The sequence below is a fragment of the Sus scrofa genome, chromosome X, assembly GCF_000003025.6.
Source record: "Sus scrofa isolate TJ Tabasco breed Duroc chromosome X, Sscrofa11.1, whole genome shotgun sequence".
NCBI lineage: Eukaryota > Metazoa > Chordata > Mammalia > Artiodactyla > Suidae > Sus > Sus scrofa.
The window spans coordinates 98,624,688-98,751,601 of NC_010461.5; the positions used below are offsets into that span (position 1 = coordinate 98,624,688).

General features: G+C 41.1%; 2 protein-coding genes, 1 long non-coding RNA gene and 1 pseudogene across 15 annotated transcripts; 3 read left to right on the top strand and 1 right to left on the bottom strand.

Moving 5' to 3' along the window:
• LOC106507022 lies at window positions 18,081-30,960 on the top strand. The gene is made up of 3 exons (XR_001302688.2): window positions 18,081-18,173; window positions 28,961-29,183; window positions 29,327-30,960. It is a non-coding gene; the product is annotated as an uncharacterized LOC106507022 (long non-coding RNA).
• Window positions 44,258-105,895, bottom strand: CUL4B (cullin 4B). 5 transcript variants are annotated; one of them, XM_013986357.2, is made up of 22 exons: window positions 105,761-105,895; window positions 95,483-95,559; window positions 83,048-83,596; window positions 80,865-80,980; window positions 68,744-68,847; window positions 68,189-68,258; window positions 66,696-66,769; window positions 65,730-65,892; window positions 65,493-65,582; window positions 65,115-65,197; window positions 64,249-64,316; window positions 62,965-63,083; window positions 62,168-62,360; window positions 59,045-59,149; window positions 58,302-58,412; window positions 57,751-57,842; window positions 56,275-56,382; window positions 55,143-55,256; window positions 54,343-54,448; window positions 53,169-53,341; window positions 50,650-50,802; window positions 44,258-46,514 (listed from the first exon to the last, which is right to left on the bottom strand). In XM_013986357.2, exons 2-22 carry the CDS (start codon window positions 95,541-95,543, stop codon window positions 46,419-46,421), a joined length of 2,748 nt encoding a protein of 915 aa, XP_013841811.2. In that variant the 5' UTR covers window positions 95,544-95,559; window positions 105,761-105,895; the 3' UTR covers window positions 44,258-46,418. The 5 variants fall into 5 exon arrangements, with proteins under 5 accessions (XP_013841811.2, XP_020936463.1, XP_020936462.1 ...); XM_021080804.1 differs by lacking the exon at window positions 95,483-95,559 and having other exon boundaries at window positions 57,757-57,842; window positions 105,761-105,891; XM_021080803.1 differs by lacking the exons at window positions 95,483-95,559; window positions 105,761-105,895 and adding an exon at window positions 84,342-84,554 and having other exon boundaries at window positions 57,757-57,842.
• LOC100511974 lies at window positions 99,759-101,794 on the top strand (annotated as a pseudogene).
• MCTS1 (MCTS1, re-initiation and release factor) lies at window positions 105,171-118,280 on the top strand. 9 transcript variants are annotated; one of them, XR_002340879.1, is made up of 5 exons: window positions 105,171-105,532; window positions 107,375-107,406; window positions 111,558-111,821; window positions 115,319-115,400; window positions 117,240-118,280. XR_002340879.1 is itself a non-coding variant. In XM_021080806.1 (5 exons), the coding sequence occupies exons 1-5, from the start codon at window positions 105,411-105,413 to the stop codon at window positions 117,298-117,300; spliced, it is 297 nt and encodes a 98-aa protein (XP_020936465.1). In that variant the 5' UTR covers window positions 105,171-105,410; the 3' UTR covers window positions 117,301-118,280. The 9 variants fall into 9 exon arrangements, 1 of the variants encoding a protein (XP_020936465.1); XR_001302682.2 differs by having other exon boundaries at window positions 111,558-111,676; XM_021080806.1 differs by having other exon boundaries at window positions 105,171-105,427; window positions 111,558-111,676; window positions 115,333-115,400.

Consider the following 126,914-nt stretch of genomic DNA (forward strand, 5'->3'; position numbering starts at 1 on the left):
TAGTTTGCATAGAATCACCCAGGGATTTTTTAATAACATACAGAATCTTCAAACTCAGTCCCCAGAGATTCTGAAACAGTAGGTTTGTGGCCGTCCTAGGAATCTGGTTTTGTTTTGTTTTGTTTTTTAACAAGGGCCTCAAGGGATTCTGATTCCAAAAGTCCCCAGACTACATTTTGAGAAACGCTAAAAGAGACCTACAAAATCATCTACTCCAGGAGATCTTAATCTGGTGCCAATGGGTGAACTTGAGGGAGGAGGGGGGATGTTCGTAAATCCCCAGAAATCACGTGCAAGATTTATGTATGTAGATTTTTCTGGGGAAATTTATAGTTTTTACTAGTTCTTAAATGGAACCTGTGACTCCTCAACCTAACACCCGCCCCAGCTCAAATACTAAGCACCAGAGATCTACCCCCACTGTCATTTTCTTTAATATGATTAACTGCTGAAAGTGAATGTGTTCTTTTGTGGGTGAAACTGAGTCATGAGCAAGTGACTTGCACTACAAGAGGGACTGAGATACACTAGTCTTAGGCACTGTTTTTAGCAAAACAAGGTCATTTGACTGCCCTACCATCAATAAGGCTTGGTAGGCTCTATGTCCTGGAGAAGCCATAAGTGGGTTGAGCACCCAGAAATTGCACCCCCCCCCGCACAAATCTTAATGAAATCTATCACTTCTCCCTCAACTATAAACTGCATAACTTTATTTTATTTATTTATTTATTTATTTATTTATTTATTTATTTTTTTGCTTTTTAGGGCTTCACCCGCGGCATATGGAGGTTCCCAGGCTAGGAGTCGAATTGGAGCTACAGCTGCCAGCCTACACCGGCAAACACCTCCCTAAATGCAAGCCCACTGAATAGGGGGAGAAATGATGACCCTCTCAGAGCTGGTAAATGACTGACAATGAAAAGTGTGGGTCAGAGGAAGGAAATGGACATAAAGATACAGATTTAGAATGGAAAAAATGGTAAATGCTTATTAAATAAATGAGTGGCCCTGTGGTATTGGTGTCATCTACTTATTCATCTGTGAAAAGAAAAATGAACAACCTAAAAGTTGCGGGTTGGACTTCACTTCATGGCTCAGAGGTAAGGAACTGGACTAGTATCCATGAGGATGTAGGTTCAATCCCTGGCCTTGCTCAGTGGGTTAAGGATCTGATGTTGCTGTGGCTGTGGCGTAGGCCGGCAGCTGTAGCCCTGATTCGACCCCCAGCCTGGGAACCTCCATGTGCAGCAGGTGCGGCCCTAAAAAGACCAAAAAAAAAAAAAAAAAAAGAGAGAGAGAGAAAAGTTGCAAGTTATGTTTTGAGGACCTTAATGAGAACTGAAGACCCAGACAGCCTCTCAAGTGACTCTGAGGAACTGCTCCAAAGAGGCAAACGAGGAGTCAGGACATGAGAGGTTTTGCTGGGGAAAAAAAAAGGCGTTCCCGTCGTGGCACAGCGGAAACAAATGATACTAGGAACCATGAGGTTGAGGGTTCAATCCCTGGCCTCGCTCAGTGGGTTAAGGATCCGGCATTGCCATAAGCTGTGCCGTAGGTCGCAGACGCAGCTCGGCTCGGATCCCACGTTGCTGTGGCTCTGGTGTAGGCCAGTGGCTACAGCTCCGATTAGACCCCTAGCCTGGGAACCTCCATATGCTTCGGGAGCAGCCCTAGAAAAGGCAAAAAAAAAAAAGAAAAAACTACGTAGTCAAGTTAATGGTTTTAGTGCTTTTCTCTGTATGGGAAGATGCAAGAATCTGGGGTCATTGAAATTGTTCTGAGATATACATCTTAACTAACTAGGGCCAGAATCCTGTTTTTCTTCATCCTGTATTCCCCTGGGGCGCACCGTGGCGGGGGGGGGGGGGGGGGGGGGGGGCTGCTGTGGCTGATGGCTTGGTGGATGGGGGCAACATTCTCTATTTACTGAATTGGCAGGTGACATATCTTTGTCCTCGCATCCTGTAATTATTTGCATTCTCTCTCTGCCATCAAAACAGAGTACTGAGCTCCACTATGGAGTCTGAGCAAGTCTGGGGTGGGGCATTTCTGCATTTCTGGAAACTTCCCAGATCCTGAAACTGTCTTTCTGGAAACCACACAATGAATAAAGAGGCCCAAACCGAGGTCACCTGTCCTCTGGCGAATGGGATGAAGAAGTGGGGAGAAGGGACTTTCATTAACTTCTCTGGTATTTCCATTTTTACAGCAATTGGATTGGTTTTGTAATAATGGTTTTAAATGAATGAGTGCAAATCATCTACAAAAAACAAATAATTTTTTAGGGTATAAAATCTAAAGGAAACACACTTTCATCTCCCCTGGACTTCCACTCCTCAAAGTAATAACTAGTAAAATCTCTTTTCTAAAACTCTCAGGAAAAAATTATGCATGTACCTACATCTGCATATATATTTACATACTTTTTTATTTTTTATTTTTTTGTCTTTTTGTCTTTTTTGGGCCACACCCACAGCATATGGAAGTTCCCAGGCTAGAGGTCTAATCGGAACTGTAGCCACTGGCCTACATCACAGCCACAGCAACGCCAGATCTGAGCCGCGTCTGTGACCTACACCACAGCTCATGGCAACGATGGATCCTTAACCCACTGAGCGAGGCCAGGGATTGAACCCAAAACCTCATGGTTCCTAGTCGGATTCATTTCCGCTGCGCCACGACGGGAACTCCTACATACTTTTTTAAATAGATAAATACAAGCATGCTCTACTTATTGTTTAGTGACTTGCTTTTCTCACTTAGTGCCATATCTTGAGGATGGTCCTTAAAAGTCATATAGCTTCACTTCATTCTTCAAAATAGCTGCATAACCTTTAATTGTGTAGCTGTACCACAATTTATAAAAACACAAATATTCTTAAACCCCTCTTTCCCAAACAAATCCCTAGATCTGTCTGCAGCATCACCCTGTGGTTAACATAGGAACTGCATCCCAGAACTATATCATGAACGTAAGGGAATTTTAGTAAATCATGTAGACATGTCACTGTCTTGAAAAATGGAAACTTGGAGTTCCTGTCATGGCTCAGGGGGTTAAGAGACTGACTAGTATCCATGAGGATGTAGGTTCCATCCCCAGCCTCGCTCAGGGATTAAGGATTCGACGTTGCCGCAAGCTGCAGGTGCAGGTCAAAGATGCAGTTCGGATCCGGTGTCGCTGTGTCTGTGGTGTAGACTGGCAGCTGAAGCTTTAACTCGACCCCTCTCCTGGAAACTTCCATATACCACAGGTGCAGCTATAAAAAGACAAAAAAAAACCTAAAATAAAAGTGGAAACTTGCCACAAGTTAAGCATCACCAGTGTGGCCAGAACAGAGCAGGGTCCAGCCTTTGCAATGCCGAAGTGAATTTTGGAACCCATTCAGCCATCAGATTATCATGCAACCTTAGGATGGTCACTGCATGCTCTGTGGGCATATGATCTTCCTCTTCACACACCCTTTCCAACTTGGAGAAGGGACAGAATAAGCTGATGGCAGGAAGTTATTTCTTAGAAGTCAAACTTTATTTATTTCTTTTGTCAGCACCCTCACATCTGGAAGTTCCTGGGCCAGGGATCCAACCCACACCACAGTTGCAACCTTAACCTACTGTGCCACAAGGGAAGAGAAGGTGAATACTAGTGGTCTTGTGTATGTCGCTTTAATCATTGAAAGAGGAGCCTTATAGGAAGTTCCCCTGCGGTACAGGGGGTTAATGATCCGGCATTTCGTCGACTGTAGTGCTGGGCAAAACTTCAGCATGGGTTTGATCCCCGACCTGGGAACTTCCACATGCTGGGGGTGCAGCCAAAAAAGTTTAACACCAACATGAAAAGCACTCAACAAACATTCCCATTACTGTTATTATTAGCAGTAATTGTGCTGTTCCCTTCTTTCTGCTGGTGTGTCACAGACCTAAGGAAGTTCTCACTGGTGCTCACTGATTAAAGGACAGTCATTGTTATCCTTCATATTTTAAAATTCTTTATTTTGGGTTTTTGTTGGTTGGTTGGTTGGTTTGGGGATTGTTTGGTTTTGTTTTGTTTCGTTTTGTTTTTTGGCAGTGTGGAAGCTCCCAGGCCAGGGAATCAAATCCATAGCACAGCAGCAACCCAGGCCACTGCAGTGACAAGCCAGATCCTTAACCAGATTGTGCCACAAGGGAATTCCCTAAAACTCTTTCTATATAGATATATATATGTCCAATGAGGAACATTTGTAAAACATTGCTAAACACAAAGAAGAAAATGAAAATAATCTGTGGTCCTACTTCTGCCCAGAACATTCCTTCTCCCACCTCCTCCAACGCAAGGCTGGCCTTGCTTCCCCATCAGGTGACATGACTCTCTCCTAAGAAATCTTTTTTTTTTTTTCGGTCTTTTATCCTTTTAGGGCCGCACCTGCGGCATATGGAGGCTCCCAGGCTAGGGGTCGAATAGGAGCTGTTGCTGCCGGTCTACGCCGGAGCCACAGCAACACCAGATCCAAGCCGTGTCTGCAACCTACACCACAGCTCATGGGAATGCCGGATCCTTAACCCACTGGAGCAAAGCCAGGGATCGAACCTACAACCTCATGGTTCCTAGTTGGATTCCTTTCCGCTGCGCTGTGATGGGAACTCCTCTCCTAAGAAATCTTTAAGCAGTCAAGGCTAAGTTAGAGGGGGGTTCACCTAACTAGTCAGTCTAAAATTCTGGACTTCTCTCATCATGGCATTCATCATATTGTAATTGTCTGTTCTCTGGCCCAGACCCTACAGGAGCCCATGAACAACTTCCTTTTTTTTTTAAGTCTTTTTGGGGCCATACCTGTGGCATATGGAGGTTCCCAGGTCGAATCAGAGCTATAGCCACTGGCCTACACCACAGCCACAGCCACAGCAATGTAGGATCCGAGCCATGTCTGCAACCTACACCATAGCTCACAGCAATGCCAGATCCTTAACCCACTGAGTGAGGCCAGGGATCGAACCTGCGTCCTCATGAATGCTAGTCAGATTCGTTTCCGCTGAGCCTCGACGGCAACTCCCCCATGAAGTTCTTTAGGGCAGAGAACATGGCCATTTTTTTTTAACCAATCTATGTTCATAGTAAGTGCTCAGTAAACACGTATTGAATTCACGAATGAATAGCAGATCTAAGAATAGGTTCTGGCTTTTGGAGATCACATGACCTACGCGCTAAGCCGGCAGAATGGTCTCCCTGGCAGGATATTTCCAAAGTGTTTTCCATCTGTGTCACATCAGGGAAAGTGGCAGGATAGATGCTTTCTTTCCACTAGACAAACCAGCTGACTGTGGACAAACTTCTGACTTCCCCCTTCCTTCTTCCACTTGCTCACTTTCTCCTTGTCTATAATGTCTCTCTTCGTCATTCTCGCTCTCGCGCGCTCTCTCTCTCTCTCTCTCTCTCACACACACGCACGCACGCACACACACACACACCAGCCTCATTTATCTCTTTACTGTAATCTCCACCTTCTCTTTCAACTCACTAGATTATGAAGGAGAAGGACCCCAGGCCATTAGGACCCGCGAGACGGTGAGATGCTATGTTGCAATGTCATATCATTCCCTTCCTTTGCAGTCGGGGTTGGGGAGAGACGGTTCAGAGTCAGAGATTCTTGCTTCCCTTCATGCCACTGTCGAGGATGACAATAACCTGATGCTTCAAGTGGAACTGAGATGACTGCTGCCAGCTCTTTGGCATAAGATGTCAGCAGCTTATTGCAGACGCCTGATATGGAATGATAGACATTTAAAAGTGGAAGTGCTCTTGCCTGCTTCAACACCTTCATCTTGCCCAGGGAGATCTGTTTACTTGGCCAAGTAGGCAGCAGAGCTGGGAATAAAACTCCTACCTCTGTATTTCTTGCCTAGTGCTCTAGCCTCTGTTGGCTCAAATCCTGTGCTCTAAAAGGCCCCCCTTCGTTAAAGTTTCATGTCAGTGAGAAAGGCCAGGAAAACACAGAGGACTTTGTTCAGGTCTGGTACAGAATTTATGACATGGAGACCTTCGCACTCTTATGAATCGAAATGTTTAAGTTTCCTGGCAACTTCACTCTTCCAGGTGTTATTTATTCCCTTTTCCGGCTGGTGGCAGGAGTCCGTGCTGGCTTTACAGTGGACTCAGGAAGGCAATCTATCTGGCCAGCCCCTTCATTGGGGATGTAACAGAAGTCAAAAAGAAGAAGGGCACATCACTTGATTCTGTCCCTTTCTTTGCATTCATATTTCCCTACCCTTTCTCCCCAGAGCCAGTGATTTCTGAGAACCCGGGGTAGATGCATCCACCAGGATGTAGACACCAACCAGCCAATAAAATGAAGTGCCGGGTTCACAGGGCCCGGCCGAGGTTTCCCCATTCGGCTGCATCTGGCACAGGGCTCGCTCCGAAGTGACTCGGTCCCCTGAGCTTTTGTAAAACCAGGAAAGCTGGTTTCTGATCCCATTTCGGCCACTACTCACTCTGTGGCCTGTTCAGGCCACTTACTCTCTTTGGCCACTGAATCACACTTTCCTCTACTGTCCATGGGTTGGAACGACAGCAGTGTTTCTCAAAGTGTGTTCCATGGCATCCACGGGCTCAGGGCTGGTATCTCAGAGCAGGTAGGCTGGATATCCTGCCGTTCACTCCACACCAATCAGAATGGCTCCAGTTTTCTATTTTGTGAAATTTTGTTTGGACAAGGGATTCTATGGCTAAAAAAAAAAAAAAAAAAAAAAAACCCAAGAAATATTGAAATATTGGACCAGAAGATTTCCCATTGTGGCTGAGCAGTAATGAACCCAACTAGTATCCATGAGGATGCAGGTTCGATCCCTGGCCTTGCTCAGTGGGTTAAGGATCTGGCATTGTCATGAGCTGTGGTGTAGGTCACAGACGCAGCTCAGAGCCTGTGTTGCTGTGGCTGTGGTGTAGGCTGGCAGCTGTAGCTCCAATTCAGCACCTAGCCTGGGAACTTCCATATGCCACAGCTGTGGCCCCAAAAAAGAAAAAAAAAATTGGACTAGAAAATCACCACAGTCACTTTCAGCTGTAGCTGTTCTTTTTGGGTTTCCAAGAAAGGTCTGTCTGATAATGATTCCAGTATCTTTCTTTTTTTTTGGCCACACCAGCAGCATATGGAAGTTCCAGCGCCAGGGATCAAACCTACGCCACAGCATTGACCTGAGCTGCTACAGTGACAATGCCGGATCCTTAACTTGCTGTGCCACAAGAGAACTTCAGATTCTGGTATCTTTTGTTCTAAAAAGAGCAGCTGAAATGAGAACATTCTAAGAGCACATCCATGGCTGGCCTCTAGGGTCACCTCTAAGCTGATGACACCAAAAAAAAATAATAGCTGCGCATCGGATATGCCAGGGACTGTTGTAAGTCTTTCACATTTATTTATTTCTCATGTATTTCTCACAACTGCTCTATGAGGTAGGTATTATTATCTCTGTTTTACAGGTGAGGACACAGAAGCACAGAAAGGTTAAATAACCTGCCTTTGTCAGCTCAGGCTACTAGGACCAATTACCATAGACTGGGTGGTGTAAGCAATGAACACTTGCTGGCTGGGAAGCCCAAGATCAGTGTCTGGTGAGAGCCAGAGCTGGTTGACAGAGAGCTACCTTCTTTCTCTGTCCTCATGTGATAGAGACATCATCTCTCTAGTGTTTCTTCTCATAAGGCACTAATCCCACTCCCCAGAGCTCCACACTCATGACCTAATTATGACCTAATTATGGGCCCCCAGAGGCCCCACCTCCAAACATCCTTACAGGAGGCATTAGGCCCGCAGCATATGAATCTGAGAGGGACACATACAGTTAATCATAGTATGGCCCATGGTCAAGTGTCTGTTAAGTTCAAACCCTGGCAGCCTAGCTCCAGTGTCCATGTTCCTAACCACCACACTCTTGTGCAAAGTCTCTAGCATCAGGTGCTGTTTCTGATCTCTGAAAAGCCATCTGCCCATTAGACGCAGTCACTTAAACAGCTCACTGTCACCTCTAACTTCATTTCTCCTAACCAAACTCATCATTTCTCTTGTTCCCCAAGACTGGAGTCTCTCCCCATTTCCTTTGTCCTCACAAAGATTTCTAGACATTATTTGTATTTTTTTATTTTTTATGCTATAAATATGTTTTTATTATACTGGATTTACAATGTAGACATTGTTTTTAATGTCTTGACATTATCTTCATTTAAAAAAAAAATGTTTGGTGGCACCTGCGGCATGAGGAAGATCCCAGGCCAGGGATCAAACCCGCACCACAACAGTAACCTGAGCCAAAGCAGTGAAAATACCAGATCCTTAACTCCTAGGCCACCAGGGAACTCCTTGATATTATCTTTCATCTAGCTCCTCCATACCTCAAACTAGCCACTCAACCAAATTCTGTTATGTGGAGTTCCCATCATGGTGCAGTGGTTAACGAATCCAACTAGGAACCACGAGGTTGCGGGTTCGGTCCCTGGCCTTGCTCAGTGGGTTAAGGATCTGGTGTTGCCGTGAGCTGTGGTGTAGGTCGCAGATGCGGCTCGGATCCCGCGTTGCTGTGGCCCTGGCATAGGCCGGCAGACAGCTCCGATTGGACCCCTAGCCTGGGAACCTCCATATGCCGCGGGAGCGGCTCAAGAAAACCACAAAAAGACAAAAAAAAAAATTCTGTTATGCTTTTTTTTCTATTTATCTTGAATCCATCCTTAGGACTCTATTTCCACCCTAGACCAAACCCTCATTGTCTACCTGGTCTCATGGACTCCAATCCATCCTACATCCAATGTTACATTGATCTTCCCAAAATATTGCTTTTACCACAACTTCCTCCTACTCAAAACCCTTCCCCAGGAGTTCCCACTGTGGTGCAGTGGGTTAAGAATCCAACTGCAGCAGTTCAGGTCACTGCAGAGGCATGGGTTGGATCCCCGGCCCACTGCAGTGAGGTTTTTAAAGGATTTGGTGTTGCCACAGCTGCAGCTTGGATGGATTCAATCCCTCACCAGTGAACTTCCATATGCTGCAGGTGTGGCCATAAAAATAAATAAAAATAACCTTTGTCAGCTCTTTCTTTCCAACTATATTAACTCTAGATTTTTCTGCTTAGCTTTTAAGGCCTCCACAATCTATCCTTTCTACCAAGCCAATTTTATCTTCATATTATACATTCATAGCTCTAGCTTGGTCGGTCTCCTTCTTATGGCATAAGTTTTCATTGACATTACATCGGTGGCAGACACAGCTTATTGCTTACCAAAGAATCATTCCTCCTACTTCCTAAGTGACAGAACCTTAATTATGTCACAAGTGAAATGTGCGCAGCTCCAAGAGATGAATCACAATTGCTCTGAACCATTTATGCGAGCCTTTGCTAGTTGATGGATAGAAGGATGACCAAGTGAGCTAGCTTTGGTTAATGAGATATGAGGAAGATTCTGAGGGAGTTTTGGGAGAGGTTTTTCCTCTCACAAAATGAGATGAATGTAGAAAAAGCCTCCGTCAACCTCTTGCTTGAGGTACTAGAGTTAGGATATGATGCTTGGTGCTGTGGCAGCTATCTTGAAACCATGAGTAGAGAGGTCACTGCTGCTCTGAGGATATCAAAGCAAAAAGACAAAAATATTGATGATATGATTGAGATGCTACACAAACCATGGCACTGCCCACCTCCCAGCTTCTGGTTAAGTGAAATAATAAATAATAAATGTCCATATAAGCCTAAGTCACTTTTAGTTGGGGAACTTTGCTGCTTGCATTTGAAGTCTATGACACCCTTCATAGAGGAAGCTGTCCATGTGTTCTACTAATGGTGCAAATCCTGAAATGTTTTCAGGTGAAGCTCAAACCCTCTTCCTCTGGCGAGCTTCTAAACTAGCAATTTTTGGAGTTCCCACTGTGGCACAGTGGTTAATGAATCTGACCATGAGGTTGCGGGTTCGATCCCTGCCCTTGCTCAGTGGGTTCAGGATCCGGTGTTGCCGTGAACTGTGGTGTAGGTCACAGACGTGTCTCGATCCCGTGTGGCTGTGGCTGTGGCGTAGGCCGGTGGCTACAGCTCCGTTTCGACCCCTAGCCTGGGAACCTCCATATGCCACAGGAGTGGTCCAAGAAATGGCAAAAAGACAAAAAATAAATAAATTAATTAAAAAAAAAACGAACAATTTTTTGGGCCCCACCCTCAGCATGCAGCAGTTCTCAGGCCAGGGACTGAACCCATGCCCTGGCAGTGAGCCGAGCCACTGTACTGCTACTGCAGGATTCTTAACCCGCTGGACCATCAAGGAATGCCCCAGGTTTGTTTTGACTCTCTCACTAGGACTAAGTTCCTCGAGGAGCACATTTATGCCCAGCGCTGCCAGCAGTGCCTAACACGGGACTGCACAGAGAGCCCTCACAACCTCCCTTATCTGAATAATAATGGCAGTAAACTACTGGGATTTTTCATGCTGAATAAAAGGTACCTTGTGTCTCTCCTCACAATAGTTCTTTTTTTCCTCCAGCACAAGTAATTCAAATCCAAAGTAAGCAGGTAACATATTATGAGCGCGAAGTGCTTGGCTGAGATTTGACAAGTTGAGAGTTCTCGCTGTGGTGCAGTGGGTTAAGGATCTGATGTTGATGCAGCTGCAGCATAGGTTGCAGCTGTGGCTCCGATTTGATCCCTGGCGAGGAGCTTCCCTATCTCCCTGGTGTGGCAAAAAAAAAAAAAAAAAAAAAAAAAAAAGAGAGAGAGAGAGAGAAATTTGCAAAGTTGTTAATTTTTTTTCTTTTTGTCTGCACCCACGGCATGTGGAAGTTCTGGGGCCAGGAATCAAACCCATGCCAAGCAGTGACCCAAGCCACTGCAATGACGATACCAGATCCTTAACCCACTGCACCATGGGGGAACTCAGACAATTTGTTAAATATTATTTAACATTCAAATCTGTACTGTGGAACACATCAATCACTGTTTCTCAATAATGACTGCACATTAGAATCACCTGGAGAACTTTTTAAAACATACAGATTCCAGGGTCCCTCCTCCAGAGATTCAGACTTAACACCAGGTGTGGTCTGGGTGTCAGAGTTTTAAGAGGTCTCCAAATGATTCTAACATACAGCCAGGATTCAGACCCCCTGCTGGAGACTACTACATTGAAGTTTTAAAGCAGGGTGTTTTGGGGTTTTTTTGCTTCTGTTCTTTCTTTGGCCAAGCCTGAGGCGTGTGGAAGTTCCCAGGCCAGGGATTGTACCTGTGCCACAGTCGTGACCTGTGCCATGGCTGCAGCAATGCTGGACCCTTAACTTGCTGGGCCACAAAGGAACTTCCTAAAGCAGGGTTCTCAAATTCTAGTGTCCAGAAGAACTTGTGGTTTATATCAAATGATAATTTCTAAACCTCACTACCAGAGAATCTAAGGGTCTGGCTAGGGCCCAGGGATCTGCATTTTTGGAAGATATCCAGGTGATTCGGATGTATTTGGTTGGTGGGATACATTTTTAGAAACTCTGTTCTGGAATTCCATCTGTGGCACAATGGGCTTGGTGGCATCTCTGCAGCACCAGGATGCAGGTTCTGTCCATGGTCTGGCACAGTGGGTTAAAGGATCCCTCACTGCTGCAGCTCTGCAACTGCAGCTTGGATCTGATCCCTGGCCCGGGAAATCCATATGCCACTGGACAGCCAGCAAAGGAAAAAAAAAAGTCAAGAAGCACAAATGTATATTGAGAAAAGATACGGAATTGCAAATAAAGGTAATTTTTAAAAAGAAACTCCGGGTGTTCCTGTTGTGGCACAGTGGAAATGAATCTGACTAGTACCCATGAGGATGTGGGTTCAATCCCTGGCCTTGCTCAGTGGGTGGGGAACCCAGCATTGCCATGAGCTGTGGTGTAGGTCACAGATACAGCTCAGATCTGGCGTTGCTGTGGCTGTGGCCTAGGCCAGCAGCCGTAGCTCAGATTCGACCCCTAGCCTGGGAACTTCCATATTCCACAGGTATGCCCTAAAAAGCGAAATAAAATAAAATAAAGAAACTCTGTTCTGGAGTTCCTATTGTGGCTTATCAGGTTAAGAACCTGACTAGTATCCCATGAGGATTCCAGCTCAATCCCTGGCCTCATTCAGTGGGTTTAAGGATCTGGCGTTGCCACAAGCCATGGCAAGGGTCAAAGATGTAGCTCAGATACAGCATTGCTGAGGCTGTGGCGTAGGCCAGCAGCTTCTGCTCTGATTCAACCCCTAGCCTGGGAATTTCCTTATGCTGCAGGAGCTGCCCTAAAAAGCCCCCAAAAAAGAAGAAAGAAACTCTAAGTAAAATTATATTAGAAAAGTCTGTGGTCCATTTTTTACTTGCTTAAAAATATGCTTTTGGCAGAAAATTAATCTATAGCTGTTATAAGTCAGATATGGGAAAAGCAATTATGGTTCTTTGCTCTAAAAAGAGGCAAAAAAGGAGTTCCCATTGTGGCTCAGCAGAAACGAATCTGACTAGGAACCATGAGGATGCAGGTTTGATCCCTGGCCTCGATCAGTGGGTTAAGGATCTGGCATTGCCGTGAGCTGTGGTGTAGGTCACAGACACAGCTCGGATCCTGTGTTGTTGTGGTTCTGGCGTAGGCCGGCAGCTACAGCTCCTATTCGACCCCTAGCCTGGGAACCTCCATATGCCATGGGTGTGGTCCTAAAAAGCAAAAAATAATAAATAAATAAATAAATAATCTAGAAAGGCAAAAAGGAGTTTCCTTGTGGCTGAGTGGGCTAAGGATCTGGTGCCATCACTGAGGCAGCTCGGGTTGCTGCTGTGGCGCAGATTGGATCCCTGGCCTGGGAACTTCGCATATGCTGGGCAGGGTCAAATAAATGGATATTTGAAAATTTTAAAAAGAAAGGGAAAAACAAGATTTGTTCCATGTTAAACTAATGATTCACATCAAAGGACAATGCTAATTTCCAATGCATTAGAAGTGAGTATGGGAAAGAAAATAAACTGTATTTTAAATGATAGGAACGTTTTCCTTAGAATTAAGTGAGCATAAACTTGGCAAATGATCCAGATCTAGGAGATGGAGCTATTCAGTTGATTCAGATTCAAAGACATCAAGACTGCTAACAATGTGAACAAACTGGAATGGTAGGTCCAAACCAGTGAGATAAAACTAAACAGAGATAAACATAAAGTCTGTTTTAGCGGCTTTTGTTTTCCAGTCTATTTCACAAGTACCAGATGGAAGAACTCGTACTTGGTGAAAACTTACAGGAAAAAGATCTGCAGGTTCTTTGTTTTGTTTAGGGTTTTTTTTTTTTTTTTTTTGGCCTCACCCACAGCATGTGGAAGTTCCTGGGTCAGGGATCGAACCCGTGCCATGGCAGTCAACAACCCAAGCTGCTGCAGTGACAATGCCAGATCCTTAACCTGATGCACCACAAGGGAACTCCCAGATCTGTAGGTTTTTGTTACTGACAAACTCAATGTGAATCCACAGTGTGACTCTTTAAAAAAAAAAAAAAAAGGTGTAAATCTCAAGCTTTGACCACTTAAATAGAAAACTGTCCGGTCAAAGGAGGTGATATCCCCATGGACTCTGCCCTGGAATCATAGATCTAGTCCTGGGTACCACAGTTTCAGGACATTAAGCTAGAGAGACTCCAGGAAAGGGAGAACAGATTGGAGAGGAACTGGAAAATCTCCCCATGGGGACATGCTCAGGCTGGAGAACAAAAGTCTTATGGGGGCAGCTGTCTTCAAAGTCCCAAAGGGTGAACTCTGGGAAGAGGAAGGACAGCATCTGTGAAGCTCTGGAGAGATTGGGAAGATTAGTTTGAAGTCACAAGCAGCCAGAATTCAGTTCAGTAGGAAGGAAGCATTTCTAACAAAAAAAGTAAGAAGTCAGAGTGACTTGTTCCGAGTCACTGGAAGTGTTTAAAAAGAAAGAGTATCCATCCAGAAATGTAGAATGCATTTCAGCTCTAGAGGAAAAGTTAGATAAGATGACCTCTAAGCACTGTGTTAACTTGGAGCCCACAACTTTCTGAAATTCCTTGTGCCTCAGTAGTTGTTAAAGGAGGGAATTTACAATGAATGAAAATACAAAGGACAGTAATATCATAAATGGGACCATGAAATAAGGAACACAGGCAGACTATATAAACTAGAAAGGCAAGGGGAAAAAAAAATCTCTCCTAAAGACTCCTGAAGGAACACAGCCCTGCTGACACTTTTAATTTCTGACTTCTGAACAGAACTGTAAGAAAACAAGTATGTGTTGTTTGCAAGTTCCCTGGTAGCTCCGCTGGTTAAGGATCTGGCTTTGTCACTGTTGTGGTGTTGGTTCAGTCCCTGGCCCAGGAACGTCCTTATGCCATGGGCACAGCCAAAAATGCCAAAAAAATTTTTTTTGCGTGTTGTTTTAAGCCACCAAGTTTGGGGTGATCTGTTAAAGCTGCAACAGAAAACTAATACAACAACCTCTGTATGAAAGACTAGCAAGTTTTAGGGAAGAGCGTACTGCCTGAGCGTACTGCCCCTAAAGTTGGCACGTAAAAAATTTGGATGGAAATTGTTTTTGTTTTTTGGCTGGTTTGCTTTTGCCACTTAAAAGTCCCAGAATAAGAGCACATGCCAGTTTTCAACGGTATCAGGAAAAGTCTTCGGATTCTCATCTAGCCCTCTAGAAACCTGCAAGGCTGGACAATGATTACGGAGCAGATTATGGAGCAATTTGAGGCCCTGGCTCCGTTTTACAAGCCCTCTCCACCCACCCCTCCCTTCCGCCACTCAAATTTCAGAAAATCTACCTAGAACCGGCTTCATTTTGTAACTGCTTTCCAACTCAGCAACTGCTCAAGCACTCACATCCTCAGTTTGCAGCAGGGGTAGGGTATTTTGCCTTCTTGCTAGCATCTTGCTTTGTAATGGAGTATCTAGCCATTTACTCATTTAAAGCAGTGTGCTCGGCCCCACTCCATCCACCTTATTGGCCTTGCTGTTCTTCAGATACAGTCACACCCCAGGGCCTTAACACTGGCCTTAGCACTGGCTGTTTTCTCTGCCTCGAACATTTTGGTTTGGTTTGGTTTGTTGTTGTTGTTGTTGTTGAGGTTCCCAGGGTAGGGGTCTAATCGGAGCTGTAGCTGCCGGCCTGCACCAGAGCCACAGCAATGCCAGATCCCAGCTGTGTTTGCAACCTACACCACAGCTCACGGCAACACTGGATCCTTAACCCACTGCTCGAGGCCAGGGATGGAATCCACAACCTCATGGTTCCTCTTTTTTTCTTTTTTGGCTGCACCCGTGGCATGTGGAAGTTCCGAGGCCAGGGATCCAATCCAAGCCTCAGGGGCAACACCAGATCCTTAACCCACTGCACCACAGTAGGAACTCCATTTTTGCCCATTTTTTCCCACAGCACCTATCTCCTCCTAACATAAAACATAATTTATTATTATGTTTATTGCTTTTATTTCTTTTTAGGGCGCTACCTGTGGGCATATGGAGGTTCCCAGGCCAGGGGTGGAAGTGGAGCTGCTGCTGGGAGCCTTCACCACAGTCACAGCAACCCCTGATCTGAGCTGAGTCTGTAATCTACACTGCAGCTTGCAGCAATGTCAGATCCTTTAACCCACTGAGCAAGGCCAGGGATCGAACCTGCATCCTCATGGATACTAGTTGGATTCTTTTTTTTTTTTTTTTTTTTGTCTTTTTGCTATTTCTTTGGGCCACTCCCGCGGCATATGGAGGTTCCCAGGCTAGGGGTCGAATCGGAGCTGTAGCCGCCAGCCTACGCCAGAGCCACAGCAACGCGGGATCCGAGCCGCGTCTGCAACCTACACCACAGCTCATGGCAACGCCGGATCCTTAACCCACTGAGCAAGGGCAGGGACCGAACCCGCAACCTCATGGTTCCCAGTTGGATTCGTTAACCACTGCGCCACAACGGGAACTCCTTTTTTTTTTTTTTTTTTTTTTTTTTTAGTTGGATTCTTAACCTGCTGGGAACTCCATGTTTATTGTTTAGGGTCTGTCTTCTCCCATTAAAATGCTCATAACACAAAGTGCGGGATCTGTGTCTTCCATGTTCACTGATATATCCTAAGCACCAAGAACAGTGCCTGATACACGAGAGATGCTCAGTAGCTATTGCTGAAGGAGTGGATTTATTCTCTCCCCTGTGCTAATGCTGGCATAAGGCTAAGAAAGAATAAGACGTTGTGTGTTAGAATCTGCCTGCCCAATATTGCACACAGGTTTGATTTGTTTTGACTGGCCAGGCTATTAACACTTGGAGACAAGTACACTTTTGGAGTTCCTTGGTGGCTCAGCAGGTTAAGGACCTGGCACTGTCACTGCTGTGGCATGGGAACTTCCGAAAGCTGCAGACAAAGCCAAAAAAAAAGTACACTCTTATTTCTCTCTAGTCCCCTGGCGCTCAACCCCTATCTTCCGCAACCCCCCAAGTTTCTCTCCTTTACTCAATGGAAAGGAACGAGTGAGAAGGGGGTTAAATCACTCCTGTCCCTGACCTAGGTACTTACGGATTTACGTGGTGTTGAAGCACTTTGGAAAAAAACACAAAAGGTGCTTAGAACAATAGTTTTGGGGGGGGTTTCAAATGTGTTTGTAGGAAGCCTCATATTACTCTCAATCTTAAAAGAAAAAAGTTCAGGTGTGCATGACCTTAAGTAAACTCAATACAAACTTCTGAGGGGGAGCAGAACACACCACCCCATAATGTGCTACTTTGGTATGTGGATGGTTTCAAGCTGAAACCAATTAAAACCCAGCCAACTGAGGAAAAGCTTTTTACCTCCCCCTTGGCTGCCTAGAAGAACTTTTCCTCTACCAGGAAAAGAGCTATTACCATAGAGAATTTTATATCAGAAAGACGCCGGTGGGTGGCAAGGCAAACATTTGTTTACTTCGCATTTGCTCTTCCCATCTTCCAGCAACTTGTCTTCCTCCCCTTTGAAGCTCTAACCCCCTGCCCCCTACTCCTGGGCTCAGCAAGGTACAGAAGCTTCAAGTACCTGCCCACCAGGGGCTCTTCATTTTCTTTGTGGGGCTTCCGTACATATGTAATTAAATGTAATTAAAAGCGTTTTTCTCCTGTTAATCTGTCTTATGTCAATTTAATTATTAGACCAGCCAAAGAATCGAGAAGGGGAAAAAAGTTTTCGGCCTTTACATTTACAAAGGTAGATATGATCTGGGAGTGGCTATTTGCATTTCAAAGGATGCCTCACTTCACGGAAAGAATTTACCACAGGGCTATTTCAAATAGTTTGCTCAATTGAAAATATGGAATCTGAAAGTCTCAAAATGGAGGATTAAGAGAAGCATGTTTCATTCATACAATGAACTATCAAAGGATCATTACAAGTTAAGTTCTTCGTTCCATGGAGAAATGCTAACACTGTAATGACAGAAGTTGGGAAAAAACGTGTTTCCAAACAAAATTGGTTTTTAAACATCCATAATAAAAAGACTGAAAGACACCAAATTATTAACAGTTGCTGAGTGTTGCGATTGTAAATAGTTTTCGTCTTTTGAACGGTCTGTCCACATTTTCTATGGTAAGTGTATAGCATTTTTATCATAAAGATAAAAAACTTTTAAAAACAAAAATCAAGTTCTAAAAATTCAATTCACACAAAGCTTCTCAGAACTGTCACCAATGGGATGTATCTGTGGGGAGGGAGAAAATTCCAGGACATCTGTTTACCAAGTTCTTAAGTCTGTAATAATCCAGAACTAAGGGAGAAGAGAAAAAAACAAAAGACAGAAAAACCCTTTTAAGATCCTTTCAAAAAAATGTGTGGCAGTTGCTGCCGTGGGGAGTGAGGGAGGAAACAGTCAAGTGCTCATTTAAAACCTCTATCTTATCATTTTGTAGGCTTGAGGTGAATTGGTTAAATGCACTTAACCTGTGATTAATTTGGTCTTTGACTCAACTAAGAATTCCCTATAAAACTTCAAAACTGGTAGGTAGGGCTATACCCCCCCCAAAAAAAAACCGTGAAGGCGGTGATGACAAACAATAAATTAAAGGCGGCAGTCCGGAGAAATTGCTGAGTCAAGAGTCGGGCAGTCACGTGAAGTTTTTAATAAAAACGAAACTTAACTAGACGTGGGTAGTTCTCCCCACCCCGGCCCGGCCCCGCCCCACCCCAGTATTGTTACGCGCGCGCGGAGAGTATCGGTTTGTATCCTTTGGGTTCCCCGCGGGGCGGACTTCCCCTTCCTGGGCGAAAGGGGTGGCCCAAGGAGGAGGGGCTGGGCTCCCCTGCGGGCCTTTGGACTTGGGTCAGTGTTTCGAGAGTAGGAACATACGGATCTGGGCGAAGCAGTGGTTTTCTGGGTCTCCAGCGTTTGGTACCTTTGGAAGGACCGCTGAAGCTGTGGGCGGCTGCGCTTGCTGCCAGCGGTCAAGGCGACCTTGCTCCCTAAAGCGCCTATTGTACTTTAGCTACCGACTCCTGAGGCTTTGCCGCTTTCCAGGCATTCCTCCAGGAGCTTTCTCCCCCTGGAGGCCTAGCCTTTAAACGCAGTTTGTTTTTGCAGTGTGGTGCTGCTTTATTCTTGGCTTTGGCGCCGAGGGTAGCCTGCAATCCTTACCAGTTAATTATGGCCTCTGGGAGAAAAGAAGAATAAAGTGCAGCCCTTCATGTCCACACACTTGGTGCTTCTGAATTCACTGACAGTGGTTGCTTTGAAGTCTATTAAGCGCCTTTAGTCACCTGGTTTCCTTTATGGCCACAAGGACCTGCACCAAAGCCTGGCGCCTGTTCTGGGTTGGCTCTAGGTGACTTGGGCAGAAAGAGGCACTGGGCAGTTTCATGCATGTGCCTATATCAAAGCTCATCAAATTACACATTTTAAATATGTGTAGTTTATTGAATGTCAATTATGCCTCAATAAAGCAGTTTAAAAGGAACACAGGATTAATAAATAGTAATCAAGATTAAGTAAATATTGGAATAATCAGATATTGCGGGGTCATTTCTAGACCACTGCAATAAGGTGAGTGACACAAGTTTCTGGCTTCCCCGTGCATATAAAAGTTATGTTTACACTATATTGTATTCTATTAAGTGTGCAACAGCATTATGTCTAAACAATGTACAAATCTTTTTAAATTAAAAAAACAACGTACATACCTTAATTTAAAATACTTTATTGCTGGGAGCTCCTTGGTGGCTCAGTGGGTTAAGGGTCCAGCACTGTCACTGCTGTGGCTCTGGTTACGGCTGTGGCGCAAATTCAATCCCTGGCCTGGGAACTTTTGCATGTCCCGGCACGACCAAAAACAAAACAAAAAACTTGATTGCTAAAAAATGTTATCCATCATCTCTGAGCCTTCAGTGAGTGGTAGTCTCTTTGATGGTGGAGGGTCTTCCCTCACGTTGATGGCTACTGACTGATCAGGGTGGTGGCTGCTGAAGGCTGGAGTGGCTGTGGCAATTTCTTAAAAATGGCAGTTCCTGCTGTGGCATGGTGGGTTAAGCATCTGACTGTTAGCAGCTCAGGTCTCTCCAGAGAGGAGGGTTTGATCCCAGGCCCAGTGCAGTAGGTTAAAGGGTCCCGCAATGCTGTGGCTGTGGCTATAGCATAGGTTGCAGCTGTGGCTCAGATTCAGTCCCTGGCCTGGGAACTTCCATATGCCCTGGGTGCGGCCTTTAAAAAAAAAAAGTTGTCAAATCAATTGACTCTTCCTTTCACAAGCAATTTCTCTGTAGCATGCAATGCTATCTGACAACATTTTATCCATTGTAGAACTTCTCTCAAAATTAGAGTTGTGGGGAGTGCCTGTTGTGGCTCAGTGGGTTAAGAACCTGACTAGTATCCATGAGGATGTGGGTTTGATCCTTGAACCCACTCAGTGGGTCAATGATCTGGCATTGCCATGAGCTGTGGCATCGGTGGCACACGCAGCTTGGATCCCGTGTTGCTGTGACTGTGATGTAGGCTGGCAGCTACAGCTCCGATTCGACCCCTAGCCTGGGAACTTGCATGTGCCACAGGTGCAGCCCTAAAACAGAAAAAAATAGAGTTGTTGACTGAAAGAAAGTGCACAACCTAAAAGTTGAGAGTTAAATTTTATCCGGTGGATTATTGAGGACTATGGCTCAGGGTACAGCCTCTCAGTTCTGAGGGACTGTTCCAAAGAGGTAAGGGAGGAGCTATAAAGATACATGAGTTTTTGCTGAAAAAAAATGTTAGGTGAACATCAAAAATTACTGCCAATCACAAAAAAACACATCAATTTAATGATTTTAGTGCTTTTCTATGTGTGGGAGGATGCAAGTGTAATTGAAATACTTTTTTTTTAAACGGCCGCACCTGTGGCATGTGGCAGTTCCCAGGCTAGGGGCTGAATCAGAGCTGCAGCTGCACGTATGCCACAGCTTGCGGCAACACCAGATCCTTAACCCACTGAGTGAGGCCAGGGATGGAACCTGCATCCTCATAGAGATAACATCGGGTCCTTAACCCACAGAGCCATGATGGGAACTCCAAAATTATTCCTTTGATATGCACCATAACTATCTAGGGCCAGTATCCAGTTTTTGTCCATCCCAAATCCCCTCAGGGTGCACCATTAGGGGTGGCTGCAAAGGATATTATGGCCACAACATCCTTTGTTTACTGAAATAGCAGGCAACATTCTTTGTCCACTGAGTCATTCCTCTCAAATCCTGCTGCTTAAGCAACTAAGTTTATGTAATATTCTAAATCCTTTGTTATTTTAACAATTCATTAAGTTCTCTTATAGCCGCACTTTGTGGTGCCCCCAATTACAACAGTAATGTCAAAGATCACTGTCATGGAGTTCCCATCGTGGCGCAGTGGAAATGAATCTGACTAGGAACCATGAGGTTGAAGGTTCGATCCCTGGCCTCGCTCGGTGGGTTAAGGATCCGGGGTTGCCGTGAGCTGTGGTGTAGGTCTCAGACGTGGCTCGGATCTGGCGTTGCTGTGGCTGTGGTGTAGGCCAGCGGCTACAGCTCCGATTAGACCCCTACCTGGGAACCTCCATATGCCAGGGGTGCGGCCCCAGAAAAGACAAAAAAAAAAAAAAAAAGACACTGTCACTGATTGCTATAACAAATATAATAATGAAAAAAAAAAAGAAATAGTGTGACAATTACTAAAATGTGACAAAAATACGAAGTGAACAATTGCTGTTGGAAAAATGGCACCGGTAGACCTCTCAACATAGGGTGGCTACAAACCTTTGCCTTTGTAAAAAACACAATATCTGAGAAGAGCAATAAAATAAGGTATGCCTGTAACTGATAAAAAGCGAAGATATTTCTTCTATTTATGTCACTGAGTGGTAAAAAAAATTAATATCGATTGCCATTTTTGGATGAGTTATTTATTTATTTATTTATTTACATTTTTCAAGGCCCCTTAGCAAATAGAGTTCCCAGGCCAGGGATCGGATCCCAGCCACAGTTTCAACCTAAGCCGCAGCTTTGGGAACAAGGGATCCTTAACCCATTGTGCCCAGCCAGGGATTGAACCTGTGTCCCAATGCTCCCAAGATGCTGCCAATCCCGGCACAGTGGGAACTCCTGTTATTTATTTTAAAGCCTTAAATTTCTATAAATATAGGCACATGGTTTTATTTGCAAAGCTTTTCTAGATGAGGATATTTCATGGGTGTTTTATTTACAATGGCTGTGATACCTAAGAAAATACAAAGCCATTGTGCCTTAAAAACAAAAACAAACAAAAAAGAAAACATCACAGGCTAGTAGGTGGTAACAGTACCAGAGTTAGGCATCAGGCTGAGGAGTCAGGTTGACCTAGCTCTGAACTCAAATTCTGCTACTCAATAGCTGTGTGAGCAGAGGTGAGTTCCTTATTTTCTCTAAACCTCAGCTTCCTCACAGAGTCCAGAGGCAGTCAGGGTCAGCAGAGGAGGAGCAGAAAGGGGAATCATTTGGCTGGAGCCCCGACTCAGAATGGGCCTCAAATCAGGACCTCTTCCTCGTAGGACATTTGTGTAGAATTGCTGGGAGAATGACTAGCATGAAAATTGATCCTACAAGAAATCCATGAAAGCCTGGTATTTGAGGGTGGGAGTCCAATGAATGAATGCCTTCAAAATCTGAAAGCTTCCCAGGCCTTGAAGACCTGTAAGGCATAAATAATAATGAATGTGAAGGATTAGAACAGTACCTGACACAGACTAAGCACTGCACTTGATCAATGGTAACTTTTTTTTTTTTTTTTTTGTGGCAGCACCCAGGCATGTGAAAGTGCCTAGGCCAGGGATTGCTCCTTCGCCACAGCTTGTTACTAGAGCCACGGCAGTGACAACACCAGATCCTTAACCTGCTGAGCCACCAGGGAATTTTGAAATGTATGTGTGGTCTGGTTTTTCCTTTTTTCTTTTTTTTTTTTTAGGGCCACAGGTGTGGCATATGGAAGTTCCCAGGCTAGGGATCGAATCAGAGCTGCAGCTGCTACGCCACAGCCGCAGCAACTTGGGATCCGAGCTGCTTCTGTAACCTACACCACAACTCACGGCAATGCTGGATCCCTTAACCCACTGAGTGAGGTCAGGGGTTGAAATCGTATCCTCTGCTGGGTTTGTTTCCACTGAGCTACAAAGGGAACTCCATATTTATGCTTTTGAAGAACCACTTTGTTAGTCCACCTAAGTGTCCTACCATGGTATTGAACTTTTTTTTTTTTTTTGGCCACGTCCGCTGCAAGTGGAAGTTGCTAGGCCAGGGATCTACCTGCCCCACAGCAGCGATCTGAGCCACAGCAGTGACAACACCATACCTTTAACCCACTGGGCCACCAGGGAGCTCTCACTTATGCTATTTTTAAATGTTCAGATTATCAATATAAATAACATATGGAAGTTGCTGGGCCAGGGATTGAATCTGAGCCAAGCTAAGACTTATGCCAGAGAGCAATGCTGGATCCTTTAACCCACTGCACTGCGCCTGGAGATTGAACCCTCGCTTCTGCAGCAACCCAAGCCACTGCATTCGGATTCTTAATGCACTGAGCCACAGCATGAACTCCTAAAGGAGTTTTTTTGACCATAGGTTTTGCGCATCAATATAATTAAATCATCTTGGTGGAAAAACTTAATGTTTCAAAAATTATATGGTTATTTTTAGAGCCCCCTTCAGTCTCAAATTGTCTTGGTTTGGACAAGAAGTTATATTATTACCATAACCACAGCATATGTAGCACATTTTCTTTGGCAGCAGCTGGTCAGGACTTCAATTCCAGTTCTGCAATTTAATAGCTTTAGTAGCTTCTTAAGTAAGTTATTCAATCTCTCTCAAACTCAGTTTCCTCATCTTTAAAAATGGGAAAATAGGAATTCCCGCTGTGGTGCAATGGGATCAGTAACATCTTGGGAGTGCTGGGTTGCAGGTTCAATCCCTGGCCTGGCACAGTGGGTAAGGATCCCGCATTGCTGCAGCTGCAGCTTAGGTCATGACTGCAGCTCAGATCTTATCTCTGGCCTAGGAATTCCATACGCTGAGGGGCGGCCAAAAGTGAAAAGGTAAATAAATCAATAAAAGTGGGAAAATAGGAGTTCCCATAGTAGCTCAGCAGGTTGAGAATCTGACTAGTACCCATGAGGATACAGGTTCAATCCCTGGCCTCACTCAGTGGATTAAGGATCCGGGGTAGATCGCAGACGCAGCTCAGATCCATAAAAAACTAAATAAATAAATAAAATGGGAAAATCACAGATCCTCTCTCATTGGGTTGTTGTGAGGATGAAATGAGATAACATGTATAAGGCACTTGGTACAGTGCCTTGGCTTATCCAGCATTCAAAAGAGTTATTGATAAGTATCATTATCATTATTCTTTATTTATTTTTGCTTTTTAGGACTGCATGTGCGGCATGTGGAGGTTCCCAGGCTAGGGGTCAAATCGGAGCTGCAGCTACCAGCCTATGCCATAGGCACAGCAACACAGGATCCAAGCTGTCTGCTAACTACACCACAGCTCACTGCAACGCCAGATCCTTAACCCACTGATTGAGGCCAGGGATCAAACCTGCATCCTCATGGATACTAGTTGGGTTCGTTACCACTGAGCCACAACAGGAAGTTCTCATTGTTGTTATTATTAAGAGGCCTATGTTCATGATTTTTGTCAGACTTTATCACTGACTTGGTGTCATAACATTAGAAGATTGGTTGCCTGATCTTGTCTTTGGCGATCAGGAAGATTCACCAAATTAAATTATGGCATAGATCAGCATTTTCAAGAATACTTTTCTTAGAATATTGGCACTGCGAGATGCTCTGCCAACAAAAGGTTCTGCAGTCAACAGATACTGGAAAGCTATAGTTATATCTTGCAAATTCATAACACATATTGTATTAGTACTGCAAAATCTGAGAACTCCCACAGTAAAGAAACATATTTGTCTTGTTTAACCCCCATTTTCAAAATTTGATACTATAGCTTCTCCTATTTTTTTTTGGCTGCACCCATGGCATGCAGAAGTTCCTGGAGGGATCAAACCCATGCCACAGCAGTGACCTGAACCACAGCAGTGACAATGCTGAGTCCCTAACCAATTGCACCACCAGGGAATTCCTAGCTTCTCCTATCTCGTTTGTGTGTATGTGATGCCTAAAATTAAGAGTATTCTACAAAACATATTCCGTGAAACAAGGATCTTGTCTGTTTTATTTAAAAAATGAGAGGCCTAACTGGGAGGATTTTCCCAAGGCCACGCAGTAACAGCAGATACATAGACCTTGATTCCAGGTCTCCAAATCCTTGTGATTTTTCTTGGAGGAAAATCTCTATGTATGTAATAATCTTTGTGCACAGATACAATAATGTGAACTGTATGTTAATTAGTAGCTGTATGATACCTTTGAAAATTCAAGGCCAGAGCTTTTGTATTGTGAACCTGCAGCTTTAAAGTCTCCCTAATCTCTGGGACTAAGGGTTTCTGTTCCTAAGCAATATGCAGGAACCGAAGACCACGGTTAATGGGATATTGTCTCTCTTTTTTTCTCTGTTTTTTTCTTTTTACAGCCACTCCTGCGGCATAAGGAAGTTCCCAGGCTAGGGGTCAAATCGGAGCTTCAGCTGCTGGCCTACGTCACAGCCATGGCGTATCCACACCCGATCCAAGCCACATCTGTGACCCATCCACAACCCACACCTCAGCTGGGTCCTTAACCCACTGAGCGAGGCCAGGTATCAAACCCATATTCTCACAGACACTGTCCACAACAGGAACTCCTGGGACATTGTCTCTTGAATTGACACAATATGAAAGCCAGAGGGCGCTCATTCCCAAGGATCTCAAGATTCAACGAGCAGCAAGATAGAAGCAGTTAAGTTTCAAAATGACTAAAACAGAAGGTACTGTCACTGAAGGCATGACAATGTTTAAGATGTAAAGCCATGGAAAACAAATTAGAAAAGAAAGAGAGCCTAATAGGACTATATCAATGTGTAAAATTTGTTTCATAGTCAACAAAACTAAAAAATGTAATATGAAAACAATGTATATATATATATATATACACATACACGTGTATATGTGTATTTGTGTGTATGTCTATACATATATTCATATATTCTACATAAATCTATGAGACCAAGTCTGAGACCATAATTCTAATATTTATTAAGCATATACTATGTATTACATGTCTTATGTGCACTGTCATTAATAAATAAGCCTAGGAAGTATTAGAGCACTGTCATTTTACACATGTGGAAACTGAAAATTTTATTTATTTTTATTTTTATTTTTTTGTCTTTTTAAAAAATTTTTCTAGGGCCCCTCCTGCGGCATATGGAGGTTCCCAGGCTAGGGGTCTAATCGGAGCTGTAGCTACTGGCCTACACCACAGCCACAGCAACGTGGGATCCGAGCCGAGCCGAGTCTGTGACCCACACCCCAGCTCGCGGCAATGCCGGATCCTTAACCCACTGAGCGAGGCCAGGGGTCGAACCCGCAACCTCATGGGGTTTTAAATAACTTGTCCAAGTTCACACTATTAAGTAGAAGAGACAGCTGAGACTCCAAGTGTCTCTCTCCAGAGCACCCAACTGCACCTCACTCCCTCCTCATGGCTTATAGGGCCTTACGTGGCTTGGCTTCCCTCATCATAGTTTGCATCCTGCGGGACTGAAGTACTTTCAGTTGCCTAAACAGGCCATGTTCCCCCAGTAGGACCCTCCTCTATCTTTATCTGACCCAATCCTACTTGTTCTTCCAGTCTCAGCTTGTTCATCCTCCATAAGTCTTCTTATCCTCCATAAGACTTCTCTGCCTGCCAAGTCTGAATTAGGTGACCTTTCTCTGTGCTTCTATAGCTCCCTATCATTTCACCACACCGCATGGCAGTTGCCCATTTCCTGATCTATCCCCTCTGTTAGATTGAGAATTTGGGGAGATCAGAGGCTAGGTCTCTCTTGCTCCCCATGGGATTCCCAGCTCCTGGCACAATGCCTGGCATTTGCTAAATTCCTTATACATACAGGAACTCCTCTACTTGAGACATTTCTTGCAGCCACAAAGTTGTATAGAGGGCAAATTTCCAACTCTTTCTGCCACCAGCAGCTTATTGACTGTCTATCTTGGTCTCTGGCATTGTCATTCATCAGGTGCGTTCGCTGTGACTTTGCCTAGGTTTGAGCAGCTTAATGAACATTGTTAACATATATCTGATACATATGAAAGAAGTGAAAGTGTTGAAAGTCCTAATAATAAGTGACAGAGAGTTTCTGCTGTGGTGCAGTGATTTAGTGATCTGGCTTATTTCTGTGCAGGTGCTGGTTTGATCCCCAGCTTGGCGTAGTGGGTTAAGGATCCACTGTTGCTGCAGCTGTGGCACAGGTCGCAGCTCCTGCTTGTGTTCTATCCCTGGGATTCCATATGCTGCTGGAGCCTTTGTAAGATTTTGACCTTTTTAAAAATTTTTTGATGGCTGTGCCCACGGCATATTGAAGTTCCCAGGCCAGGGATTCAATCTGAGCTGCAGCTGTGACCTGTGTCACAGCTGTGGCAGCACTAGATCCTTTAACCCATTGCACTAGGCTGGGGAATTGAACCTGTGCCTCCATGGCAACCAGAGCCACTGAGGTTGGATTCTTAACCCACGGCGCCACAGCAGTGACTCCCTGTTGGACCTTCTTAATGGCCAAGGAATCAGAGATGAGGGAGGGTCTGGTGTGCTCTTCTGGTGGGAGGAGAAAGGAAAGCATCATTAGAGACCCTGGCCCTTGGATTTTGTTCCCCAGCTACTAGGCACTTCACTGGCCTTTTGGTGACCTTCCTAACCTGTCCAGTGGAAATTGTCCATTGCTGACCTTTACTCTTCAAATGCAATCCTGGCCAGGTTGTGTGGGGCATGGTAGATTTTGTATGTCCTTTCAAAACACTGTGTTCTGGATTAGGAGGCCTTTGGACAGTTGGTTTGCTGACAAATTGGTCTTTATGACTTAATTGCCAGCTTGTGTCTTTAGGGAAGTTGAACAGAATGACCTATTTGTGGATTAACTCTATTTCCTTTTAGTATTTTTTTTAAAGAAAACTTTAGGTATAGTTGATTACAATGTTGTGCCAATTTCTATTGTATAGCAGTGACTCAGTCACATGTATATGTACACTCTTTTTTATTATTTTCCATCATGGCCTATCTCAGGAGATTATCTATAGTTCTCCTGCTATACAGTAGGACCTTGTTGTTTATCCATTCTAAATGTAATACTTTGCATCTACCAATCCCAAACTCCCAGTCCATCCCACTCCCTTCTCTTCCCCCTTGGCAACCACAAATCTGTTCTCCACATTTTGTGAGTCTGTTTCTGTTTTGTAGGTAGGTTCATTTGTGCCATATATATATATTTTTTCCTTTTTCAGCCACCCTGCAGTATATGGAGCTCCTGGCCCAGGGATCAGATCCAAGATGCAGTTGTGACCTATGTTGAAGCTGCAGCAATGCTGGATACTTAACCCACTGTTAGGCCAGGGATTGAACCTGAGACCTTGTGCTCCAGATATGCTGCCAATCCTGTTGCACAACAGCAGGAACTCATTTGTGCCATATTTTACATTCGCATATAAGTGGTATCATATGGTATTTGTCTTTCTTACTTCACTTAGTATGAGAATTCTAGTTGCATTATTTCATTCTTTTTTATGGCTGAGTAGTATTCCATTGTATATATGTACTACATCTTCTTAATCCATCCATCTGTCAATGGACATTTAGATTGTTTCCATGTTTTGGCTATTGTGAATAGGGCTGCAATGAACATAGGGGTGCATGTATCCTTTTGAATTATAGTTTTCTCTGTATATATGCCTAGGAGTGGGATTGCTGGATCATGTAGTTCTATAGTTTTCTGAGGAACCTCCATACTTTTTTTCCATGGTGGTTGTACCAATTTACATTCCAACAGTGGAGGAAGGTTCCCTTTTCTTGTAGATTAACTCTTTATATGCTATCCTGGAACCCAGGGCTGGCTAGGAGAGTGCCAGGACGCTGGGGCAGCTATTAAAAAAAAAAAAAGTCCAAGGACAGATTCTGGTCAAATTTTTTGAAATGATTTCCCTGACAGTGTTAAATTTTAATGAGATTATACCCATTTCTGATGTATGTGTCTCTCCCTAAGAATTCCAAATATTGGAGTTTCCATTGTAGCGCAGCAGAAACAATCCATCTAGGAACCATGAGGTTGCGGGTTCAATCCCTGGCCTTGCTCAATGGATTAAGGATCAAGCAGTGCCATGAGCTGTGGTGTAGGTCACAGACGTGGCTCAGATCCTGCATTGCTGTGGCTGAGGTGTAGGCCAGCAGCTATAGCTCCGATTGGACCCCTAGCCTGGGAACCTCCATATGCCACGAATGCAGCCCCAAAAAGCAAAACAAAACAAAACTCCAATAATTCCAAATATTACTATTGAGTTTAGCTTGCCATTAATCTGGCATTGAACTTTCTTTTCTTATGCAGTTGCATAATACTCATACCAAGTACATGAAGATAAATGTATGAAAATGTAGAGGATTTCTGCCTCCAGCCAAGATGGAGTAATAAGGACTGGATTTAACCTGTTTGAAACAACCAAAAAAAAAAAAAAAAGCAAACCCATACAAAATTCATGAAACAATGGTTTTCAAGACACAGCAGAAAACAAAGGAAAAGTGATCCCTGAAAGACGGTTAAAAAAAATAAGGTGAGTCCTCTGATCACAGCTGGCTACATAAGCTGCAGGGCTCAGTACAAAATGTAAGGCAGGAAAGTTTTCCTTTTTTCCACAGTCTCTCTCTTAACCATCTTGATGGGTTTTATGAGCTATTTAATGTTATTCTCCCTCAGGCATGGGATCCTTGGAGGGCAGATGCAGACCCTCAGAGATGCCCTGAAGCTTAATCTCTGACAAGGCAAGCACACACATACTTGCAGCAAACCAACTGCTGGCTTCTCCCTCATGCCAACTGCTGAATCAATGCGCCCAGGAAGAAGAGCCAGGAATCTCCACTTTCCATGGGTCAGATACTCCAAACCACTGTGGATGGGCAGCCTGCACGAGTATTAATACTTCTGTGCCAGGATGGCTAGGTAACTGGATGGAATAGGCAAGAAGTTGATGCCAGCTGAATCACCTGTTGAATGTGATTGGGCTGCCAGCTTGGGGCAGGGATGGTTGCCACCATGTCCTACCCTGAGATGCCAAAGGGGCAGGCGTCTGATTCTGACTCTGCCTGTGCCCGTGCCCAAGCCCCCTACTGGAGACAGAGGGCAGCATTAGTTGCCAGGAGAGGAGGCTGAGGTAGGAAAGTGGTCAGCCAGAACCTATCCAAAGAGGCAATTCAACAGACACAGGAAGGGCCACATGTGAACCCAGGCTCCAAGCCCCCCGTGCATGCTCTGTTGTCCCCTGGGACTTCACTTACAAAACAAAGATAAAATTATAAATTTCAAGATGGTGACCACAGAGCATTAAATCCAAACATGGGCCCTTTTGGAACTTGGGGCCCTGTGCGACTGTCAGGTCCACGGAGCCAGCCTTGTCCACCAGTGGGGGAACCAAGGCAGCCTGGCAGACTTCCAAAATTGAGTAGACACAGCTGTGCATCTGCAGATGCCAAGGCAACTGGAGCACATAAGAAAGAACGCCAGAGAGAAGAGACCTGCACAGAGGCATACCTCCAAAGATCTGCAGATGGTGTCCTTCAAATGTTCAAGAGAACTAATCAGTGCATTCACATGAGGAAAATACCTCACATACAAAAGAACCATCTGAAAGAATTAGAAAAAACAATTCCTAGTATTCATATAAAGTCAGGAATAGTGGCTGTTTCTACCAGCCAGAATAGAAAACCTCATGACTCACAGGGCACTGCGTAGATAGACAGGTCTTCCTGGAGTAGTGGAGAATAATTAACACTAGGAAACTCAAAAAGATTAATAGAAGTACAAAAATATCCAAGATCTAACATAGATAAACTGACAGTGTCTGGTATCCAATTAAAATAACTAGACATGCAAAAAGGCAAGGAAATACAACCCATAATGAAAATAATCAATTGATCAAAAACAAAGCAGAAATTTTAGAATTAGCAGAGATAACATTAAACTGATTATAACTGTATTCCATATGTTAAAAAATTAATTAAGACATGGGAGATATAAAAAAGATAAAATGAACTTGTAACAGATAAAAACTACAATGTCTAATATGAAAAACATACTGGATGGGGAGTTCCCTGGTGGCTCAGTGGGCTAAGGATCCAGAATTATCACTGCTGTGGCAAGGGTTTGATCCCTGGCCCGGGAACTTCTGCATGCCATGGATGTAGCCAAAAAATTTTTATATGCATGTGTGTACACACACACACACACACACAGGCTGGATGAGATTAACAGCAAATTAGACATTGCCAAAAAACATATTAGTGATCTTGAAGGCATAGCAAAACTACCTGACCAAAAAAAAAAAAAAAAAAAAAGAATGAAAATGGCCCCTATCTTATACACCATGCACAAAAATCAACTTGAAATGGATTAAAGACTTTACATAAGAACTGAAACCAGGGTTCCCGTTGTGGTGCAGCAGAAACGAATCTGACTAGGATCCATGAGGATGCAAGTTAGATTCCTGGCCTCGATCAGTGGGTTAAGGACATGGCATTGCTGTGGCTCTAGTGTAGGACAATGGCTACAGCTCCAATTCGACCCCTAGCCTGGGAACCTCCATATGCTGCAAATGCAGCCCTAAAATGCAAAAAAAAAAAAAAAAAAAAAAAAAAAGTAAAACCATATAATATACAAAGAACTCATAAAAAATCCAATCAAAAGATGGGTAGAGGAACAAATAGGTATTTTTCCAAAGACATGCAAATGGCCAACAGATAGATGAAAAGATGCTAAACATCACTAATAATCAAGGAGATGCAAATCAAAGCCACAAAGAGATGTCACCTCACACCTGGTAAGAGTGGCTGTCATCAAAAACACAAGAGATAACAAGTGTTGGCAAAGATAAGGAGAAAAGGGAACATTTGTGCACTGTTGGTGGGAATGTAAATTGGTGCAACTACTATGGAAAACAGTATGGGTGTTCATCAAAAACTTAAAAATAGGAGTTCCTGCCGTGGCACAGTGGTTAACGAATTCAACTAGGAACTAGGAGGTTGTGGGTTCGATCCCTGGCCTTGCTCAGTGGGTTAAGGATCTGGCGTTGCCATGAGCTGTGGTGTGGGTTGCAGACACGGCCCAGATTCCCACGTTGCTGTGGCTGTGGCATAGGCCGGCGGCTACAGCTCCAATTAGACCCCTAGCCTGGGAACCTCCATATGCCCCAAGTGCAGCCCTAGAAAAGACAGACAAAAAAAACAAAAAACAAAAAAAAAACCTTAAAAATAGAACTACCATATGAGTCAGCATTTCCACTTCTGATTTACATTACAATGGACATGAAAATAGGACCTTAAAGAAATACATGCCCTCCCATGTTGTAGCATTGTTCACAATGGCCAAGGCAAGGAAACAACCTAAGTGTCTATCAAAGGATAAATAGATATAAAATACGTGAGATACATATCTCACATCTTTTACACGTAAACACACACATACCATGGAATACTATTCAGTTATGATTAAGAAATAAATTTTTCTATTTGTAACAACAAATTGGGCATTATGCTAAGTGAAACAAGTCAGAGAAAGACAAATATGTCATGGTATCACTAAGAGAAGGAAAAAAAGTCAGGAATTCCTTCGTAGCTCAGTGGGTTAAGGATCCAGCATTGTCACTGCTGTGTCTTAGGTCACTGCTGTGTCTTAGGTCGCTGCTGTGGTGTGGGTTCAATCCCTGGCCTGGGAATTTCCACATGCTGCAAGTGCAGTCAACAGAAAAAAAAAAAAGTCAAAACACACAGAAACAGAGTGTAGAAAAATTGTTGCCAGGGGCTGGGACAGGTGTGGGGAAAATAGGGACAGGTTGGTAAAGTCATACAAACTTTCAGTTATAAGATGAATAAAGTTTGAGGATCTAATGTAAAACATGGTCACTGTAGTTAACATTGTATTGTATAATTAAAATTCGCTAAGAGAGTAGAACTTAAATGTTCTAAATAAGTAAATAAATAAAGATGTGTTGATTAGATGGGAATACTTTCACAGTGTATACAGATATCAAATCACAATGTAGGAGTTCCCATCGTGGCACAGCGGAAACGAATCCAACTAGGAACCATGAGGTTGCGGGTTGGATCCCTGGCCTTGCTCAGTGGGTTAAGGATCTGGCGTTGTCATGAGCTGTGGTGTGGGTTGCAGACACAGCTCAGATATAGTGTTGCTGTGGCTGTGGTGTAGGCCGGCGGCTGCAGCTCTGATTAGACCCCTAGGCTGGGAAGCTCCATATGCTGTGGGTACGGCCCTAAAAAGCCAAAAAAAAAAAAAACCAAAAAACAAAAAACAAAAAACACAGTGTACACTTTAAATACACAATTTTGTCAATTATACCTCAATAAAGCTGAAATTAAAAAGTTATTATTTTGGGTTTTTTTGGTGTGTTTTTAGGGCCGCACCCACAGTATATGGAGGTTCCTAGGCTAGGGGTCGAATCAGAGCTGTTGCTGCTGGCCTGCGCCACAGCCACAGCCACGCCAAATCCTCAACCCACTGAGGATCGAACCTGCAACCTTATGGTTCCTAGTCAGATTCGTTTCCACTGTGCCATGACAGGAACTCCATAAAAAGTTATTATTTTAAGAGAATGTCACTTGGGAATATGCCTGCTTTCATTTTGACTGAGGACCAAATCTGAGTATGAAGGAGGTCAACACATGTGTAGTGATTATTTCAAGGTTGATTGTTACAAACTTTTAAAATTTCTCATCCTGTTTGTAATATGAAATATATAAAGAAAAATGGGTTTTTCTGAACATTTCTGTGGAGTATGTGGCCATGTTATGGATCATGAAGGGAGAGGGTTGGATTAGGAAGGAGAGAGGTGGATGAGTTGGTAACTCCTTTACCTCAAGCTTACTTGGGATAGTTAACTTCCACTGAGATGACCTGAAAGTCTGAAGTGTGTTTATGGCAATTCAGCACCCTTAGATCTAGTGTCTACCATATGGCTGAAAACTCAATTGAGCTATGGCAACAAGATGGAAGATTTGTCTGTGAAGCAAATATATTTTCTCTGATTGTAGGACTGATGGAAAGATGGTTACATCTTTATTGACTTGAACTTTAAAAGTTTATTGTTGGAGTTCCTGACATGGCTCAGCAGTAACAAACCCAACTAGTATCCATGAGGACACGGGATCAATCCATGGCTTCGTTCAGTGGTTTAGGGATCTAGCATTGCCCTGAGCTGTGGTGTAGGTCGCAGATTTGGCTTGGATCCCGCATTGCTGTGGCTGTGGTGTAGGCCAGCAGCTACAGCTCCGATTAAACCCTAGCCTTGGAACTTTGATATGCCACAGGTGTGACCCTAAAAAGACACACACAAAAAAAGAGGGGACAGTTTTTAAGGCATTAGCTTGCTGTGGACCCCTTGCCTAGAAAAGCAATAAAGCTATCTTTTTCTCCTTCACCGCCCCCCCCCAAAAAGAGCTTATTGTCCTAACACTAAGTATGTTGAAGGTATTTCATTTACATAAATAACATTTCTAAGTATCATGTTTGCTACAATGCTGGAAATTGAAGATTTGTGTTACTTTATAGATACACTGGTTACAAATCTCTTGCTTGAACTACATCAAAGTGCTTCATACTTAATATGGTTTGCCTTGTTTCACCAAAATTATTTAATGTAGTACACCTTCCCTCTTATTGTTGGAGTATTTATTCTAGAATATAAGCAGGAGATTCAGAAAAGCAGAGAAAAATTAAAACAAAAAACACTGTATGTTCCAAAGCTTGAGAAATCTTACATAATTCATGGTGTATAATTTGTAATCCTGATTTCTTGTTAATATATTAGAGAATTGGAACTATTTTTTACATTATTTTCTTTTTTGCTTTTTAGGGCCACACCCATGGCATATGGAAGTTCCCAGGTCAGAGGGTGAATTGGAACTATAGCTGCCAGCCTACACTACAGTTACAGTAATTCAGGGTCCGAGCTGCATCTGCGACCTACAATACAGCTCATGGCAATGCTGGATCCCTGAGCTGACTGAGGCAAGGGATCAAACCAGCAACGTCACGGATAGTAGTTGGAATCTTTTCCACTGTGCCACAACGGGAACTCTGAAAATTGAAACTATTAGCTAAAAGACTTACAATGATAAAAAACTCTATCCAGAAAATTTATTGGCTTATAATTGTTCATATATCAGATATGTTCTCAGTAATAAGGGATCTAGAGATAAAAATACATAGATGAAAGAACTATAGCCATTAATTAAGAAGCTCCTCTTTTAGGGAGTTCCCGTCGTGGCGCAGTGGTTAATGAATCCGACTAGGAACCATGAGGTTGCGGGTTCGGTCCCTGCCCTTGCTCAGTAGGTTGACGATCTGGCATTGCTGTGAGCTGTGGTGTAGGTCGCAGACACGGCTCGGATCCAGCGTTGCTGTGGCTCTGGCGTAGGCTGGTGGCTACAGCTCCGATTAGACCCCTAGCCTGGGAACCTCCATATGCCGTGGGAGCGGCCCAAGAAATGGCAAAAAGACAAAAAAAAAAATACAAAGACATAGCTATTTTAAATGGAAAGCACATAAAAAAAAAGCTCCTCTTTTAAACTTGAGTTATAGAGATTATTTTATTATCATCTGTTTAGTTTGTGGCCTAGATTAATGCTACTTGCACTGTTTTTTTTCTTGGGCTGCACCCACAGCATATGGAGGTTCCCAGGCTAGGGGTCCAGTCTGAGCTGCAGCTGCTGGCCTACACCACAGCCACAGCAATGCCGGATCCGAGCTGTGTCTGCGACCTACACCACAGCTCACAGCAACACTGGATCATTAACCCACTGAGCGAGGCCAAGGAACATGCAACTTCATGGTTACTAGTTGGATTTGTTTCTGCTGCACCACAATGGGAACTCTACATTAATGTTTTAAAGGAAGAAATAAACAATTTATTCCATTAAATACTTGCTCTGTGAATTCTTGTATAGCACAATGTAGTTCATAACAACAGTTGAATATCCGATGCATATTACCACTGAATCATTTTGGTTTGACTAAGATCTATCAGTCTGCAAATGATAGCAGTGGGGAGTTCCTGTCGTGGCTTTGTGTAATGAACCTGACCGGTGTCCATGAGGATGTGGGTTCAATCCCTGGCCTTGCTCAGTGGGTTAAGGATCCAGTGTTGCTATGGGCTGTGGCAGAGGCTGGCAGCTACAGCTATGGTTTGAACCCTAGACCGGGAACTTTCATATGCCTCAGGTGTGGCCCTGAAAAGAAAAAAATAATGAGAGCTGTGATGCTTAGCCCAAGTCTTTAACAGCCCATTTATTTTTAACCCATTTTGAGGTATAAATTAAAAATTGTTTGGGAGTTCCCATCGTGGCTCAGCAGTAACTAATCTGACTAGTATCCATGAGGACATGGGTTCAATCCCTGGCCTTGCTCAGTGGGCTAAGGATCCAGCATTGCTGTGGCTGTAGTGTAGGCTGGCGGCTACAGCTCCAACTTGACCCCTAGTCTGGGAACTTCCATATGCTGCAGGTGCAGCCGTTTAAAAAAAAAATTGCTCTAAGAATAAAAATTGCCTTTCAACACAATCAATCAATCAAAACTATCCAAAAGGAAACACAAGAGAGAAAAAGAATACCAAAAATAAAGTGAGGACCATAAGTGAACCATGGGACAATTTCAAATGGCCTAATTGGAGTCCATGAAGGAGGGAGAGGGCAGAAAAAAGATTTGAAGAAATAATGACAAATAAATTTTCCAACTATAAACCCATAGATCCAAAAAGCTCAACAACCCCAATTACAAGAAACAGGAAAAAACAACACCAAGGAACATCATAATGAAACTGCTCAAAACATGCCACAAAGAGAAAACTTAAAAGTGACCAGAGAAAAAAAGACATTTTTGTACACAAAGAATGACATCAGATTTCTCATTGGAAACAATGAAAACAAGAGGGCAACGGAGTAAAACATTTAAAGCACTAAAAGAGGGAATTCCCCTTGTGGCTCAGCCTGGGGTCTTCCATATGACACAGGTGTGCCCCTCCCAAAAAAAATATATAAAAAGAAAAAATGGCCAAGCTAGAATTCTATATCCAGTGAAAATATCTTGCAAAAACTAAGGTGAGGAATTCCTGTTGTGGCTCAGTGGTTAACGAACCCGACTAGTATCCCCGAGGACTCAGATTTTTGATCCTTGGCCTTGCTCAATGGGTTAAGGATCCAGTGTTGCTATAAGCTGGGGTGTAGGTTGCAGATGCGGCTCAGATCCTGGTTTGCTGTGGCTGTGGTGTAGGCCAGCAGCTGCAGCTCTGATTAGATCCCTAGCCTGGGAATTTCCATATGCCTTGGGTGTGGCCCTAAACACACACACACAAATCCCTATTATAGATACACAAAAACTAAAAAGAAAGGTATATAAGCAAGCTACTAAAGAAAATCTTCAAACCCCAAGGGAAGAAACAAAAAGAAGAATGAATAGAAAAGAACTACAAAAACAACTGGAAAATAAGTGCTAAACTGACAATAAGTATAATCTAAGTGCTCCAATTAAAAGGCCTAGGGTGGCTGATTGAATAAAAAGATAAGACACTTCAATATGCTGTCTACAAGAGACTCATTTCAGGGCTAAAGACACATACAGACTAAAAAGTGAGGGGAAGAAAAAAGGTATTTCACATGGGAGTCCCTGTTGTGGCTCAGCAGAAACAAATCCAACTAGTATCCATGAGAATGCAGGTTCGATCCCTGGCCTCACTCAGTGGATTAAATCTCCAGTGTTGCCACAGACATGGCTCACATCTGGTGTTGCTGTGGCTGTGGTGTAGGCTGGCAGCTGTAGCTCAGATTTGACCCCTAGCCTGGGAACCTCCATATGCCACGGTGCAGCCCTAAAACAACAACAACAAAAAAAGATATTTCACACAAATGGAAACAATTAGAAAATGGGAGTAGCAATGCTCATTATCAGACAAAATAGACTTGACTACAATAAAAAACAAAGAAGGTCATTATATAATGACAAAGGGATTAATACAAGAAGAGGAAATTACATTTGTTAACATATATACGCCTAATATATGAGCACCTAAACATATAAAACAAATACTAAGAGACAAAAGGAGAAATAGACAACAATACAGTTATGGTAAGGAACCTTAACACTCCACTTACATCAATGGACAGATCATCCAGACAGGAAATTAATAAGGCAACAGTGGTCTCAAATGACACAAAGAACCAGTTGGACTTAATAGATATCTACAGGACATTCCATCTACAAACAGCAGAATACATTCTTTTCAGATACACATGGAACTTTCCCAGGATAGATCACATGCTAGGCAACGAAACAAGTCTCAACAAGTTTAAGGACAGAAATGATATCAAGCACCTTTTCCAACCACAATATTATTTAACTAGAAATCAATTCAGGAAGAAAAATGGGAAATAGGCAAACACATGGATACTAAACAACATGCTACTGAAAATCCAGTGAGTTAATGAAGAAATCAAAGAGGAAATCAGAAAATATATCCAAACAAATGAAAATGGAAAACAACACTCATTTAAAATCTATGGGATGCAGCAAAAGCAGTTCTAAGAGTGAAATTCATACTGATATAGGCCTTTCTCAAGAAACAAGAAAACTCTCAAATAAATAACCTAAAATACAACCTAAAGGAACTGGAAAAAGAACAAAGCCCAAAGCCAGAAGGAAGAAAACAAGGAAAGATCAGAGAAGAAACAGAATCGAGATTAGGAGCTCCCGTCATGGCTTGGTGGTAACAAACCTGACTAGTATCCATGAGGATGCGGGTTTGATCTCTGGCCTTTCTCAGTGGGTTAAGAATCCAGTGTTGGGAGTTCCCGTCGTGGCGCAGTGGTTAAGAATCCGACTAGGAACCATGAGGTTGCGGGTTCCATCCCTGCCCTTGCTCAGTGGGTTAGCGATCCGGCGTTGCCGTGAGCTGTGGTGTAGGTTGCAGACGCGGCTCGGATCCCGCGTTGCTGTGGCTCTGGCGTAGGCCGGTGGCTACAGCTCCGATTCAACCCCTAGCCTGGGAACCTCCATATGCCGCGGGAGCGGCCCAAGAAATAGCAACAACAACAACAAAAAAGACAAAAAAAAAAAAAAAAAAAGAATCCAGTGTTGCCATGAGCTGTGGTGTAGGTCGCAAATGTGGTTCAGCTCCTGAGTTGTTGTGGCTGTGGTGTAGGCTGGCAGCTACAGCTCCGATTGGACCCCTAGGCTGGGAACCTCCATATACCATGGTTGCAGCCCTAAAAAGACCAAAAAAAAAAAAAAGTCTTTTTTTTTTTTGGCCATGCCCATGACATGCAGAAGTTCACAGGCCAGGGATCAAACCCACGCGGCAGCAGCAACCTGAGCTGCAGCAGTGACAACACCAGATCCTTAACCTGATGCACCACATAAGAACTCCAAGACCTCGTTTTTTTTTTTGAGAAGATAAACAAAATTAATAAACTTTTAGCCAGGTTCATCAAGAAAAAGAGACCTCAAATAAAATAAGAAAGATGAAAAATAACAATCGACACAACAGATAAACCAAAAATTATCAGAGAACAGTAGGAACAGTTACAAGTTAACAGACTGGACAAGCTAGAATAAATGGAACAAGTTCTAGAAACATACAAACTGCCATGACTGAAACAAGAAACAATTTGAACAGACTGATTACAAGTAGTGAAACTGAATTTGTAGTAAAAACAATTCCCAGCAAAAAAAAAAAAAACATCCAGGACCAGATGGCTTCACATATAAAGAAGTTCTAATATCTAGTCTTCTCAAACTATTCCAAAAAACTGAAGAGGACAGAACACTTCCAAATTTATTCTATGAAGCTACCATTACCCTGATACAAAAAGCAGGCAAAGACACTACAAAAAAGAAAATTATAGGCCAGTATCTTTGATGAATATAGATGAAAAAACCCTGAGCAAAATATTAACATTCCAACAAATCCAATACACCATGATCAAGGTGGATTTATTCCAGGTACACAAGGAAGGATCAACATTCACAAATCTATCAATGTGATATATATCACATTACCAAGAGGAAGGATAAAAATCACATGATGATGTCAATAGAAAAAAGCACTGGACAAAGAATAATATGTATTAAGGGTCAATTAATTAAGAGGATGACAGTCACATACATATACATACCTAACCAGAGTCCCAAAATAAATGAAGCAAAAATTGACAGAAGGGAGAAATAGACAGTTGTACAATAACAGTTGGAGACTTTAATACCCCACTTTTCAATAATGGATAGAACAAGGCAAAAAATCAATAAGGAGAAAGACTAAGTGAACACTGTAAGCCTACTTGTCTTAGCAAACATATATAGAATATGCAAAACAGCAGAATACACATTCTTCTCAAGTCCATATGGAAACACTCCCTAGGATAAATCATACATAAGGCTATAAAACAAGTCTTAATAAACCTAAAAAAGACTAAAATCATAAACAGTATCTTCTCTGACCACAATGGGATTAAATTAGAAATCAGTAACAGAAGGAATATTGAAAATTTCACAATATGTGGGAAATAAACACTCTCTTATACAATGGGAAAAAGAAGATGTCACAATGGAGATTAGAAAATACTTTGAGATGAATGAAAACTAAAACAAAATACCAAAACTTATGGGATGCAATGAAAGCAGTGCCTCAAGGGGAATTTATTATAAATGCCTATACTAAAAAAGAATGGTTTCAAATCAATAAGCTAACTTTACATATTAAAGAACTAGAAAAGGAGCAAATTAAACCCATACAGTGAGAGAGATTAGAGTGGAAATAAATGAAATAGAGAACAGAATAACAAGAGAAAACAACAAATTCAAAAAGTTGGTTCTTGTGGAAGTTCCCGTTGTGGCTCAGCAGTAATAAGCCCGACTAGTATCCATGAGGATGTAGGTTCGACCCTTGGCCTTGCTCAGTGGGTTAAGGATCTGGCATTGCCTTGAACTGTGGTGTAGGTTGCAGACGCAGCTCTGATCTGGTGTTGCTGTGGCTGTGGTACAGGCTAGCAGCTGTAGCTCTGATTCGATCCCTAGCCTGGGAACTTCCATATGCTGTGAGCGTGGCCAAAAAAAAAAAGCACACATAATCACACACAGAAAAGTTGGTTCTTGAAGTTCCCACTGTAGCACAGTGGGTTAGTGATCTGCCATTGTCCCTGAGGCAGCCCGGGTTCGCTCCCCAGCCCAGCACAGTGGGTTAAGGATCCAGCATTGGGAATTCCCATCATAGAGCAGTGGAAATGAATCCGACTAAGAACCACGAGGTTGTGGGTTTGATCCCTGATCTTGCTCAGTGGGTTGAGGATCCAGTATTGCCATGAGCTGTGGTGTAGGTCACAGACGCGGCTTGGAGTTGCTGTGGCTCTGGCGTAGGCCGGCACCAACAGCTCCAATTAGACCCCTAGCCTGGGAACCTTCATATGTCACAGATGCGGCCCTAAAAAGACAAAGGACAAAAAAAAAAAAAAAAAAAAAAAAAAAGGGATCTAGCATTGCTGCATTTGTGGCTCGGATTTGATACCTGGCCGGAGAATTTCCATATGCTGCCAAATGTGGCTGAGAAAGAAAAAAAAGTTTGTTCTCTTAAAAGTAACAAAATTGACAAGTCTTTAGCTAGACCAAGAAAGAGAAGCCTCAAATTACTAAAATCAGAAATGAAAGTAGGACATTACTAACATTACAGAAACAAAAAGATTATAAGAGAACTCTATGAGCAAATTGTACCCCAACAAATTAGATAACCAAGATGAAATTAACAAATCCCTAGAAACAAATTATTAAAAATAACTCAAGAAAAAATAGAAAATCTGAAAAAAAAAACCTCTAAGTAAAGAGATTGAACCAACAATAAAAAAAATTCCTCATAAAAAAAAGTCTAGGACCAGATAGCTTCCTTGGTGAATTCTATTAAATATTTAAAGAACAGGAGTTCCTATTGTGGCTCAGAAGGTTAAGAATCCAACTTGTACCCATGAGGATATGGGTTTGATCCCTGGCCTCACAGTGGGTTAAGGATCCGGCACTGCTGTGAGCTGTGGTGTAGGATGCAGATGAGGCTCGAATCCTGCATTGCTGCAGCTGTGGTGTAGGCCAGCAGCTGCAGTTCTGATTCTACTCCTGGCCCAGGAGCTTCCATGTGCTGCAGGTCTGGCCCTAAAAATGAGAAAAAAAAAAGAATAAACACCAATCCTTCTGTAAGTCGTCTAAAACTAGAAGAGGAGGAAACACTTCACAACTCATTTTATGAGGCCAACATTACCCTGATACCAAAAGCCAAAAAAAGATACTACAAAAAAAAATACTACAGATCAATATCCCTTATGAATATAGATGCTAAATCCTCAATAAAATACTAACTAACCAAATCCAATGGCACACTAAAAGCTTATACACCACAACCAAGGAGACTTATGTCAGAAACACAAGGGTAGTTAAACATACGAAAATCAATCAATGTAATTACCCCAACTTATGAAGGAAAAAAACCCACAGGGTTATCTCAATTGATGCATAAAAAGCATTTTACAAAAGGCAACATTCTTTAATGACAGAAACACTCAGAAAACTATGAAGGGAACTACCTCGACATGATAAAAGGCATTTAATGAAACACCCACAGCTAACATACTTAACGGTGAAAGACTGAAAGCTTCCCCCCTAAGATGAGGAACAAAACAAAGCTGCGTGCTTTAGCCACTTATATTCAATACTGTACTGGAAGCTCCAGCCAGAAAAATTAGGCAAGAAAAAGAAATAAACATACCCAAATTGAAAAGGAGAAGTGAAACCATCTCTATTTGTAAACCCAAAAAATGCTATATATTGAAAATCCTTAAAATCCATAAAAATTTATCGGAGCTAATAAATTCAGCAAAGTTGCAAGGTACAAGATCCACACGCAAAAACTGTATACACTAACACTGAACAATCATCTGAAAAGTAAAGTAGTAAAACAAGAAAACAATTTATAATACCATCTAAAAGAACAAAACACATAATATATTTAAACCAGCGATTCAAGACTTATAGTAAAAAGTACAATATATTACTGAAAGAAATATAAAACATAACTATGCAAATTCTCATTAGGACTGCTTTTTTCTAATGAATGATTTGTTTTGGCAATTCTATGCAGATAAGAATGTTTACAACACTCCCGCCACTCACACTGCTAAACGGAGTTTTTGGTCATAAAAACAAAAAACGTTAATGTATAAAGATTTATGGATCCAAAGATTAAAAAAACAAACTTTTGGGAGTTCCTATTGTGACTCAGTGGGGTTACAAACCTGACTAGTATCAAGAGGATGCAGGTTCCATCCCTGGCCTCGGATCCTGCATTGCTGTGAGCTGTAGCGTAGGTTGCAGACGCAAGTCAGATGTGATGTTGCTGTGGCTGTGGCTGGCAGCTGTAGTTCCGATTGGATGCCTACCCTGGAAACTTCCATATGCCATAGGCCTGGCCCTAAGAACAAAAAAGAAACAAAAGCTTTGTGAAAACCTTGAGACAGAGATGTCTAAATAGAACAAACTTATTTCCTAAACTGTACACATATGTACTAGGATAAGAATTTCAAGCATATTGCTAGACATTAAGTTAAGACCATTCAGCAGACTCAGGAAATGGGTTAAAAAAAGCTTACTGAGGATTTCCTGTCGTGGCTCAGTGGTTAACAAATCCAACTAGGAACCATGAGGTTGTGGGTTCGATTCCTGGCCTTGCTCAGTGGGTTAAGGATCCAGCGTTGCTGTGGCTATGGCGTAGGCTGGCAGCCACAGCGCTGATTCGACTCCTAGCCTGGGAACCTTCATATGCCGAGGGTGCGGCCCTAGAAAAGACAAAAAGACCAAAAAAAGGAGTTCCCATCGTGGAGCAGCAGAAACAAATCCGAGGAGGAACCGTGATGTTTCGGGTTCAATCCCTGGCCTTGCTCAGTGGGTCAAGGATCCGGCATTGCCGTGAGCTGCGGTGTAGGTTGCAGATGCAGCTTGGATCCTGCATTGCTGTGGCTCTGGTGTAGGCCGGCAGCTGTAGCTCCGATTAGACTCCTAGCCTGGGAACTTCCACATGCCATGGGTGTGGCTCTAAAAAGCAAAAAAAAAAAAAAAAAAAAAAAGCTTACTGATTTCCGGTTTGATAAGGTTCAGGAGGAACATCTTACTTGAGCGTACATGGCCCAGAACTCACATTAACAGAAAAGGCAGATCAAGTGTCATAACAAAAACAAGAGTACTCATTTAGTCTTTTATTCCCCCTTCAACTTAAATCTAGACTAGTTTCATACTGACTTTATGAAACTATTTGACTTTGAGGATTTAGATGAAACAATGTTCATACTTGTGCATAATATTTCTAAAATATGACATTTAAGAATAAATACTCACCTTGAAGATTCCTGTGAATCACCCTTTACCATACTCTCCTCTCCACACTCCTATAGCATATAATTAAACCATCACAAAAATTAAAAAGAAATTTAAAAAATAACAAAATCGACAACTGCGAATTCATTAAAGAAATCATTAGATTTTAAGTTCTCTGGCTTTATAACTTTCTTACAATATTTTAATTTTAAAGATCTTTTCCAGAACTTTTTTTAAATAAAAGTTTTATTGGAGAAAAATAGAACCACCACGTACACAGGGAAAAGAGCACAAAAATTCAACTGATACAGAACTGAAAGTCACAATTACCCAATGTTGTTTGTGATTACTTTTTAATTTCTTAAACAGCTCCCCTCAAGTTGTGTTTTAGTCTTGCCAATTTTTTCAGCTGAAATAGTATCAAGTTTTCAAAAAATTAAGAGCCTCAGGGAAGGGACCAGCTTTCAAGATAACAAAGACGATACCAAGAGTCTCCTAATAGGACCAATTTTACCTAAAAATTCCTTAAGAGTAACCATGGAGTCTGGTGGAATAGTCTATGTATCTCAGAGACCATCAGGGATGAGTTAGAACACTGACATAGATGGTCTAGTATGGAGAGGACAAACAAAAGAGTTGCATTTCCTTGTCAGATGAGCTCACGTAAGGAAACCAGGGAAGAACTAAAAAGATACAGGCAACGGCCGTTCAAAAATAATTAGGAAGGCATTCTAAATACCACATATTGTTAGACAACAGTGTGCAAGTTGATGCAATTACAAAGAAAACAGGCAACTTTTAAAAAATAATAGCTGGTCATTGGTCTTTGAGAACTCAAGAAGACAATCAGTAGCAAACACAAGAGCCAAAAGTCTCCTCACTAGAGGGTTTTGACCTAGGTATTCTTAAAGGCTCAAATAGTCAAGGATATACACTGTTGCAAAAAGCATTAAAGTAGTTCTGATTAAAAAAATATTGAAAAAAATTTGCTTCTCCTCCAAGATCAATTCCCTTCAAAGCTTCAAGGAAAAACAAACAAGGAAGCAAAAACAAAACCCTCCCAAAACAAAACACAAAAACAAAAAAACCACTGATGGCAAAGAGAAGCCTTTTACTCACATTATCGATTTGAAAAACAATACTCTTGCTATTTTCTATGTATGAACAATCCTAGGACATTCCCCCTTAAAAGTAGGTGTCCAGTGGCTATGAGAGAACTCTTCAAGCAATTTTGAAAGGAATATGATCAGCATAATACAGAATTTGAAATTCCCAACTAGGGAGTGTATAGGGGAGATGAGGGAGGATCTAGTTCTATCTAGGGGTCTGGGAAATTAAAATAAGGATGATAGGAAAAGGCTTATATGCCAACAAAATGGAGAGCTGGGGTGCTTTTAAAAAAAACTTTGGTAGAGAAAATAGGAATGCTAAATCCCAGGATGCCTGCAACAATCTACAATTGGTCCAAGTTAAAGACAAAACTCTCCAAGCAACGTTAAAGTCTAAAGGAAGTTGAAAACTAGTTTATGAATTTTTGCTCTTGTAAAAAGTTATAAACATGTGGGTTTTGGTCTCTTTTATGATGTTCATATTGTATTCATTTTTAATATGAAGAGTTTGATTTTTCTTTCCTACCATGTTCTTCTAGTACAACTGATCAGCAATTTTCCATTTCAGCTATTTTTATAAGTACCTGTTAATCAGCACAGTAAACTCAGGGCTGAGCCATATACACACATCCCATAGTCATAACTGTAACATTTTAGGATGTGTATTTACAAGAGATTATGTAAGCAACTGTCCCTCTACTTGAAAATTTGTTTCCAAATAAACTTTTTAAAAAACATCCCTTTCAGTGTAACAGAACATTACTTAGTAAAATACCAACAGCGATGACAACTTATTTTTCTCTTCAAGGGAAATCACAAAACAGGTGAACAACCAAGTCCAGGGTGGTTTTTCTATTTGATAAATACATCCAGAACTCTGTACAGTAAATAAAGTTTGCATGCAGTTTAAGTATCTTTAAATGACATTTTAAGCAAATAAACCGTTTGCTTCATAATTAATGGTGTACAAGAACCCCCCCTCCTCCTTTTTTAATAGCCATAGGGACCTCTTCCCCAGTTCCAAACAGGAATCATGAAGACCAGGTACTTTCTTAAGAATTTCCTGCACATCATACTAAATAACATGCAAAGAGTTCAACAACATTCTTCTTAAAGGTAAGTATTACTCTTTAAATGGGCATGTTAACCACTGAAAAGTCACTCAACTATTTCCATTACACTGCTTCATTTGGTCATTGGTAGTATAAAAGAAGTCAAATAATAACAGGTTAGTTTATCCACTGGCTACTGCATGTGACACCAAATGCTTCAAGGCCATTTTATGCAATATAATTGTACTGGTTTGGGTTTTCTTTATCTCTTTCCATGTAGTCCCGGTCAATTAAGGATTCTATTCTCTTCTTAAGATCAGCAGGCTATAAGAAAAGGCAAATTTTCAGTACAGAGCTCATAATCACTGGCTCAAGCTCATTTATCAACACCCCATTAAAAAAAGAACAGTTTTGGCTCACTGATTTGTGTATTTAACCTCGCCAGCTAGGAAGTGAATGGGAGAAGCTGCAGGCCTATGCCACAGCCTCAGTAACACTGGATCCAAGGTTCATCTGTAACCCATGCAGCAGCTTATGGCAGTGACAGATCCTTAACCCACTGAGTGTGACCAAGGACTGAACCCATATCTTCATGGACACTATGTTGGGTCCTCAATCTGCTGAGCCACATGGGAACTCCCAAATCTCCTTAATTTTTTTTTCTCTTTTTTAGGGCCGCACCTGTGGCATATGGAAGTTCCTAGGCCAGAGGTCAAATCAAAGCTGCAGCTGCCAGCCTATACACCACAGCCACAGCAATGCCAGATCTGAGCCATGTCTGCAACCTATACCACAGCTCACGGCAAAGCTGGATCTTTAACCCACTGAGCAAGGCCAGGGATCAAACTGGCATCCTCATGGATACTAGTTGGGTCTGTAACCTGCGGAACCACAATAGGAACTCCTCAGTAAACCCTAAATTTGGACAAAAACTGGTTCTCAGGTTGCATTTTTATAAATTAAAAAACAAATGTACTGTGGGAAGTTCCCTTGTGGCTCAGTGGGTTAAGGATCTGGTGTTGTCATTGCAACAGTTTGGGTCACTGCGGTGGTGCAGGTTTGATCCCTGAACTGGGAACTTCCACATGCCATAGACATGGCCAAAAATGAAAGAAATGTAGGATTTACCGTTGTGGCTCATAGGGTTAAGAACCCAACCAGTATTCATGGGATGTGGGTTTGATCCCTGGCCTTGCTCAGTAGGTTAAGGATCCAGAGTTGCTTCGAGCGGAGGTGTAGGTCATAGATGCAGCTTGGATCCTATGTTGCCATTGCTGTGGTATAGGCTGGCAGCTACAGATCTGTTTTGACCCCTAGCCTGGGAACTTCCACATGCCATAGGTCTATCCATAAAAAGAAAAAAGAAAAAAAAAAGAATGCTACAACAAATAGTTTGATAAGTGAAGTATCATTCATAATTCAGATCTTCACATTCAGGTTTAATTTAAGATTTAACTGTTACCTGTAGTAAATGATTTGAAGTTTTGAATCCTACTTGTTGAAAAATCATTGAAAAAGCTAATAGTTTGTTCACATGATTGCATTCTTAGCTCTTGGGTAACAAAATTCCACTGTATTTTGTATCTAGCCTATAAAAAGAATATAATCTTGCTTGCTGACAGTTTTTCATATTGTGTAAATTGGCCACTTGATCGAGAAAGGTCAAGAGGGAAAGTAGTTTAATGCAGCAGCCAAAATTACAGCCATAATTTTATCAGAAGTTTGAATTCTGGAGTTCCCGTCATGGCTCAGGGGATATGAATCCAACTAGCATCCATGAGGATGCAGGTTTGATCCCTGGCCTTGTTCAGTGGGTTAAGTATCCGGCGTTGCCATGAGCTGTGGTGTAGGTTGTAGACACAGTTCGGATCTGACGTGGCTGTGGCTGTGGCATAGACCAGCAGCTACAGATTCTATTTGACCCCTAGCCTGGGAACCTCCATATGCTGCAGGTGCAAAAAAAAGTCTGAATTCCAAGGTTTGAAAATCAAAGTAACACTCCCTTAATTATGGTAAAAGAACTAGAAAAATCGGTACAATGTTTATTACAGTGATCCTCTAAATTTCCCTAACTAGCATTAGTGATCTCTCTGACTGAAGGTAAAATGATTGTTAAGCAGAGCCTGAGGGTCAAAGTGTGGTAATGAGGAGGCAGTATTAGATTTGGTGAAGAGAGAAAGCCTACCTTATTAGCATTAACAGTTAATGAGCACTTACATGCCAAGCCCAGTGTAAAGTTTTTTACATATATTATCTTATTTAAGCTTCACAATAATCCTACAATGTTAAGTACTACTATCTTCTCCATTTTACAAAAGGGGAAACAAGCTAAAAAAGATGAAATGACTTACCTAGTCCCAAAGCTCATGAGAACCCTAATAGTCAGGAGTCTATCCAAACTCTACCAAGTGGTTATTATCATAAGACTTTGGGAATCTCCTAAAACATGAGATACAGTCCAGTACAACACCACACTGTCTAAGGAACTTTATTACTGGGCATTATATTGGAGTATGTCTATGTGATGACTAATTTCAGTTTGCCAGAACTATTGCCTAAGCTTTTAAAAAGACGCCTAGTGATGACTGGTATTTGTATGGTTTTTGTTTTGTTTTGTTTTGTTTTAGTCTTTTTGGCTTTTCTAGGGCCGCTCCTGTGGCATATGGAGGTTCCCAGGCTAGGGGTATAATCAGAGCTGTAGCTGCTGGCCTACGCCACAGCCACAGCAACACCAGATTCGAGCCACGTCTGCGACCTACACCATGACTCACGGCAATGCCAGATCCTTAATCCACTGAGCAAGGCCAGGGATTGAACCCAAAACCTCATGGTTCCCAGTTGGATTGTTTCTGCTGCACCACAACAGGACGGGAACTCCTATTTGTATAGTTTTTAATGGACACTTATAAAGAAGACTTGACTTAATTAAAATAACTAAATCTGGAGTTCCTGCTGTGGCAGGCACAGTGGGTTAAGAATCTGACTGCAGGGGAGTTCCCGTCATGGCGCAGTGGTTAACGAATCCGACTAGGAACCATGAGGTTGCAGGTTCAGTCCCTGCCCTTGCTCAGTGGGTTAGCGATCCGGCGTTGCCGTGAGCTGTGGTGTAGGTTGCAGACGCGGCTCGGATCCCGCGTTGCTGTGGCTCTGGCGTAGGCCAGTGACTACAGCTCCGATTGGACGCCTAGCCTGGGAACCTCCACATGCCGCGGGAGCGGCCCAAGAAATAGCAACAACAACAACAACAAAAGACAAAAAGACAAAAAAAAAAAAAAAGAATCTGACTGCAGCTCAGGTTGCTGTGGAAGCTTGGGTTTGATCCCTGGCCTGGTACAGTGGGCTCAGATTCAATCCCTGGCCCAGGAACTTGTGTATGTCACAAGTGTGGCCATTAAAAAAAACCTAAAACAGGCATTCCCGTTGAGGCTCAGTGGTTAACGAATCCAACTAGGAACCATGAGGTTTCGGGTTTGATCCCTGGCCTTGCTCAGTGGGTTAAGGATCCGGCACTGCTGTGAGCTGTGGTGTAGGTTGCAGATGCGGCTTGGATCCCGAGTTGCTGTGGCTGTGGTGGAGGCCGGTAGCTACAGCTCCAATTCGACCCCTAGCCTGGGAACCTCCATATGCCGAGGAAGCGGCCCAAGAAATGGCAAAAAGAAAAAAAAAAAAAACCCAAAACAAAAAACCCCAAAAATCTGTCAAACAGCAAGGTATTTTAAGAAGAAAAAAGATAGCAAAAATAACAAAGAACCTCAAAAAAAATTAAGTCAATGAATTTGAAAATTATACTCAGCAACTAAACTTTCAGGTACAAGAACTTTTATAAATTGTTTTCCCCCTTTTGTCACAGGTGCCCCCATATGCCAATAAAGGATTCTTCTGAATCATATATGAGCATGAATGAGAAATGAAAATTGTCTGTTCAAATGGTCTTTAGGTTTTCTTCTATGTTTGTAAGATTCATTTCTAAAAAATCTAATTTTTTTGGCTGATCCCTAGGCATGTGGAAGTTCCTGGGTCAGGGACTGAACCCGTGCTATAGCAGCAACCTGAGCTGCTACAGTGACAACACCAGATCCTTAATCCACTGAGCTACCAGGGAACTCCTGAAAAATCTAATTGTTATACATAGCAAGCTCAATGTAATTTTTTTTTTGTCTTTTTGCCATTTCTTGGGCCACTCCCATGGCATATGGAGGTTCCCAGGCTAGGGGTCCAATCGGAGCTATAGCCACCGGCCTACGCCAGAGCCACAGTAACACGGGATCCGAGCCACGTCTGTGACCTACGCCACAGCTCACGGCAATGCCGGATCGTTAACCCACTGAGCAAGGGCAGGGATCGAACCCGCAATCTCGTGGTTCCTAGTCGGATTCGTTAACCACTGCGCCACGATGGGAACTCCTCAATGTAATTTTTATATATAAGCAGCTCAGTAAGAAAACAGAGAAATACCTACCTTTACTGGAAATTTCAACTGGTTGTACACTTCTGAAACAAGGAGATTGTGGCTAAGTGTCTTTCTCATCTTCATAATTCGAACAATTGCAGCATCAATTTGATACTGTCTGTCTTGAAATACTCTTTCTGTAGTGCTTGCTTGTTCCTCAACCTAACAAAAAAGTTTTAAACTTAGAAACTGTACTTGAAGTGAAACTTGATTACCTATACAAATTGTACATTTTAGGGACATAACACAGTTAATGCTTTAAATATGCTGAATTATCAAAAGAAACCTTATAAATACAGACAAAGAGAGGAAAAAACCCTACAAACAACTCTTTTCTGTCCTAATTATATTGCCCTGTACCAATGAAGTAATGCCAATATTAGTTAATAGAAAAAGACCTTATCTTTGAGTTGCTTTCCTAGAAATAAACAGCTGATGTAGAATTTATCATTTTCTTCTAAGCTATTCTCAAAAATTTAAATATGTCAGAAGAAGTTACTGACCAGATTTCTATATGACATTCGCTTACCTGTAAAAGTGACTGACTCTGACACCTGACTCAGGGTATGATACTATCCAGCTATACCCAAGGCACATGGAAGTTCCTGGGCTAGGGATCAAATTCATGCTGTGGCTGTGGCCTGTGCCACAGCTGTAGCTACACTGGATCCTTAACCAGTGCTATTATAAGGGAACTTTCAGAGTCAAACTCTAAAATTAAAAAAAATTTTTTTTAACCTATAAATCTGAAGGGCAGTTAGAAATTTACGTGTTCAGAAATTGGAGTTCCCGTTGTGGCACAGTGGAAACGAATCTGACTAGGAACCATGAGGTTGCGGGTTCGATCCCTGGCCTCGCTCAGTGGGTTCAGGATCTGGCGTTGACGTGAGCTGTGGTGTAGGCATTGCTGTGGCTCTGGAGGCTGGCAGCTGTAGACCCCTAGCCTGGGAACCTCCATATGCCACTGGTACAGCCCTAAAAGGACAAAAGAGAAAAAAAAAAAGAAGAAATCAGTTAACCTTTTTTTTTTTTTTTTTGGTTTTTAGGGCCACACTTGCGGCATATCTAAGTTCCCAGGCTAGGGGTCGAATCGGTGCTGCAACTGCCAGCCTCCACCACAGCCACAGCAACTCAGGATCCGAGCCGCATCTGTGACCTACACCACACCTCATGGTAATGCCAGATCCTTAATCCACTGAGCAAGGCCAGGGATCAAACCTGCGTCCTCATGGATGCTAGTCAGATTCATTTCCACAGAGCCATGACGGGAACCCCAGTTAACCAATTTTAATGCTTTAGCACCTAAATTGAAAGAATAATTTGGGCTTTTTTGTAGTCAGTTTCTTTCTGATACAACACACTTCTTTTGAAAGGACATAGTTATCTAAGGGAGTATCACACCTTTGATGTGAACATGAACAAGACAGGAACTTGTTTGTGATACTGACCTCTGTCTCACGTTAAAACTTTCTTTTTTTTTGGTCTTCTTTTTTTAGGGCTGCACCTGCGGCATATGGAGGTTCCCAGGCTAGGGGTCGAATCGGAGCTGCAGCTGCTAGCCTACACCACAGCCACAGCAACTCAGCATCCAAGCCATATCTGCGACCCACACCACAGCTCACAGCAACATTGGATCCTTAACCCACTGAGCGAGGCCAGGGATCGAACCCACAACCTCACGGTTCATAGTCGGATTTGTTTCCGCTGCGCCATGATGGGAACTCCAAAACTTTTTCTCAAGAATTGCATTAAACATTGTCGGAATTGAAACCAACTGGTTTCAAGAAAATGCTGCAGTTGTTGGTTTCTTTAATAAAAGTATCTTACAAATTCAAATGACAAAAAACAAAATATTCACTGTTAATCAAAGAAATACTAACTATATCATTCCAATTTTTCACCAAGCAAGTTGGCAAAAGATTGAAAAAAGAAAACATAATCTTTAGTGCTGGCAAGGGCCGTGTGCCATTTTAAAAGATGTTTAATGGCATGGAAAAATTCCAAGGATTTAGGGAATTCCTATTGTGGCTCAGCAGATTAAGAACCCAACTAGTATCCATGAGGATATGGGTTCAATCCTTGGCCTCGCTCATTGGGGTAGGGATCTGGAGTTGCCGTGAGCTGTGGTGGTATAGGTCACAGACACGACTCGGGCCCACGTTGCTGTGCCTGTGGTGTAGGTTGGCAACTGTAGCTCTGATGCAACCCCTAGCCTTGGAACTTCCATATGTTAGGGGTGAGGGTACCCCCCCCAAAAAAAAAGAAAAAAGAAAAAAAAATTCTAAAGATTTAATGTTAAACAACCAAAGAGCAGGATATAAAATTATGTTGAGTATGAGGCCCAACTATGTATACCTCCCTACCCCAAAACCTGCAAAATCAAAAACTGAAATACAGTGAGCTAGATATAAGCACAAATAATGTTAACGTCAGTGGTAGTCTTCTAGGGTAAACTCTTCTTTACAAGTCCTTATTATGAACACATATAATTCCAGTACATTAGGATGAGGAGAATGCAAAAGAAATACCGTTTCTTTCATCTGAATTTGATTGATCTTTATCCTGAAAAGTTTGTGCTTGAAATCATCATTACAAATGAACTTGTCACCATCTTCGATATCTTTACCCTTTGGATTTTTTGCCAGAACTCTAGCTTTGCCACAGGCCAATGACTGCAGTGTTCTCCTTAACTCTCCATCCTCTGAAGAAGAAAGAGTGGCTCAGTTATTTGTTACTAGGTCATCAACATGAACAACCATATTCAACCTCAATCTAGCTTCTACCCCATCCCTTTATTAAAACTGTTTCCTTTTCCCCCAAGGTCATGAACAACTTTCTCTTTGTTCTATCCAATGGCCTTTTTCTGATTGACCTCTAAAGGCTTCAATTATCATTCCATGTGGGTAACCACTGCATCTTCAGAAATGACGTCCCACTTTTTCCTAGTCCCTCATTTAAAGGGTACCTCTACCTGGCTATTTTACTATCATCAACTCCAGTATTTCCAACATTTTATTCATCCTCTTCCCCATAAAACTGTTTTCTTTCCAATTGTTGGTCATGAAGCTACCAACCTATTCTGGTGAGAAACCCTGGAATCATCTTTTAACTCTTCCCTTTCTTTCATCCTCCACTACCTAGTAGTTGCTTCCTTAAAGATGCCCTTCTCTCTTCTCATTGGTCTCATTCTAGTCTAAGCCCTTTATCACATTATGACTGAATTATCTCACTAGCTTCTGGACTGGAATCTCTTTATCCTCCAAGCTGTCCTACTCTCTATTGATTCTAGGCAAGCTGCCCAAATAAGTCACTTCCATCATGGCACACACTTGAGATCCTACAATGTATGCTGGCTCACCATATCCTTCCTAACTTTGTATCTTACTATTCTATGCCTTTGTAACATATGCCTTCTTCCTAACTGAAATCTGAAAGCCTAGGTCAAGTCTCACTTCCTTCCTAATTAGTAATAGTCCACAGTTACCTCATTTCACTAAACTCCTAACATACTGCATCAGCACCATAGATTGGTACTTATTGGTTGTGAAATTATTTCAAGTGTCATCTCCCCCTTCCCCATGGTTATATTATGGGTACTAAGCATAGGGATTATTCCTTTATAGTCCCTCAGAGCTCTTAAGCAAGTGGGTGAAAATAGTGGACGCTGAATAATGCTTGCTAATAAGATGATTCAATACAAACCTATTCCAGTAGCCTGCTTGATCTCTTCTAAACTGAACTCCTCTCCCTCATTAAACATTAGCAGCACCAGTGTTTGAAAAAGAGAGACCTGGAGTTCTTTTTTACCCTGTTGGAGAAACAAGAGTTTAGCCATCACTAAAAAAAAAAAAATTAATCACATAACTAATCTCTTACAGGAAAAGCATTTTTCAATTAGTTGATTGAGAAACACAGATTAATATTATCCAGAAAAGAGCCAGTATGTTCAATGTAGGGTTTTGGTATGGTCCTATCTAAAACAGGAGGATTGGGTGACCTTGTAATTAAAACAGAATAACAAAGTTTATGAAAATTAATAACTCAGACTTATGTGCCATTACAGATATTTACCATGAGCAGCAAAAAAAAAAAAAATCACTATTTCAATACATTTTTTGACTTGAGTGAGATTAGTCATGAAAAGCTGCAGGAATTTTTTGAAATTAGATATGAGAACTGTTCCCCTTAACGCCTACTCTACTCTCTAGCTCCCAGCAACAAGAAGAGAAGTTTCCTGTCAGGAAGTGGTAGCATGAATTTTGCATCCACGGGTGTGGAAAAGGACGTGGGGGAAAAGGGTTATTGGTTTTGGTTTTGCAGCAGGGCCAAATCGAGTGTGGCAAAGACCACATTCTCATATACAAAGCCATGACAAGCTATCACTATGTCATGTAGATATTTATGATCAATTTATAAAAATAAGCCTTAAGCCTATAAGTTAAGAGGGTTCACCTTAATATCAAAGATGAAGGTGAAACTATGTTTGGGGAACATCCACTTACCTCCTTAAATTCTGCCTTTAGCACACAATGTCCTAGGGTTGATTGCCACTGAAGTTTCCTGCCACTATGTTTACCTAGGTAAAATGTCTTGAAAATCTCCTGAAGTTTTACCATCTACAATAAATAAAATAAAAACTTTACTTCAGCTCTGTATCCAACAATCACATTCACCACTCTTTATCTCATGTGTACAAATTTCTGGAAGTTTTTTTTTTAAACAAATTTCTGAGTTTTTAAGACTATACCTAGCAAGTCCACTGATCACTTTCATGTAAGGTAACAACTACCACATTGAATGACATTAATCAGTCTTTAGACTCTCTGATCTATCTGCAAAATTATATCATCCCCTCTTTTGAAATATTCACCTCCAATGTCTTTTGTGCCTCTGCACCATGCTGGTTCCTTTATCACACTATTGCTTCTTCATTGGTTTCCTTTACAGGTAGGTACCTCTTCCTACCACCTGACAAATGTGAGCCGTTTCCAAAGTTCTATTAATGAGTTGATCTGCTCCCTAGACTTCCATAATCATCTCCATGGAGGACTTTCAGTATCTATCTCTTTAGCCTTAACTCCTTTTCTAAGCTTCAGCCCTGGGTTAAGACATTTCCCCAGGAATTAGGATGGATTTACTCAAGTACCCATCACTCAGCAATCCAACTCCTTGGGTGATATATGGGCAAGAATTCTTTTCTTTTTTTTTTTTTTTTTTGGTCTTTTTAGGGCCACACCTGAGGCATATGGAAATTCCCAGGCTAGGGGTTTAATCGGAGCTACAGCTGCTGGACTACACCACAGCCACAGCAATACAGGATCCGAGCCACGTCTGCGATGTATACTATAGCTCACGGCAATGCTGGATCCCCAACCCACTGGATGATGCCAGGGACTGAGCCCACGTCCTCATGGATACTAGTAGGATTTGCTACTACTGAGCCAGGATGGGAACTCTTGGGCAAGAATTTTTGAGAGCTGGGCAGTTATGGAAAAAACCTGAGAAACTGAAAGAAGAGTCAAGGAAACTGGCCTTGAACCCAGAAACTTGGCATCTTTAGCTATGCTCTAATGATAAAAGTATGAGTAATATAAATAAAAATATGCTTATTAAATCCTTAACAGCAACTCTTACCTCTGGTGGTAAATGGACTTCCATAGGCACATATGTTGGCCAATAACCCATTGTTAGGATATTCACAGTTAATTCAATATTCCCAGGTACGTTCTGGTTCTGCATATACTACAATAAGATCAACAAGCATACTGAGATCTTAAAAAATAAAAGTATATACATTTCATGCCATAATAATGACCATTTAAGAAGTTCTCTATTACAAAATTACATGTGAATACTGACCACCTTTTGATATAAAAAGTAACTATTAAAAGAACTATAAATAAAGCCTATATTAAATGCACAAGCAAAGCGCACTGGGTAACATTTTGCTACAATGGTACACAAGGATCACGTGACTCTGTTAGAGGCATTAACAACTTAAATGATTTCTTACAGATGACTGGGCTATGGTGGTATGGAGAAAAGAATGGAGAAAAAAAATCCCATACCACCTATAGTCTTCACCTTTGGAGACCTGTATGTGGCTTGGAACACCTGGAAGCACTCCACACTCCTCACCCTACCAGCCAGCCCAATTCTCCAGTTTTTTACTTGCTCAACTACCTGCTGCAGGGATGACCTGAAGTGGTAAAGGAAGAGGAAAGGGCAAAGCAGATAAACCCTATTCTATAGCTATTAGAGGACCCATGATCCTACCGACCGTGACCTTTCACTTGAGTCCTCCACTCTCTCATTTCCCGCCACTGGAATACAGTGGTAAATACGTCATTATCAAAACCCCAGGAGTGGAAAATCCAATTTGCTATCACTATTACTTATGCTCTTAAATATTTCAAAACCACTTTCTAACAACATCTGCAAAAACCATGGATCTGGCTTTTCATTCCCAATGTCCTCTAAGGCCTTACAAAACCACCCTATCACCAGCTTGAACCCTATCACCAGCTTGAACTCACCAATAGTGATGAGACGCTGGAAGCCCTGTTTTTCACTAGCTATAGCTTTTCTTGCTCTGGTTTCTGCTCAATACATTTTATTTCTATGTTATCTTAGGTGTGTATTGAGAATAAATTTGAAGTGGGTCAAATATACTTACATTTCATTGGTGGTTTTTTTTTTTTTTTTTTTTTGCCTTTTCTAGGGCCGCTCCCACGGCATATGGAGATTCCCAGGCTAGGGGTCCAATGGGAGCCATAGCCACCGGCCTACGCCAGAGCCACAGCAATGCAGGATCCGAGCTGCGTCTGCAACCCACACCACAGCTCACAGCAACACCGGATCCTTAACCCACTGAGCAAGGCCAGGGATCGAACCCGCAACCTCATGGTTCCTAGCTGGATTTGAAAACCACTGCGCCACGACGGGAACTCCTCATTGGTGTTTTTTTCCTCTACTGTGAATATCATCTAGGTTGCTATGAAGTATTTACAGCAAATACATGTTTCTATTGATCCTCTTCAGTACAAACCACAGCAAGGAGATAACTAAATACATTTTAAGTTCAAGGAATTAACTAAGAGTTTAACTCACTTTTACCTGTTTGAATTGAATCATGATGTCTTTAGAAAGTTCCATGTCTTTAAACATTCCTTCAAGTTTGCTGGTGAAAGCAGCTCCACATTCTATTAAAGATGTTTGTATATTTACAGTATTTTAAAGTGGTAAAAACAAAGAATTTAGAATAAAAAACATGAAATATAAAATTCACTTTAGCATGAAATATGACCTGTAACTACTCCTAAGAATAAAGAAGTCCTTACCCCAAAGTGTATGCCCCACTAATTCAGAATCAAATCTTTAATCCTGTAGTAACCTTATCTACTATTTAGGCATAAGATAAATGGGAAATTTTTATACAAATGCTAAAAATAAGATCAATGCTTTATTTTTTTAAAAAATCACAACAGCTCTGTTTGTGTAAATAGGTTGGAAACCTCATAAGCTTACTCACTTTATGTTTTCATCATACAAACATACAATGATTGACAAAAGAGACAACTGACTAAAAGAATAAAAATTAAGCTTAACATTTCCCCTCAGACATCAAAGAAGAAAAGGAACAGAAAGAATGACAAACATACCATGCTTAAGTTTGGACAGCATTGATTTTTCAGCATCTACAGATGCACTCTTTCCAACTAAAAGGCGCTTGGCTAAATCTTTCTTATAGAAGGCCTCAAAAACATCCTTGCCTATGTTAAATAATAAAACACAACTCTCATAGTAAATATTTCAACAAAAGGTTCTGAGAAAATTGCTTCAGAGTGCTTAATAACACCATTTCTCCAAGTTATTTAAATTTATACATTTACCCACGTCTGCTAAATACAAGAAACATTACAGGTAGATTTTTGTGCCAGACATTTCAAAAGCTCTTTGCTGTAAAGAATGAAGACTGAATCAACTTTTCTTTAGAAAAGCTTTAGTCGACTATTAGCTTTAGAATCAGTACTCTAGAGATTAAAACGAGTAGCAAAATTCAAGGTTTTTTTCCCCCACCCCCAACAGACACATGTGGAAGTTCCCAGGCCAGGCACTGAACCCAAACCACAGGAGCGACCTGAGCTAAAGCAGTGACAATGCCGATTCCTTAACCTGCTAAGGCACTAGGGAACTCCTCAAGGTTCTTTATAGTAGAAAAGTCAAAGCACAAGGCAATTAAGTAATATTCCTTGAGTATCCCAATAAATTAAATGCAAGAAATATTATAGAATTTTAAATATCTAACCCCCAAATAAATATACCTTCCAGGTTGATTATACTCTCTAGTTTCTCTGTTGAGTGTTTTGTTTTAAAAGAAAAATACTAAAACAAAAATACATACCATAGATAAATCTAAATATAATCATAATCTTATCCAACATTTTCTCAAGTTCTTCATCTGTAGCTTCTTTGTTTCCTGCACGAAGCTTTGAATCTACATACTTAGCTAAAATGGGGAGAAAGTTTATTGTTTAGTGATCATGAGCATCCATGAAGTACTGGTCACTATATATTCCTAAATAGGAGTATGATATACTGAGTTTTTCAACACTTCACAGGTATACATGCATTTTTAAAAAGTCTCCAAATTCAAGATCAAGTGACTTGTTTAATTTCATAGAGCTAATAAATACCAGAGGGTCAACTCAAACCCAAATCTTCTGGCTCCAGATCTAATGTACTTTCCACCATACTGATGCTTACTAGAATGGGGAATGGGTATCCGGCAGGGATACTCTGTGCTGGGGCTGTCAAAGCTCCTGAAAGACATGGCTCATCTTCTTGAGTATCCATTTTATACTGATGGTCGGCAATCTTAAACACCACTTTTTTCTATTTCTTTTTTTTTTTTCTAAAGCCACACCCACAGCACATGGAAGTTCCTGGGCCAGGGAGTAAATCTGAACTGCAGCTATGGCAACGCTGGATCTCATAACTCACTGCGCCAGGCCGGGGATCGAACCCACACCTCTGCAGCAACCCAAGCTGCTGCAGTCAGATTCTTAACCCACTTTTTATCAGAATTAAATTATCTACAATGAAAATAATCCCAAAATCATATTTTACATAGGTACACAAACTTTAAAATCTCAAAAAAATTAAAATAAAGCTGTTTTGAAGTCAAGAAAAGAAAAAAATAGTGATAAAAAACCCAGTCTGATACCATTCATCTATACCATTCATCTATAATCGCAGTGCACCACAGTAGGAACTCCTTATAAACACCAGTATTCTATTAAAACAAACCAGATACATTACAGAGTAGGAAGCAAAATTTGCAAATTTTAAGTGGCAGACCAACAAAATTTTACCCTTTTGGCAAAGAACCTTCTCGAGTACCTCTCCCATTGACATTAAGGGGTACCCAGTTAAGAAAAACTGAGAAGCACTGCAGTATACCATACCCTTTTCTCTAAATGGGCCCAGATTATTAGGTTTGTTTTCATCCTAGACATTATTCCTTTCTCATTAGCAACTATAATTTTTGCTATTTCCTGCAGCACAAATTTTGTGCTAATTCCTATAGCCCTATGTTTAGGCCTCTAGAAACAGCAAGCTGCCTCCACCTCTAAATTGCTGCAGGCTTGTAAAACAGCTATAAAACTTATTATAAAAGTAAATAGGGTCCCAAAGAAAGACCATCATGTTTGACATGTGGGCTTTGAGGTACTCTTTAGCTTGAAGGACTTATTCCTTGCATCTAGAGTCTTAGAAATCACCACCTAAGTAGAACAAACAATCCAAACATTTATATGGAACCACAAAAGACCCAGAATCACCAAAGCAATCCTGAGAAACAAAAACCAAGCAGGAGGCATAACTCTCCCAGACTTCAAGAAATACTACAAAGCCACAGTCATCAAGACAGTGTGGTACTGGTACCAAAACAGACAGACAGACCAATGGAACAGAATAGAGAACCCGGAAATAAACCCTGACACCTATGGTCAATTAAGCTTTGACAAGGGAGGCAAGAACATAAAATGGGAAAAAGAAAGTCTATTCAGCAAGCATTGCTGGGAAACCTGGACAGCTGCATGCAAAGCAATGAAACTAGAACACACCCTCACACCACGCACAAAAATAAACTCCAAATGGCTGAAAGACTTAAATATACGACAGGACACCATCCAACTCCTAGAAGAAAACATAGGCAAAACACTCTCTGACATCAACATCATGAATATTTTCTCAGGTCGGTCTCCCAAAGCAATAGACCTTAGAGCAAAAATAAACCCATGGGACCTCATCAAACTGAAAAGCTTTTGCACAGCAAAGGAAACCCAAAAGAAAACAAAAAGACAACTTACAGAATGGGAGAATATAGTTTCAAATGATGCAATGGACAAGGGCTTATCTCTAGAATATATAAGCAACGTATACAACTCAACAGCAAAAAAACCAATCAATCAATGGAAAAATGGGCAAAAGACCTGAATAGACATTTCTCCAAAGAAGATATACAGATGGCCAACAAACACATGAAAAAATGCTCACCATTGCTGATTATAAGAGAAATGCAAATCAAAACTACCATGAGATATCACCTCACCCCAGTCAGAATGGCCATCAGTAATAAATCCACAAATAACAAGTGCTGGAGGGGCTGTGGAGAAAAGGGAACCCTCCTGCACTCTTGGTGGGAATGTAAACTGGTACAGCCACTATGGAGAACAGTTTGGAGATACCTTAGAAATCTATACATAGAACTTCCATGTGACCCCGCAATCCCACTCTTGGGCATCTATCCGGACAAAACTCTACTTAAAAGAGACACGTGCACCCGCATGTTCATTGCAGCACTATTCACAATAGCCAGGACATGGAAACAACCCAAATGTCCATCGACAGATGATTGGATTCGGAAGAGGTGGTATATATACACAATGGAATACTACTCAGCCATAAAAAAGAATGACATAATGCCATCTGCAGCAACATGGATGGAACTAGAGAATCTCATCCTGAGTGAAATGAGCCAGAAAGACAAAGACAAATACCATATGATATCACTTATAACTGGAATCTAATATCCAGCACAAATGAACATCTCCTCAGAAAAGAAAATCATGGACTTGGAGAAGAGACTTGTGGCTGCCTGATGGGAGGGGGAGGGAGTGGGAGGGATCGGGAGCTTGGGCTTATCAGACACAACTTAGAATAGATTTACAAGGAGATCCTGCTGAATAGCATTGAGAACTTTGTCTAGATACTCATGTTGCAACAGAAGAAAGGGTGGGGGAAAAAATGTAATTGTAATGTATACATGTAAGGATAACCTGACCCCCTTGCTGTACAGTGGGAAAATAAAAAAAATTATAAAAAAAAAAGAAATCATCACCTAAGTAACTCCAAATAAATGAGGTGTTAATTTACTACAACCTTGTCAAAATTTCAGATTAACTCAAATTTTATGAGTAAAAGAAGAACATTAAATAATTGGGGAAAGGAATTGGAAAAATACCTATAAGTTCAGCAGGTTTGTTTGGTCTTTTGTTAATAAATGTTTCAAATGCTTCTTTCATGGCGTTGATAAATTTTTCATTCTTCAGAAAACAGATATCAATTATATGGTCAACCTTATCTTTAAAATCCAGTAATTCTTGAACCATGGTTTTATCCTTTTCAGGATTAATTACAATAGTGCTACCAAATGCCTAAAAAACAGAAATAACCACTTTTTACCAGAATTGAATTATCTACAATGAAAATAATCCAAAAATCATATTTTAAGTAGGTACACATACTTTAAAATCTCAAAAAACTTAAAATAAAATAAAGCTAGTTTTGAAGTCAAGGAAAGAAAAAAATAGTGAAAAAATACCATTCATCTATAATCACAAAATAATGAATGATCACTGGGTATACAGTATCATAATGGGGTATTATTATAGAAGTGTCTAGGGTCTTTTCCCTACTTTTAAAGAAGTGAGCTTTGAATTTTTAGAAAATAGCAATCTGCCTTCAGTGTAAGATTGAAAAAAGGGAAGAAATTTGGATAGAAAAAAGGTCCTATTTCTTTCTCCACATTCACTGCTCTGAGTATCAGAGCTAGAAATCACATCAGACATCAAGAAGGTAACTGTTTTATTGCTAATTTTCCACACAGCTATCATTCTCAGGTTGACTGCTCTCAAAATTCTCATTACTTAAAAAAAATTGGATCTCACGAGTACTAAATGCTAGCTGATATGCACTCTGGATATATAAATGATAAGCCATGAGAGGAAAAAAAAAAAAAACCAGGTTAATTGTTAATACCTTAATGTATTCAATCCACTGTTGCAAGAGAACCTGAACGCCTCCTCGAACTCTACTGAAGAGTTGATATAGGAGAGATAAATCTTGAATTCGGTTTTCATCAAGGAGATTATTTAAACCTGAATTTTGAAGTATTTGTTATTAAAAAAGTGAAAACATCAGATATTGTAATGAAAATTAAGTTAAATTATTACTGTGATACTAGATTTTAATATGGATATGTGCTCTGAATTAAACTCAAAGAGACAGTCACCTTTCCAAATGAAAACTAAATATAGAAAACTTTACATAAAAATAAAAATAATAATATAGCAGTTTATACTATTTAGTATGGCAGATCACATGTATAAACCAACTTATAAAAACTGATTTACATAAATATATATACTTCATATCAAATTTGTAACAGCCATATATACATCAGTGTACATAGGTATATTTTAGAGTATTAGATATGGCCTGTGGTATATTGAAACCCATGTACCAATAGGCAAAGTTTAAATGAAGTTCTAATGCATTTGATTTTCAGAATGAATAGCGTAACTGCATTAAAATTCTAAAATATTTTACACAAAAGAAAAGATGACTGGAAAGAAAGGTAAGACTTTGGCCTATTTGTGGCACTGTCAAAATTCAGGACATCCTCATAGATAACTTAGGAGTAATAGAAATGCTTGGTTCTGGGAGTTCCCGTCATGGCACAGCGGAAACGAATCCGACTAGGAACCATGAGGTTGCAGGTTCGATCCCTGGCCTCGCTCAGTGGGTTAAGGATTCGGCATTGCCGTGAGCTGGGGTGTAGGTTGTAGACTCAGCTCAGATCTGGTGTTGCTGTGCTGCCTGTGGTGTAGGCCAGTAGCTTAGCTCCAAATGGACCACTAGCCTGGGAACCTCCATATGCCATAGGTGCAGCAGCCCTAAAAAGACAAAAAAAAAAAGCAAAAAAAAAGAAATGCTTGGTTTTATATGCTAGGAACAGAAACATTTTAGTGAAAAAATGCCTTTCCTTATTACTGTAGTCTTACAAATTAAAATAAAAAATCCCCAAATTCCCACTGTTTCTTTACTGGTATTGGTAGAGTCCTCTCATCTTACTTTCTGTATCTTAAGGAAAGAAGCACCTCCTTAAGTTTACAGTGATGACTAGGGAAAAGTGGGTTGCATCCATCCTCAGAAATGCAGCCACACGCTAGCAAATTTTCAAAGGTGCAATCTTTAAAAATTTTCTACTTGTTTGCTGCTATCATTTAAAAAGTAATCTCTTATTTATAAATTGCCAATTACCTTTCTGAAGAATTGCTGTTAAGTGTTCACCTAGAAGTTGTTTCTCTACAGTAGCAATTAATGACTTCCTACAAAAAAAATTAGAATTATTGACATTTGACTTTGCTAAAAATTTACAGCCTCTCCTGGGGGGGGGAATCATATTTCAGAATTTTGTAACAGCATGAAATAAATACTTTCACAGTCTTGCTGTGGCTTTCCCCCAAATTTCTCTGGTTTTATTAGGAAAGTAAAGAATTTATCTATGCTGCTTACAGGTTCTCCTGGGTTGGTAATATTTAGGAAAGCACAGAAATACTTTCTTCTTCTATGAACACCCACTGAATTTGGGTTGTTTTGTTTTGTTTTGTTTGGGCAATGCCCGTGGCATGTGGAAGTTCCCAGGCCAGGAATCGAACCCATGCCACAGCAGCAACCGAGGCGCTGCAGTAACAACACCATATCCTTAACCTGCTCAGCTACAAGGAAACTCCTAAAATGTTTGTTTCGGTTGGCTGAACCCAGGTATAGGGGGAAGTTCCAGGGCCAGGGATTGAACCAGAGCTGCAGCAGTAAAAACGCCACTGTAGTTAACCTATAGGCCACCAGGGAAGTCCTGCACCCACTGAATTTTAATTGACCCAACATTTCAAAGATCACATCAGGTTGTAACTTTTTAAAATTACTGTCCTAAATACATACACATAACCAATAATCAAATCATTGATTAAATCTAATTAACTAGGGACAATAACTGTATTATGAAAACATTGTTAAAGTCTCAAGTCACACCTGAAAATAGTTACTAACATGTTGAATCACCCAAAGAGCCTTAGGTGATTCAACAACATAGGTTAAGGCTATTAGGCTGAGCATGTAATACTTACTGGGTGGTCTGATCTAAGTAAGTAATAAGTCTGTCTGCTTCTTCTTCTAGACGTTTGTTAACATGATGAAGATATTCAGGAACCTACAAAGATAGTTTTTTTATATTATTTTTTTCCTCCCCACAAATCATTCAGAAAATGTTAAGTCCAAAAGATCCTGGGAGCAGCCCTGTCAAATGTGACAGGGGTGAATCATATGTAAAATTATGGGTAGAGTTTATGATCCAGAATTCTGGCCTTTAAGAAGAAAGAAAAGAAGGGAGCAACTGAGAGAAAAGCGGCATAATGTTGGGAAGATAAATGCAAAGGGCAGCTTATATTCTATAAAATAGGGTCTTGTGAGACATAGTGGATTTCTTAATCGTGATTTTTAAATACCTCTCTTTCCTGCATTAATTTTTGGCCTTCAGCTGCATAGAGTCGGTTAGTTTCTTCCAAAAATCGTTGTTCAAAAGAATCCTGATAAATCTGGGAGAGGGTAACAAAATAAAGTTCAATTATTCAATAAATGTTATTATTAAATGTTCTCTATGTGAATAGTACTATGAATTTGGTTTTTAAACATCAAGCTAAGGATACCAATCAGCTCTGTAGTAAGTGAAGTCATTAACTTACTTGCAAATCAGAGAGCATGCTTAAAAGGCTTCGGAGTAAACTTCTATCAATTGCTTCACCATTCCTTTCCCTCTCAATCAAAAGAAGAATGCCATCAATTGTCTTATTCTGGACTTTCTGATCACTAATAATATGAGCTCTGAATAACTCCAGTCCCATGTCCCTAAAACAAACAAACAAAAAAACATATATAAATTAATTAATTGACAACAATACCACTTCTGGAGAGCTTGCTTAATTTCTCACCACATGTTAATTAGGGTTCCAGGCTTTGAAGCAGCAACTGTAAAAGGATAAAACCCACACATTTAATTGTAAATAACATTATTAAATTAAGGCATACAGGAAACTCATTTTGTCTTTAATGAAAACTGAAGCTAAACTCCCATGTTCCTCCATAACTAAATTTTGCTGTATTATTTTCTTTAGTGGATTTCTTCCTTGGTCAAAAAAAGAGAAAATTAGTCCAAAGCTATAAAATGGTCTTCATTGTACTGGTAATGAAGGCTTAATTGCTCATTTGTCATCTGGCTTCAGTACTCAAAAAACAGTAAACTGTCTGATAATTGCCAAAGGTAAATGCCAGGCATGTGGTGGGGGGAAGAGCTCATTAAACTCTTCTATTTTGGTGTATACAGGGAATTTTCCACGATAATGTTAAAAGATAATGAGTGACTCTTGATCAGCAACAAAATCATGCACAGACAGACCAGAGCAAACTTTAATCCCCTGGATAACAAAAAAACCCATCATAAATTATTACCTGGTGAGGGAATGTTAGCCCTCCAATATCACCAGAAGCAAGACATAATTAAAAAGATAAAACTGCTATAAATCCAAGTCTAGAAGCCAAATGTGAATTTTTAGGAGAATATACACAGCATCATTTCTTCTCTTCTGTTAGTGTAATTAAGATTTGATTATGATTTGAAAAAAATCTTTTCAATTTTTTTCTGGCATCCTTACCAAATGGAGGGTAGCATTGAATTCTGAAGAACGTAAGTCCTATCCAGAAACAAAAAAATGCTTCTGATCATTATCTGCCAAGGAAAAAAATAAACAATTCTTTTATGTCATGCAGTTGAAATATTGGCTCTTGATAAAATAAGATTGCAGGGTTTACTTGTATATATACTAGACTACTAGGGTCAAACATACAGATAAACACATCTACCTGAGAATAAACCCATACCATTTTTATTAAACTATTCTATTGTCTTAATTCTTGATATACTTTACAGAAAAAAAGATACCTAATCAATTAATCAATTTTGGGGGGAAGGCGAACCTGCAGCATATGAAAGTGCTGGGCTATGGATCGAATCAGAGGTACAGCTGCCGGCCTATGCCGTCAAGCCACAATGGGAATTCAAAAAAAGACACTTAAAATGGTCTATGACTTCTCTGCAATTTGAGAAGTAAATGAAAATAAAAACAGAATCAAGAGGGCACACATACAATTTTTCCTCAGCAACAGTCCTCAGAGTGAAAGTACCTAAATTGTACACTTGGGATTTTGGATGGTGGGATGGATTTTAAGGTTTTTAATCTGAAGGATATCAGGTTTAAAATTATACCAAATTAAGGAAATATGAAGAGACTGTGATCTGAATAAGCTAAAATAAAGAATCATCTGGCACCTTCACAGGTAATCAAATAGCAGGGGAGACACCATCAAGACTGACAGACAGGAGTTCCTGCTGTGGTGCAGTGGGTTATGAATTCAACTGCAGAGGCCCAGGTAGCTGCAGAGGTGTGGGTTAGATCCCTGGCTGGGTACAGTGGGTTAAAGGAGCCAGTGTTGCCGCAGCTGTGGCACAGGTCACATCTGTGGCTCAGATTCAATCCCTGACTGGGTAATTTCCACATGCCACGGATGCAGCCATAAAATTAAAAAGACTGAAAGACAAAATGTAACACTTATTTAATGAGATAAATATTTTCTGGTTAAGTGTTAAGAAAATAAAAATGAATCTAAGGTACAAGTCATTCTAAAATATGGGTCTGGAGTTCCTGTCACGGCTCAGCAGGCTAAGAACCTTACTAGTATCCATGAGGATGCAGGTTCAGTCCCTGGCCTTGCTCATTGGGTTAAGGGTCCAGCATTGCCGTGAGCTATGCTGTAGGATGCAGATGTGGCTCAGATCCCCTGTTGCTGTGGCTGTGGTGTAGGCCTGGCAGCTGCAGTTCTGATTTGATGCCTAGCCTAGGAACTTTCACATGCCCCAGGTGTGGCCCTGAAAAGTGAAAAAATAAATAAATAAATAAATAAAATAGTGGTTTACCTATTACTTGAGGTTTGAAAATGGGAAACTCAACCAAAATTAGTTCCCAGTTCAGAATAAGACTAGATATTGAGACAGTCCTCCATTGCAAAGCTTTTAAAATAAACTGCATTTGAAGAAACTCATTTTTTAACTACAATATTTAGCTGAAATGTAATGCTTTTTCCAGCTTACCATTTGTCTGCAGTGGTTTTGCCAACATCTATCGATCTTCTTTAGAAAAAGAACACTATCCAATGAATCTGTGAGATATATGTTAAGGATATTTTAAAAGTGCTTAGTACAAGTAATACATGCAATGTAAGAGCACATTTGTCTTAAATATAGAATGTCCTACATATTTAAATGAAAATAAATAGCACTTTAGAACAAAATGCTACTTCTTAAACTGTAAAAACATGTTAGATCCCACTAGAAAACACCTTTAAAAACAAGTCCTAGACATAACTGAGCATTGTGTTTTCTGTTTATTATTTCCCAATTACCTTCCCTCAAATGGAAATTTGTTAGGACAAAAGGTAAAGAAGACATAAAGACATCTTATTTACTCTAATACAGATTTGGACCTTAATTAGAAAGTCAAATTTTGCTTATTTTTTCTCTAGAGCCAAAATGAACAAAAATAACAAATCTACAAAACACAGTCCATTTCAAGGTGGGTTAAAAAGTGATGCATGGATAGAGAGGAAAAGGTGAAAATACAAGATTTTTTTGTTTTTTAAAGGATATTCTCTGAACTGATGAATTTGTGCTTTGATGTGATCTTCACAAATCTGTCTCAGCTGTTTGTACAAGTTAGCAGAAATCTTGTAAGAACAGAGATTTTCCACAGCCTGCAAAATTAAATACATACTTTCTTAGGAGAATAGGCACATGTGGGGTGTGTTACTTGACTATTAAATCAAATTCTTATTGGTTATTCCTATCATGTCAGCTTATTAAAAAAGATTATTTGTCCATTTAAAACACAAGGTAAAACAAAATATCACTATGGGTAGTGTACTTTCTTCATAACCAATGTACTTTTACCAATCCTTCCTCTACAAATTAATATATTTATTGTATTGTAGCTGTACAGGTTAAAGATGGAGGAAATTAAGCCAAATTCTTCCCTTGTGAAGATATCCAATCTATAACAACTACTACATATAAATTGTCTTGTTCTTTTTTTTTTTTTTTTTTTGCTCTTTAGGGCAACACCTATGGCATATGGAAGTTCCAAGGCTAGGGGTCGAATCAGAACTATAGCTGCTGGCCTACATCACAGCCACAGCAAGGCCAGATCTGACCTGTATCTGTAACTTATACCACAGCTCACTGTAGTGCTGGATCCTTAACCCACCAAGCAATGCCAGGGATCAAACCTTCATCTTCATGGATACTAGTTGGGCTCATTACTGCTGAGCCACAAGGGGAACTTCCAATTTTGTCTTGTTCTTAAAAATGTTTTCATAAGCAGAATACTGTTTTGAGTTCAAAAAATAATTCATCAGATGGAATGGGCAGTTCAACCACTACTGAATTAAAATTTATTTATACCTTCTTTGGTTTTCCTTAACAGAGCAATGTGCAGAATTTATTGCTAGCAGTATTATGAGTATGATATAATTATATACCAAAGATTTTTCTCCAACATTTCAGTTTAAGAATAAATAGGATTTTAAATTTGCATAACTGAATAAACATTAATTACTAAAGAAATACTGTATTTTTACTTCATTCTAACAGTTGAATTGGTCTTTTATACTCAGATCCCAAGAGGACAAACTTCAGATTTTAATGAGTTTCTTGTTACGTGTATCAAGACTTTAAAATTTAATACAACAAGCATGGTAAAACTCTTTATATGAGCTCTGATATAACCTACCAATCTAACTAGTAACGACTTAAGCATAACACCAGGATTTCTTTCTCACCACAACAAAAGGCAAAAACTTCATTAAAACTGACTCTAAGGGAGTTCCCGTCGTGGCGCAGTGGTTAACGAATCCGACTAGGAACCATGAGGTTGCGGGTTCGGTCCCTGCCCTTGCTCAGTGGGTTAATGATCCGGCGTTGCCGTGAGCTGTGGTGTAGGTTGCAGACGCGGCTCGGATCCCGCGTTGCTGTGCCTCTGGTGTAGGCTGGTGGCTGCGGCTCCGATTCAACCCCTAGCCTGGGAACCTCCATATGCCGCGGGAGCGGCCCAAGAAATAGCAACAACAACAATAACAACAACAATAAAAGACAAAAAAAAAAAAAAAAAACTGACTCTAAGCATTCCCGTCATGGCGCAGTGGAAACGAATCTGACTAGGAACCATGAGGTAGCAGGTTCGATCCCTGGCCTCGCTCAGTGGGTTAAGGATCTGGCGTTGCTGTGGCTGTGACATAGGCCGGCAGCTACAGCTCCGATTAGACCCCTAGCCTGGGAACCTCCATATGCCTCAGGTGCAACCCTAAAAAGACAAACAAACAAACAAAAAACTGACTCTAAGGGACCATCCAAGTCCTGTTGGTTGGAGTGCCATTTTATAAATATGTAGTTGGAAGTCATATTCCTAGTATACAAGTCTAGCAAATAAACCAGCAAATGAAAAGAAAGCTTAAAGGAATCCACTTACAACAAAAGAGGAAAGACAATATACCTTACCAGGAAACAGCAGGCCAATCAAACCCAGCAGCTAAGGAGGAATAGGAACGCTGAGACTCTACTGGCCACCACTTTCCATGAGGGCTTGGGTCAGGCCACAAATGCCTAAGGTTGTATTTTTTTCATGAGCCTGACTGGTTCACTTGATCCTCTAAGGACTCTCTCTCTTTCTCCTTTAGTATTCTTCTCATTTTATCTTGGTGTTCCTGTTTTGTTTTAAGGGCCGCACCCACGGCACATGGAGGTTCCCAGACTCGGGGTCTAATTGGAGCTATAGTGGCTGGCCTATGCCACAGCCACAACAATGCTGGATCCTTAACCCACTGAGCAAGGCCAGGGATCAAACCCCAAACCTCATGGTTCCTAGTTGGATTCATTTCTGCTGCACCACGACGGGAACTCCTTGGTGTTCCTTTTGAGTGACTAATTTTCTCAGCATTTCTCATTCCCCACTTAGATTCTGTCTTTGTACTTCATCTTCTTCACAATTCCCACTTCCAGTACTTTTCCAAGTCCCACTTCTACCATTCCCTTCTGCTGTGTTCCTCTTTCTCTCATACATTAGTTCTCATTGCACTTATTTATCTTTTCATGCATGATGCCATATTCCTTTACTACCCAGCTAGGTTCCACTTCTTCCAATAGGCTTTCCTTAATTTCCTCAGCTACCAGTGACTCATTTGGCATGACCACTAATCATAGCACAATGACCTGTCACTGCGTCAGTAATGTATCCTTTTATGTTTATATTCTGTTCCCCAGCTCTCCTTAATGACAGAAAGAGAACATGTGCTCATGTACCTATATGTTCTTTAATACTTTTGGGGCTTTGAACCAGGTAAATATAGTCAATACTCAAAAAACTAATGTATCTATAGTTAGTGATGTGTCCTGGACATAGATGGGGCTTATGGCAAAAGGAGAAAACTGGCCAGAAAACATGTAATTATGATACGCTGTGTTATGTGCTATGATGAGGATGAGCATAAATATGAGGCCCCTAACTGAATTTTCAGGACAGTGGCAAGTCAGGAAAGGCTTCCTAAGCAGAAGTAAAGAGGTGGAGTCCCAAAGACTCAGATGGAAATGGATAAAAAGCTAATGGGAATAGTGAGAAATAGAGAACTATATGCATACAGAATTATATGGGCTTTATACACATACAGTCTCACCTATGTTTAGTTGGAGGGTGGTTAAAAATGTTAGAGGCAAGAAAAGAAAAGGGAAAGCCAGGAGCATCCTGGGTAGGTGTGAAGGTCAAGATGGAAAAGAACACACTGCTTCCCTAATTCAGTCTTGACTGCTTAATGTATGGACCAGACCTATTTAATTCCTTCCCTTCCTTAAGAACTTTGTGGAGGAGTTCCCTTCGTGGCTCAGCAGTTAACAACCCCAACTAGGATCTATAAGGATGCGGGATTCAGTGGGTTAAGGATCCAGCGTTGCCTTGGGCTGTGGTGTAGGTCGAAGACTCAGGAGGCTCGGATATGGCATTGCTGTGGCTGTGGTATAGGCCGGCAGCTACAGCTTTGATTGGAATCCCAGCCTGGGAACTTCCATATGTGTGGATATAGCCCTAAAAAGACAAAAAAAAAAAAAAAAAAAAAAGAACTTTTCAGGAGTTCTCATTGTGGCTAAGGGGGTTAAGGACCCAACATTGTCTCTGTGAAGATGCAAATTCAATCCCTGGCCTTGCTTGGTAGATTAAGGATCTGTGTTGCCGTAGCTGTAGTGTCAATCTCAGTTATAGTTCTAATTTGACACCTACTCCAGGAACTTCCATATGCCACAGGTGCAGCCGTTTAAAAAAAAAAAAAAAAGGAGTTCCTCTTGTGGCTTAGCGGGTTGAGAACCCAACTGGTATCCATGAGAACACAGGTTGGATCCCTGGCCTTACTCAGTGAGTTAAGGAGCCGACATTGCCCCAAGTTGCTGTACAGGTCACAGATCAGATGCGACTCACATCTGGTGTTGCTGTGGCTGTGGCCAGCAGCCGCATCTCCAATTTGACCTCTAGCCTGGGAACTTCCATAAGCTGCAAGCGTGACCCTAAAAAAAAAAAAAAAAAAAAAGGAGTTCCCATTGTGGCTCAGTGGTAACGAACGTGACTAGTATCCATGAAGATGTGAGTTTGATTCCTGACCCTGCTCAGTGGGTTAAGGATCCCACGTTGCCGTGAGCTGTGGTACAGGTCAGATTCGGCTTGGACCCTGCATTGCTATGGCTGTGGTGTAGGCCGGCAGCTGCGACTCTAATTTGACCCCTGGCCTGGGAACTTCCATATGCAGCCCTAAAAAAAGAAGGAACTTTTGGGGTTCCTGTCGTGGCTCAGTGGTTAACGAATCCGACTAGTACCCATGAGGACATGGGATCGATCCCTGGCCTTGCTCAGTGGGTTAAGGATCCGGCATTGCCACGAGCTGTGGTGTAGGTCGCAGATGCAGCTCAGATCCCGCATTGCTATGGCTCTGGTGCAGGCTGGTGGCTACAGCTCCGATTAGACCCCTAGCCTGGGAACCTCCATATGCCGAGGGAGCGGCCCTCAAAAGGCAAAAAGACAAAAAAAAAAAAAAAAAAAAGGAACTTTTCCATCAAGCTCTTCAGGTACTGTTATGGAGCAATCCCATTAACAAGTATAAAAAATACAAAGGACTGAATGGTGTGGTGCTTGGCCTATTATCATTTACGTAAAAAGAGAGAAAAAAAAAAACCCTTCATACAGAGCTTCCTTGCGGCACAGTGGGTTAAGAATCTGGCATTGTCACTGCAGGTTGCTGTTGTGGCTCAGGTTCAATCCCTGGCCCAGGAACTTCCATGTGCTGCAGGCATGGACAGAAAAAAAAACAAAAAACACAGTTTTGTTTTCCCCCTTGGGGCCATACCTACGGCATATGGAAGTTCCTAGGCTAGGGAGTTGAATTGGACCTATAGCTGCTAGCCTACACCACAGCCATGGCCACAATGGATCTGAGCTGTGTCTGTGACCCATGCTGCAGCTTTCGGCAATACCAAATCCTTAACCCACTGAGCAAGGTCAGGGATAGAACCGACATCCTTATGGATACTAGTCAGGTTCTTAATCTGCTGAGCAACTATAAAACTTTAACACAGTTGTTTTTACATACATAAAATATTCTGGAATAATCCCCCCAATAATGTTTGTCAAGAGAACAATTAGCTGGGGGGAGGAGAGTTGGAGGATGGAATGGAAGTGATACTTTTCACCACATACTCTGTAATACTTTTTGGGCTTTGAAATAGATGAATATATTATGTATTCTAAAAATGTTAAGTACTCACGTCCCCCAATACAACCCTATCTTCCCCACCACCACACTTTTTAGCATGGCATTCAAGGCTCGATATTACTGTTATTGTAGTCTCATTTCTATTTTATAATCTTCCATACACTCTGTGATCTAAACACTCTGCTTTCCTCACTTTCAAGCAAGTTTGTTTGGAGCAATCCTGTGTGTCTAAAAAATAGGGACTTCCAATAGTTTTTGAAAAGCCACAGTAAAAAAATGTATTTTATGTTGCAATCCATTGCACAGAAAATTAATGTAATTGAAACAAAATCTTCCTGAACCTACACTTAACATTACTGTGTGTAATGTACTGATATTTTCTATTTTACTTCTTTAAAAAACATTGGTCATGGAGTTCCCATCGTGGCGCAGTGGTTAACGAATCCGACTAGGAACCATGAGGTTGTGGGTTCGGTCCCTGCCCTTGCCCAGTGGGTTAACGATCCGGCGTTGCCGTGAGGTGTGGTGTAGGTTGCAGACGCGGCTCGGATCCCGAGTTGCTGTGGCTCTGGCGTAGGCCAGTGACTACAGCTCCAATTCGACCCCTAGCCTGGGAACCTCCATATGCCGAGGGAGCGGCCCAAAGAAATAGCAAAAAGACAAAAAAAAAAAAAATGTTGGTCATGATGTTCCTGCTGTGGCACATCTGGTAGCATAGGTCGCAAGTGTGGCTCAGATCTGATACCTTGGTTTGGCAACTTCATATGCTGCAGGGTGGCCAAAAATGAAAAAAAAAAAACAAAAAAACCCCACTTTGGTCACAAATTAATTTCATGAACCTACTAAAATATAAGCACTCAGAAGCAAGAACCATGTGATCTCTGTATGTACACGGCATCTGTCCAGCTTTGAACACAGTAAACAGTCACTGATTCAACAAAAATGGAGTGTTTACTAAGCACTGTATCCTGTTAGGTGCTAGCACAGAAACATGAGTAAGTGTTAAATCACTAGTTAGGAGTCTGAGATAAACTCTATTTTATTCTAGATCTTTAAAAGTTACTTTTAATTATTTATTTATTTACTTTCGCTTTTTAGGGCTGCACCCTTGGTATATGGAGGTTCTCAGGCTAGGGGCTGAATCAGAACTACAGTTGCTGGCCTACACCACAGCCACAGCAATGCAGGATCCGAGCCACATCTGTGACCTACCCCACAGCTCATGGCAACGCCAGATCCTTAACTCACTGAGCTAGGCCAGGGATCGAACCCAACACCTCATGGTTACTAGTTGGACTCGTTTCTGCTTCACCACAATAGGAACTCTGAAAGGTACTTTTAGAAATGTATTATTTTACATTTCACTAAATACTTTGGAAATTCCTGGAAGTTTGATCTGGTATAATTATTACTAACCTAACCTTGTTTCACAGGCAACTATTTGTATTAAACATTCTAGATAATTCCACAAGTCTCTTAAATAAAACTATCTTTTGGAGTTCCCTGGTGGTACAGGGGGTTAAGGATCCAGCACTGTCACTGCTGTGGCTTGGGTTCAATGCCTTGCCCAGAAACTTCTGCATGCCACGGGTGAGGTCAAAACAAATCAAAACAAAAAAACACTACCTTTTTACTTAAGCTCCCAATCATTACAGGTTAAATATACTGCCTTAAATCCTTCTTGAAGGTAGTTGGGTATAAAATAAAAACAATTCTAATAAGGTTTTAACCTTTATTCCTCCAAATCCCAGCCCCTTCATGCATGTCACAAAAAAAAAAAACCCTGTCTGGCTGAAGAAAGAAGAAAATATAAATGAAATGCTAAAGCTATATAGTTTCTGAAATTTGATGCTTTGCAAAATATACGACTTAAGAAAACAGCAAAGGCACATAAGCTTGCATTTGGGATGAGGAAAAGAGTGAAATAAGGGGAAAAGACTAGTCTTAAAAAAGGAAGAAAATTAAAGCGAGGATAAAAAATACAAAGAAGGCAAAAAATAAATGATAAAGGAGGAAATATAGAAATTTTTCTGATTTAACAATGACAGACACTTAAGAAAGATATAAAATTCCCACCATGGTACTCAACTCTGGTCACTGGCCTAATGGGTTGGGGCTTACTTTTCAAACCATATATTTAAAGAAAGAAAAGAAAGCACATCACAAAACTTTTCAACAGGAGTTCCCGTCATGGCGCATTGAAAACGAATCCGACTAGGAACCATGAGGTTGAGGGTTTGATCCCTGGCCTCGCTCAGTGAGTTAAGGATCTGGCGTTGCCATGATCTGTGGTGTAGGTTGCAGACTCAGCTGGGATCTGGCATTGCTGTGGCTGTGGCATAGGCTGATGGCTACAGCTCTGAATGGACCCCCTAGCCTGGGAACCTCCATATGCCTAAAATGACAAAAAAAGAAAGAAGAAGAAGAAATGTTACACTTTCATATTAAAACTAGCCAGCTCCAAAAAAGGTAGCTGATTTAAAAACCTACACAGCGGGAGCTGCCATTGTGTTGCAGCAGAATTGAACCCAACTAGTATCCATGAGGATGCGAGTTCGATCCCTGGCCTTGCTCAGTGGATCGGGGATTTGGTGCTGCTGTGAGCTGTGGTCACAAGACCCGGCTAGGATTTGGCATTGAAAAAAAAAAACCCTACATAGCAACTCATTCAAGATTGAGAATACGAGGAAAATAATCCCATTACTTAAAATATTACTTAGTAAAAAAGTCACACGCCAAAACCAAGATTCCAACTATTAAGATAGCACATGTAAAAAACAAGACACATTCTTGAGAAGTGCAGAGGGACACTGTTCCTAGAGAGTTCTTCCATTTGCCTATTATTTTTTTTCAATTTGGCTAGTGGTATTTTCTAACACATATTTGGAATGTAATCAATTTATCAGCCAGTTGTTCTGGCCCAGCATGGATTCAGAATTGAAAAACATGTGTGGCTTTAGATCTGTGCAATAAAATAAAGATTTTGTTTTTAAAGACTCAAATATTACTATCATCATCAACATCATCACCAATGACAAAGACATACAGCAGGCAGTGTAGTTAAATACTTCTTTTGCAGTAATTTATTTACAACTGAACCCTGCCATAAGGTAGTGTTAGTCTCCCCATTTTGCAAATGAGGAAACCAAGGCTTAGAGAAGTAACTCAACCAAAGTTAAATCGTGAGTGGAAGATCTCTAATCTAAGGCAGGCTGATCAACTTGAAAGTCAGTGCATATTCCTATCTGCAATTAATCAAAAACAAACAAATGAACCCAAATCAAAACAACATGAACCACTGCCTCACTCCCACAGGATTTCAAGATTGTGGAGGGAAGATAATTTTTAAACTTAGGTACAATTCTCACTTAAAATCACTTTTATTTTTTCTTTTTCTTTTTTTTTTTTAATTTTTTGTCTTTTCTAGGGCCGCCCTCGTGGCATATGGGGGTTCCCAGGCTAGGGGTCTAATCGGAGCTGAAGCTGCCGGCCTACACCACAGCCACAGCAACTCGGGATCCGAGCCACGTCTGCGACAGCTCACGGCAACACCAGATTCCCAACACACTGAGCGAGGCCAGGGATTGAACCCTCAACCTCATGGTTCCTAGTCGGATTCGTTAACCACTGCGCCAATATGGGAACTCCCCAAATCACTTTTAAAAGACCACACTGGAATTCCCGTCATGGCTCGGTGGAAATGGATCTGACTACTATCCATGAGGATGCAGGTTCAATCCCTGGCCTCGTTCAGTGGGTTAAGGATCCGATGTTGCCTTGAGCTGTGGTGTAGGTTGCAGACTCAGGCTCAGATCTGGCATTGCTGTGGCTATGGTGTGGGCCAGTAGCTACAGTTCCGATTGGACCCCTAGCCTGGGAACCTCCATACACATCAAACGCGGCCCTAATAAGACAAAAAGTTTCTGCATTTACTTATTGCAGAAACACTCAGAACGGCATGTTCTTTTCTAGAAATTAAAAATTTAGGAGGAGGAGGTCCCATTGTGGTGCAGTGGCAACGAGTCTGACTAGTATCCATGAGGATGCGAGTTCGATTCCTGGCCTCTCTCTGTGGATTAAGGATCCAGTGTTGCCATGAGCTGTGGTGTGGGTCGAGGATGTGGCTCAAATCTGGCCGTGGCGTGGGCCAGCAGCTATGGATCTGATCTAGCCCCTAGCCTGGGGGCTTCCATATGCCAAGGATGTGAAGCAAAACAAAAAAAAAAAAAAAAACAAAAAAAAACACCTTAGGAAGTACATGCAATCTACACTAGAGACTTCCATGCTTAAGCTTTAAAGCAAAATGGTTTTGCAGTCACAGAAAAAAGTTCTGCACAGATACATGCCAACTAATGGTTTACTTCAGGGATAGAGTGAGATAGGGGAATGAGGGGTTTGGAGAACATTTGTGTGGTATACTACATACTCCTATACTGTTTGAATTTTAGGAGAGTACTTTTAAATTACATTTCAACCATTTAAAATCAAACAAGCACCTGAAATCCGGATGGTATAATTTTACTCCCTTTATCCTTTTATCTTCTTTTTTGAACTTGAACATCTCAAAATAATCTTTCTGAGAACAATCCAAAGGAACATTTACAAATTAAGATCAAAAACAACAAAAGAGCTAGAAACAAATGCTTCTGAATTTATTATAGCAGAAGCAGTAAAGTATTCTGAAAAACGCTAAGAGTGAAAAGTTTTAACACTGATTTTAGGCCAAAGAAATGCAACTGACCAACAGCAGGTAAAAACCCTTAAGTACAATGAAGAAAAAACACCAAAAAAAATGTAAGCTACAAACTTTTGGAACATAAAGGGATTTAATAGAAACAATTTACTATGAAAATATTTTTTGAACCCAAAAGCTCTAGAAACATACTCCAGGTAAAGTAAACAAAGTTCATTAACAACTACAATCAATATGTAGTAATTATGAAATACATAAATTAACATATTGAAATGAAAGATACTATATGCCAGCATATCCAAATAAATACCAAATATGTGCACGAATGAAAAAAACCTACCTTATTTGATGACAAAGAAGTTTTCTCCTCAAGTAAAACTATTTGCTTCAAACACTGCATTACAGAAGTACGCAAAGTGCTGTGGTATAGTGGTGAAAGTGCACTGAACTAGAAACCTGGGCATCTCAGTTTAAGTCCCCTACTCTGCCAATATGTGACTCCAGGCATGGTTATTTAACTTCCCTGAGACTCCTCTGCCTCATCAACACAGTGGGGATAACTACCAACTTACCTACTTGACAAAGGATTTCTATAACGCTTAAACGAGATAATCCTACTTTGTAGGCTGTCACATACACTATAGAAGAAAAGATAATGGACCACATGATCGCTTAAGGCCTTTCCAACACTAATTCTCTAATTCTACTTTTATTATTGTACAACTCAGGAGCCACATATGTAATATACCAACACAGCCAAATGAGGTGAGCTTATCCTTAACCTTATTACTACTACTACTATCAAACACTTAAATAGCATTATAATGCTTGTAATATCACATTAGCAGTATTACTATGTACTGGGCCCTGTTTAGAGCTTTAAGCAAACAGTGGTACACTCAATTTAAACAGCAACTGGTGATTTCAGTTGACATATTACAAGTGAAAAAATCATACTGTGGGTTATGAAAAAGTTTTTAACTAGTGACAACATCAACTTATATTTCTCTATCATAGTGCTTCAAAGTTTTTCTCAAACATCTTATTTCTTATAAGTAACTCCATGAGCTAGACAGAGCAGGTGTTTTTCCCCCTATTTATGGAGGAGGAAACAGCAGCTGAGAGAGGTTTAGTACCTTGCCCAAGATCACAAGGGTAAGAGCAGCCAAAACTAGATCCCAAACCTTTGTCTTCTGCCTCCTAATCCATGGTTTGTCCATCACCATACTACCTCTACAACTAAAATTCTGATAAATTGAACCAACATAATTTCTTACAAGGTACTTATCAATACAAACTCCAGCCACCGAACTCTGAAGTATTTTTTAAATATGAAACTGCTGACACTATAATGAAAAGTAACTTCTTGAATTGGTTATGGAAAAAAATACAGTAGGGCAGGAGTTCCCATTGTGGCTCAGTGGTTAACAAACCTGACTAGTATCCATGAGGATGCAGGTTCAAGTCCTGGCCTTGCTCAGTGGGTTAAGGATCTGGTATTGCTGTGAATTGTGGTGTAGGCTGCAGATGCAGCTCGGATCCCACATTGCTGAGGCTGTGGTGTAGGCCGGCAGTTACAGCTCCTATTCGCCCCTAGCCTGGGAACCTCCATATGCCGCAGGTGCGGCCCTAAAAAGACAAAAGTTAAAAAAAAAAAGTAACAGTAGGGCAAAGTATCTTGGTGGCAAGAAGTCTACATCAGTAGTTGCCCTTAATTGTATATTTAAGTTAAACACTTCAAATATAATCAATTTGTTAAACAAAAGAAACAAAACTGAACCTCAGACCAAGTTGCTGAACTACAACCTGCTGCTCATTCCAGGGCTAAGGTGTGTCTCATAGGCCAGGAGATAAACATAACAAGAAAAAGAAATGGCAAGACCGTACTAATAGGAAAGAGGTAGAATAAAGTAGAGAGAATATCTGCATTTCTTGAGGCCTTTCTTGATGACATGTATCACAACAGAATGACATGTCACTGGAAATCATCTTTGAGATCTAGGCTACAGGATTCTATTATAGTTATTTATACCAAGGTCCTCCTAACTGTAAATCCTAATCGGAAGGGTCCAAGATAAGCTCAATTTATACCAATAAGACTGCACCGAGTTCCTGTCAGAATACATGGTCTGATTAAAGAACACAGTGCATACATTAATCAACAAATTGCAATTAGAAGGAAAAAGTCTACATAAGCACCCATTTCAAAAAATAAAATCCATATACACTGCACCTCAATTTAAGCTAACCAAATCTGGTTATCCACATTAATACATACCTGATAGAGTTCCTCTAAATTGTACTTAATTGAAGTACTATTCTGGATAGCTTCCACTGCTTCTTTTAGTTTCTGCCATGTTTCATCTGTGTAGTTTTCTGGTAATTTAGGCTTATCTAGATGATATGTAAAAGGTTAATATCAGAATAATATATAAGATGTAGTAACAAAAAGTATTATTGCTCTTTAAGGGTAAATTGTGATTTTTATAATTATTATACCTAATTGTTAAAGTAACCACCATTTTTAGGATTAGTATAAAGAATAAAATTTGAAATGCCAGAATACTATGTAAGTCATTTTGACTCGTCTATTAAAATTGAAAGTGAGGGGTTTTTTTTCCTACTGACTATACTGATTCAAAAAATAAAAATTCAAGAATGACAGGTTAAAAAAAAAAATCCTGATCCTATTACATCGTGGTATAAAACCTAAGTCAACATGAATTTGGTACTTGAGATTTAAAATACTTAGTGCCTACTATGTACAAAGTACTTGTAAACATCTTAATCTTCCTAATAATGTCCTAAATAAGGTATTATTATCCCTATTTTGCAACTGAGGAAACTGAGGCTGGAAGACTCATTTAGTAAGGCTTGACGAAGGTCACCATAGCTACTCAATGGCAAAACTGGGATTCTAATTCAGGTCTGTTTGACCCCCACGTTTATGTGACATCTACAGAAATAGAAAGAAATATCTTAATTCAGGTTTTAACTTAAACTACTTTTATGAGCAGAAAGAAATCTAAAAAAATTAAAACATCTAAACAACTTCAGATCCTATGTAGGACTTTCAGAATGGAAAGGAACATCTTAATCCAGGCTTTAATTTAAACTTCATTGACCAGCAATGAAGTTTTTTTTTTATCAGAACATCCAAATACTTTAATATGTTTTTATTTAAGGAGGGAGGAAAAAAAAACCCAAACAAAAACTCTGAAACGACTATACAGATGCAATTAGGATCACAGCTCATCTCTAAAAATCCTTGGCTATTAAGCTAATATATTTTAAGCAAAACCGTGAACATATTAGTCAATTACAATTCATATTGACTTCAGAAAGGTCTACTATTAAATCTGGAATATTACAACACTCTTGAGAGCTTGGAGGTGGGAGAGTGAAAAAAAAAGGTTAAAAATAAACAACCCTATGACAAAACAGAGCATATTCCTGATTTCTACACTAATGGTGAAAATACAAGCATGGAAAATATAATTTCCTCAATACTAATATTTAGCTACAAGCCAATGATCTGGTAAATATTACTTTAGTTCATTCATTTCACTTTTTCATTTAATAATCATTTTAGCATCTATTACTTGCCAGTTAAGGGTGTTGAAAAAGTCAGTCAGAAAAAGAGAAACACAACATATAAAAAGTAATTCAGCTCAATTACATTTTAAAATGTTGCTGATTTTATATTTGCATCAATGCATTCATAACACTCTCAATCCTATGTCTCAAACACGAAATGAACAAATTGTCTTAAAAGTTGCACGTCAGTACCTTAAAATTCATTTCAGTGATAAAAAAAATAGATGTAGTAACTGTTCTTATGTTTAGACTAGTGGTACACAGAGTTAGTACTTCTGTGGATACACAGTATTTTCCACTTCCAAACCCTACCTTTGGAAAGAAATGCAGAGATCATAAATACTTTTCTCCAACTACTGCTTTCACAATGAGTTTCAAGCATGTAGTATTCAACATTATAAATCTAACTACAAGTCGTCTTGGAACATGAAAAGATCACTATTGCTACCTGCATTTTTGAAGACTAGATAATGTGGCCTACTGAAGCATAAAAATAAAAATCCAAGCAGTTCCAAGGCTCACTATGCACCTGAAATAAATAAATCTTTTTGGAATACAAATTTCTCACCTGTAAAATCCGGATCAATCATATTGATTGTCAATGTTATAAGCAATAACAGATTAGATACAATAGGCTAAGACCTCAAAATACTGCACAGAAACACCCGGTGTATATATGAGCACAAGGATACTAACCACCCCAGGAAAATGAACCCTCCACCCAAAAAGGACCTCCCTCCACCTCATTGATTATGCATAAAACATTAGGCCACCTCTATAGTGTTTAATATATTAACATAAATAGAGCACGTGACCACTCAAGTGTCAAATCCTTAGGTGATTATGGATTTTGGCCTTGGTTACCTTTAAAGTTCTTGATCACTAACTTCTTAGCAGAGCCAGGCTTGCTGTTAGCAAAGCTAGAGACGGTGGTAGAAGATTTGGCTAGGCCGTTTGCGTGATGCACCGAAGCCACAGAAGAGATTAATATACTCTTATTTTTAAGTTGCTGCTGCTGAGATGTTGCAGCAGTTGGTGAAGATGAGGAGGAGGAGGAGGAGGATTCCTCAGCCATCTTCGCATCAAACCCTACAAACTCCAGGGTGTCTTCAAAACGCAGCTTCTTCTGTATTGGTACGTGGCTGGGAGCAGCCACTGAAACCCCCAGGCAGGAGAAGGACGAGGTTGAAGGGGATGCCGAATCCCTGGGTTGTAAAGGAGGAGTGGAAGAGGAGGAAGAGGTGGAATCAAAGTCTTCTCTCTCGTTACTACTGTTACTGCCGCTACTGCTGCTGCTGCTGTTTAACTTTCTCTTCTTGGCAGAGGTGGGCGGAGTGGTGCTGGTATTACCATCAGTGGCAGATCTGATCTCCTGAGCAGCAGCAGCAGCTGAGGGATTGGGGGAAGAAAAACCTGTTGGAAACATGAAAATAGCGGGGTCAACAGGCAGACGAGCATCAAAAACCTACGTTTATATGCCTGCGTGCGTGTAGGAGAGAAGGTGGCAATGCTAGAGGGGGGAAGGGAAGAAAGAGGAGAAACACAGAGGACGAGAAGGAAAGTGAAGGGGGGGTTCCACCGGGGGAATGGGAGGGTTTGGGAAGGAGGATAGGCTGACACCAGGAGTGAGCAGAACAAGGGGGGAGAGCTAATGAGGAGGCAGACAGGTAAACGGCCGTGCCGTCCCCCTCCCCTGCTTTTCGGTCTCTCTCCCCCCCTTTCTGCAGGAGCGACTCAGTTAAGTCTGTGAGGCGGCAGCTCCTCCTCCTTTTCTCCCTCTCTATGGGAGGGGAGATGCCTTGGTAGGGGGGAGGGGGAGGGGGAGAGAACCGGAGCTTGTTATTGTCAATAGCACAAGAGGCTAAAGATGGCGCCACTTCCGGTCACGCGGCGGCGAAGGAGGGGCGGCGTCAGCCCGCGAGAGTGGGGGTGGAGAGAAGTACTGCAGGCGCCTGGGTGGGGGGGGGTCGGGGGAGCAGGCTCCTGGGGAGGCGGCGGCGAAGGGGCGGCTGAGGCGCCCGAGAAGCTCGCGCTCCTTAGCTTGGGCTCGCTCTCCCTCCCCCTCCCCCCCAGCAGCACTCTCCTACCCCGGCCCACCGGTAACTCCCACCCCCTCCTACACTGTGCCGCGAGAAGCTTCGCGCCGCAACGCCCTTACCGGAAGTGACTGGGCAGACACTTTTCATAGCGCCCAGATCCCGAAGCCCCCAGGTCCGCAGGACTTCAGTGGGGGGGCGGGGGAGGAGGGAAAAGGGAGGGGGGGGAGAAGTGGAAGGGGGGCGGGCCTTTGAGGCACCTTCGGAGCTCCTGATTGGAGCTTCCTGAACGCGAGGCGGGCAGGGAGGGGCGGTGGCGGGAGAAGGAGCGGGAAGGAGCCCGAAGGGGAGGGAAGATGGTGACGGTGAGGGGCGGGGTGAACTAGCTGGGAAAAAAGAGAAGGGAGGGAGGGAGTAAAAAGTAAGGGAACGGAGAATGGAAACTTTGAAAGAGATAAAAGAATAAGGAGGGGTTGCAAGGCTAGAGGAGTAAGCCGAAAAGGAGGAAAACATAATCATGCCATTATGCCTGCTGCTGGAGAGGAATGTCATGATGTTAAGATAGGAAAGAAAAAGAAAAGGAGCTTGGATAGAAAGAAAAGAGTTCTTCATTCGGTTGAGCTATAAATTGTTTCTCTTTTATGTCAAGGACACCGCTTACCCAATACTGAGTTTTGATACCTTTCTCAGTAATATAATTGTAAATCCTTTTACCTTCCTACCAGAAGCATTTTCTAAGATGGCTGGCCAGAGTTAAGGGTGCATTCTGCGGCCAAAAAACAGGAAGGTAACTAACACAATTCCCAAGACCAATCCCATCCCCCATCACAAAGAAGACATTTTAGGAGAATAATATTGGCAAAAGTCAATGTTTTCTACCAATATAGTCCAACGAGCCCACATTTTAAAATGGATTACTCCTAAACACAAACCTCTGAATTTGGTTAAATTAGCAATAATAAACCGTGTAAATCCCCTGTTGGGAGTCTTTATTTAACGCTAGGGTACGGGGGAGGGGTAAGAGCACAATGTCAAAACTAAATATGCCAACCTGTTGATCTTTTTAACTGGAGCAACACACAGTGAGCATGTACTGAAAGTACATAGAAGTCTCTGTATGCCAGACTCTATACCAGGTCCTGCCATTGAGAAGCCAGTGGGCGAAGAGTTTCGAAACTAATTTCCTAAACAGTATTATAAACCAGTGTACAGAGTACTACGGGAACAGATGAAACAAGAAATTTGGGGGTAATTCTGCAGTAGTCAGAGCTTCACAGAGGAATTTACATTTATGTCAGGTCTCAAACAGGGAGTTGCTAAAAAGACAAGAGAGGAGAGGGTGAAAAGCATTCTGGGTGGTGGAAACAGGAGCAAAGCAGGGAGTTGTAAAAGGGCCTGGGTTGTTTATGGAAATGTGGAAAGTGCAGTGAAGCTGAAAAGTCATATGTCTGGTTGGAAGTAAGATGAGGCTCAAGAGTGCCTGGCAAATGAAGCCAAAAAATCTGGAGTCTACCCTGTAGGCTAGGATAGACAGTATGGAGACCAAACTGGGCTTTTAAAAGCAGGGTAGTGACAGGATTGTGGGTAAAGTATAGTTTGAGATAGACAAATCAGAACCCTAAGAATATATCAGTTTGAGATAGACAAATCAGAACCCTAAGAATATATCAGTTTGAGATAGACAAATCAGAACCCTAAGAATATATCAGTTTGAGATAGACAAATCAGAACCCTAAGAATATATCAGTTTTCTAATTTTGTTACATAGGTCCACTTTTTATTTTTTATTGTCTTGAAAAGTCCTTGATTAAAAAGCAAAATCCCCATAGAAGAGGTACCACTTAGGGCCACTATCAGTACTGTGCTGTTTGATGACAACAGGCTGAAAGCAAGGCCCTCATGGAACTTAGGCCCAGAGAAGAGAGAAGCCTCAAAGGGGAAAGATGGACTCCTATCTGTTTTGAATGTACCATGTTGTTCTTCCTGCCCTAAATGAGACTATAAACTCTTTTTTTTTTTTTGGCTGCACCCCAGTGGCCCAAGCTACTGCCATGACAATGCCGGTACTTAAGCCACTGAGCCACGCAGGAACTCCCAAGACTGTAAACTCTTAAGGCCAGATAAGGTGTCCTAAAATATTAAACCCTCCTTTATTGTGTCCCACATTTCACCCAGTGCTGAACAACTGTGTAAATGCAGAGTAAATACTTATTGAGTTGAATGTTTCATTAAATGAGAATAAAATAATGCCATGTTTTCATAAGGGAGGATTAACTAGCTAATTTTCAGGATTTAATGATAAGGGTTTTTTTATTTCATGTAGTTATATCCTTAGAAGGGTATATGGATGGGCCAGCTAATAATGGCCCAAAGTGGTACCCTTTCCAGGGACCATTTGCATTTTTAACCAGGGGCTCTTCAAGACCAAAAAAAGTGGGCCTTGTTCCAATTTATGTAATTATATTGCTTAGAAGGGTGTATGGAAGTACTGTTTATTTTTTAAATTACTATATTAATACCATACAAAGATAAACTTTTATATTAACATACAGGAGAACTGAGTCCAGTTAATATTCAACTTCATGCTAATAATAATAGCTCCCAATCTGACAAGGTTATCTGAGCCTTTCAGTCTTCCGCATTACATATTAGTTCTGAAAGCACAGATCCTTGGCTCTTGAGCTCACTTTGAATGACCCGGTAGCCTAACCTACTATTTGAGTTTTCCATTGAAATATCCTTAAGTGAATTTTGTAAGAAAATATTTTTCTTTTTTTTCTTAGTTATTAATAAAAATCTTCTTTTCGACATTTAATGACCTCTTTATTTTCTGCAAAGGTCAATCCTCACATATGTAGCATATCTTTTTTTTTTTTTTTCTTTTTAGGGCCACAACTGCAGCATATGGAGGTTCCCAGGCTAGGGGTCGAATCAGAGCTGTAGCTGCTGGCCTACACCACAGCCACAGCAATGCCAGATCTGAGCCCTGTCTTCGGCCTACACCACAGCTTAAGGCAATGCCTGATCCTTAACCCACTGAATGAGGCCAGGGATGGAACCTGCGTCCTCATGGATCCTAGTCAGATTGGTTTCCACTGGGCCATGACGGGACCTCCTGTGTAGCACATCTTAATATGAATATGTAATTTAAGTAATTTTTAAAACAATATTTATATCTTGTGGCACAAACCAACTTAGATATTACTATATGATGTATGAAGGCAAGAGCTTTGTCTCTTTGGAAATTTAACCAATTTAAGAAGAAAAACCCACACTGCTTTGTAAAACATCTTTTACATCAAGAATCAATTAAATGGGCTAGCTAAAACAAGTATTTATACCCAAATACTTGCCAACCAACATTAAAGACATTCTTAACATTAAAATACATTTTTCAAGGTTAACTCAATGAAGCCACAATAATCAAGTCGTGCAATGTAGGACACCATACAATTATGGCCATTATCAGACTAAACCTGATTGGGCACTTAACATAAACATATATAGAATCTTTCATCTTGTCAGTTCGTCATACCTTAGAAACACTCATTAAACTTTACAGTGCTGTCAGCTGAGGTATAGTTATTATTAACCTTTTAATCAAGTAAATAAATAAATCTGTAGCTATTTATGAAGGTAAATATATGCATAAAGGAAGAAATACAAATATAGGGGACTAATGTTCATTCCCCTATTTCTGTAGGCATCTCTCTAAAAAGGCAGAGAGTTTTTAACCTGTTTCCTTTTTTTGATCATGGGGATTCCCCAGGGTGCGTGGTTTGGGGTCTTCTCCAGACATCTCTGAGGAGAGGCTTGTCAGTGAATAGTCACTCCTGGAAGCCTTGTTATCCATGGGTAGGAATTTCCTTAAAAATAGGTGCTATTGTTTGCTTAGGAAGATATTTCTGCAGCAAGCATTGTTTAAGAATGTGTCCAGAAAAGACAACTGCTGGGTAAAAGATGGTTCATATTCTCTATCCACTTTTCTGAAGGACCATCTCTGAAGCAGGGATATAGAGGAGTCAAATCTAGCAGTGGTGACACAGTAAACATTGCATCATAATAAGGGCTTTGTTATGCTATGAGCTGCAAGGGCCTTTGAGGGGATGACTGAGGAGGCCAGAGCTTAAGCAAAGATGATCCAGCTATACAATATGCCCATCCTGGAGTTGCTTTATAAAACAAGAAACTTAGTAACAAATGCTGAACGTATGGTGTTTAGTAAAATGTAAATAAATGACACAGATCTCATGTTTTTAACAAAATCATGTATCTTCTATGTAGTTATCTCATCAACTGAAGATTTACTGATTTAGGTACTTAACCATTAGAGTACTTATCCCCTCATCTCAGATTTTATCTACTGTCATACTTGTGAACCATCTGGAAAATAAATTTAAGGGCTAACAGTTAGGGCCAGGCCGTTTCCTTTGGAGGTTTGGGAGTCGGGGACAGATCAGTCAGATAACTTCTTCCTTTGGTGCTACCAAGAACTTGCTCATTATGGAGTTCCTGGGCTCATTTTAACCTTATGTTCACTTTATCAATGACTGACAGTCTTTCCACTCCAACCCTGCTTTAAGGTTTGATCTTCCAATGGCATTTGGCTTTTATTTTTCTCAAGAACAGGGCCAATCAGAGCGTCCCAACTCTGTACAACAGAACTGCCTGGGGAGATGTAAAAAACAAAACAAAACACCTTTGCCCAAGTCTGAACCTAGTCCAACTGAATTAGAATCTCAGTGAATAGGGCCTCAATGATCACTTTTTAAGAAGCTCTCTGGGTGACTCTACATGAACACAGCTGTAGGTGAAATAGTACCACTGTGATCTGAATGAGCTGATAAATCTTTGTACTCATTTTAATACCTGAAATTTCACAATTATTTATTCATTCCTTTTGATAAAAATAACTGCTTTCTCTAGGAATCCTTTTTTTTTTTTCCAAATGCAGATTAGCCAGGGAGACTTAGTCCTGACCCTTTAGAGTGAATGCTTCTTGGAAACAAAGGATAATATAAAAGTCCTAAGTGCCTGGAGGTAAAAATAAGTAGGAGTAGGTAATGTACTGGGGGGGGGGTACCATCAAGGGAGGAAAGCTTTCTGAGAGTACATTTTGCTGACCTCACAGTATTGCCTGGGGCCAACCTGGCCTGACAGGACTGCATATTTAGGTTCCAGTCAAATTTGACAACTTATCTTAGCTGCCAAAATCATGTTAAAAGAAAATTTTAAATTTTCAAATTAGTAAAACAATGAGTGGACATTGGGAATGTGGGTTTGGAGCCATCCATAAATGCCCAACTTCTGAATTATCACTCACCAAATGGATGTTTCTATTGCCACATGATCTGTTTTTCCTGATTCTATTAAATGTCCTTTATTCCCACAGATAACATTATCTCTCTTGCCAATTCATTTGGTCATTCAACAAAAATGTATTGAGCAAACTACTCTGGGCAAGGCATGGTGCTAGATGTCATAAGGGAATACAGAACTAATACAAAATTCCATTTGCAGTTGATTTTACAGTTTTTCAAAGCATTTTCACATACAATCTTATTTTATCCTCATAACCATACTGTGAGAAAGGTCAAGTGCCATCCCCATTTTACATATGAGAAACAGACTCAGAGAAGCGGTTAAAATGACTTGCCAAAATCACAAAGCATAGACTTAACCAAACCCAGCTTTTCTCTAATTTCAATAGTGTACTTCCCATAGTTTACAATTTAGTAAGGAGACATGCCACAAAATTGTTTCAACTAATAGACAAGTTAGGAAAAAATGTTCAGAGCCCCACTCACCAGGAGAAAAAAAAATGAGGAATAAAAAAACAACTCCTTTATTGAGATGAGCCAAATCACAGGCCCAAAAGTAGACCAAGCTTGGATTTCATTCAGGCCATCATCAAGCACACAGGACACAGCAGCAAGCAATGCACATTCAAGGAGACAGTGGCAATTTGGTTATAGGAAATTAGTCCATTCCCCGGCTGGACCCTCAGCCAGGGGTTAATCTTCACCGGAGGTTGAAACCAGCTGCTTCTTCTAGCCAAATCCAAGCAGACACTGAACACACCTCGCCTGAGGACCCGTTATGATCCAGTCACTGAGTGTACAAAGACAACCCTTGCCCTCAAACAGTTCTCAATTGGCCTAGTGGGCGAGGCATACAGTTACAGAACAGAGCAGATAAAGGCTGGTGTAGGGACCCAGAGGAGAGACACCTGCACAGCCTAGGAAGGTAGAGGTGTGGTGGGGTGGAGAAAGGGTGGGGATGGGGAGTTAAGAATAGCTTCCAGAGAAAGTAATTAAATTTAAATCCAGAGGATAAGTGAGAATTAGCCAAGCAAGGTGAGCGGGAGGGAGCAGGGAACACAAAGAAGGAAAATAGGGAGCACATTTAAATCCTGAAAGGGATAGAGAAGTTCCCGTAGTGGCGCAGTGGAAGCGAATCCAACTAGGAACCACGAGGTAGCAGGTTCAATCCCTGGCCTTGCTCAGCGGGTTAAGGATCTGGCATTGCTGAGAGTTGTGGTGTAGGTCAAAGATGCCGCTCTGACCCCATGTTGCTGTGGTTGTGGCGTAGGCTGGCAGCTGCAGCTCCCATTCGACCCCTAGCCTGGGAACCTCCATATGCTGTGGGTGCAGCCCTAAAAAAAAAATAAAAAAAAATAAAAAAATAAATCCTGAAGGGGATAGAGAATAAGGCATAGTCAGGAAAATGTAAGGAGACTAGTTCTCAGGGAATAGTTTCAGCCCTAACCAGAACCCCTGGAGTGCTTAGGAGGGAAATGAAGGCAGCATCCCAGTCTCAAATCTGGTATAGCGATTCCTAGGCCTCTTAGCACTAGGCCTTACTTCTATATCCTACTGGCTGTTGGAGCTGTGGCTACTGACAATAATTTTTGCTTTTACAAAAATTATTGGTTCAGGAACTGGACTTGCAAGTTGGGCTCATCCGTAGATATAGGAGTTCAGAATCACAAAAGGGCAGAAGGAGGGAGTGATGAGGCATGGGAAATAAGATAATGAGATAATACAGATGCACGTTTGACCACAATACTGGACAATGCTACATGACTTCAGATGAACTAGAGCAGGGTTTGGGAAATGACAGCCAGTGGACCAAACCCAGCCAACTGCCTGTCTTTATAAAGAAGGTTTTATTGGAACACTGCCATACTCATTCATCTACATATTTTCTGTGGCTGCTTTTGTGCTAAAGCAACAGAGTACAGTAGTTGAAACAGACTATAAGGTCCACAGAGCCCAAAATATTTCCTATCTAGTTCTTTACAGAAAAAAAAAAAATTTGCTGACCCTTGTCCTTGAATATACTAAGTGCTAAAAAGAGATATGTGGAGAATGTTTAGTGGTGGCACAAAGGAGGAAGTGACTCAAAATATGTGAAGTATTTTCTTTTTTCTTTCTTTTTTTTTTCTTTTTAGGGCCGCACCCGAGGCGTAAGGAAGTTCCCAGGCTGGGGGTTGAATCGGAGCTACAGCTGCTGGCCTACGCCACAGCCTCAGCAATGCCAGACCCATGCTGCATCTGTGACCTACACCACAGCTCATGGCAACCCGGAACCTTAACCTACTAGTGAGGCCAGGGATCCAACCTGCAACCTCATGGATTTGTTTATCACTGAGCTACGAAGGGAACTCCCTATTTGCTGTTCCTAGTCTGCATCACCTTTGACATAGACTTCAAAGAATGGCAAGAGAATATTCTTCGATAGAATGGCTAGATAAATTGTGGTACTTTCACAAAAGAAAATACTCCACGGCATTGAAAATTAAATGGCAGCTTCATGCATAAATCACAGAAATAATGTTACATGAAAAAAGCAAATCACAGAAGAATACGTACAATTGGATTTTTTTTTTTTTTTTTTTTTTTTTTTTTTTTTTTTTTGCTTTTTAGGGCCGCACTCGCGGCTTATGGAAGTTTCCAGGCTAGGAGTTGAATCAGAGCTGCAGCTGCCAGCCTACACCATAGCCACAGCAATGCCAGATCCAAGCCTTGTCTGCGACCAGGGATTGATCCTGCTTCCTCATGGACACTAGTCGGATTCATTTGCACTGCACCACAATGGGAACTCCCAATTTGATAATTTTTGTAAAGCTCAAAAATAAGGAAACCTTATGGATATGTAATATGAAAACTTAAAATATAAAAGGGAATAAACACAAAATCCATGATAGGGGACTGCTCTAGAAGCAAGAGGTGACAATTTAGGTAGATGCAAAAGGGATTGGTAATGTTCTAGTTCTTAAGCTGATCGTGGGTTTTTGGATGTTTGTTTTATTATTATGCTCCATAAATTACATGTCACATATATTCTTTTGTATGTATTAAAATTATATAATAAAAAGATTTTAAAAGTATAAAGATAGCAAGTGGTGACCTGTTGAATGCTGGAGCATAGCAGTTTGGAGAATGAATAGTTGGCAAAGAAGGCAAATGACAATGAGGACTGATTTTTTGGAACATTTAAGCATTTCTCATGGACACCCTGAAATTACTCAGGAGCTGGGGGGGTATCGGCCCTCCCACCTGGTAGAGCAGACTTCCCATGGTCCACAGATGAGGGCTCAGAATTGTTATTTGTATATGAGTTACACAAATCTGAACTTGCTTTGTAGTTCAGGATGGCGAGATCTGGAAATCTATGAGTTTCCTGAAAAAGGGAACAGTGTATGCAAAGACATGGAAGTACGATGAAAATCATGGCCCATTTAAACAAATGCAAGCATGACCATGCTGTGTGACTGACAGTGCAATAGGCCTGTAGGGCGGATGGTAGGAGATAAAGACAGATCGGCAGGGTTCAGATAGTGGCGAACTTTGTATGCCATGCTCCAGAGTTTGGATTCGATCCAGTAGGTCATGGGCAACCCACTGAACAGCTTCAAGCAGGGAAGGGAGTAAGTAATATGATCTGTTGTACATTTAGAGATGTCAGGTCTGAACAAACTTTGACTCCAAAATAAGGTGATACCTTCCCCTGATCCCCAAAGGTAACCTCAGTTAGTGTTTGTTAATTAAAGATCTTTTTCTAAATATTTAGCAAGATAGAGTTTTTGCTTTTTCTAAAAGAAGTTCATACTGTGCAAATTGTCCTGTGACTTTATTTATTTTGCTTAAATATTATATCATGGACATCTTTCCATGTCACTATTCATAGACTTATCTCACCATTTTTAAGAGCAGCATAGTATATTGCACATTTAGCCTTCTGTATGGGCCAGTTCTGCATCAGTGGATACATAAGAGGGACTGCACTCTGCCATTTTACATAAGGGACAAGAATACCTGGGGATTTTGGTGTTTGCTGGAAGAGGGTGGTTCTGGAACTAATTCCCTGTGCATACCCAAGGACTACTGTATATGGATGTCCATATTCCTGGCACTTTTAAAAAAAGTATAATAAACACACTTTTATTGTTTCTTTTTCCCCTTTCCTTACTTTTGCTGGACGGACTGAATTTCCTATCTGCATTGTTTTCAACTATTAGTGGCTGGGAAGTTCTATAAACTATTTACATTCTATTAATGGTTATCTTTCAGTTTTGTTTACTTACACAAATGACACACAAACACATTTTGGAAAAAAAATACAAAACCAAAATAAAAGAATATAGGATTAAAAAGTGGAAGTGTCCCTTCATTGTTAAGATTGGTGCATAGGGGAGTTCCCGTCATGGCTCAGTGGAAACGAATCTGACTAGTATCCACGAGGATGCAGGTTCAATCTCTGGCCTTGCTCAGTTGGTTAATGATCTGGTGTTGCCATGAGCTGTGGTGTAGGTTGGAGATGAGGCTCAGATCTGGCATTGATGTAGCTGTGGTGTAGGTCATTGGCTACAGCTCTGATTTGACCCCTAGCCTGGGAACCTCCATATGCTGTGGTTCGGTCCTAAAAAGACCAAAAAAAAAAAAAAAAAAAAAAAAAAAAAGATTAGTGCATAGCATTCCTCACCATTTATATATATATATATATATTTGTATCTTTGCAAATAGGAAGCTTCAGTGTTTTTTTTAAAATGTTATCATTTCTGTATATATAGCTCTACAATTTGCTTTTTTTTTCTTTTTAGGGCCATATCTGTGGCATATGGAAGTTCCCACTCTAGGGGTCAAATCAGAGCTGCGGCTGTCAGCCTATGCCATAGCAACAGCAATGCCAGATCCAAGTTGCATGTATGAACTACACCTCAGGTTTCAGTAATGCTGGATCATTAACCCACTGAGCAGGGCTGGGGATTGAACCCACATTCTCATGGATACTAGTTGGGTTCGTAACCTGCTGAGCAACAATGGGAACTCTTACAATTTGCTTTTTAAATCCAATATATGAGATCTTTTGATGATAGTACATAGAGCTCTGCCTAATTCTTTTTAAGGGCTGCATACTATTTCATAATAAAGACATACCACATTTTTATTTAACCATTCCCCTATTTTGGGACATTTGGTTACTCCCAATTTTTTCTACTACAAACTTGCAGCAGTGAACATCCTGTAACATAGATCTCTGTACATGTGTTAAAGTATTTGTGAGGATATATTAGAAATAGAATTGGGTCAAGGGGAAGCTATATTTAAATTTCGATAGATCGCCATATTACCCTTAAGAAATATTGTGCATACACACCCAACTTCAGAATGACCACTGGTTGCCCACACCATTAGCAACACTAAATATTATCAAACTATATAAACTTTTGGACAAAATATTATATGAGTTCATGCTCACTGCAAAACAACCATAATAAAGCAAATGCAGAAGGGCCCACTTGACCACCATCTCCTGATCGCTGTCTGGAAACTGATTTCCACCTTGCTTTGATTTTTTATTAGTAGTTTTATTATGTTTGACCTTAGGAATAATTTAATAATTTACTCCTAGATGTATTTTCCTAGATATGTTCTTTTTTTTATTTTTTTTATTTTTATTTTTGGTCTTTTTAGGGCTGCACCCGAGGCATATGGAGTTTCCCAGGCTAGGCATTAAAATGGAGCTACAGCTGCAGGCCTATGCCACAGCCACAGCAACTCCGGATCTGAGTCGTGTCTGTGACCTACACCACAGCTCATGGCAACCTGGATCCTTAACCCATTGAGCGAGGCCAGGGATCGAACCCACATCCTCATGTATACTAGTTAGGTTAGTTTCCACTGTGCTATGACAGGAACTCCCCTAGATATATTCAATGATCATTTGGACTTTAAGTTTTACTAGTTCATTTACTCACCAGTGCCTTCTTCGACAGCTCCATCATCACTCCCATCCCCTGATCCAGATGACTGTGACATCGTCTATCTTTGGGGGCTATGTTAGAAAACAGAGAATTCACTTTCACAGCTGCCCTCTCCCATATCTGTCTGGTGTTATGGAGTCACTGGCTCTGGTTTCCCAACCAATTTTATCCTATTTGTTTCATAAATCTTCAAGAAAATTCTCACAATGTCGGCATGCTAATCACACCCTTCTCTGTTATCCCTTGTAGTTATAGGTCTATTATATTTCTTTTTCTCCTTTTACTTAAAGGTATTGGGGCGGGGGCAAAAACACATTTGCTCAGACTAACATCTTAAACTGTAAGTCTGATGCAGCCCTTCAAATCCTATTGTAAATGACGATGGCTTAAGCCCTCGCTGGCTCGAATGCCAAGGACTAGACTCCAACTGTCCTAAGGCTATTTTGGAGGGTTCTCCAAAGAACCATCTCACTTGTGATCTCAGCCTGTTTCTAATTATCTTCTATTTTGGCCTCTTAAGCAGGCTACGGAGCTACGGTTGTTGGGGGTCCTCCTGTGGTCACCACTTTGCCGGGCACAGTTTTCACCACAGATCAATTCACTCTCACATACTTTCTCCTCAATTCTCCATATCGCAGGTGAATAAAGGCTATAACTTATAATATACCTCTTCTGAACGTTTGGGAATAATGAAAGGAAGTACAACATAAAGAATAATTTAAAAATTGTCTTAAGATGTGGCATCACTTAGTGTCTCTTGGCGGAAAGCAGGTCCACGTTCAGGAAATTCAGTAAATTCTTAATGGAAACCCTCCCTGCATTTCAGAATCTCAGTGGGGCTGCTAAGCTCACCGTCACAGAAAAATCAACAGGATTGGTTGTTTACTGTTGGTCTATCTAGTTTGATCTCGAACCTGAGGACTCGGAAGACAACTGATCGGTAAACACGCTAGTGACTAGCGACCAACCGTCAAGCTAAGCCCCGCCCATCGAGGTTGGATTTCCTGTGAAATTAACGGATTTCAAGGATGATTGACAGCGCATCTGATCAATCCCTTTAGGAGAAACCCCATTCACCTAACTGGCCAAGTTGGCGCCAAAAGTGAAAGCTAACCATCAGAGCAATCTGCTGTCGATATATTTCCTAAAGTCTGGGTTATTCTCTCTTTAATAATACCACCTATGGGACATTGGTGGGTCAGCCAAGGTTGTTCTGTTTCAAGACTGGCACAGTACCTGCGCTAACACCACTGAGTGGTAGCGAAAGTTCTGGCCTTCCTTGGGGAGGGTTCCTCCGACACCATCCCAGTGTGGAGGGCGGAAGGGTGCCAGGCTCCTCACGTGGTCTCCACTGAGGGGAGCGGGCTGAAGAAGTGGGATGGCAGCCTCGAAATAGCCTGCCAACGGTGGCACAGGTGACGGGCAGGGTGCGGTTTTTCTGTGGCCTTGGGCTAGAGTACATCAGTTATTTAAAATTTTCTGTCTTGCTAGGTTGCTCCTTTCCCGACCCTTCGTCTAGAGAGAGCAGAATTTGAGGAGCCCTTATTTGTCTGTACCAGTTGGCGTTTCACACATATCTTTTTCCACTATTGTGTGTGGGATACTTCTTTTTCCTGTTTCTATTTCCAGTATTGCCAGAAAAAAAGAAAAGTTAGTGGAATATAATAATAACTGTTAATTGTAAAAATCTCCCTGGTGGGTATATTGGTGTTCACTGTGAAATTCCTTAAACTTTTCTGTATGTTTAAAAAGTTTTATAATTAAAAAAAAGTTGTATAATAAATTCTGGAAAATAAAAGGGAACTACTTTGTAATACTTCAAAAAGTGGAAAAATGAAAGCTCTTGGAGTCTGTACATTCATTTTACATCCAGCTTGTATTATTAGTTAGGAGTCTTATTTCCAAGTGATGGAAACCCAGCTCAAATAAGCTTAAGAGGAAATAGAGTTTATTGGTTTCTATAACTGGTCAGGGCAGTGCAGATCTCAGACACACCTGGATCCCGAGACTCAAATAGTACCTAGGTTCTCATTCATCTCTTCATCTGTCTTTTCAGGCTCTTTCTTCTGGGTATTACCTCATTCTCTAAGACTCTTCCACATGGTAGAGAGACGCTACCATCTACTCTGGGGTTGTGCACTTACAGTTCAAGACCCAAAGAAAAGAGAAAGCTACTTCTTTACCTCTGATCTGAAATATTCCAAGGAAAGTCTTATATCTCTGGCCTGGGTCATAGGTCTACTACCCCTTGGAGCTGCCACAGTGTCCAGTGATATTGTGATTAGCCCATCCTAGGTTAGGTGCCCAGCTGTGTGTGTGGAGGTGGAATGGGGCAAGGTGCTGACATTGCTGGTCCCGCCTGGGCTATATTGAAAGAACAGTGAAGGGGGAGCAGGTCTCCAAAGGAAGAAGATTGCTATTACCAGAAGCAGGGAGGAAGGAATGCTGGGCAAACCAAAGCAGCATATGTCCTCTACACAGACTCCTCAGGTTTTTGTTTATTTGTTTGTTTTAGGGCTTCCCCTGTGGCATATGGAAGTTCCCAGCCTAATGCAGGTCAAATCAGAGCTGCAGCTGCTGGCCACAGCCACAGCAATGCCAGATCTGAGCCACATCTGCAACTTACACCACAGCTCTCAGCAATGCCAGATCCTTAACCTGCTGAGGGAGGCCAGGGATTGAACCCACATCCTCATGGATACTAGTGAGTTTCGTTAATGCTGACCCACAACAGGAACTCTGAGGGCCTAGTCTTTAAATTCAGAGCTCTCTGATTGTTGGAGACAGGATCTCTTGGCTGCTCTGCAGTGCTGGCTCTGCGAGGGCTCAGGGAGGTCAGAGGCTTGTCTCTTGGGACAGTGGGTAGTGGGGAGCAAAGGCTGCTGTCATAGGAGGCCTAATTGAGCAGTCTCTCTGAGCTTTAACCTGACCTTTCAGCCCTGTGCATGGAATTGGAAGAAGCCCAGAGGGTAGAGACCTTGTCTCTGGGTGTAAGGGGCACTGGCAGAGGCTATTGTTCACCTATATATGGTTCTGCAGGATATGCTCTGCACAATGGTGTACACTGAGGCGGTATGTGTATTGGATGGGGAGGATGAAATTTAGCCCACACTCTGCTAGTCTACAAGCCTTGTGCCCTAATGCAGGGATGCTGCTGTCAGTAGAGAAAGGCAAACATTTTTATAATTGGCCTACCCAAATGAGTGCCCTCTTCTAATCAACTTACCCAAAGAAGGAACTTTTTGTGCACAGTTTTTCTGTTCTGAGGGTCATGGCTGCCAATTGTCACCTTGGCTTTCTCAGAAGCACTAAAATATAGATACTAGATTTCTCAATCCTAATGGATATTTATTAGAAGTCCTGTGTAATCAGAAGTTACACCGAAGAGGCCCTTTCTCTTGACCTCTCTGAGTGAGCCCTGGTCACTGTCCTTGCCTCAGTCAAACTGACATTAGAAAATGACTTGGGTCAGATTAGATCAAGATGGCAGCCCAAGCACTTATAACTTTGTCCCCATCCTTCCCTCCTCAAATCTCTTAGAAGATCAGAATAGCAAAAGGACGAAGAGTAAAACTGAAGGAAAGTGTATCATCAGTGGTTTAGAAATTGTGAAGACTCCCTTGAGGACAGAAATCAGATATGGGAGTTCCCGTCGTGGCGCAGTGGTTAACGAATCCGACTAGGAACCATGAGGTTGCAGGTTCGGTCCCTGCCCTTGCTCAGTGGGTTGGCGATCCGGTGTTGCCGTGAGCTGTGGTGTAGGTTGCAGACGCGGCTCGGATCCCGCGTTGCTGTGGCTCTGGCGTAGGTCGGTGGCTACAGCTCCGATTGGACCCCTAGCCTGGGAACCTCCATATGCCGCAGGAGCGGCCCAAGAAATAGCAACAACAACAACAACAACAACAACAAAAAAAGAAATCAGATATGGTCATACTGATAAGAGAGAAGGAGGAGCCTAGTCAAAACCTGCAAGAGAAAATTACTGGATTAAATCCAGAGAAAATCAAATCTCAGAATGAATAAATGCAAAGAGCAGGAAAGGCTCTCTGGTCAAAAGAATTGCATTCAGAAAAAAAGGATCAGTTGGGCCCCCTTGTGATCAGTCCTACCTCTCCTTCCCCCAATCCATTCCAAAGTTAAAACTTAAAAATTTCACGCTAAAAAAAGTAAGCTATTTGTTTCCAAAAGTTTTCTAGTGTCGGTGTAGGGTCCTAGAAAAAAACAGAGCAGACCTTGGTGTAATCTGAACTTCCACAAAATATATGGAAAAATGAAGAACGAGAAGGAGGTTTGGACAACAGAGAAATACACTGAAGTTCCCCACTGCCAGAGTAAAATTGTTTTGGCAATTTGCAGGGAGTGGGGAGAATAGCCTTTCTGTCTCCTTCATACACACCTACCTTAAATGGCAGCCTGACAGATCAACACACATAACCCACTTACACAAAGTCCTTCGGCTCAGGAAACAGGCCAGTCAGAGGCACAAAACTACAGAGGGAATCCATGCAAGCTATCTTTGCTAACTGATTTGCTTCTTATTCACTAATATGCATACACAACAAAGGATTACCAGAAATAGTTGGAGAAAACATACAACATAAAAAAGAAAAACCAGGGTTCCCAACGTGGTTCAGTGATTAACGCATCTAACATCCATGAGGACACAGGTTCGATCCCTGGCCTTGCTTAGTGGGTTAAGGATCTGGCATTGCCATGAACTGTGGTATATATAGGTTGCAGATGCGGCTTGGATCCTGTGTTGCTGTGTCTGTGGTGTAGGCTGGCAGCTACAGCTCTGATTCAACACCTAGCCTGGGAATCTCCATATGCAGCAGGTGAAGGCCTAAAAAAGCAAAAAAAGGGAAAAAAAAAGAAAAAAGAAAACCCAAAATGAACACAGTTGCCCTCCCTGCCCTCCATCCAAGGGTTCCACATCCACAGATTCAACCAACCTAGATTGAAAATATTCCAAAATAAAAATTCTGGGAAGTTCCCAAAAGCAAAACATGAATTTGCAGAGCTGGCAACTATTTACATAGTATTTACATTGTATTTACAACTATTTACATAGTATCAGCAGGTATTAGGTGTTATAAGTGATCTAGAGATGATTTAAAGTATATGGGAGCTGGAGTTCCTGTTGTGGTGCAGTGGAAACGAATCCCACTAGTAACCATAATGATGTGGGTTCAATCCCTGGCCTTGCTCAGTGGGTTGAGGATCCACTGTTGCTGGGGAACTGTGGTATAGGTCGAAGTCATGGCTTGGATCTGGTGTTGCTGTGGCTGTGGCCAGCAGCTGTAGCTCTGATTTGACCCCTAGCCTGGGAACTTCCATATGCTGCAGGTGCGGCCCTAAAAAAAAAAAAAAAAAAGTGTATAGATGTTTTTATAATTATGAATGGAATCTAACATTTAAAAATGTAAATCACTATTTTGCACACTTGTAATATGGTACATCAACTATACTTCAATTAAAAAAAAGCTATTTGGACCAGGGAGCTCCCTTTTGGAGCAGCAAGTTAAGTCACTGCTGTGGCTTGGGTCACTGCTCTTGCTTAGGTTTAATCCCTAGCCTGGGAACTTATGCATGCTGCAGGTGCAGCCAAATATTAAAGAATAAGGACCAGCTCTTTTCCAGTTATTACTCTGCCAGGCACCATGAGAAGCAGTCTCCTGAGACACCCTGTATGAGGCGGCACGGGAAGTCCTGCATGGGAACCAGCACAAGCGAGGGAAGTTTTTTGAGACAGTGGAGCCTCAAATCCGCCTGAAGAACTATGACCCTGAGAAGGACAACCACTTCTCAGGCACTGTTAGGTTTAGGTCTACTCCCTGCCCCAAGTTTTTCATGCGTGATCTGGAGCCCAGCAGTATTGTGATGAGGCCAAGGCTGTGTATATCCCACACGTGGACATCGAGGCACCAAAGAAACTCGACAAGAATAAAAAATTGATCAAAAAGCTGGCCAAGAAGTATAATGCCTTTTTGGTCTCTCATCAAGCAGATCCCACAAATCCTGGGCCCAGGCCTCAATAAGGCTGGCAAGTTCCCTTCCTTCCTTGCAGACCCACAATGAGAATATGGTGGCCAAATTGATGAAGTGAAGTCCACCATCAAGTTCCAGATAAAGAAGGTACTGTGTCTGGCAGTGGCTGTTGGCTACATGAAGATGACAGATGATTAGCTTGTGTACAACATCCACTTAGTTGTCAACTTCTTGGTGTCATTGTTCAAGAAAAATTGGCAATACATCTGGGCTTTGTACATTAAGAGCACCATGGGCAAGTCCTAGCGCCTCTACTGAGGCACAGCATAAAAAACTACCTGCCACCATGAAAAAAAAAAAAAGTAAAAGTATATGGATCAAAAAGGACCTACTATACAGCACAGAGAACTATGGTCAATATTTCATAATATTTCAAAAGGACCTACTATACAGCACAGAGAACTGTGGTCAATATTTCATAACATATTCATAATATATATATGAATTACTATTCTGTACACCTGAAACTAACACAACACTATAAATCAATTATATTTCAATAAAATTTTAAAAAGCAAGATAAAAAGATAAGGGGGGGAAGTATATAGGAGTTCATTTGTTTTGTTTTTTGTTTATTTGAGTTTTTTTTTTCTGGTCACACCCATGGCATATGGAAATTCCCAGGCCAGGGAATAGCTGTGTAAGCATTTAACTTAATTTAATTAATTAATTATTTTAAACAAGACCTGCAATGTTTATTTCAGGTTCTCTCTTGTTTGTTCTGTTGTTATTTTTTGCTGCACTTGCAGCTTGTGGAAGTTTCTCGCCCAGAAATCAATCCTGCACCACACAACAGTGACCAGACCCACAGTGGTGAAAATGCAAGAGCCTTAATTTGATAGGCCATCGAGAACTCCCCCTGTGTAAGCATTTTATTTTATTTTATTTTTATTACTTTTTGTCTTTTTAGGGCCACACCCATGGCATATGGCAGTTCCCAGGCAAGGGGTCGAATCGGAGCTGTTGGTGTCAGCCTACACCACAGCCACAGCAACTTGGGATCCGAGCCACGTCTGCAACCTGCACCACAGCTCACAGCAATGCCAGATCCTTACCCACTGAGCAAGGCCAGGGATCGAACCTGCATCCTCATGGATACTGTTTGGGTTGTTAACCCACTGAGCCACAATGGGAACTCTGTATGCACAAATTATAGTATAGACAGCATGTATGTCTAAAACATAAAAGTCCTTTATAACTATTTCATGAATACATTCCATTTTTTGAAGAGGTTTATTTTGAGGTATTTCTTCTTTTATGACATACTGTTTGTTGCAGCAGTGATTTATTTGAAGATGAGTTCTGTCAGGAGTAAACCCTTAATTGTAACCTTGGAGAAACAGAACCCACTTTATAATGATCTCATTTACAACATAAAACCAGAGACACACTGCAGTGAAAAGTGGGCTCCTGCCCATGTATCTGTGTAGATGGGTTATGAATAAAGGTATTCAAGCGCACATGCAGAACTAAATACCTCCCTCATTCATACTAATGACATAACTGGGAATTTGTCATAATTCAGATTTGGTTTCTCTGATTATTAGAGTGTATGAAAGTGGATTAAAATATGTATGCACATGTAGCAATTAGCTAATTCCATGCATGTGGGATTTGTCATAATTTAGAGTATGTATAATTCTTAGAGCATGAAAAGTTAGCTATTATTTCTAGCACTGCAAATACTCAGCATAATACTTTTTATTTACTTTTCATCTTTAAAAATTTTTATTGACTTGTAATTGACTTAACAATGTTGTGTTAATTTTTAGTAAATCTAAAATTAGTAGGTTTCTCAAAAAGTTCAATAAATTAGGAAGTCCATCTAGATGTTATTAATTTGGGGGTCCATCAAGTTAACTTTTATTTACTAGTGTAATACATAGCTATTACTAAAGTGTTATTATGTATAGATTGAATATAAAATATCTATTTTCACTTACCTCAAACCCCTTAATAATACCTTGTTTATGGCTGTTATAATGTAGCTACTGTTACATGGTAGGCTCCCAGGGTGATGTGAGAGTTGCCAGGAGAGGAAAGCTCTCCTTTCTGGTAAGAAGCCCAATAGTGTAGCACGAATCACAGGTTGGAGTCTGGGATTCAGTTTTGCATGTTCATCAACAATACTTTAAATGTCACAGAGTTGATTGATGCTGGGAATGTGGATTCACTCTCAGAACATTCACAAGAGATTGATGCAGAAAACAACATCCTAAATGACTAATTTACAAAGCCAAACAATTGTTCACAGGGATATAATTTGAAAACAGCAAATTCTTTCTGTGCAGAACCTCACGAGAAGCTAAATTATAATCAGAAGTGTGTTGCTACCATGGAATCAAGGCAAGTTGAGTTGGTTGTACAATTCAAACACAACCCAAATGGCCATCTCCCCAGTACAGACTAGAGTATTTGCTCCCTGGAGAGACAGGGGTGTATTTATTTTACAGATCCCTTCACACCTACCCCACTGCCTAGGTAGTACCTGTTCAGGTTTTGTATTTTTCCATGCTTTCTTTGCTGATCAAAACCCTTGATTTGATCTACTTTTAAAAATTACATAAGTAGGGAGTTCCTGTTGTGGTGCAACGGAAACGAATCCAACTAGGAACCATGAGTTGTGGGTTCCATCCCTGACCTTACTCAGTGGGTTAAGGATCCAGCATTGCCGTGACCTGTGGTGCAGGCCGGCAGCTACAGCTCTGATTAGACCCCTAGCCTGGGAACCTCCATATGCTGTGGGCCCTCAAAAAAGAAGACAAAAAAAATTGCATAAGTAAAACGTGTTTCTTTAGCTGTTATTTCTTCAATCAGTTAGTCTAGCATTGATTGCCTAGAGGACATTCGATCGTTTAAGTAAGGTATTTCTCTTTTTTTATTTTACTTTTTGTCTTTTTATCTCTTTAGGGCCGCACCCACGGCACGTGGAGGTTCCCAGGTATATGGAGGTTCTCAGGCTAGGGGTCGAAGAGAAGCTGTAGCCGCCAGTCCTTCGTGGGATTTGAGCCGTGTCTGCGACCTACATCACAGCTCACGCTAACGCTGGATCCTTTACCCACTGAGCGAGGCCAGGGATCGAACCCGTGACCTCATGGATGCTAGTCGGGTTTGTTAACCACTGAGCCACGAAGGGAACTCCAAGAAGTTCTCTTGATTTAAAGCTCAACTTATGGTTATGAGGGTGAAGCAGGGGACCACAACCTAGTGAATTCTTTGGAGGCACCTCTCTTTGGCCAGTGAGTATGGCTCCCCGATTAAAATACAGGATGCCCACTTAAATTCAGAAGGCAAGCAAATTTTCTTTTTTGGAATAAAGTATTTCCCAAATATTGAATGAGGTATAGTTTATACTAGAAAATATATTCATTTTTATCTGAAATCCAAATGTCCTGTACAGGGTGTCCTGTATTTTTATTTGCTAAACTCGGCAAGCCCACCACTACATTAGCATGATGTCAAGAGGCTTGCCAAGATTCATGCTGGTCGGTAAGCACCAATCCTTTCGGTTGTTTCGGGAAACAAAAATCATTCCCACTAAAAAATTGTTTGACAGCAGGTAGCAACGATACACGGAAGAACCTTGACCCTTTGAGGAATCCGTAGTGACGCAACGGGTTTAAATAGTACCTTGATTGATTGCCCCGCCCACTCCATTCTTCTCTTCCTGCTACTAGGATGATTGCTCTAGCTCTTCTTCCTTTTCAAGTCCCGCCCTTCAGTTACCCGCTCTGGATAGGGATCGGTAACCCAAAAAGGGCCGGCAAAAGCGCCGACGTATTTAGAGAAGCGGAAGTAGTCAAATTTCACTAAGAACCTTAAAGTGAGGCTGGCTGTCTGCCTTTCCGGATAACGACAACAGCTCCGACTGTCAATGCCGGCCTTCCTCGTGTAAGGGAACCTGCGGGACCCTTGCTAATTCAGTCCCCCCCGCCCCCGCCCCGTTCTGGGCCCTTCCCTATCGTCGCCCTCTTCACCTTGGATCATGTTCAAGAAGTAAGGACATACTGTGGCCTCCATCGTATGCTCACAAAGGGGGTGGGGGTGGGGAAGAGGGCGAGAGCAAAAATTCCCTTTCTCTCTTCCCAGCCCCAGCCATCCTTACTCCCTAAGGTTTTCTATAGTCCTATGCTCTCAACTCGCAACTTGCAACACTTCTTTAAGCCTTTCATCCAGTCCTCAAATGGGTTTCGGTCCTCCCACCCTCATTTTCTTTCTCCTTACCTCTCTTTTACTTTTTCTCCCAATCCTATCTCCATCCCAAGGATTCTACCAATCACATCCTTGTACTGTGATTTAGGGACATAAGCTCTTTAGCCGAGAGCTGAGCCCTGCACTCACTGCCATGTGGTTATTAGTTATGAACCGAATAAGGGAAGGCTTGACTTCCTGGGTCATGGGAGTGAAGGAGTCTGGGTGACAGGAAGCTAGCGGCCTGTCATGCCTATTGCCTAGCTGCCAGATTAACTTTGTTTTGAAAATACCGTGATTGCCGCATAGGCTATTGAGCGTAAGGAAGACAAAAGTTCTTTGGGAACCTACCTAGTGAGATTGCCTTCCAGTTTTGATAGACGCAAAAAGCACAGGGGGAACGTGGGCAAAGGAAGGTGGTTTTGTGCACGACGTTTTGAGCAAAAATAAATAGGGATCTTAAATACCATCGTCGTCATCACTTTAGAAAAAAATCTCAGCAGATTACAGAGCCTAGGAGGGGCTGATTTTCTGTTATAATTAAGTTGGGCTTTTGTATCTTAACGCTTAAGGGTATTTTCATTTTATTTTGTTTTGCTTTTGATTTTTTTACACGGGTTTTGTTATAGGTGGGAATCAGTTTCTTCCTGGGTAGAGTTGAGTAAGATTTTCCAGGAAAGGCATTTGTGTAGCTGATTACAGACTATGATATGAAATATGCTTCATATCCTTTCCCTCGTCCCTCTGCTAATTGTGTACGTATGACAGTTTATTTAAATATTTTATTAAGACGTTGGTATTGTGCAGGACAGAATAAAAGGGAAATAGTATCTTAAAAACAATTTATTTCATAATTATTTTAGGCATCTAAATACTTGCTTGGAAATAGGTGACTAATTAAAACAATACCTCTAGCTATTCTGATATGTCTTCTTAGAAATGCCTTTTTTTCCTTGCAAAAATCATTTGGCAGATTTGATGAAAAAGAAAATGTGTCCAACTTCATCCAGTTGAAAACCTCAGTTATAAAGGGTATTAAGAATCAATTGATAGAGCAATTTCCAGGTATTGAACCATGGCTTAATCAAATCATGCCTAAGAAAGATCCTGTCAAAATAGTGAGATGGTCAGTCTTTTTTTCTGTGTAAAGCTCAGAGAAGCTGAATATTGTATGATTAGATTTATTGCATGATTAGATTGCCCTATAATGTAATTATTTTCACAACTATCTACTCTAAATGAATAAAACTTATCACTATTTGTATTTTAAAAATTTTTTATGTTTGTGAAAAATGTGGCTTTGTGTACTGATTATTTTGTTAGAGTTAATTAAATGTTTTTATTCAGAGTTGGATTTATTTCAGTTTGTACTTTAGAGATTTGTTTTATTATCTAACAAGGAAATTAAAATAATAAAAATGTGAAATAAAATTGTAGCAGGTTTCATTTTTCCCTCCTTTTCTCTACTGGACTGGTATGATAGGTAAAACGATTTAAACAATTTTTTTCTTTTTTATTGAAAAATTTTAAAACTTATTGCATCTCTGTATATGCATGTTTTGTATATACATTATTTAAAGGATGTTTGGCGTATTCATTTTTGAAAGAAAATATTTAACTTGGTACTTTGTGACATTTGTCTTACAGCCATGAACATATAGAAATCCTTACAGTAAATGGTGAGTTACTATTTTTTAGACAAAGAGAAGCGCCTTTTTATCCAACCCTAAGATTACTTCACAAATGTAAGTCTTCTTAGGAAATATGTATTTGGGGATATGGAAAGACACAAAAGGAGCTGAAAATGACTTCTTCTTATTAACTTAGTAGTACTAGGTTATGTGGAATATAAAGTTAAAATGAATCCCCCCCCTCCCCATCTTGTGGTAAATCTGAAAAATGCAAATTCTTTCATTATACATTCCAGAAATTCCAAGAAAGAGTGTTCCTTCATTCATTCAACAAAAATTGGGGGGGGGGCCACACCCAAGGCATGTAGAAATTCCCAGGCCAGGGATTGAACTGTGCCACAGCAGCAACCCCAGCGGCTGCAGTGATGCCAGATCCTTAACGCGCTGCCACAAGAGAACTCCGCAGCAAATATTTTTTGAACTTTACATCTGAGAACGTTAATGGGAAGCAAAGACAGACTTGGTCCCTGTCCCTGGGAAGCTAACAGTCTGGTTGGGAGAGTAGACAACAATTAGATATTTATACAAACTCTAATAAGTGCTGTGAGCATTTTCTTTTAAATTTGTATCCAGATTTGCCTCATAGAAAGAATTCTGTATAAGGGAAAGCATCAGGTAATTGTAGGAGTCCTAGTTATTATTAGTTGAGTGTCAAGGTCAGATGTTAGGAAACAAAATGATATTTATTACCTATCCATATTTGCGTGTTATTAAATTGAGTACATTACAAAAGAAAATCAAAGGAAGGTGCGATCCCAGTACACAAGAATTCTTAAACTGTGAAGTAAAATTTCTGCTTTTTAAATCATAGAGTATCTGGCATGTGTGAAGCAATATGTCTAAAATGCCAAATGGTAGAGAAAAAAAATGTGTGTGTATAAATAGAGATATGGGAGTTTCCTTCATGGCCCAGCGGTTAACGAACCCGACTAGGATCCATGAAGACGTGGGTTTGCTTCCCAGCCTCGCTCAGTGGGTTAAGGATCCAGCGTGCCGTGAGCTGTGGTGTAGGTCATAGACAAGGCTTGGATCTGGTGTTGCTGTGGCTGTGGTGTAGGTTGGCAGCTAAGGCTTTGATTCGACCCCTGAGAAGTCTAAAAAGTTTTTGCTACAGTCATTGTTTTAAATCTTTCAGGGATCCTTTCATTGTTAAGTTATGAATTAATAGTAGATACATATAAACACAGAAAAAATAATTTTTTTAAATTACAAAAGGAATGTGTATTCATTCTAGAGATTTGGAAAATACAGAAATAAAATTACTTGTATTCCCATGACCTCGAGGTAACCATCATTAGTATGTCAGTGTACTTCCAACCAGTTATTTCCTGTATTGTATATATATCTATGTGTTATATTTAAATGCATTTTTTCCCTTTTTATTTTCTTGTCTTTTTTTTTTTTTTTTTTTGTCTTTTTGCTATTTCTTGGGCCGCTCCTGCGGCATATGGAGGTTCCCAGGCTAGGGGTCGAATCGGAGCCGTAGCCACCGGCCTATGCCAGAGCCACAGCAACGCGGGATCCGATCCGAGTCTGCAACCTAAGCTCACGGCAATGCCGGATGGTTAACCCACTGAGCAAGGGCAGGGATGGAACCCGCAACCTCATGGTTCCTAGTCGGATTCGTTAACCACTGCGCCACGATGGGAACTCCTATTTTCTTGTCTTTTTAGGGCTGCACCCATGGCATATGGAGGTTCCCAGGCTAGGGGTCAAATTGGAGCTGTAGCTGCCGGCCTACACTACAGTCACAGCAAGGCCAGATCCGAGTTGTGCCTGTGTACACCACAGTTCTTGGCAAAGTTGTATCCTTAACCCACTGAGCGAGGCCAGGGATTGAACCCGAGTCCTCGTGGATACTAGTTGGTTTGTTACTGCTGAGCCTTGATGAGAACTCCTATTTTTTTCCTTTTTAAATTTGGCTGTTATATATAGTTTTTGTTTTTTAATACATAGACCTTTTTAGAGCAGTTTTAGATTTATAGAAAAAAAATGAACAGAAAGTACAGAGTTCCTATATACTTTCTCCCCACCCTTCCTTTCTTCTTCTTCTTATTTATTTATTTATTTTGCTTTTTAGGGCTGCTCACGCAGCACATGGAGGTTCCCAGACTAGGGGTCGAATGGGAGCTATAGCCGCTGGCCTACACCACAGCCACAGCAACGCCAGATCCGAGCTGTGTCTGCGACCTACACCACAGCTCATGGCAAAGCTGGATCCTTAACCCACTGATTGAGGCCAGGGATTGAACCCACAACCTCATGGTTCCTAGTCGGATTCGTTTCTGCTGTGCCATGATGGGAACTCCTCCTTTCTTATTAATATCCTGCATTGGTGTGCCTCATTTATTTAACCGGTGAACCAGTATTGCTACATTATTATAATTAACTAAAGTCCATAGTTTACATTAGGGTTTATTCCGTGTGCTATACATTCTGTGGATTTTTTCAGTTGCATAATATGGTGTATCCACCGTTATAGTATCTTACAGAATAGTTTCTTTTTTTAATTCAATGAATTTTATTACATTTATTACATTTATAGTTGTACAGTGATCATCACAACCCAATTTTATAGCATTTCCATCCCAAACCCCAGCCCACCCCCAAACCCCACAGAAAAGTTTCACTGCCCTAAAAATCCTCTGCGCTTTGCCTATTCATCCCTCCCATCTCCTGCTCTCCTTTAACCCTTAGCAACCACTGATCTTTTGGGCAGTTTTTTCTTCTTTTTTTTCACTCATCACATATTATGGACATTTTCCAGGGTATTACATATTATCCAAAAAAAGTGGTTCTAGTATATAGATATTATAGACATAGGTTTTTGTTTTGTTTTGTTTTGTTTTTTTGTCTTTTTGCCTTTTCTAGGGCCGCTTCCCGCAGCATATGGAGGTTCCCAGGCTAGGAGTCCCATTGGAGCTGTAGCCGCCGGCCTATACCACAGCCACAGCAACTCGGGATCCAAGCCGAGTCTGAATCCTACAGCACAGTTCATGGCAACGCCAGATCCTTAACCCACTGAGTGAGGCCAGGGATCGAACCTGCAACCTCATGGTTCCTAATTGGATTTGTTAACCACTGTGCCACGACGGGAACTCCTATAGACATAGTTTAAGTCATTTATCTCTTACTTTATTGTTGGACATTTAGGCTGATTCCCAGTTTGTTTGTTTGCTTGTTTGTTTATTTATTTATTTAGTCTTTTGTCTTTTTAGGGCCACACCCACGGCATATGGAGGTTCCCAGGCTATGGGTCGAATCAGAGCTGTAGCCACTGGCCTACATCACAGCCACAACAACGCCAGATCCAAGCCGCGTCTGCAACCTGCACCACAGCTCACAGCAACACCGGATCCTTAACCCACTGAGTGAGGCCAGGGATCAAACCTGCAACCTCATGGTTCCTAGTCAGATTTGTTTCTGCTGCACCATGATGGGAACCCCTCCGGTTTATTTCTAATATAAATATTAGTGCTATAATGAATATCTTTCTACCTAAATATATCATTATCATGCATCTCTTATTTTTTCTTAGGATAAAGTCCTAGAAGTAGAATTACAGACAGAGTCAAAGAGTTTGAACTTTTTCAAGGCCGTTGATACATTGTGCTAAGTAGTCCAAAGGAAAGGTTGTATCCATTTATAAACCTTCTAGCGGTATATGGGAATGCCAGCTTTCCCACACTCTTGCTAGCACTGGGGCTTATTTTTCTTAAAAATATATACCAATTTGGAGTTCCCGTTGTGGCCCAGAGGAAACGAATCTGACTGGGAACCATTAGGTTGTGGGTTCGATCCCTGGCCTCGCTCAGTGGATTGGGGATCCGGCTTTGCCGTGAGCTGTGGTATAGGTCACAGACTTGGCTCGGATCTGGTGTTGCTGTGGCTGTGGCCTAGGGCGGCGGCAAAAGATCCGATTGGACCCCTAGCTTGGGAACCTCCATGTGCCGTGGGTGCGGTCCTAAAATGACAAAAGACACACACACACACACACACACACACACACGAATAAGTGAAGGAAGGTGTTTTATTTTGCATCTTTCAGAGTACTCTAATTTGAGGGAATATTTGTTCATGTCCTTTGCCTTTTTCTGTTGAGTCCTATTAATTTATGTAATGTATTTCTTTTCTTCTAGATCCTTTTATCCTGCCACACCAGCAGGTTGATAAAGGAGCCATCAAATTTGTGCTCAGTGGAGCAAATATCATGTGTCCAGGCTTAACTTCTCCTGGAGCTAAACTTTACCCTGCTGCGGTAGATACGATTGTTGTATTCTTCCTACAACTCTTGAAACAACTCTTCCTACAATGCTGTAACTCTTGAAAAATATGTTCATTGTGCTCTTGTTATTACTGAAAGATCCATCATCGAAGAGAACATGAGAAGTACTTTTTTGGAGGTTACTGTTATCTCATGCCTTTCTAAGATGTGGGAAGCAACATTATTATTATTATTATTATTATTATTATTATTATTCTGTTTAGGGCTGCTCCTGTGGCATATGGAAGTTCCCAGGCTAGGGGTGGAATCGGAGCTGCAGCTGCTGTCCTACACCACAGCTCACGGCAACTCTGGATCCTTAACCCACTGAGCGAGGCTAGGGATGGAATCCACATCCTCATGCATGCTGGTCAGGTTCTTAACTCATTGAGTCACAATGGGAACTCTGAAGCAACGTTATTTCTTGAGACAATATTATGCCCATCTTAGAAATTAAATGAGAACAAGTAGTACAAGAGTCCAAGCTACATTTCAGCTCAGTTGGGGCCCAGTGTTATAAAACTCTTGATTATTAATGGAGAGGATGTATATGATATGATTGGATCACTTATCTGGACATCATCTTGCTACTTTTACATTTGACTTACCCCAGATACACTGGAGTAGAAGCGCTCAAAAGGGAAAAGAGGGAGTTCCCTGGTGGTCTAGTGGTTAGGACTCAGCACTTTCACTGCTGTGGCCTGGGTTCATTCCCTGGTCTGGGAACTGAGAACCTACATCAAGCTGCTGCTCACTACGGCCAAAAAAAAAAAAAAAAAGAGGAAGAGAGAGAAAAGAACTTAGGCACCAGGTAAAATGTTAAAAGTGAGTAGTGTGGGAACTATGGGCGATCCCCAACTTTTATTTTAAAGTTCATTTTTAAGCTGATTGTTTGGGCCTCAGCACATGTTTTCTCAAAGAGAAATGTTAAAGTCCCAGATAGTTCTTAAGGATCTATTCACTCATGATGAGTAATTCTGCATGATGTATCTGAGTAATGCAAATTATTTCCATTTCTACAGTGCTGTTTCAGCTATATTCTAGATTAGTTTTTTGGTCAACTAGTCTGGACAGGAGGACATCTCCTTTGTCATCATGGCCATTTGCCTCAGGTTGAGAAAAGGAACCATACTTAGAGGGAATGGAGAAATCACTGGAGTGAAAAGGCCATTGGAGTGGGTTTAAGAATGTGTGTTGGAGTTCCCATCATGGCTCAGTGGTAACAATCCAACTAGTATCCATGAGGACACAGGTTTGACCCCTGGCCATAGTGGGTTAAGGATCTGGCATTGTTGTGTGCTGTGGTGTAGGTCACAGACAGAGCTCAGATCTGGCGTTGCTATGGCTGTGGTGTAGGCCAGCAGCTATAGCTCTGATTTTGACCCCTAGCCTGGGAATTCCATATGCCATGAGTGCAGCCCTAAAAAAAAAAAAAAAAAAAAAGGAATGTGTCATTTGCTCAAAAGGAGGGTGTCCTCTCTTGTGGCAGTTATATCTGAGAGGTAGTATAAGTCATATATTTATATCTTAGGGACAGCTTGTATTGACATAGATACTGGTCACATAATAGGTGCTCAAAGTTTTGTGGAATGTTGAGTGAATGAATTGAAAACCAATAGAGAAAAGTATTCTGTGAGGACAGGTTACTTTTTTATGTTTATGCTTTTTCTAAGTTTTGAAGTTTATAGTTCTGAAATGTCCCCTAAATGGGAATTTTTCTTGGCACCTTGCCTTTACTTCCTTTTTTTTTTGGCCATTCCTGAGGCATGTGGAAGTTCCCAGGCCAGGGAATGAACCCATGCCACAGCAGTAACCTGAGCCACTGCAGTGATGACCCTGGATCCTTAACCCATTAAGCCACATGGGAACTCCCCTAGCTTTTACTTTTTACCTTTTAAATAACTTTTATTTTGAAAAGTTATGGACTTTTGGAAAGTTGTAAAACTAGTACAGAGAGGTACTGTGTGCCCTTGAACCTATACTTTTTAAAATATGTACTGCAATGTTTAACATTCTAGACACTTCAGATGATAACCAAAAACATTATGGTTGTTCCCAATAGATTGAAACTTACACTAGCCTTTTTTTTTGTCTTTTTATGGCCACACCTGTGGCATATGGAAATTCTCAGGCTAGGGGTCTATCTGAGCTGTAGCCGCCAGCCTACACCACAGCCACAGCAACGCCAGATCTGAGCCGCCTCTGCGACCTACACCACAGCTCATGGCAAAGCTGGATCCTCAACCCACTGAGTGAGGCCATGGATTGAACCCGCCTCCTCATGGATACTAGTTGGGCTCGTTACCGCTGAGCCACACCAGGAACTCCTGGGCTTTTTTTTTTTTTTTTTTTTTTTTAAGGCTTTTTTTGTTTGTTTCAGCCAAGGAATGATGCATGCTAAAGATTAATCTTTATTTTTCCTCACTTGGTTTTTCGAAGAATACCACCATTTCAGTCCCCAATGAACATGGCACTTGTTTGTTTCTTCCCTTCTAATTTATTCTAGATTTTCAAGTGTTTTCTTCAGTAATGATGCTTTCTCCTGCAGCTCAGGTCTGCTGTCTCCATAGTTGCTGAAGACTCAGTTTAGAGCAAGCATTCTGCACTCAGATATCAGTTTCCCATTACTTAGATTCTTCAAGTTTTTAAAGCAGCAGTTCTGTCATCAATAAAGCTTCTGTTCTCACAGATGAGTAGGTCTTATTTTCTAAAGAATGTGCCGTTGGCATCGTGGCACAGCGGAAACAAATCCGACTGGGAACCATGAGGTTGTGGGTTCACTCCCTGGTTGTGGGTTAAGGATCCAGCGTTGCCATGAGCTGTGGTGTGTAGGCTGCAGACGTGGCTCGGATCTGGTGTAGCTGTGGCTGTGGTGTAGGCCGGCAGCTGTAGCTCCAATAAGACCCCTAGCCTGGAAACCTCCATATGCTGTGGGTGCAGCCCTAAAAAGACAAAAGACAAAAAAAGAGAAAGAATATGTGGTTGATTTACAAGTTTCAAGAGAATTTCAGCCAAAGCCTCAGGATCTGTATGTTCTTCTAAAAGCATTGATCCCTGAAAAAAGGCATTCATTGATTGTAGGACTCCTAGCTTACACTGGGCTGTTAAAGATAGATTGGGGATTTAATTCTTTGTTTTGTTTTGTTTTTTTGTTTTTTTAGAGCCGCACCCGAGGCATATGGAGGATCCCAGACTAGGGGTCTAATCGGAGCTGTAGCCCCTGGCTTACACCAGAGCTGACTGCAAGGCCGGATCCTTAACCCATTGAGCCATAGGAGAATTCATTAATGTGTTCTTTATATAAATCCACCATGTAGTGATTTAAGCACTAGAACAATTGATATTTATTTATTTCAGTTTTTAATATTTATATGCAAGAAATTTTATCTCCTTTTTTTTTTGCGTGACTTTTTCTTTTGTTGGCATTGTTAACATTTGACTTTAAAACCAATAATGATTATTAGATTCATTGATTTAGCATTATTGATTATTGCAATGTGCCCATAAACTTTGCTAGGTCCTTGCCCTCAAGGAGTTAATGGGCTAAGTGAGAAGGCAGTTTGGGTTCAGAGTGGCTTAAGTAGTCATGTGACACCCCCTCTCCAAGGCATTTTGATAGATAAATTATTTTCTTAGCCCTGTGTTTTCAGGCAATCATGGCAGAAGGAAAACAGCATGCCCTGTGTGTTGGAGTCATGAGGATGTCTGCAGAAGATATGTAAGTCTCTGATTAGGTCCCCTTAGCTTTTGAGATATAGGTAACCTATGCAGGAGGCGTCGGAATTAAAGGTGAAATTTGCTCTCATACATTCCACATCTTACAGATATTTAAGCACTGAAGCCTCATTTTTTATTTTTCCTAATAACACTTAGGAAGCCATTGATGCCTATTTTTGTCTCTGGGATTGCATTCTTTTTTAAGCACTCTGAAAAGAACCTGTGTGCCAACACAGCTGTTTTATATGTATGTAGTATTTTTAGTAATTTTTAAATTTTATTTATTTATTTATTTTATTTATTTATCTTTTGAGGGCTGCACCTGAGGCATATGGAGGTTCCCAGGCTAGGGGTTTAATCCGAGCTGTAGCCAGAGCTGTAGCCGCCGGCTTACGCCACAGCCACAGCATCGCCAGATCTGAGCCGCCTCTGCGACCTACACCACAGCTCATGGCAACACCGGATCCTTAATCCACTGAGCGAGGCCAAGGATCCAACTCACACCCTCATGGTTCCTAGTCAGATTCATTTCCGCTGTGCCCCGACAGGAACTCCTTATTTATTTATTTAGCTTTTTAGGGCTGAACCTGCAGGAAGTTCCCAGGCTAGGGGTCAAATCGGAACTGCAGCTGCTGGCCTGTACCACAGCCACAGCAATGCCATCCTGAGCTGCACCTGTGACCTATGCCACAGCTCAAGGCAACGGAGGATCCTTAACCTGCTGAGCAAGGCCAGGGATTGAACTCCCATCCTCATGGATACTGGTTGGCTTCTTAACCCGCTGACCCACAGTGGGAGCTCCTAGGAATTTTTTTAATTTCGTATGATTTTTTTTTTTCTTTTTGCCTTTTCTAGGCCCACTCCTGTGGCATATGAAGGTTCCCAGGCTAGGGATCGAATAGGAGCTGTAGCCACCAGCCTACACCAGAGCCACAGCAACACGGGATCCGAGCCACGTCTTCGACCCACACCACAGCTCACGGCAACACCCGATCCTTAACCCACTGAGCGAGGCCAGGGATGGAACCCACAACCTCATGGTTCCTAGACGGATTCGTTAACCACTGAGCCACGATGGGAACTCCTCGTATCATTTAAATTAGTTTTGGGGAAAGACATTTTGCTGCTAGTTTTTAAAAACAGTGACATAATTCAGCACCACAGAGTAGTTATCTTATAATTTGACCTGGTGGTATAAAATATTAAGGAAATATTAAAGATATGGTACCAGAATACAGTCAGTATGCTTAAAAATATTGGGGCTCATTTGATGACCAAATTATTCCTATTACTTTAGTTTCAGGGCTAATGATAACACTTTGATGTTCTCCTGGTTTGATGACATTATTACTGTTTCTATAGATGCACTAGTTAGATCCCTAGAATCACTTTAAAACATGAACTGTAGCAGAGTACTATAGTTTAATATAGGTGATAATGTTAGTGTAATAATTTAAAAAAATCCCCTACGTGTGGCTCAACAATTGTGAAATAGTAATGTACCCTGAATTATATTTACCATAGTAAGCCTATAAAAATGTGTAACAGGAGTTCCCGTCATGGCGCAGTGGAAATGAATCTGACTAGGAATCGTGAGGTTGTGGGTTTGATCCCTGGCCTCACTCAGTGGGTTAAGGATCCAGTGTTGCTGTGAGCTGTGGTGTAGGTTGCAGAGGCGGCTCAGATCCGGCGTTGCTGTGGCCGTAGTGTAGGCCGGCAGCTCCAATTCGACCCCTAGTCTGGGAACCTCCATATGCCGTGGGGGTGGCCCTAAAAAAGACAAAAGACCAAAAAAAAAAAAAAAGTAACAATATGTTTATGTGCTTTATTCCTTCTACAGTGAGAAAGTCAACAAAGGAATTGGTATTGAAAATATCCATTATTTAAATGATGGGCTGTAGCATATGAAGACATATAAATGAGCCTCAGAAGGAATGTACTTGGGCTAAATATGGATATTGTGCTGTATCTGTGTTTGTGTCTGTGTGTGACAGCATGAAGGCAATACCTCTGTGGTTATGCTTAATAAATTCGACAGATGCTAAAACGCTGTTAGCTTCAAAAATTATATTTTCTTAAACTCACATTAAATTTGGGTAATAAACTTGGACATTAAAAGGTATCTGGTAAGAAACCAAACTCAGACAACTTAATGTCCTTTCTCAGGCTAACGATTTAAGATGAACGGCAAGACTTGGTAAATGAACTTGCTGTATGGCTGACATCCCCCCCGCCCTGTGAATATGACTACTTAATGGGGCTTGAAGCTAGACTAGGATTTTTATCCCAGGGAACCTAGTAGTGCCCCCTCTCTTTTGTGTGTGTGTTTTTTTTTTGTTTGCTGTGGTTGTGTTTTTTGTTTTTTTGCTGTACCCATGGCCTATGGAGGTTCCGAGGCTAGGGATTGAACCTGGATCACAGTTGCTACCAGGTGCAGCAATGCTGGAGCCTTAACTCATTGTGCCACAAGGGAATTTCTGCTGTGGTTGTTTTTATTTTCATTTGGAAATATTCTCTTCATTATGGAAAATTCTGAACATTTAGGAAAGTATGGGGAGAAGAGGATAATGGACATTCTCTGTATCCATCACCCAGCTTCAATTCCCGGCCAATATTATTTCATCTATATCTCACTCATTCCTTCCCACTCCACTCCCCAATTATGAAGCAAATCTCAGATATATTGATTCATCCATAATTTTTTTTTTCTTTTTTGGCCGCCCCCCGGCATATGGAGTTCTTGGGCTAGGGATCAGATCTGAGCAGCAGTTGCAACCTACTGCTGTGGTATTGCCCACTGTGCTGGGTCAGGGATTGAACCTGAATCCTGATGCTCCAGAGGTGCCTCGATCCTGTTGCACCACAGTGGGAACTTCCATAATTTCTTTAATATGTATCTTTAAAAGATAAGTGTTTTTTTGGAGTTCCTGTTGTGGCTCAGCAAGTTAAGAATCCAACTAGTATCCATGAGGATGTGGGTTCAGTCCCTGGCTTTCCTCAGTGGGTTAAGGATCTGGTGTTGCCACGAGCTGTGGTGTAGGTTGCATGTTCCATGTTGCACAGGCTGTGGCTGTAGCTGTGGCCGGCAGCTGCAGCTCTTATTTGACCCCTAGCCTGGGAACTTCCACATGCTGCAGGTGCAGCCCTAAAAAGCAAAACAAAACAAAACAAAAAGATAAGTTAAAAAAAAACTATAGTATCATATCACAGCTACAATTTTTAACTTTATTAATATGAACAGATATCTGGACTGTGTTCAAATATGTGACAAATTGACCTCTCTTTTATTAACGGTTGGTCTGCTTGAAATTGGTACCTTACAAGATTATTTAAGTCCCTTTTAATCTATAAGTTCCCCCTCCTTCATTTTCCCTTTAAATTAATTAAGCAATCAAATTGGGAGTTCCCATCGTAGCACAGCAGAAACGAATACGACTAGGAACCATGAGGTTGCGGGTTCAATCCCTGGCCTCACTCAGCGGGTCAAAGATCAGGCGTTGTGTGAGCTGTGGTGTAGGTCGCAGAAGAGGCTCGAATCTGGCATTGCTGTGGCTGGGGTGTAGACCAGCGGCTACAGCTCCGATTTGACCCCTAGCCTGGCAACCTCTACATGCCGCGGTTGCGGCCCTAAAAAGACAAAAAAAAAAAGGAAGAATGAAATTAAATTGTTTTGTCTTATAGTTTCCTCCCATATTTTGGATTTTGTTGCAGCTGGGCCTCCCAAGATACAACATAGATGAAGGGGCTGACTCAGATTGAGAAACTATTTTCCACCAGCAAAACCTTGGAGATTCCCAGGTTAGAATGTAAATGTATTAATTTATAGTGATAAGAGTGCTTAAGATAAGCAATTAGTAAACAATAATCTTATCAGTAACAAAATTAGAAATTCTCTTTCAGAGCAGGATTCTCAATAGCTAGTCTCATTTCACGTACTAGTTTCAAATTTAGATGTCTCCCCGTTTGGGGGAGAGGCACTCTATTCGAGGTCTATAGCTCCTTATATGCTTAAAAAGAAAATATCTAAGTCACTTATGTCAAAACCAAACTGAACCTTTTTTGTTGGTACTAAGATAATGTTAATTGACCAAGATTGCCTGTGAAGTGTTGGCAATGAAAAACAAAGCACACACACATATTAGAGAAGTTTTATTTTTCTGGTTTCAGAAATAACTTATCCATGTTTCTAACAACCATTAGAGTGAGGTGCAGGGAACACTTTTAAAATATTCAGCATCATCTGTGCTTGTTTTTCTCCTGTGTTCAGGTACACTGACCTTGTTGCCTTGGTTATGTGGACTAAATATGTATGTTTCCTGCTTCCCCTGGGTCTGAGGCCTCAGGTCATAGAGTTAATCAGAGGTGTCACTTTGCAAGTGGGAGTCCAGTCTGTTTCTAAACGTTAGGTGATGGAGGGAAGCCAATTCAAAGAGGCTAAACTAGCAGATATATCAGCCTCTTTATGTACCATGATCAAAGGAAACAGTTTACCCACATTCCAGAGAGTAGGAATAAAGGGAGAGCCTATTTTCTTGCAGGCAATGTGTCTTCAGTTCATTTTTAGTTTCAAAATTAATTCTGTGTCAAGCCAGCCTACAGTCTAATCATTTTTGTGTATCTGACAAACTTTTTTCTCAGCCCAGGTCAGTTCAGCTCAGTTGACATTTGTTGAATATCCACTAGGTTCTAGGTTTGTGGCACAAAGATGAATAATACACAAGTGGTCCTTGCTCTTAAAGAGCTTCCCATCTAGTGAGTAAATTTACATTTTGAAAAATCTGGGTAATGGTGGCAGCCCACTACCAGTTTATAAAGTCAGTAGGAAGTTACTAATATTTTTCCAATTTTAGTTGTCAAAATTTACAAATTATACATGAACCAAATATAAAATATTCCTTTGGAGTTCCCATCGTGGCTCAGTGGTTAACGAATCTGACTAGGAACCATGGGGTTGAGGGTTCGATCCCTGCCTCATTCAGTGGGTTAAGGATGCGGCGTTGCCGTGAGCTGTGGTGTAGGTTGCAGACTCGGCTTGGATCTGGCATTGCTGTGGCTGTGGCTGTGCTGTGCTGTTTCCTAGCCTGGGAACCTCCATATGCCGCAGGTATGGCGCTAGAAAAGGCAAAAAGACAAAAAAAATAAAAATAAAAATATTCCTTAGATAGTATCCAATGTGAGGTTAAAAAAAATCCAGGAGTTCCCATCATGGTGCAGTGGTGAAGGAATCCGACTAGGAACCATGAGGTTGCGGGTTCGGTCCCTGCCCTTGCTCAGTGGGTTAAGGATCCGGCGTTGCCGTGAGCTGTGGTGTAGGTTGCAGATGCAGCTCGGATCCCACGTTGCTGTGGCTCTGGCGTAGGCTGGCAGCTACAGCTCCGATTGGACCCCTAGCCTGGGAACCTCCATATGCCGCGGGAGCGGCCCAAAGAAATAGCAAAAAAAAAAAAAAAAAAAAAAAAAAAATCCAGATGTCTTGGCATTGTAACAGTTTAGCATTCCAACTCAAAGCTGTCCCACTGTGCAGTAAAAGGCCTGATCAACCCTCTTTTAGCAGACTACTATAGTAGTTTGGTAGTGTTCTGTTGGTAGCTGCATTTTTCCTTTTTTTTTTTTTAATGTTCTGGACTCAAAACAAGCAGCTGGATTCATCCCAGAGGCAGCCATGAACATTTCCAATTCGATGGATTTGACAGTCCCCAAACACAAAGTCATATGGCAAGAAAAAAAATAAAGTCATGTGGCATTTATCAAATAACGATTATATCCAGTTAAGATCCCCCCGCACATACAAATCAGCTGCCGATGATACCATATTTCCAAGCATATTTCAGAAGATATGGGAAATGGCTAAATTTTAGAGGTATTTTGTTATAATAAATATTTCACTTTTTTGTTGTTCCTGAGAATATTAATACTGTAGCAATTATATATTAGTGGGAATATGAAATGAATGCATGCTCGACAAAAAATGTTTTAATTTTGTTTATCGAGGTTCCTTAATTTTGAGAATATATATCTCTCAAGGCTCTTCAGGGAACTCAAAATGTTTCAATTTCTAAAGGAGTATCCACTAAAACTCATTTATAATTGTGAAAAAAAGAAAATGTATGCATCCTATGTCAATAAAACCATCACTTCTGAGGTCTCCAGCAATCAGAAACTTACTCAAGTTATATTTAATAACCTGTAAGCATTAGGCCATTAAAATATATTTTGAAAGCCCTTCAGAACACTTTATGTTTAGTGTCATTCGTTGTATTAAGGCAGTAAAAATTAGACTAAATATAATTATATAAATTTTTAATATCCTAGTCTCTCAGCAATAGTTCCTAAAGAAATCATGCCTGTCAACATGGAGACTGATACATGTAAATGCATAGTTTGTATTATATGTATTCTATCTTTTTACACATTGTATGTATACTTTATTATACTTTTTTTTATAGCAGGTGAAAGAAAAAAGTAAATATAATGAACTATAACACTAATTTGTTTAATATTATATTAAAACCAATTAAGTACTGGAGTTCCTGCTGTGGTGTGGTGGGTTAGGGATCTGGTGTGGCCTCTGTGGCAGTGTAGGTTTGATCCCCAGCCTGGTGCAGTGGGTTAAGGATCTGGTTGCCACAGCCGTGGTGTAGATTGCAGCTGGGGCTCAGATGTGATCCCTGGCCCGGGAACTTCCATATGTCATGAGTGCGTGGGGTGGGGGTAGGGGGACAACAAAACAACTAATTGCGTCCTTATAAAGGACTACAGTTCCCTCAGAACAGGAGTGAATGAAGGGGATTGAGAACCAGTTTTAAAATCTGTTGAGACTCAGTCTGGTTGGTTGGTTGGTTGGCTTAGGAGGCTGGCCTCTATATATGGAAAGGCATACAAGATATGATTCACTGGAATTTCTCCTAATAATATCATATTATTAGAACAGGTCATGGGGAGGAAAAATAGATAAAAACATCCAAACTAATTAGCATGATCAATATTTGCCTCTTGGATCGAAAAATTAAAGAACACCAAAATTTTATGCCTGAACATTTTGAGAAATAAAAGACCCATTAGTGAAATAATTTTTACTTAAGACCTAGTTATTACAGAGAATGACATGACTTACTATTGTCCAATTCTAATTAAATGATTATCTGATACATTTTAAAAATACCATTTTAAAAGTAAAATGATTGATTTCCACGCCACAATTTTTATTGCTATTCTTGCTCCATTTCCCAGTTTTAAAATACTTTCATTTTAGGCAATATGTGAATTATAAGGGCTTCTAGGGCATAATCATTTACTTCACTACCTTCAATTCCATTGTAAATGTTCTTAAAACGCTACCATGGGGGGCGGGGAATCTCCTGAATTTAAAATACACAAAGATTTACTTTTAATTTTTTTGGCCGCACCTGTGGCATGTGGAAGTTCCTGGGCTAGGGATCAAAGCCATGCAGCAGTTGTGAACTGCTGCATAGCTTCAGCAATGTTGGATCCTTAACCTTCTACATCACAGGGGAACTTTCTTACTTTTCTTTTAATTTTTTTATCACGATACTTGATTGTCAACAATAGCTAATAATATTCTTTTAATCTATGGTGAAATAACTAATTTCTTCTGGTTTTCATAAGCCAGGTGAGCAAAACACTGTTTTAAGAAATAAATCATTTAAGCACTTACTTAGAGAAAGTGCCATTTCTCCAAACATATGCCTTGAAAACAAATGAAATTCAATTACCTTTTTGTCTCAGGGAAAGCCATATTGGGGAGACTTTTGAGGGTGGGCAATCCATTTTTATTCCTACCAAATGCTGATAATGTCCTTCTATGCTGATGCATGATGAAACCCTGAGGCTTGGAAACTTGCAAACCAGTAAGATGGTTTTGTGATGAAACTGCATTTTAGATTGACACCGTTTAATACTTGAATGAACTTAAATTTGAGGCAACTTTTTTATAAAAGCAGCACGCACTTCTGGTTTTGTTTCCCTCTAAGTTGGGCATAAAATACCTGTTTCTGCAGACCAATATTTTAACAAATTTTTAGTTTCTCATGATCTGAAAGATTTTGTATGCACTTCTTTGTCTGGATACTCTTTTCATCAGTTCTAATGCTGCCCCAGTAAGAATTCAATTTTAAAAGCCAAAACTCACTTTTCACTTAAACATCTGGATTAAATTGGTCAGGGTGAGGAGGATGGGAGGAGAGTCCTTTTTGCTCTGTAGGCTCTGGACAGCTTTCTTAGAGAGTTGACTTATTCAGGATTAGGAAAAAGTATGCTTTTGCATGACTAATATCTCTACAGTTCGCTTTTGTAAGCTTTTTAGATTTAAGAAAGTTCAGCTTCATTTAGTGGGATAACAGCAGTCTCTAACCCATCAAATTAATGTCTGTCTCCTAAATAGCTTTCAAAAAGGCACACGACTGGAAGATATTTTTCACTGGCAATACTTTATTCTGTTTAAAACATAGTAGGGGCTAAAATGCAGTAACAACTTGGAAACTGATGCTGCATTATTTTATGTTTAACAAGGTAAGGTTTTTATATTTTGTAAAATGTTTTGAAAGAAGTCCACAAAGTAATTCTGCTTTCTTGCTCCCAAATGCAGAGGTCTGAGAAAAAGCACATGGCCTTGTGAGCTTCTGGGTGTTGTCAAACCCAATTCTCTCTCAAGTACTGATGCCCAGATGCATTTACTGGGGATGGCAAGAGTCTCACTTAAGCAGTTTTTGTCGATATAAAGGGAAGCATCTTGGTTAAAATGTGAAGAGAAAGAAATCATACTGATTTGGGCAATTTCGGCTCTAATAATGTCTAATTTGGTATGAAAGGGGAACATGTTCTAAGTTAATGTCTTAAAAGCAGCTTCCAATTTTTGCCTTAAAAATATTTACTCTATAAAAAAGCTGCTCAAGGAAGAGCTGTTTTATTGCATGGCACAGATTCAATCTACAGATATTATCTTAGAACTATTAATTAAGGAATTCCCTTGTGGCTTTGAATATTCAATACCAGCTGTTATTCACATCAATATTTTAATATTTTACCAGAAAGATATTTAATGAAAAGAATTGATAAAGCTTAACTGTATAAAGTGCTGGTTAAATTTGTTCAAATAGGTCAGAAGGAAAGGGAAGTAACATTCATTGAGCACCTATTATATGCACAAGCCCTACTTACATATCTTGCTTAATCTTTATGACTATCCCATAAGGTGGATTTTAATTCTCATTTTACAAACAAGAAAACTAGTATTCCAGAAGGGTTATATAGCTTTCCTGAAGATACATTGCTAATAAATGGCAGAATTGGGATTTGAACCAAGGTGTCCCTGATTGCAAAGCTTGTTATGCAGAAAATTCTCCCCTCATATTTCATAAAATGTTAACCTCGGCCCACAGCTGCATCACCATCTTTGTTGATGGGTTACTGGAGAGAAGTGTAAGTTGACCAAGTCTCAGTCGCACAGTGGGAAAATATGGGTGGGATTAGAATGTGGTGAGAGTGGGTTGCTTGCACAGTGTGCTTCTGAAAGAATGTTCTTCTGTTCCCTCTTCATCAGCAGGGTATTCTGAGAGAATCCTTTGAAATTGAACTTAGTCCTAAGGTATGAACTTTTTCTGTTAGTCACCCTCAAGCTAGGTGATTTGCGATCATTTAAAAGTTACACCATTTAGAAGCCTTTCCTGGATTTTTTTTTTTTTTTTTTTTTTTTTTTGCCATTTCTTGGGCCGCTCCTGCGGCATATGGAGGTTCCCAGGCTAGGGGTCCAATTGGAGCTGTAGCCACCAGCCTATGCCACAGCACCGTGGGATCCGAGCCAAGTCTGCAACCTACACCACAGCTCACGGCAACGCCGGATCCTTAACCCACTAAGCAAGGCCAGGGATCGAACCCACAACCTCATGGTTCCTAGTCGGATTCATTAACCACTGTGTCACGACGGGAACTCCTGGATTTTTTTTTTTTTAGAAAAGGATACAAGGAAGAGGGTTAGTTAAATGGGGAGATGAGAGTATACTGACTCTAAGGTGAAAAGGCAGAACTAGAGGTATACGCCCAAAGATAAGTCTGGAAAAGGATTAGTAAACATGAAAATGAATGATGGGAGCAGTTTGGTTCAATTATAATCTAAGGAAAAATGCTGAGGGTTTTTGTATTTTGCTCCAGATCTAATGAGTTAATTTTGAAAAGAGCCAGTGATTGAATTCGTGCAAGGAGATGGCCTGGGGCCTGCTAAAAGTCAGGTTGCAATTTCCATAGCATTCAAGACAACCAGAAAAATAAATAGGACTTTTAAAAGAAACTACAAATTTTTTCCTATTCACATGTCAGCTGGGGAGGGGTGGGGTAGGGGGCTTGTCTCACACTTATGGAATTGGCTAGACCTGTGTGTGAAGTACACACTGGATTTCAAAGACTTGATTTAAAAAAGAATGCAAACTATCTCATTTTTTCCCCTGTTCATTACATGTTGAAATGACAATATTTTAGATCTATTGGGTTAAATAAAATATACTAAAAGTGATTTCACCTGTATCTTTTTATTTAATTAATTAATTTGTCTTTTTAGGGCCGAACCCCACAGCATATGGAGGTTCCCTACACCACAGCTCACGGCAATGCTGGATCCTTAACCCAGTGAGCAAGGCCAGGGATTGAACCTCTGTCCTCAAGGATGCTAGTCAGATTCGTTTCTGCTGAGCCACAATGGGAACTCCTAACCTGTAGCTTTTTAAATGGGGCTCACATATTTCTACTGGATGGCACTGGGATGGAGCACAGGCAGTACTCCCTTGGCTTCCTTCTGGAGTTGAGGCCCTTAGAGTGGCAAATATGGAAAAGGTGATGCCCAGTGCCAGGGGGTTTCCATTGCGGTGCAGTGGGTTAAGGATCTGGCCTTGTCTCTGCAGCTGCTCTGGTTGCCGCTTTGGCATGGGTTTTATCCCTGGCCTGGGAACTTCCACATACTGCAGGCGTGGCCAAATATAAATAAATAAAAAATAGGAGTTCCCGTCGTGGCGCAGTGGTTAACGAATCTGACTAGGAACCATGAGGTTGCGGGTTCAATCCCTGGCCTTACCCAGTGGGTTAACGATCCGGCGTTGCCGTGAGCTGTGGTGTAGGTTGCAGGCGAGGCTCGGATCCCGCGTTGCTGTGGCTGCTGCAGCTCCGATTCGACCCCTGGCCTGGGAACCTCCATATGCCGCGGGAGCAGCCCAAGAAATAGCTAAAAAGACCAAAAAAAAAAAAAAAAAAAAATATATATATATATATATATATAGTCTTCCATAAAGCTAGGACCACTTTTTCTCTTTTCTCCTCAGAGATTATGGACCTGATGTTTTGACTATTAGAACATCCTATTTATTCAACACTCTGAGTACCTTTGTGGATGGATGTCACTAGAAGCATTTCTTATTTTTTTTTCAAATGCAAGCCTGGTGCATATTAAGGGCATCTTTCCTCACTCCCATCCATCCATTCACTCATAGAAAATCTGTCTTATTTTTAGTCT

Coding starts and splice junctions, on each gene's coding strand:
- MCTS1 (XM_021080806.1), top strand. Junction 111,677..115,332: donor CTAAACTTTACCCTGCTGCG/GTAGATACGATT, acceptor CTGTGTTTTCAG/GCAATCATGGCAGAAGGAAA. Junction 115,401..117,239: donor AGGATGTCTGCAGAAGATAT/GTAAGTCTCTGA, acceptor TTCCTTCTACAG/TGAGAAAGTCAACAAAGGAA.
- CUL4B (XM_013986357.2), bottom strand. CDS start 95,543: ATGTCACAGTCATCTGGATCAGGGGATGGGAGTGATGATGGAGCTGTC. Junction 65,198..65,492: donor AATTAATGCAGGAAAGAGAG/GTATTTAAAAAT, acceptor CTATCTTTGTAG/GTTCCTGAATATCTTCATCA. Junction 54,449..55,142: donor TAAAGGCAGAATTTAAGGAG/GTAAGTGGATGT, acceptor TTTCTCCAACAG/GGTAAAAAAGAACTCCAGGT.